We start from the raw sequence: 144,179 nt of genomic DNA on the forward strand, positions 1-144,179 counted from the left end.
GGTACCATGTATCAATGTGCACACACACACTTGGTCGCCATTCATCAAAACTGCTTTATTGGTCACGTTGTACATTCAACATGCAGTAGCTGGTATAGCGCCCCTACAGCCCACTATCGGTACAGTAGCTAGCACAAGTAATTTATTACTAGCTAGCTGCGCGCTAGCTAGCTGCGTGCTAGCTAGCGTCACCATGGACACAAGCACCATTCACCTCGTGGACACGTTGCTAGTTAGCTAGCCTAGCTATTAGATGAATCCACAAATTGACACGACTTACCCCTTAACACTGACATGAACAAAGTATCATCGAAGCCATCCATGCTGGATGCCATCTAGGCTATATTTCCAGGTCGCTGGTTCCCAAACGTACCTGCTAAAAAACAACGGGCACTCCGTTTGTCTTTGCACTCCGAAAATGCTTCTCAGACAACGTGGGAAAATCTCTCTCCGATCTCTCTCTCGTGTTGGGACAAACTATATACTTGTCTGCGCAAGAATGAGTATAAAAAACTAAATCAATATATATATATTTAGTAACAGAATTGCAAGAATGTATGTCATTATAAAATGTTGGCTTCCATTTTGAATGTTAAATGGCGGTGTCGGTCGTGTCGCTGCCTTGTTGCACCACCTGTACTTTCTTTGACAGGCAGCATCGGGCGTAGTGATTCTTCCTACCGCATTTGCGACAGTCCACACCGTAAGCCTGGCAGTTATTCGCTGCATGTCTGCCCCCGCATCTGTCACAGTCTGTGTCCTTTGTGGGCCTGGGCGCGCGGGACTTTCCTTTGCTGTTCCACTTGCTAGCGGCCCTCTCATGCACTCTCTCATGCACCGCGTCCACCGATGCTGGTTCGGGCTCGAATGACTTGAGCTGCATCTTGGCGCTCTCTGACGCCTGGCAGATTTGTACTGCCTTCTCCAGGCTCAAATTGGATTCTCTGAGCAGTTGCATTCTCCACCTTCTTGTCGACAACGCCGATGACGACCTGATCCCTTATTAGCGAGTCACACAATGTGCCAAAGTTGCACGACTGGCTTTTCAGACGCAAGTCCGTGACAAACTGTTCAATGGATTCTGACTCGGCCTGTACTCTGTTGCGAAAAACATACCGTTCGTACGTCTCATTTTTCCTAGGTGTGCAATATTCCTCAAACTTTGCTAGCACTGCTGCATACTTTTGGTCATCGCCCTCAGGAAACCGAAACGTGTTGAAAACGTCCCTCGCGGCTCTGCCTGCCACTGTGAGAAGCAGTGCTACCCTTCGACGTTCATGTTTCGCCTCTTCCAGACTGATTGCCAACACGTACAGCTCAAAACTTTGCTTGAAAGCTTTCCAGTTCTCGTGGACATTTCCACTTAACTTCAACTCGTCCGGCGACCGAATGTTATTCATCTTTGTAGGCATATATACTCATATCATCTAATGACAGTAACATATCCTTACACAGAGAACGTAGTGGTCCGGCCCATTTGCATTGGTCCAAGCTGGGAAGACTAAGTCTTTCATGTCTAGATCATTCTAACATGAATGAAAAAAAGTTGTCATTATACATAAGTACATTTTTAACGGCATACATGTTATGCTGTCTAACAGCATTAATATTTTTAACAGCATAAATGTTGTTATTTTATGTACACTGACTTACTGGAAAGTCAAGCATGGTGGGTGGTGTAGTCTTCCATGAAGGAACTACGAACATGTCCGCTATATAAATGTCTTTGCCCTACGGAATAAATGACATTGAAATACAAATGGTATAACAATGCATAAACAATTGCATTGTGTTTCATTTATGCTATAGTCTTTTGTATAGATTGACTTACATGTAGCCGAGCTACTTCTTTGATGATTGTCATGCAGGCATTCCCGATCTGCAAGAAACAAAACTCATCAGTGAACAAGCATGAAAGCAAATACAAAATATGCTTTAACCTTCCTTGTGTTCACCTACTTCCCACTACTCACAGTTGAATCCATGTCTCTTTGCAATCCCAGGCTCCAGAGTTCTTCACGCATCAGACATATGGGTCCTTCTTTGACAATATATTCTTCCGCCGGCCGTCAGTTATTAATTATAATTAGTTATTACCTATTGATTTATTTTGAGTCAGATAATGCTGTACTGTATACTTTGACTAAGCATTTATATTTGGATTGATTAGCTTACCAGTTGTTCCTGGATAGGATTTCAATCCTCGTCCCAGAACTTCTTTGTCGCTGCTGTTATGGAGGGCACAGTGGGGGCTGCTGCCACGCCAAGGGTCTCTGTCAGGGGCACAGTGGGGGCTGCTGTTGGGGGCACTGCTGCCACTAAAAAACATAATAGAGATTTCCAGTCATTCATGTTAAGGCATGTTTGAAAAATCTAAATCATGAATTCCAAGAAATCCCTGATCCTGATATGCTGTGAGCCTCCAGCCATACAGAAAAAAAAATAAGATGACAGGACAAGAACACCCCCACCTCCACCCCATTACTCACCAAGTGGTTCATCAGTGTCCATTTGAGCAGTGGCAGATGTGTCTGACAATACTGGGTTTCCTAAAAATAAAATATTGAAATATTTCAACAATACTGTGATTAATGTGTTGCATTTTGATATAATTGCATAGCAAAACTAAATTTGGAAAGTTACCCAATACTGCCTGGCTGTGGATGTTCATTGCTATATCCTTTGTTCCAAAAGCCTTTTTGAGGTCATCCAGTCGTCGTTTGTTTTTGTCCATGTTATCGTGGTGGATGATATTCCTCATGAGGAATATATGGGTTGATGGTAAACTCATGTTTAGGAAGTAGTTGTTTTTTTTCATCCTTAAAAACAACTGTTCTGCTACTTGACTGTTTACTTTTCCAGCAAGCTGCGGGACCAGGCGAAGCTTCCGAAGAGCATCACGGTCATCCTTTGTGTTATCTTCATGGAATCTGTCATAGAGAGCATAATGCTCTGCTGAACCGGTGATTGGATGGCCACCACTGTCTGGGACCAGTTTCTTACTGTTCAGCCAAGGTAGTGACACCTTCAGCTTACCCTCTTTGGCCTGCGTTATGTTGTCTGGAGTTGGAGCAGATAGCCGTCCCTCAAAAGGTTTGAAAGGCAATATTTGTGGTTCTCTTAGATTCATGTGTGTTGCCAGTCCACGTGCAAAGTCATATATCACAATGTCACTGTCACTGTCAAGCACCACAGTGTCACTGTCACTGTCCAGCACCACAATTGGACATGAGGAATTGCTTCCCTGGCTCTGCTCCTCTTCATCCTCACTGTCCAATACTAGTATGTGTTCTGGCACATCATCATCATCATCATCGTCCGATAATACGATCAGTGGAGGAGGAGCGTAGAACACAAACTCCCTCCCTACTTCATTCCCTCTGGTTGTCCAGGGGATCACTCTCAGGGGTGATCTGTCTCTGAAGCCAGGAGACGATACATGAGTGTCTCTCAGACGATGGTGGGACACAGAGGAAGAAGGATGACCTAAGAGAATAATGACATTATCATATAGTCATCAGTGTTTCCCCTAGGTTTGCTGCCTTGGGAGGGTGGCATGGATCCTCCACCAAGTCATTGTCTTCCTCGTTCTCCTCCTCCTCCTCCTCCTCCTAAAAGTCATCAATATAGTGAACAAAGTCATTGTCACTGTGTTACGTCTTCTGCCTGGACTAACAGTAATAAGGATGCATGAACAAGGAGCTACAGTTTTCACTTCTTTACTGTCAACGTCAAGTTCAACAACCACATGTACATATCAATGCACACCCACATAACATGTACATATCAATGCGCACCCACAGTATAGCAACAACATAAAATAGTCCCATGCCTATTGCATACATAACACACTGTCACTGTCAAGCACCACAGTGTCACTGTCACTGTCCAGGATTATCCGTGATCCGTTACACCCCTAGCACCCAGTACAGCTCTTTGTCATAGTTTCTAGTTGTTGTTTGCCGGAGGTGATGCTGCCTCTGACCAGAGGAGGGGGCGTGGCCACGGAGCCTGTCGTCTCCTCTCTCATTTCTTCTCCTCTGTCCTCTTCTTTCACCATCACACCCTTCTGCATTACATCTTCTTCCTCCAGCTTCACTACCACCATCGCTGGACGCCACTGTGAGCTTTTCAGGGCTGGAGAACCACAGCCAGATCCGGGGGACTCTGTGGACTCTGGTTCACACATGGTTGCTGCTCTGAGGAGGACCTGCAGCTGGAGAGGTCCTTTGCCGGAGGTGATGCTGCCTCTGACCAGAGGAGGGGGCGTGGCCACGGAGCCTGTCGTCTCCTCCCTCATTTCTTCTCCTCTGTCCTCTTCTTTCACCATCACACCCTTCTGCATTACATCTTCTTCCTCCAGCTTCACTACCACCATCGCTGGACGCCACTGTGAGCTTTTCAGGGCTGGAGAACCACAGCCAGATCCGGGGGACTCTGTGGACTCTGGTTCACACATGGTTGCTGCTCTGAGGAGGACCTGCAGCTGGAGAGGTCCTTTGCCGGAGGTGATGCTGCCTCTGACCAGAGGAGGGGGCGTGGCCACGGAGCCTGTCGTCTCCTCCCTCATTTCTTCTCCTCTGTCCTCTTCTTTCACCATCACACCCTTCTGCATTACATCTTCTTCCTCCAGCTTCACTACCACCATCGCTGGACGCCACTGTGAGCTTTTCAGGGCTGGAGAACCACAGCCAGATCCGGGGGACTCTGTGGACTCTGGTTCACACATGGTTGCTGCTCTGAGGAGGACCTGCAGCTGGAGAGGTCCTTTGCTGGAGGTGATGCTGCCTCTGACCAGAGGAGGGGGCGTGGCCACGGAGCCTGTCGTCTCCTCCCTCATTTCTTCTCCTCTGTCCTCTTCTTTCACCATCACACCCTTCTGCATTACATCTTCTTCCTCCAGCAAAATGAAAAGTCCTGACACCATTGTACATCTGGCCTGTAGAGGGAGCTATAGGACTGTGGTGTGATGATTGGACACTGGCTGGTGCTAACCCACATCAGCCACACTCCACCACAGTCCTGTAGGTCCCCCTACAGGCCAGACTCTGCACGCTCCCCACAGGTCTATACAACCTTCAGCACTGCCATACATTGTCTACATTAAACACACTTGTGATGAAAAATAAATAAATAATAATATTGCAACTCTGACACTTCTCCTGAAATAGTTTACTGACAAATGTCCCATCTGACAAGGTATTACAGTGCATACGGTGTTTTGAAAAGCATGACAGTATTCATCCACCAGGATGTAATGCTGAGTGCACTTTGAATGTTCAGTTAAACATGTCAGGGGAATGTTTTTAGTGAGGGGAGAGGTCTCTCTGATTCAAGTTTGTTTCATATCATCATTAAAGCATTTTACACTGACCTTGATTGTGAGGTGTGAATCATAATGTCCTGATAAGTGGTGTTTCTAATCACTCTGATTTCACTACCATTTAGCATTGATCACTGCTTACATAACCTCAACCAGTTAACAAGAGATAATCACAGCCAACCTGAGCTCAAATGTGACAGGGTCTGGTGAAAAGGTCCCCAAGTAAGGCAAGGGCTTCTTTCTTTTTGACAGATTATGGAAGTACAGATTGTAAACTTTCAAATGAGGTGTCATACATTGAAATCTAAATAGTTGAAGAAGATATGCTTATTTGAATGTTTGTACACCTCAAACTAAAATACCAGAGAATATCGTTCTGAATCTAAACAGATGCGTTTGCTACCATCGCGTTTGGTAATCACTAAACACTGACCGACAGCAGATCTGGGATCAGCAAAAGAGCTTTTATTAAATGTCCCACAATTTACATATGAGGAGATCTTCCCAATGCAGAGCACTAGTCATAGAGGAATCACATTCTGCCTGTTGGATTAGGATTCATACTCTGAGCAAAGTAAGCAAGTAAGTGTAATGTCAACACAGCATTTATAACTACTACAGGTTATGATAAAAAAAATCTTAATAATTTGACAGCCTTAATATTTTATATTTATGATTCTAATACCATAAGACTCACTTCCATGCCCCTGAGACACATTTAGTAACAAAAGAAAAAAGAAAGAAAATGCAGAATAAACAATAACAACTTTTTTTGTTTGTTTAAGAACTCAACATTCTTAAGATACAATCATGAATATAAATCATTCAATTATTGAAAATGATAGTGTCGTGGATTTATTACCACACTTGTCATCAACTCTCTATAATTACTAGTGAGTCAGCATTTATATCAGCAAATGTAATGAAGCCTTATGTAAATTATTAACTATGTAATGAAGCCTTATGTAAATGATTAACTAAATGATTAACTATGTAATGAAGCCTTCTGTAAATGATTAACTATGTATCGAGCCTGTTATTGACTTTGGATCGCCCCCACCCCCCACCCCTCCTCACTGGGATGACATCACGGTCAGAGATACCTCTGATTGGCAGATCTGTATATCAGGGTGTTTAGCATCACCAGCTGGTCCAAAACAGAAGATGGGGAACAGTCTCTCAGTGAAGGTGTGTTTATAAGTGTGGATGAGTGTCTTGTCTTCAGGGTCGTAGAAGGACACCTCCCCCTTGTTGTAGTCCAGCTGTACTCTGATCCTCTGGGGTCTCCTCTTCAGAGTGATTGTGTTACACCTTCCATCTGTATACTTACCATCCCTCTGTAGTATAGCCCAGATTCCATACTGTGGTGATGCTCGTACCTCCCCCTTTCTGTCACTGGACTCTTTAACCACACCCATGTTCCAGTCAGGATGGTCCCCCACCTCCACCTCCCAGCTGTGCTCTCCTGAGATGAACCCCTCAGAGCCCAGAACATTAACATACTTCATGAACCGTTCTGGGTTGTCAGGCAGCTGCTGCCTTGACCCTCTCCATCTCACACTGGTCAGATCATCAGACAGAGAGAGCCGGGGATATGCAGTGTTGGGGTCCAGAATCACAGCAGCTTTAAAACAAACACAGATGCATTCTACACATTATGCGCTGTACAATTTATTATATACAATATATATTATGTATTATACATCTATTAATGTTGTATTTCCAAGTTTTTATGCTACTGGCGTCTCTAGTAAACTCAGGAGATGATCTACCATCCTCCTTTATACAAAAACGCTACTCTGAGCTATGTGACTGATCCCCTTTGCCAACAAGCTTGCTACACTGACAAACATTTTGGATACGGGCGCCAAGCTATCCTCATATCCTTCATTTATCCAAGCATTTACGGTAGAACAAACAAAAACTCTTTCAATGACAGCGCTTTCCACACAAAATTCCTTCCAGCCTGCATTCTCTTCATGGCGTTTTCATTGGTGTTGGAGATGAGGGAATCTAGCGTCATTGATGGTCTTTGCCCCATCACCTCATCCATGACATCGAACCACTTCCAGCTAGCAGCAGTGGCCTCTCCTCCCTCTGTGCTGACCCCTGTCCGAGGGGGTCTGAACTTCAGTTCCTACAAAATAACATACACAAGGGTAATCAGATTGATCATTATTTAGTTAAACATTTCATTTTGATATTTCAACTTACCTTATATTTCTTATTTAGGTTAATCCATTTGGTCTTGAGACACTAAGCCTCCACCCTGCCCTCCAGGCCATGCTCCTTGATGAATGTCCTATACAACCATAACATTGGTCAAACATTGGCATAAACCTTTGACAGGGGATAAGCACGTATGTGAAAATCTACCACCCACAGATTATAGATTTGTTAAAAATTCACCAGTCACTAAATGGTAAATCAAATCTACCAACGACTTTAGTAAGTAAGTAAAGCTTCATTTATATACCGCCTTTCGTACATGAAATGCAAACTCAACTCGCGCTTTAACATTTACTAGCATATGGCTGATGGCTGGTGCTACTTTCCCACCCGTATGCACATGAAAATGACAACACATAAAACGTGATGTTCTTACTGAAAGCCAACCATGGCAGCATTTCTCTTCCCGGTAAATATGTGATCATTCTTCCCCCTCCACCGAATCATGCTCTCCGTGTCTTCATCCGTCCCTTGAAACAACAATACGGCGTTAATAACCACGGCAGGTCAGGTTGTTGTAGCTACAGTAACGTTAGCTAGCTACAATGTTATTAGCTGTTATCAACTCGATAACCACTAAGCTAATGATTATAATTATGTAGGGCTTGCAGGCAAGTCGAGCGGTAGATACAATTTCAACAACAATAAAGATATGTTCATTATGAATAATTCAAATGTTTTTTTTACCACAAGTCGTATAGTTTGGTTACTCACATTTGTATGAACGCCCTCCCGCCGCTTCTCTGTCCGCCATGGTTTCAGAGACTGAAGAAAATTGGGCATACCCTTAGGAAGGACTCCAACAACATCACTAGACAGGCCTTGGACTACAACCCGCAAGGGAAGAGGAAAGCTGGAAGGCCGAAAAACACCTGGAGACGTTCCACACTCCAAGACCTGAAGAACATCGGGGTGAGCTGGCAAGAAACAAAGGCCCAGGCCTAAAAGAGAGTGAGATGGAGAGCTCTGGTGGACGCCCTATGCCCCTCAACGGGGTGAAGAGGACTAACTAACTAACTATATACAGACAGGCCTACTGTACTCAGTCGTGGTACAGAGTGAAACAGTTCCTGTCGAGTTGAAGGCAGAGGCCCACACCACACTCTCTACATCTCCAAGGAGTGTTTCTTTTGCACAGAGTGCACCTCTTTCTCCCCAGGGTGGCTCTCACGGTCTTGCCCTTCCCCTGACCGTCGCTCACAGGGACAGGGAAATGGCCCTGGCTGGGGATCCTCTTCGTCCTGCCATGCAGTGGCACTCCCAGGAGCTGGGCAGTCAGCTGCTCCTGGAAGTCCTGGCGTGTCATGTGTCCCTGAAACAAAATCAGAATCAGATTTACTCTTGCCGGGGGTTTTCACACATACATGTAATTTGCTTTGGAATGTTGGTGCATAACAATAAGTAGACAAGCATACAAAAGGTGCAAGGACAAGACAGGACAGTGCAAAATACAGAAGACTACAATTACATACCTCCTGCTTGCTTTTACATAGCTCCTTGTGGACTATGTAGCTGTTTGTCAAACTAATGTCCACAAAGTGCTGGAACACAGTAATAGGCCACCGCCTGGTTTTGCGGTGGACAGTTTGTCCCCAGCATCTGGTCAGATGTATCAACACCCCCCATGTACTTATTATACTCCCCGACAGCTGTGGGCCTGGGGATGGGGACCCTCTCATTTTGTCCATCAGCTAGATAGATAGGAGAGAAAAGGAGGGTGCACATTGTCACAATGGTAATTCAATGTGTTTTGCTCCTGTCATTTATTCATCAACTGACAAAAGGTTACATTACAGCATTATGTCAATACCTGTCTTCTGCCAGCGCAGTACCGTCTCGCCAGTGTAGACTGGATGGACATTGGTGCACATGGACACCTCTCTCGTGTCCACCAACTTTACAAAGAGCAGGTTACCATCCCTGATCCACCGGATGGTTCCTCGTGGTGACCTTTGAGGTGTTTCAGACAAAAAGTGCATTACAAATAAAATCAAATGTATTATTACTATTATTATTCTGTCTAGATAGTATTATTACTGTTATTACCTTTTACACACAGCATTCTCCTGAGAGGATGGAGTGCCAACTCTACCCTGCCGGTAGGTTCCACATGCCCCAAATCCCTGCTGGCCGAGGTGTCTGAAGAGGGCTGGGCTGGTGTAGTAGTTATCACAATATATGTGATAACCAGAGCCCAGGAAGTTCTTGTTCACCAGGTCAGCCACAACATCAAACAACAGACCCTTCCCAGTGGCAAACTTGGACTTGCCGGTGTAGAGCCTGTAGTCGATGGTATAGCCATTTACATCGGCAAGAACAAAAAACTTCAGCCCCCACTTGGTGGGCTTTGCCCTCATGTACTGTTTTATGGACAACCGGGCCTTGGTGGCGACCATCCTCTCATCGACAGAGATGTGTTGCCTGGGATGGTAAATGGCCATGCAGCGGTTCCTGATCATGCCATACAGTGGCCTGACCCGGTGGAGGAGGTCATATTCTTCAGTGCCCCTTTTTCTGTCATTCTCCACATCTTCAGTTGGATCGCTCATGTGGAGATTGGCAGAAATTGCCATGAAGCGGTCTCTGGGCATCATGGTGGCTGGAAACGGCACATGAAAGATGGTTTCTTTCCTCCAAAAATCTCTCACCTTGGGCAGGTGCAGCACCGCCATGTAAAGCATGATGCCCAGGTACTGCTTCATGTCTGCAGGGGTCAACTCTCTCCACACAAATGTTTTGCCATTCTCTTTATTCTTTGCTGCTTTGCTGTTTGTGTTGTTACACAGCACTCTCATTATCTCCTCATCAAAGAACTGTAAAAATATTTCGCCTGGGGATGGATTCCCAGTGTTGAGGGGGGGCTGAACTCCGGGGCTCCTTTTGGGAGCAAACCGTGGTGGTTTGGGGGCAATGTCAGGGTCTGCCTCCGTTTTCCAACCGGTTGCTCTGATTGGTGACCGGCTTCTGAAGCTGTCACCGCCGGCACCGTGTGCACTCTCTCCCCTCTCAATACTTCCATTCCTCCCCTCAGAAGGCATGCTAAAAGTAATGTAGATAATATAACATAAGATTATAGCTTGAGTCTCATTCATCCCGAAGGAAAATATTATGCGAGTTACCCAAAAAGTTAGGCTACAAATGTGTTAGGCTACAACAAACAAACAAACAAAAAAAACTCACTCTGACGAAATCACGTCCCCGTGTTCACTGTCCTCTGACTCCTGGATAAATCGAGATGGAGGTTTTGACACCCTCAATGATTTCCGAGACATTTTTAATAATAATAATAATACTTGTTTACCCTCGAGAGATAGCAAAGACTATTTCATCGTTTCCAAAGCTTCAGAATAGGTTAGGGAACAATTTTTACGCTAGCAAACATTTTTGTAAACCTCCTCCATTTTGTAAAACTCCTCCTCCGCCTTCACTGTGCGTAAACGACTCTGAGAATGTCGTCACGTCACATTTTACCGTAATACCCTATATGTTGGTTGAAGTGCAACATCTCAGCTTTCAGGGACAGTTGGAATTTTTTCGATAGCACAAACCGTTTAGAAATTACGGTAATTACAATGTTGTGTGCGGATTTGTGCCGGCGGTGTTACATTTCGGCGCAGAAGGGTTTTAAACATGTCAGGGGAATGTTTTTAGTGAGGGGAGAGGTCTCTCTGATTCAAGTTTGTTTCATATCATCATTAAAGCATTTTACACTGACCTTGATTGTGAGGTGTGAATCATAATGTCCTGATAAGTGGTGTTTCTAATCACTCTGATTTCACTACCATTTAGCATTGATCACTGCTTACATAACCTCAACCAGTTAACAAGAGATAATCACAGCCAACCTGAGCTCAAATGTGACAGGGTCTGGTGAAAAGGTCCCCAAGTAAGGCAAGGGCTTCTTTCTTTTTGACAGATTATGGAAGTACAGATTGTAAACTTTCAAATGAGGTGTCATACATTGAAATCTAAATAGTTGAAGAAGATATGCTTATTTGAATGTTTGTACACCTCAAACTAAAATACCAGAGAATATCGTTCTGAATCTAAACAGACGCGTTTGCTACCATCGCGTTTGCTAATCACTAAACACTGACCGACAGCAGATCTGGGATCAGCAAAAGAGCTTTTATTAAATGTCCCACAATTTACATATGAGGAGATCTTCCCAATGCAGAGCACTAGTCATAGAGGAATCACATTCTGCCTGTTGGATTAGGATTCATACTCTGAGCAAAGTAAGCAAGTAAGTGTAATGTCAACACAGCATTTATAACTACTACAGGTTATGATAAAAAAAATCTTAATAATTTGACAGCCTTAATATTTTATATTTATGATTCTAATACCATAAGACTCACTTCCATGCCCCTGAGACACATTTAGTAACAAAAGAAAAAAGAAAGAAAATGCAGAATAAACAATAACAACTTTTTTTGTTTGTTTAAGAACTCAACATTCTTAAGATACAATCATGAATATAAATCATTCAATTATTGAAAATGATAGTGTCGTGGATTTATTTACCACACTTGTCATCAACTCTCTATAATTACTAGTGAGTCAGCATTTATATCAGCAAATGTAATGAAGCCTTTTGTAAATGATTAACTATGTAATGAAGCCTTATGTAAATGATTAACTAAATGATTAACTATGTAATGAAGCCTTCTGTAAATGATTAACTATGTATCGAGCCTGTTATTGACTTTGGATCGCCCCCCACCCCCCACCCCTCCTCACTGGGATGACATCACGGTCAGAGATACCTCTGATTGGCAGATCTGTATATCAGGGTGTTTAGCATCACCAGCTGGTCCAAAACAGAAGATGGGGAACAGTCTCTCAGTGAAGGTGTGTTTATAAGTGTGGATGAGTGTCTTGTCTTCAGGGTCGTAGAAGGACACCTCCCCCTTGTTGTAGTCCAGCTGTACTCTGATCCTCTGGGGTCTCCTCTTCAGAGTGATTGTGTTACACCTTCCATCTGTATACTTACCATCCCTCTGTAGTATAGCCCAGATTCCATACTGTGGTGATGCTCGTACCTCCCCCTTTCTGTCACGGGACTCTTTAACCACACCCATGTTCCAGTCAGGATGGTCCCCCACCTCCACCTCCCAGCTGTGCTCTCCTGAGATGAACCCCTCAGAGCCCAGAACATTAACATACTTCATGAACCGTTCTGGGTTGTCAGGCAGCTGCTGCCTTGACCCTCTCCATCTCACACTGGTCAGATCATCAGACAGAGAGAGCCGGGGATATGCAGTGTTGGGGTCCAGAATCACAGCAGCTTTAAAACAAACACAGATGCATTCTACACATTATGCGCTGTACAATTTATTATATACAATATATATTATGTATTATACATCTATTAATGTTGTATTTCCAAGTTTTTATGCTACTGGCGTCTCTAGTAAACTCAGGAGATGATCTACCATCCTCCTTTATACAAAAACGCTACTCTGAGCTATGTGACTGATCCCCTTTGCCAACAAGCTTGCTACACTGACAAACATTTTGGATACGGGCGCCAAGCTATCCTCATATCCTTCATTTATCCAAGCATTTACGGTAGAACAAACAAAAACTCTTTCAATGACAGCGCTTTCCACACAAACTTCCTTCCAGACTGCATTCTCTTCATGGCGTTTTCATTGGTGTTGGAGATGAGGGAATCTAGCGTCATTGATGGTCTTTGCCCCATCACCTCATCCATGACATCGAACCACTTCCAGCTAGCAGCAGTGGCCTCTCCTCCCTCTGTGCTGACCCCTGTCCGAGGGGGTCTGAACTTCAGTTCCTACAAAATAACATACACAAGGGTAATCAGATTGATCATTATTTAGTTAAACATTTCATTTTGATATTTCAACTTACCTTATATTTCTTATTTAGGTTAATCCATTTGGTCTTGAGACACAAAGCCTCCACCCTGCCCTCCAGGCCATGCTCCTTGATGAATGTCCTATACAACCATAACATTGGTCAAACATTGGCATAAACCTTTGACAGGGGATAAGCACGTATGTGAAAATCTACCACCCACAGATTATAGATTTGTTAAAAATTCACCAGTCACTAAATGGTAAATCAAATCTACCAACGACTTTAGTAAGTAAGTAAAGCTTCATTTATATACCGCCTTTCGTACATGAAATGCAAACTCAACTCGCGCTTTAACATTTACTAGCATATGGCTGATGGCTGGTGCTACTTTCCCACCCGTATGCACATGAAAATGACAACACATAAAACGTGATGTTCTTACTGAAAGCCAACCATGGCAGCATTTCTCTTCCCGGTAAATATGTGATCATTCTTCCCCCTCCACCGAATCATGCTCTCCGTGTCTTCATCCGTCCCTTGAAACAACAATACGGCGTTAATAACCACGGCAGGTCAGGTTGTTGTAGCTACAGTAACGTTAGCTAGCTACAATGTTATTAGCTGTTATCAACTCGATAACCACTAAGCTAATGATTATCATTATGTAGGGCTTGCAGGCAAGTCGAGCGGTAGATACAATTTCAACAACAATAAAGATATGTTCATTATGAATAATTCAAATGCTTTTTTTTACCACAAGTCGTATAGTTTGGTTACTCACATTTGTATGAACGCCCTCCCGCCGCTTCTCTGTCCGCCATGGTTTCAGAGACTGAAGAAAATTGGGCATACCCTTAGGAAGGACTCCAACAACATCACTAGACAGGCCTTGGACTACAACCCGCAAGGGAAGAGGAAAGCTGGAAGGCCGAAAAACACCTGGAGACGTTCCACACTCCAAGACCTGAAGAACATCGGGGTGAGCTGGCAAGAAACAAAGGCCCAGGCCTAAAAGAGAGTGAGATGGAGAGCTCTGGTGGACGCCCTATGCCCCTCAACGGGGTGAAGAGGACTAACTAACTAACTATATACAGACAGGCCTACTGTACTCAGTCGTGGTACAGAGTGAAACAGTTCCTGTCGAGTTGAAGGCAGAGGCCCACACCACACTCTCTACATCTCCAAGGAGTGTTTCTTTTGCACAGAGTGCACCTCTTTCTCCCCAGGGTGGCTCTCACGGTCTTGCCCTTCCCCTGACCGTCGCTCACAGGGACAGGGAAATGGCCCTGGCTGGGGGTCCTCTCCGGCCTGCCATGCAGTGGCACTCCCAGGAGCTGGGCAGTCAGCTGCTCCTGGAAGTCCTGGCGTGTCATGTGTCCCTGAAACAAAATCAGAATCAGATTTACTCTTGCCGGGGGTTTTCACACATACATGTAATTTGCTTTGGAATGTTGGTGCATAACAATAAGTAGACAAGCATACAAAGGGTGCAAGGACAAGACAGGACAGTGCAAAATACAGAAGAGTACAATTACATACCTCCTGCTTGCTTTTACATAGCTCCTTGTGGACTATGTAGCTGTTTGTCATACTAATGTCCACAAAGTGCTGGAACACAGTAATAGGCCACCGCCTGGTTTTGCGGTGGACAGAGTTTGTCCCCAGCATCTGGTCAGATGTATCAACACCCCCCATGTACTTATTATACTCCCCGACAGCTGTGGGCCTGGGGATGGGGACCCTCTCATTTTGTCCATCAGCTAGATAGATAGGAGAGAAAAGGAGGGTGCACATTGTCACAATGGTAATTCAATGTGTTTTGCTCCTGTCATTTATTCATCAACTGACAAAAGGTTACATTACAGCATTATGTCAATACCTGTCTTCTGCCAGCGCAGTACCGTCTCGCCAGTGTAGACTGGATGGACATTGGTGCACATGGACACCTCTCTCGTGTCCATCCACTTTACAAAGAGCAGGTTACCATCCCTGATCCACCGGATGGTTCCTCGTGGTGACCTTTGAGGTGTTTCAAACAAAAAGTGCATTACAAATAAAATCAAATGTATTATTACTATTATTATTCTGTCTAGATAGTATTATTACTGTTATTACCTTTTACACACAGCATTCTCCTGAGAGGATGGAGTGCCAACTCTACCCTGCCGGTAGGTTCCACATGCCCCAAATCCCTGCTGGCCGAGGTGTCTGAAGAGGGCTGGGCTGGTGTAGTAGTTATCACAATATATGTGATAACCAGAGCCCAGGAAGTTCTTGTTCACCAGGTCAGCCACAACATCAAACGACAGACCCTTCCCAGTGGCAAACTTGGACTTGCCGGTGTAGAGCCTGTAGTCGATGGTATAGCCATTTACATCGGCAAGAACAAAAAACTTCAGCCCCCACTTGGTGGGCTTTGCCCTCATGTACTGTTTTATGGACAACCGGGCCTTGGTGGCGACCATCCTCTCATCGACAGAGATGTGTTGCCTGGGATGGTAAATGGCCATGCAGCGGTTCCTGATCATGCCATTCAGTGGCCTGACCCGGTGGAGGAGGTCATATTCTTCAGTGCCCCTTTTTCTGTCATTCTCCACATCTTCAGTTGGATCGCTCATGTGGAGATTGGCAGAAATTGCCATGAAGCGGTCTCTGGGCATCATGGTGGCTGGAAACGGCACATGAAAGATGGTTTCTTTCCTCCAAAAATCTCTCACCTTGGGCAGGTGCAGCACCGCCATGTAAAGCATGATGCCCAGGTACTGCTTCATGTCTGCAGGGGTCAACTCTCTCCACACAAATGTTTTGCCATTCTCTTTATTCTTTGCTGCTTTGCTGTTTGTGTTGTTACACAGCACTCTCATTATCTCCTCATCAAAGAACTGTAAAAATATTTAGCCTGGGGATGGATTCCCAGTGTTGAGGGGGGGCTGAACTCCGGGGCTCCTTTTGGGAGCAAACCGTGGTGGTTTGGGGGCAATGTCAGGGTCTGCCTCCGTTTTCCAACCGGTTGCTCTGATTGGTGACCGGCTTCTGAAGCTGTCACCGCCGGCACCGTGTGCACTCTCCCCCCTCTCAATACTTCCATTCCTCCCCTCAGAAGGCATGCTAAAAGTAATGTAGATAATATAACATAAGATTATAGCTTGAGTCTCATTCATCCCGAAGGAAAATATTATGCGAGTTACCCAAAAAGTTAGGCTACAAATGTGTTAGGCTACAACAAACAAACAAACAAAAAAAACTCACTCTGACAATCACGTCCCCGTGTTCACTGTCCTCTGACTCCTGGATAAATCGAGATGGAGGTTTTGACACCCTCAATGATTTCCGAGACATTTTTAATAATAATAATAATAATAATACTTGTTTACCCTCGAGAGATAGCAAAGACTATTTCATCGTTTCCAAAGCTTCAGAATAGGTTAGGGAACAATTTTTACGCTAGCAAACATTTTTGTAAACCTCCTCCATTTTGTAAAACTCCTCCTCCGCCTTCATTGTGCGTAAACGACTCTGAGAATGTCGTCACGTTACATTTTACCGTAATACCCTATATGTTGGTTCAAGTGCAACATCTCAGCTTTCAGGGACAGTTGGAATTTTTTCGATAGCTCAAACCGTTTAGAAATTACGGTAATTACAATGTTGTGTGCGGATTTGTGCCGGCGGCGTTACATTTCGGCGCAGAAGTTAAGGGATGCTGTTCACTAACTGCAACATCGTCAGAACTCTTTTCATCTTTCGGATTGATTAAATTCAGCAATAAGCAGAGAGAGACTGACTAACTGAATGGTTTGCAAAGTAAAGGCAACATACTTTTCACAATCAATCACGGATGCTTCTTCATGCAGGTAAATGTGGAATGGCACACGGTAATATAGCCTACCATACACATCCATTTTAAACTTGGTACCGTCCCGATGAATCAGCCAATCCGCTGGCTGTCGCTGCTTTCACTGAAAAATGTCTATCTTGAAACAGAACGAGTCACCGGCTCCTCGTCTGAGTCGTCTGATATGGTGATGAACTGCCGCTCCAGGATGCTGACGTCCTCGTCGTGTTCGTCGGGGACCAGGACGCGGCTGCTGGGGTTCAGGTGGAAAGACTGGATGCTCTCCCGCTTTCTACTCCCACTTCTACCAGGCCAAAATGGTGGCGTTAAGGACCATTACTGGGATTTCCGGGTTGTTTGACGTCCACTACCGGAGCTCTATAGGGGCCTAATTATGGTAGTGCTGGGGACACATGGGGAGGGGGAGAGGGTTAACTGGTGAAGGTGGACTGTACATACTGTATGTATATGTACATATATTATAATCCCCTTTTTAGTGTTAATTAGAGCTGAACTGCACGTTGATGTCCACTGATGCAGGTTAAAAAACCTGGATTAAGAAAGATACATTTAAATAAGATATAGGCTATAGTGACTAGGTTTAGGCTACTAAGGCGAGTTCAAGGGCAAAGTTAATGGATGAGAACTAGATTAGAGCTACATAGCTATGATGAATACAATACTGGTGCTAGTCTGTTTGAACTCTGCTAGCTAGCTGCTGTTAGCTTAGCTGATTGTTGAATAGTCATATCACAGTAGTCCTCCTGGGCTAGCTGCTGTTAGCTCTACTACATACAGCTGCTAAGTTGACCACAGTGACTTGTTCCATTTGATCAGCTGCCCAGGAGGTTTGAGGAGCATCTGAACTCTCCATGTCATCAACACACAGCTACTGACACACCATCATCACCCATCAACATCCATCATGATTAAGAATGTCTATGTAAGAGTGTGACATTTCTTTGGCTGGATTCTCAATCCCCCCGCAAAAGACACTCCCCGTTCTTCTCCCCGCGGTGATGGTTATGGTTACGCAGCTGATGCGTTTCTCCTTCCCCCAACCTTCTCCTGCGTCACTCTCAGCTCCAGGTCCATGCATCCACGTGGCAAACGTTGAAATAAATTGAGTCAGTGCGTTAGCGAACTCTGCCGTTTTTGCTTTATACTGTACCATAAGGTCATATAGCCTACCATACACATCCATGTTAAACTTGGTACTGTTGGGAGGTTGGGTGGTGGGAGGGGTTGGGTGTTATAAACAGTTCGTTTAGGACTCTCTGTCGGTCCCACGAGAACTTACTTCCTGTTCTCAGACTCGTTATCAATGTTATGACTATGTTAACAATATATCAATTGTACTATGTGAGAGTTTTGTGTCAGTCATTGGAAGCTTCCCATTGAGAAGTTGACTGTCCGCTCTAGAGCTGTAAAATATCATTTTCTTCAATAAATACTATACCTAGATTTATAGCAAGTTCCTATCTTGAGTCTCATTAATTAATCCACGACAGTAGGAGGGAGGGAGAGATACAGTATGTCTATCAGGCAGGGGAAGATGGAGCAGAGTGCATGGAGGAGGTACAGAGTGAGGAAAAAAAGAGGGGGAGGGAGTGAGGGAGAGAGAGAAAGAAAGACACAGGGAGGGAGGGAGGGAGAAAGATGCAGTGTTTAAACTCACCCCGTCCCAGAGAGGATCAGTGTTTAAACTCACCCGTTCTTATACATGAAGAGCAGCACCCTGACCCCGGCCGGAGCGCAGGTGACCTCCCTGACGTACTGCTCTCCGTTGATCTCCCTGAGCTGACTGAACCTCTGCCCGCTCCATCTGGCCCCTCTGGGCCTCCGTACCCCTGGGCTGACCCCCGCCTGGGACCTGACCCCCCCCCCGTGATGCAAAAGCCCGGGAATGTTACGTGTGTAAAAAAAAGCTTCTATGTCAATAATGTCATGTATAACCTGATACCAGGATCACACACACACACACACGTTATTCACACACACACACACGTACAAAAATTGGTAATCATTGTGGGCGTATTTGATTGAATCCCTGTCCTTCTATTCATAATCGTTTTCAAACCATACTATCTTGTTTTATGTAGCCATTTATGCTCTCAAAATGTTATATCACGGCCTCTGTAAAGTGAGGACTCCCCCCTCCCCAACCAGGTGATTAGACTCGTCCTCATGACGTCATGTTGGATATAAAGCTGTCTCACGCTGGAGGAGGCTCAGTCTGTCTCTCATGCTGGCGCGGGAGGCACTGCTGCCTGTGGCGTTGGCGGGAGTCCGCCTCCGAGAAGCCTCGAGCTCGCTGTTATCCAGAGATATATATATCTGTTTAATATATATATATATACTTGGTCATCCAGGTCGGTTGGGCTCCGGTGTAGAATCCGCCGTCGGTATCCACCAAGGACGTGTCGTCCATATAAGCAGAGTAAGCAGTGCTTACCCAACGAAAAAATAGATTTATATCATAAATACACGTGTACGAAAGTAGGATATAAATCTATCTCCAGTGTAGAATCCGCCGTCGGTATCCACCAAGGACGTGTCGTCCATATAAGCAGAGTAAGCAGTGCTTACCCAACGGAAAAAATAAAAATGTCGATTTCGTAGACTGGAAAGGCCTGGTATCCACGTGGCTTTAGCTCCACCGCGAGTCTGTCGTCGGCAGCCACCACTCCGTGCCTCGACCAGGCAGCCAATGTCCCGCACAGGGATTCCACCTCCTGTCTGTAACACTAACATGAATGTCATGTGACAAATGGGCAAATAATGTTAATTTTAACACTTTATTCTTTTAAGAACATACTGTACAAAACATCCTGTCAGCATAATAGACAAAGTAACAAGGGGACTATACACCATAGCTGACATTGTATCAGCGGCCCATGCCGGTATATACTGTACTGTAAATCAGAGGGTGCCAAGCACCACTAGTACTTTCAATAAGGGATAAGGGAACTTTTGGAACTTGGTAATGACAACTTAAACAAGCCATAGAAACTGCCTTGCAGAGCACCAATCTTGTCATTCAAAGATGAAATTTGACCTGTTACATAACACTTCCTAGTATAGCACTTACAGTACTGCACTGTGGAGCCTTAAAACAAGTTCAACCAGTTGAATCTCATGAATCTCATTATAACTTTAAAGTTCAAAAGACATGTCAGTGCACATACGCAGTCTAGGGCCCAGTGTGTGTGGATAGAGTATCAACTCTCTATAAACGTCCTAGCTGTTATCAAAGCCAAATAATTGTACTCTTGTGTATTAGATGTATTATTGTACATTGGTTGTGGACCCTGTATATATACCCTACATATACCAGGAGGAGGGAGTGTACATGTTGTCATACAAATGTTCATAACCCCTGTTTGATATGAACATCTCGGAGACGTTGAACATCTCGGCTATCACATAACCCAGACAATGTTGTGGTAGCGTGTCATAGACCCTGCCTCCTCCTCGGTGTGGAGGGGAGGTGTTAGTTACTGTGTTAACAACGTAACCTAAGCAGACCAGATCTACTGAGAGACTGACTGTGAGAGAACTGGTTACTCGCTGTGGAGGGGAGGTGTTATTACTACAATCTGGAGACCAACTCGTGGGAAGAGATCGCCACCAAGCCTCATGATGAAATAGGGTACCTGTCTCCCTGCGTGTGATTTACACTCTGCCAATCTCAGACAGCATACAGTATGTCACTGCTCTATGTCAGTGCACAAGTACTGTCACAGAAGAGCTATGCCGTCCCTGTAAACTGCTGAGAAGTCGTTCTCACTGTAAGGAGTTTTTTTTTTTAAAGGGTGAAGAAAAGGGCGCAGGTTTCTGCAGTGTAGCTTACGTTCAAACAATTATTGATTTATTAGGTTATGAGTGAAATGAGGAAGAACACACTTGCAGTTTGAACATAATGAACTTTCTTGCGATTGTCTAAAGATTAACTTATCCAGTTTTGAAACAATGAATAGAGGTTCTTGTCTCCCTGATACAGATACATACAGATCCCTGTCAACGTGGCCCGTTTCGTATACCAGTTTAACTGTGGTGGAAATGACCAACATAAAATAGAGTCAGTTGGTTATCGGCAGACTACAATAACTTCCATCAAAAGAGATTAGAATTGTTTTGTATGAGGTTGATTGACTGGTGTGTGTAACACACTAATACAAGGTATAATTAGTGAAAACAAGAGGGAAGATTATAGCACTAATTATTATTATTGTATAATCTGTATGCCACAATATCTATCCACCCTGTAGTTGTCCATATCCCAAAATAAACATCAAGACCATGCAGTAAATACAGCACATAATTATCAGATCTCTCTATCCATCCTACTGTACCTATGTTCTGTACCTATGTTCATACAAATGTCCCCAAAATAATCTGGTCTCTTCCTCTCCCTGGGAGGATAGCGTGGAGACTCCTGTTTCTCCCTAGTCTGCACCTGTAACCAACCATGATCACTTTCTCATGTTCCGTTTCTTTAGTATAATATACTATGAATCTCATATATTATACACAATGATCTGCAGGGTTTTGCACAAACTCATTCACCATTAGATAGTCATGTAATAAATGGTTCCAATTTCGGCCAGACTGTTTTAGACCATACAGTGACTTCTCTAGTTTACACACCACTGTCTCTGTGCCAGATGTCTGCTCATAACCCTCTGGCTGTTCCATGTATAATATACACGGTCCCCAAAATAATCTGGTCTCTTCCTCTCCCTGGGAGGATAGCGTGGAGACTCCTGTTTCTCCCTAGTCTGCATCTGTAACCAACCATGATCACTTTCTCATGTTCCGTTTCTTTAGTATATACACAATGATCTGCAGGGTTTTGCACAAACTCATTCACCATTAGATAGTCATGTAATAAATGGTTCCAATTTCGGCCAGACTGTTTTAGACCATACAGTGACTTCTCTAGTTTACACACCACTGTCTCTGTGCCAGATGTCTGCTCATAACCCTCTGGCTGTTCCATGTATAATATACACGGTCCCCAAAATAATCTGGTCTCTTCCTCTCCCTGGGAGGATAGCGTGGATAGCCTGCAGCCTTCCTTACTGATTTTTCCCTTCTCTTGCGGGCTCTTTCAATGTTTCGTATGTTGGCATACTGCATATAGCATTGTCTATGATAGCCAATATTAGCTGGCACATCTGGAATGTAACTGTCTACTACTAGGTTATATGTTTTTACAGCCCTTTCTGCAATTTGGCTTTCTGCAGTGTGAAGATTCACCCACTGTAGAGAACAATGTACAAATTTGGTCCAACTTGCATCTGAAAATGCTATAATATTGTCCGTTCGGTTTGTTAAATGCATACAACACTCCATCATTCATCACATCTCAGTCGAATGCATCTGATCAATGTGCCGTCGCCACACCATGCTTGGTCCCACCTGTACTTCATAGCTTCGGGGGCCTGTCTGTGCTTGCACTATCCCACATGCCCACTTCCCACCCCGCCGATAGTCTCTCACCATGACTTCCTGTCCTGTAGCGATTTGACGCTCCCGTCCGCCATGCAGCATCCTTGCCTGTTTGTTCAAGACTAATTTAACTGAGGTCACTGTACTTACCACAGCTGTCACTGTACTTACCACAGCTGTACTTACCACAGCTGGCAGTGGTAGTCCTGACACCTCTGGGTACCATCACAGTGCTACTCTGGCTTTGGGCTCGGTGGCGTGACTGACTGGAGAGGCCCTCACTGGACGTGTGCAGGCTTGGGGGAGGAAGACTCACCCTGGGGGGCATCTCATCAGTACCAATATAATCCACAGCGTTGATGATTGGCTCATCTCTGATGTTGGAAGTGCTTGCAGAACTGGCTGTGCTGTTAGTCCGACTAGAGGTGCGAGAGGAATCTGCCTTATGCGCACCTGTTCTCCTCTTATTGTATCTGTAGTGTCTTAGCTTCTATAATATCCTGTAGAATAAAGACAGAGAGGTGCTACGTTTGGTTTACAGCTTTAGTGGTTAGGACTCGGTATAACAACAAGAGTGCGACCGGGCGCACACAATGACGTAGGCTCTTAAAGGAGCCTAGAACATAACACTCCTCCCTTCTACAATTTAAGTTGTATCTAGACAAATAACACAATACATTCTGCACATTCTCTTTAACATAACTAGGTTGACCTAACTAGTCCAGGGCCTCTTTACTTGAACATAACTAGTCGAGGGCCTCTTTATTTAGGGCTTTATAAGTCCAGTCTTTCTGGTGGGTTGCGTACTCTCTCTGGATATCGCTTGTAGGCCGCTGGTGGCTCCTGTGGTGGCTGTACCACAGTCTCTGAACCGTCTCTTATCCTTGTTTCATGCCCTGAATCTCCATCGCCTACATCCGTATCTTCTTGGATGCCCATCGGCTGTGCTGTGTCTGCCTTCTCTGTAGTTCTGCAGTGTCCCTGCTCCATTGTTGGCTGTACAGGTGTTTTTGTCGGTGCTGTTTGTTCTCCAGTCGAATGCATCTGATCAATGTGCCGTCGCCACACCATGCTTGGTCCCACCTGTACTTCATAGCTTCGGGGGCCTGTCTGTGCTTGCACTATCCCACATGCCCACTTCCCACCCCGCCGATAGTCTCTCACCATGACTTCCTGTCCTGTAGCGATTTGACGCTCCCGTCCGCCATGCAGCATCCTTGCCTGTTTGTTCAAGACTTCATCGCGTCTGTTTGGCTTCATGAGATCTAGGCGTGTGCGCAGAGTGCGCCCAAACATCAAGACCGCTGGGCTTTCACTTGTGGTGGCATGTGGCGTGTTCCGGTATGCTGACAAGAACCGGGCCAGTCTAGTCTGCAACGTTCCTCCATCCTGTCTGGATGCTCTGAGTCCCTGTTTGAGGGTCTGTACAAACCTCTCTGCTAACCCATTTGTGGCTGGGTGGAATGGAGCTGAGGTTGTGTGTTTGATCCCGTTTACCGCCATGAATTGTGCAAATTCTTCACTGGCAAACGTTTGTGCGTTGTCACTGACTAACTGAAGGGGAAGCCCAAAACGAGCGAATGTTGTTCTCAAACACTCAATGGTCTGGGTTGAAGTCTGAGTTCCCGTGCAAAAAACCTCTGGCCATTTGGAGTGTGCATCAACGATAACCAAGAACATGTGTTTCTCAAAAGGTCCCGCATAATCCACATGTATTCTCTGCAGGCCACTCCCATGGATGGACAGGGACTGGTAGCACCCAGTAGGGGTGTAACGGATCACCTAACTCACGGATCGGATCGTGTCACGGATTTTGAGTCACGGATCGGATAATTTTTCGGATCAACACAAAACATATAATTTTTAAAAATAAAAACAACATTTTCCTTGAATTCTGTAATAACACCACTTTTAATGTGTGAAACAAAAAAACAACATTCAAGATGTCAAAACTGATATATATATATCACATATATATATAACATCTATATATAACAACATATATATATATATAACAACATATATATATATATATATATATATAACATCACTGCTGCAATCTGGTTGCCAAGTGAAACCTAACTTTACCTAAATAATAAAGTGAAATCCTTTAAACATGGTAAGAAAAAAAAGTTAATAAAGCAAAGCAGCCTCAAGCTTATAACTTCATATTCATTTTCAAAAATATGAGGATGTCCACATTGTCTGGGGAGAGGGCAGACCTATTTGCAGTCACTATGTCTCCTGCTGTGGAGAACACCCTCTCGCTAGGAACTGAAGTAGCCGGCACAGCCAGGTAGCGTCTTGCCATCATGGCAACGTGAGGGTATTTATCCTCATTCCTTTTCCACCATGCCAGTGGATCACCATCCAGTGGAATGCTGCTGGCTACCTTGTAGGATGACACCTCCTCCTCAATGGTGTTGGCAAACGTCTGGGCTATGTCCATGCTACTCACAAAGGTCTCCCCAAAAAGCTCCTGCATGGCTGACTTCTTTTGTGGAGGAGATGCCTCTGGCTCTGCGTCTTCTCCTGGCAGCTCTGTGGCTTGACCCTGCAGAAAAAAGGAATCGATCTATTAATCTAACTAATCATTTATTTTCATACTTATTTCAACTATAATTGTAGCAATAACATACATTATTATCTAAATCCAAAATGGCATAGACTAAAATAATTGCAGTATTTATTATTTAAGTAATTAAATATTAGGTAAAAAAAACGTTTTTATATATATATATATATTTACCTTTTCTTCAGTGCCCATAATCTCAGTGATGTACCCTCTGACGTAGGGTCTAGGTGAGACAGCGACTTGAACCTTGGGTCCAGTGCAGTAGATCGGTGAAGGTAGTCCTGTAGAGGGGGGTCAGTGTATCTGGGGCTCAGGTCCCCTCTAATGGCAGCCTTGACATCTCCAGTGATGTTGCTGTCTTGCTCATCTGGGGCCATGGATTGTAGAATCCTTGTTTTCAGAGGTAGGATCATGGACACAGATGGTGCTGTTTCAGTGCTCATCAGAGTTGTTATCATCTTTAGGGGTTTGAGCACTTCGAGGACCTCTTCTGCCACTTTCACGTCACCATCAGACAAGGTGACAATGTCTTTGACATTTCTTTTCAGGGTCTTGTCTGTCAGTGCAGAGTATACAGCTGCCTGCTGCTCCAGATAGCGCTCCATCATGTCATAGGTGGAGTTCCATCTTGTTGTGACATCCTGTATGAGCTTGTGGGTTGGTAGCTGTAGCATTTCTTGCTTGGTCTTAAGCAAATGAGCAGCTGTTGTGCTCCTGTGGAAATAGGAAACAACCTTCCTGATCCTCCCAAGGAGGCGGTCCATCCGGTTGACAGAGATTCCCCTTTGGGATGCTAAATTAATGGAATGTGCAAAGCACCCTATCTGTGGCCCCAGTCCAGCTTCTATCACTGCATTTGCTTGGTTCTTGGCATTATCTGTGGTGACTGGGATATTTATATTGGGTCTCTCTAGCTTCCACTCTGCTACTGCTCCTGTCAGGATCTGCGCAAGATTGGTGCCTGTGTGACTCTCATAGAGCGCGCGCGTCTGCAGCACGGGACTGCGCATCTCCCACTCTGCTGTGATGAAGTGAGCCGTCACGATCACGTAGCTTTGCGTTGCACGGGAGGTCCACCCGTCTGTGGTGAGGGCAACAGAGGATGCATTTGCTAATTCGCCGACAATTAGGATCCTCTCCTTTTCATAGAGGTCGGGCACAACCTGCCTGGTGTAGGTTGCACTAATGAGGAACGTTATCAAACTCTCTGGCTCCTGGTAGAAATACAATAACATCTGCTGTTTATTTTTGTCATTTAAAGGTGAAGGTTACAGAAACAACGCATGCATATGACACCATGGTAACAAGATAACACACACCATGGTAACCATGGTAATAAGTTGTTCAGCTGGAGTTACCTGTCTGTCTGTCTGTCTGAGCCGTAAACCTGTCTGTCTGTCTGAGCCCTACACCTGTCTGTCTGTCTGTCTGAGCCCTAAACCTGTCTGTCTGTCTGTCTATGCACTCCGGGGCGCGAGGGGATTTTGTAACGTGGCTCAAGCACATTGATCATATTTTGAAACCCTCCGTTCTCCACAACGGAGTATGGCCTCATGTCTGCCGCGATAAACTTCCCAATTGAATTGGTAATGGCTTTAGCCCGGTCTGAGTCTGCAGGAATCGTTTGTTTAAATGACGTTTGGAGAAGTTGTTGTTGCGGTACTTTTTTCTTGCCCCCCGTCATCAACACACCAGGGTGATGTCGCGTTAAATGTGTGGCCATGCTTGACGTATTGCCTGCCTCATAAGATTTCCGCGTGGCACAATGCCTACACACCGTAACTTTCTTATCAACCTCCCTCCTTCCATCATTATTATAAGTGACAGGGAAGCCAAAGTGCTCCCATACATGTGATTTCAATGACGAGGGAGGCCTTTCCAGTTCGCCAACGTTGCTAGCACTCGCCATACTTGTTGCTGTGGATTCCCAGCTTCACGTGGAGGTGTGTGTTTACACAATCACCCAGGCTGCTTAGCGGGTGATATGACGTGATATAAGTGGGACAGAGATGAGTGAATGTTGTTGTCAACTCAGTACGCATGCAGAGAGTGAGAATAAAGCGCACATGATTTTTTAAAATTTATTTTTTACATTTTGCTATTGATCCGCGGTACACATGCGTTCCGAACCGTGGAGGGCGATCCGAACGGATCGATCCGTTACACCCCTAGCACCCAGTACAGTTCTTTGTCATAGTTTCTAGTTGTTGTTTGCCGGAGGTGATGCTGCCTCTGACCAGAGGAGGGGGCGTGGCCACGGAGCCTGTCGTCTCCTCCCTCATTTCTTCTCCTCTGTCCTCTTCTTTCACCATCACACCCTTCTGCATTACATCTTCTTCCTCCAGCTTCACTACCACCATCGCTGGACGCCACTGTGAGCTTTTCAGGGCTGGAGAACCACAGCCAGATCCGGGGGACTCTGTGGACTCTGGTTCACACATTAGGAGGACCTGCAGCTGGAGAGGTCCTTTGCCGGAGGTGATGCTGCCTCTGACCAGAGGAGGGGGCGTGGCCACGGAGCCTGTCGTCTCCTCCCTCATTTCTTCTCCTCTGTCCTCTTCTTTCACCATCACACCCTTCTGCATTACATCTTCTTCCTCCAGCTTCACTACCACCATCGCTGGCCGAGCCCACAGCTCCCTCGGTAGCTGGGGAGCAGGTGTGTCGGTGGAGCGCAGCAGCAGTAGTAGATCACGGGGATAGCGGAGGAACGCCGGCGTGGATTCCCGACACGACGGCATGGAGCGACATTGTTTAATAAGCTCCCAGACGATAAAAATAATGAACAGTAGTCTTGCTAAAACCATCATCTTGTTACCACACAGGTATGAATACAGGCTCACACAGCGTTAAACTGCTAAAAACGCGATAAAACAAACAAACATCAGAACGAGGCAGCAGCGAGGCAGCCCGGGTCGCTACAGAGCAGCGCCACCGGAAGCCTGTGGCCACGGAGCCTGTCGTCTCCTCCCTCATTTCTTCTCCTCTGTCCTCTTCTTTCACCATCACACCCTTCTGCATTACATCTTCTTCCTCCAGCTTCACTACCACCATCGCTGGACGCCACTGTGAGCTTTTCAGGGCTGGAGAACCACAGCCAGATCTGGGGGACTCTGTGGACTCTGGTTCACACATGGTTGCTGCTCTGAGGAGGACCTGCAGCTGGAGAGGTCCTTTGCCGGAGGTGATGCTGCCTCTGACCAGAGGAGGGGGCGTGGCCACGGAGCCTGTCGTCTCCTCCCTCATTTCTTCTCCTCTGTCCTCTTCTTTCACCATCACACCCTTCTGCATTACATCTTCTTCCTCCAGCTTCACTACCACCATCGCTGGACGCCACTGTGAGCTTTTCAGGACTGGAGAACCACAGCCAGATCCGGGGGACTCTGTGGACTCTGGTTCACACATGGTTGCTGCTCTGAGGAGGACCTGCAGCTGGAGAGGTCCTTTGCCGGAGGTGATGCTGCCTCTGACCAGAGGAGGGGGCGTGGCCACGGAGCCTGTCGTCTCCTCCCTCATTTCTTCTCCTCTGTCCTCTTCTTTCACCATCACAACCTTCTGCATTACATCTTCTTCCTCCAGCTTCACTACCACCATCGCTGGCCGAGCCCACAGCTCCCTCGGTAGCTGGGGAGCAGGTGTGTCGGTGGAGCGCAGCAGCAGTAGTAGATCACGGGGATAGCGGAGGAACGCCGGCGTGGATTCCCGACACGACGGCATGGAGCGACATTGTTTAATAAGCTCCCAGACGATAAAAATAATGAACAGTAGTCTTGCTAAAACCATCATCTTGTTACCACACAGGTATGAATACAGGCTCACACAGCGTTAAACTGCTAAAAACGCGATAAAACAAACAAACATCAGAACGAGGCAGCAGCGAGGCAGCCCGGGTCGCTACAGAGCAGCGCCACCGGAAGCCTGTGGCCACGGAGCCTGTCGTCTCCTCCCTCATTTCTTCTCCTCTGTCCTCTTCTTTCACCATCACACCCTTCTGCATTACATCTTCTTCCTCCAGCTTCACTACCACCATCGCTGGACGCCACTGTGAGCTTTTCAGGGCTGGAGAACCACAGCCAGATCCGGGGGACTCTGTGGACTCTGGTTCACACATGGTTGCTGCTCTGAGGAGGACCTGCAGCTGGAGCGGTCCTTTGCCGGAGGTGATGCTGCCTCTGACCAGAGGAGGGGGCGTGGCCACGGAGCCTGTCGTCTCCTCCCTCATTTCTTCTCCTCTGTCCTCTTCTTTCACCATCACACCCTTCTGCATCCAGACGTTCCTGTCTGTCTGGCCACATATTTTCATCGACATCACAGCGAATATCATCCCTGGCAATGCAGCGAGGAAAGTATCTCCTTGAGTGGCGAATCCACCCTCTGCAGGGCTGTGCTGTGATGTGCTGTGATGTCATCACATGCTGCATCCATGGCCGCTAGCAAGGCCATTTGTGTATGTGGATGCCGGTCATATACCTTCCACCTCCAGGCAGAGAAAAACTCCTCTATTGGATTCAGGAATGGGGAGTAGGGAGGGAGATATTCCACCAGCATCCTTTCATGTGCTGCAAACAGATCTGAGTGGTGAAAACGCACATTATCCCATACAACAACATACTTGTTCAGATGGTCTCCATTTAGACCCCTCTTATTCTCAGGGATTATGTCCCTGTAAAGAATGTCTAAAAAAGTCAGAAGATGTTGTGTGTTGTATGGACCCAGACAGGGTATATGGGTGAGGACGCCGTTTTCTGAGATGGCTGCACACATTGTAATATTCCCTCCTCATTGGCCTGGGACATCAATGGCTCTCTGTCCAATGTGATTTCTTCCACGCCTTCTAACTTTTGCCAGATTGAAACCCGCCTCATCAACGTATATGAATGTGTGCAGCGGTTCCCTGGCCTCCAGCTCCAGTACATGCTTTATCCCAGAATAGAGAGAGAGAGAAAAAAAAACTATAAAAACTTTTCCTGCGTAGCATAATGCATTTTGGACAACATATTGTACAGTATGAACTGTCAGGTAAGTGCACTGCATGGCACTACACAAAGTAACCAGTTTACAGCACTGGACATTAGAGTATGCATAGAACACATAAATGTTTTACCTGTACATACTGGTGACGGATCTCCTTCACGCTGTCGCTGTTCCGTTCAAATGGCACATTGTACAATTGTTTCATGCGCATTTCATTTCTCCTGAGCACTCTGTCAATTGTAGCGATTGAAACGGATTAAATATTCCCAAAGATATTGTCATCCTCTATAACAGCGCTTTGTATCTCTCTCAACCTTATGGCATTGTTTGCAATCACCATTGCACAAATGGCTTCCTCTTGTTGTGGAGTAAAAAGGGTCCCTTTTCCACCTCTGCGAGGTTGTCTTGCCTTGTCTTGTCTATGTGGTGCAGAGTAAAATTACAGTAATGTACGATTTATTGAGAATTAACAAAAACTGGTTTCCGTGAAACTCCTGAAATCAAAACTACTCTATCAAAAACAAAGAGCGAATGAATATACAATAGTTAATGGTAATAAAGAATAAATGAAGAAACTTAATAGGCCTAGTGGAAATCTACTCTAACTAATCAAACTACAAATAAGACTAAACACTGAACCTAAAGGGCTCTGCACACAGCGTGCGATTTCTGTTGCGCATCAACGTTCCATTTTGAAGTTTGAATGGAAGTCTATGAGAACATCGCATTTACCCACACACGGCCCCGATTTTAATCGCACGGCGAACATTCGATTCCATTCATTTTGAATGGGACAAAGCAGTGCGACAAAACTCGCACGCCGTGTGCTTTGTCCCATTCAAAATGAATGGAATCGAATGTTCGCCGTGCGATTAAAATCGGGGCCGTGTGTGGGTAAATGCGATGTTCTCATAGACTTCCATTCAAACTTCAAAATGGAACGTTGATGCGCAACAGAAATCGCACGCTGTGTGCAGAGCCCTTAAGACTAATAAACACAACATACACAATACAAAACTACAGCTGTACTAACTAAACCAACACAAAACAACTCAAGTTGTAGTCTGGCCCACTGGCACCATCTAACCTGCACTATGAAAGGCAGACGATTAATTACATGAAGATTAAAAGAATGGTTCCAGAGGTGCTGGATGCATTTGAGTTTCACTCAAAAAATATATCTCATGTTGATGAGATTGAGGGTAATCAAATCAAGCTCAATAACTGTAAACATATGCTGTTCATTTGAATAATGGAAATATCAACAGTAACATTCTTATGAACATTGCAGCAAAAAAAAGTTTCTCTTATAAATGCCCAATAAAAACAAAAGTACAGTATTAACAATTCTATTATCACACCAATAGTAAAAAAATAAATAAAAAATAAGCCAAACACTGGACACAAAAAAACAAAAGGTACAGGTGGAACAACCTAAAAATACCTTATTAAGGGAATCCGGCTGGAGGTAGGTAGAACAGGTAGGGGGTCAGGCAGGTAGGCAGAACAGGCAGGAGGTCAGGCAGGTAGGCAGACAGGCAGGAGGTCAGGCAGGTAGGCAGGTAGTCAGACAGGCTGGGGGTCAGGCAGGCGGAGTGGTCGGCAGACAGGCAGGGGGTCAGGCAGGGAGCAAGGTAGTCAGGCAGGCAGGAGGTCGGCAGGCAGGGAATCCTTAAACGGGGAACAGGGAGAATAGGGTTAGGCTAGGGTAACGGGTAACGTCTAGAGTAGAGGGAACGAACACATGAACCAACCATTAAGTGGCTACGATCTGGCGTTGACTGGAAGCAGGAGCAGGGCTTAAGTAGGCGCCAGTCGCGGTCTTAATCGGCCACACCTGGCACCACTGATAGACGGCTGATGAGCCGGGGGCGGAGCTGGGGGTGGAACTGTGACAGTATCCACCCTCCGATGGATGCCTCTGGGCGGACCACCAGGCTTGCCGGGGTGTCGGCGGTGGAAGTCCTGGACGAGCGTAGGGTCGAGGATCTGTCGCCGAGGGACCCAGCACCTCTCCTCAGGGCCATAGCCCTCCCAGTCCACCAGGTACTGGAACCCTCGGCCACGGCGACGAGAATTACTGCAGGGAAGGGGGAGAGAGGACTAGGCCGTATATGACACACTATTACAGAGACTTTCAGAGAGCCTTGCAGCGGGAGAGTGCAGAGAAAGTTTTAAAAAACGGCACGGATGCGGAAGGAGTAGAGTGTTTTCAGACCATGTCGTTGAAAGTCAGCCCCGGACATTACAGTAACTACATGCTAGCTTTATCCAATTAGACCCATGTGAATTCACGTGAACGGAAAGAACATGTGATGTTTGAAAGCAAAGGGGCATAATTACAGTGTCTTGTTTATTACAGGAATCTGTTGTAAACATAAGAGAGGCCTTTTTTTTAAAGAGTATTGCAGCCGTATCTATGGAGTTACAGCTGGGTAGCTGGGAGTTATATTTAGCCTCCTGTGTTATTCTCATCCTTAATTGAGTGCACAAACTCTTCCGACCTCCAAACTGTTCTCTCGGTTCCCAGATGGCTGTTTGGCAAACGATGTAGCTAGCTAGCACTTGCTAGTGCAGTGTAACGTTATTAGGCCCAACTAGCTACTTGACTGGTGCAATTGTGTCTGTTAATATTAACTGTCTAGATGGGTGGCTGGATAATTAGCGGATGGGCTGGATGGCTAAATGGATGGCTGAATTGTGACATTATCATAATAAGCATTCTACATGGACAGCTAACTAACTGAACTTTGGTTGATATCAACAGGTTGTCGTCCTATGACTAATCCTGGACATGCTCACATGGACAACTTCAGTTCTGGTGATGAGACTGTAGAGCCATCTGGTAAGATTAGATATCACCATATATATCACTGAGACTGACTTTGTCAGAGCAGCTGACAGAGATCAGAGTTCCAGCACAAGCAAATCCAATGGCACTCCACAAGGTAAGAGGTCTACTGATATACATTTTCATTTTAGAAGTGTGTTTCATATACCTCCATCTCATGGATGCAATTATCAAAATGTAAGATAATGATCAATTACATAAAAAAATTTGTTCTTATTCAGCAGGCTGTTTCTTTTTTTTACAGTTGCACAAAAAAGAAGAGGCAGAAAGACCAAGGAGGAACTCTCTCTTAACACTAGGAGCACGACACTGTTTTGCCTACTTTAGGTGATGTCAAATGACCGACCCCCCACTCTTTACAGTGAGAAGCTGTGTACTGACGCACAAGGTTCGCTGGATGGCGCCACTTGTACATTAGTCTGGCTCCACAGCCTGAAATGACTTGAAACTCTGAAACCAAGAAGCCAAGGAGTCATGGCTGAGGAAGAAACGGTCCAAAGCCTGGCTTCATGTCACACAAGAAGAGAACAATTACAACATCGCTACTTGTAAAAATGCATATGTTCCTATGCGCAGAGAAGCGGGGGAAATGAATAGAGCAATCTGACATGAATAAGCGTGAGTCTGCTGAAAATGAATTTCCATGCAACATGGAAGATGTACAGATATATATGTTGTCACAATCCTAAACTACTTCTGTTGTATATATATATATATATATATATATATATATATATATATATCTGTCATGGTAAGCTCATGTACATTGTACATGCAGAGCTGTTGGGTTGTGACACCGAGATAAGGCAGGGAACTGCACATGCTGGCACCGTTAGCCTGCAAACCTCACACACCACACAATTGCCTGCCATTTAGGAAAACATAGCAAATAACCTTTGATTTGATTTGACTATTTGTACTGCTAATTGAACATCTTTGAGATGTTCGAGAAGGTGGCCAAAGAGAGTGAGTGGCCAGAGGATAAATGGTCTCTCCTAGTCCAAAGCGTACTGACGGGGAAAAATCAGAGGCCAGTAGCTGCTCTAGACTGCAGAGTAGGCCTTGAATATGGTCCTCTCAGGAAAGCAGTGTTAGAGGCAGAGTACCTGAGGCCTATCGGCATAGATTTAGGGAATTAAGAAGTCAGACTAGCGAGTCTTACCTAGATCTATGGCACAAACATGAAATTGCTTTCTGGGTAAAGTGAGGTATGGGATTTTTCTGAACTGGTAGTGTTAGAGCACTACACTGGTAGTGTTAGAGCAGTTCAAAACCAGTGTTCCCAAGGAGGTGGAGATCTACCTAAACGAACGTGAAGTAAAATCTCCACGGCAAGCTGCCGAGTTGGCGGATAATGATGAAGTTATCCATAGTAGGCAGTTTACTAACCCAGTTGGCAGGAGATGGCCTCTTGACTCAGCTAGTGGTAACCACCAGTCTGGAAAGCCCATGGGGAACGTATTTCGTTCTCTTCAGCCCGTCGACAGGGGCACACCGCGACCTGACTGGTTCTTTAGGCCAGAGGTGTGGCGGTACTCAGCCATACAGTCGTAGTTATGCTTCCCCCTTAGAAATACGGGGTTTCCGTTGTCATAAGGTGGGGCATAAGAAGACAGTGTCCTACTCTGAGGTCAAGGCGGTATTCAGCTGTAAATGTAGGAGTATAATCTATTCAAGTGGTGTCAATGAAGCACACTGGTAATGTCCATGATTAAATCCAACTGGGAAATAAGAAAAGGAGGTCTTGAAGGGGTTACACAGCCCTGACATTTGACACCCTCCTCCTCTGTGTTTGTGTCACACAGGAAGACCTGCAGAAAGTCTGTGTGATAGCTGTCCAGGGCTCCCACCAGGGGGCGCTCACAGCACAGCTTCTGGAAGGAGCTGGTGGCGTTCCAACTCCAACTGCCCTGGAACACCAAAACACTGGCTTTTAATATTGTTAAGTAAGTAAAGTAAAGTAAAACTTTATTTATATGGCGCCTTTCGTACATGAATGCAACTCAAAGCGCTTTGAATGGGAGAGTGCTATCCTGAATGTAAATGTGGGTTATGGAAGTCAATGGGACTCTATGGTGTTAAAAGCTTGGGGAGATTGGTGGTCAATAAGAGTGATGTGAGATTGTGTGGAGCCTTACACCCATTGGCTTGATTCCAGTGAGCGATGAGGGGACTGCTTGTGCCGGGAGCTCAGAGTAACAAGACCTTGGGGTGAGAAACCAGAGAGATGGAGGGAGACGACAACAACACAGACAAGGAGGTCGAAACACTTGTCATCAAAATGACCGTCACATTTACGCAACATTGACTTTACACTACAGTATGTGGCGAGAAGCAGTCTCCCACACTATGGTGTCGACCCAAACCATACGGACACAGTACGACATCGTTACGGGTCAGACTGCTTTCTTGTCACATACAGCTTCTCAACATCAGCTTTATTTTAGAGAGCCAAGCTACAATGAAACACAGAGTGAACACCTACACACAGAGCTGCCAAGTCTCACGCTTTGGTCGTGAGACACACGCATTCAGGACTGAAGCCGTAAGCCTTGTCTGTGAAACCGGCCCATTGACTTTCATTGATGCATACTGTCTGAACTGGACCAGAAGAACCCTACTTGTCTACATTGCTGTCTGTCTGTCTGAACTGGACCAGAAGAAGCCTACTTGAGGAACTTGAGGCTGGTCCTGTCCACAGTGGTGAGGTCCCCATAGTCCACGTAGTAGACCTCCACCTGGGTCTGGCTGAGGATGCGGTGGACGACGACGCGGTAGAACCACATGGGAACCACGTGTTCTCTGGGATCCACGCAGCACACCTGGCCCTGACGCACGAAGCCTGAGGGAAGGGCGTAGCGCTCCGCCACCTCAGGACAGGAGTAGCAGCTCCTAGGAGGAAGACATGGTCCCACAAACTCCAAAGTGACTTCAAACAAATACATTTAAGTAAGTGAATCATCTATCCATCAGTCATTGTAAGAAAAAATCATCTATGCTAAGATCTATGCTAGGCCATTGGCAGTCGCAATGCTAGAAGAAGGAAGAATTATTATTATTTCTTTTTTTATTCTATTCATGGTTCTATTTAACCAGTGAAGATGCAGTACTCTGATCTAACCATAGGGTTACGTTCCAGCTACTATGTCATTCATGTGGTTACCTGAGATATTAGACCTGATAAGAGATCTGATCATCTGCAGCATGACTACAACCAAGGCAACCATTAATTTCCTGTTCATGTTTCCTACCCGGTCTGAGCGGCACCGTCTCCTCACCTCATCTTCATCATCATGTCCACCAGGGCGCGGGCCTCCTGGGTCTCGTTGAAGCTGATGTAGAAGTTGCTGGGTGACTCCACATGCTCCACCAGCACAGATATCAGCTCCCGGGGGCCCCTGCGCGTGGGAGCCCTCAAGCGCTGACCCCGCAGGGCGTCCAGAGGAACCACCTTCCCAGGACTGGACCGGACCTGGACGCACACACACACACACACACACACACTTGTGTTTTTACTTGTGTCACCACAAAGAGGCTTTGAGGACTGAATGAAGGTTCTCTAAGATTTACAATCTCTAAAGAAGATGTACAGGTGATCAGACATACAGGTGATCAGACAGACAGGTGATCAGACATACAGGTGATCAGACATACAGGTGATCAGACATACAGGTGATCAGACAGACCTTCTGGTCCCGGAGCTGAGCAGGCAGGGCCGGGGGCGCGGGGGCCCGCCGGGGCGGCGCCATGGAGGACGGCTCTCTGTAGCGCGGGGAGAAGAAGCCGCCCCTGCAGGGTTTCTTCATCTTGGGGTTGCACTGCCTGGCCACCAGCTCCCCAATGCCTCTGGTGCTGTCGTCCAAAACCGCTGCAGAGGGACCAAGGGATGGGAGGAAAAAGAGAAGCAAAGGGATTGGATGGAATGAAGTCATTGTTTTTCATTTCACACATGTGCTCTGTGCAGCTTACCTTTCAACACCAAGCTGCCGTCTTTCAAATACCTCACGTTCACCACGTCAGGCATCGCCATCATCATGTCCAGCACATTGCTGAAGCCCAGGGCCTTCAGAGGCAGAGGTTGGCCCATCATGTTGATGTAGTCCTGTTTCAGTTGGTCCGGGGACAGGCTTAGCTTGCTTGATATGAGCAGGGAGCGCACCTCCTTCTTCAGCACCGAGACCTTCTGGTCCCGGAGCTGAGCAGGCAGGGCCGCGGGGGCCCGCCGGGGCGGCGCCATGGAGGACGGCTCCAGGTTCATCTTGGGGTTGCACTGCCTGGCCACCAGCTCCCCAATGCCTCTGGTGCTGTCGTCCACAACCGCTGCAGAGGGACCAAGGGATGGGAGGAAAAAGAGAAGCAAAGGGATTGGATGGAATGAAGTCATTGTTTTTCATTTCATACATGTGCTCTGTGCACAAAGTTCTTTTTTTCAACCGAACAAAAGAGCATAGAACTCATTGCTAGCTATTACCTACCTATCTATCCATCTATGTATCTATCTAGTAACGTTAGTAGGGCACTAGCTAGTAAGCACGTTCTAGCTAGTAGCTAGCACAAGTAATTTATTACTAGCTAGCTGCGCGCTAGCTAGCGTCACCATGGACACAAGCACCATTCACCTCGTGGACACAATGCTAGTTAGCTAGCCTAGCTATTAGATGAATCCACAAATTGACACGACTTACCCCTTAACACTGACATGAACAAAGTATCATCGAAGCCATCCATGCTGGATGCCATCTAGGCCAGCGTTTCTCAACCTTTTTTCAGTCACGGCACCCTTCAAAAGTTCATAAAATCTCAAGGCACCCCAGTCTAAAATATAGCTATTCAAAAATGACACTGCATCACTCAGACGGCCCCATATAACGTGCGCGCACACACACACACACAACGGCTATTGAGAGAGAGGGGAGGGAGTGTGACTCACCATCAATGGGAGACCTGCGCCTGGGAAGACGCACACAACCGTCCTATTCTGGCAGGGATGGATGAGAGGCAGACACGGAGCTCCTGGTCCTATTCTGGCAGGGATGGATGAGAGGCAGACACGGAGCTCCTGGTCCACAGCCCTCAGTCGCTCCCTGTACTTGTTTTTGATGTACGTCAGGCTTGAAAAGCTCAGTTCGCACAAATACGTTGTGGAGAAGGGTAGAAGAATAGCAACGGCGCTACTTGAAGCTAGTGGGTACTCGTTTTCCACTGATACCCAAAACCTGTCCAAATCCATGTCCTGAAATTTAATTTTCAATGTGCGATCTTCCCTGATCTCTGCCAGTTGCTCCTGTGTTGGCAGTGACAATTCACTTGAGCTCTTGAGTGCACTTGAACTCCAAGGATCACGGACCCAGTCAAACTCTGCATAAGACTCAGATGGAAAATAGTGCCTAAATCGCTCGTCAAGAGTTTTCAGATGCTGAGTGATGAGGTCAGAAAGTGTACTGCTGTTTGAATGCACACGACACAAGGGAAACATATCAAGCCTGCCCTGTTCCACAAAGGAACGCCAGAGTGTGAGCTTAGATCTGAAGCCACGCAGTTTGTCAGACGAGGTGAGAAGGTTTTCTTCTTTGCCTTGCATTTTAATGTTCAGCTCATTGAGATGCTTAAAGATATCGGCCAAGTACGCAAGTTTTGCGCACCATCGCTCATCTGCGAGCATCTCCGCATGTGCATATTTCTCTCCTATCAGGAAGGTATTCAGTTCTTCTTTTAACTCATACAGTCGGCCCAACACCTTCCCACGCGAAAGCCAGCGGACGGCTGTGTGTAGTAGCAAGCTATGATGCTCTGCTCCCATTTCCTCGCATAGGATTGAAAACAGACGGCTCTTTAACGGGCGCGTCTTGATGAAATTAACAACGTCCACCGCTCTGTCCAGTACATCTGACAGCTCTTTGGGTAGCGTCTTTGCAACAAGTGCCTCTCTGTGAAGAAAGCAGTGGGTTGTTCGCATGCCTGGGTTTTGCGCTTTGACCCTACTGATGAAGCCCTTGGCACTGCCCGTGCATAATAAATAAATTATTATTATATATATCAATAAATAATTAATTTAAGTAGTTGTCATCGTATTGTCTTTTTTTGGCCTTACTGCTGGTATCTACCTTCGATGTAGAGCTGGATGGAGTTGGCTCTGTTTCAGAATATAGAATTATTTGACGGCACCCCTGAAGACACCAGGGGGCGCCCCAGTGTGCCGCGGCACCCCGGTTGAGAAGCGCTGATCTAGGCTATATTTCCAGGTCGCTGGTTCCCAAACGTACCTGCTAAAAAACAACGGGCACTCCGTTTGTCTCTGCACTCCGAAAATGCTTCTCAGACAACGGGAAAATCTCTCTCCGATCTCTTTCTCGTGTTGGGACAAACTATATACTTGTCTGCGCAAGAATGAGTATAAAAAACTAAATATATATATATATATATATATATATATATATAACCCCTTAGAGAGGACAGATCTCTTCAGTGGTAACATCATCAGTGGTAACCATCTACCACTGGGTTTGCAGGGTTGAAATGTACATGCCCTTCATGAGGCTAACTTCAATGGGGTTTTCTAGCATCATTAGTGCTCTGGTTAGCCCCTGGTGTGTGTGTGTGTGTGTGTGTTTGGGTAGTAGTCACCATATGGGGAGCTCTGGGTGTGCATTAGTCCAGGGGTGTGGAGGCTCAGTGGTCTCAGGATGGGGGGTTGGGGGGGAGCGCCCCCCTCCCCTACACAGCCATGACAGGGCTGCTGCTTCTCTTTCCCTCTGGGCAGAGGCTGCTTCCATGTCTGAGGGAGGGGGAGGGGCTGAAGTCTCTGTTTATATTCAGACATATAGATTATATACACTACCGTTCAAAAGTTTGGGGTCACCCAGACAATTTCGTGTTTTCCATGAAAACTCACACTTTTATTTATCAAATGAGTTGCAAAATGAATAGAAAATACAGTCAAGACATTGACAAGGTTAGAAATAATGATTTTTATTTGAAATAATTATTTTGTCGTTCAAACTTTGCTTTCGTCAAAGAATGCTCCCTTTATAGCAATTACAGCATTGCAGACCTTTGGCATTCTAGCTGTTAATTTGTTGAGGTAATCTGAAGAAATTTCACCCCACGCTTCCTGAAGCACCTCCCACAAGTTGGATTGGCTTGATGGGCACTTCTTGCGTACCATACGGTCAAGCTGCTCCCACAACAGCTCAATAGAGTTGAGATCTGGTGACTCCCCTGGCCACTTCATTACAGACAGAATACTAGCTGCCTGATTCTTCCCTAAATAGTTCTTGCATAATTTGGAGGTGTGCTTTGGGTCATTGTCCTGTTATAGGAGGAAATTGGCTCCAATCAAGCGCTGTCCACAGGGTATGGCATGGCGTTGCAAAATTGAGTGATAGCCTTCCTTATTCAAAATTCCTTTTACCTTGTACAAATCTCCCACGTTACCAGCACCAAAGCAGCCTCAGACCATCACATTACCTCCACCATGCTTGACAGATGGCGTCAGGCACTCTTCCAGCATCTTTTCATTTGTTCTGCATCTCACAAATGTTCTTCTGTGTGATTCAAACACCTCAAACTTCGATTTGTCTGTCCATAACACTTTTTTCCAATCTTCCTCTGTCCAATGTCTGTGTTCTTTTGCCCATATTAATCTTTTCCTTTTATTGGCCAGTGTCAGATATGGCTTTTTCTTTGCCACTCTGCCTAGAAGGCCAGCATCCCGGAGTCGCCTCTTCACTGTAGACGTTAACACTGGCGTTTTGCGGGTACCATTTAATGAAGCTGCCAGTTCAGGACCTGTGAGGCGTCTATTTCTCAAACTAGAGACTCTAATGTACTTGTCTTCTTGCTCAGTTGTGCCCCGGGGCCTCCCACTTCTCTTTCTACTCTGGTCAGAGCCTGTTTGTGCTGTTCTCTGAAGGGAGTAGTACACACCGTTGTAGGAAATGTTCAGTTTCTTGGCAATTTCTCACATGGAATAGCCTTCATTTCTAAGAACAAGAATAGACTGTCGAGTTTCATATGAAAGTTATCTTTTTCTGGCCATTTTGAGAGTATAATCAAACCCACAAATGTGATGCTAGGCAAACTGGCTAGTAGTCGCTCTATGTGTAGAGGGCTGCAAGGGAATTTTCCTGGCTACATAGTGTACAGGTTTTTGCTTTTGCCTGCTTGTGGCTCTGTCAGTATGTGAAGCGCATTGAGTTGCATCTTGTAAGAAATGCGCTATACAAATAAAATTTGATTTGATTTGATGCTCCAGATACTCAACTAGCTCAAAGGAAGGCCATTTGTATAGCTTCTCTAACCAGCAAAACCGTTTTCAGCTGTGCTAACGTAATTGCACAAGGGTTTTCAAGGTTTTTCTAATCTATTAGCTTTTTAACGCGATTAGCAAACACAATGTACCATTAGAACACTGGAGTGACGGTTGCTGGAAATGGGCCTCTATACACCTATGTAGATATTCCATTAAAAAACAGATGTTTGCAGCTAGAATGATCATTTTCCACATTAACAATGTATAGAGTGTATTTCTGATTAATTTAATGTTATCTTCATTGAAAAAAACAGTGCTTTTCTTTAAAAATTAAGGACATTTCTAAGTGACCCCAAACTTTTGAACGGTAGTGTACATGAATAGACTGGGACAACTAAATGAGCTTTCTCATAACGACTGTTTGGAACTGGCTGGATTTAGTCTTGTTCAAAGAAAACCGAGAGAAATAGTGAAACCAGTCCATACACAAACCCTCAAATAAAAGCTGAGAATCTCTACTGTAACTTCATGGTTATTGTTTTTGATTTCCAATCCAAACTTTTGGAGTGTAGAGTCAAGAGACTAAAAAACACTTGACTGTCCCATTACTTAGGCAGGGAACGGTGTGTTTCATTTTAGGATATCACTGACTAAACACAGTCAAGCCTGTGTCCTTACCTCAGTTGTGTCTCCATGGTAACCCAGGTCTTGGGCTGTACCACCTCTGGGGTGGGGGGGTCCGGGGTCCACCCCTGGTCCTATTAACAACATTAAAACATTACACACAATAGAACAGTTAAGGCATTGGATATGACGTCTGATAAGCCATCAGATACGCTACTGAGAAACAAGAGTAAAGGTATAATGCTATAATGGTAACTATAAAAAAAACCTTGTTCTAATTCACGTGAGCCAGTGTTTCCACGGCATTGCCAAGTATAAAACAGGGCAAACAATACCGAAAAAGTACTGTTGGGATTACTTTTTGTGCATTAAACAATACAACACCCTTTTCGAAGGTCGGAGTAATATTATAAAACTATAATAATCTAATTGATTTACTTTTAATAGACATGCATTATCTATTGTACACATTCACACTCTTGTTCAATCTGAGGGCGTGATACAGGGTCAGTGGTCCTACTTGGGCCTTGACGTTGACCTGTGTCACCCCGATGTACTTCAGCTCTGGGAGGTCAAGTAGCTCCTCCACTTCATCTTTGATCCCGGATTAAATAACACACGTATCGCTCACCACATGCACCCTCACAGAAATAGCACATCTAACAATGTTATATGAAGAAAGCTTGTATCTATTGTACGTGTGTGTGTGTGTGTGTGTGTGTGTGTGCGTGTGTGTGTGTGTGTGTGTGTGTGGTGTGAGTATTGTTAGAATGGGGAAAGGGGAGCTCTTCACCTGGGGTGTGTCAGGGGTTTGGGTGCAGGGCTCTGGGGTTTGGTCCATGTCCATGTCTACTTCCATTCCTTCATCAAACACACCTTCTCCCAGATAGAGGGTCACAGGGTTGAACTGGTCACACAGCTGAAAGGAGAAATAAGAATATATCAGAATAAATGGATGAATGCAATGGATCATTGTTGTTGAATGGATATATACAGTATGTGTATGCAAGTGTGTGTATGTGTGTGTGTGTGTGTGCGCCTTACTGACCTCTGAGTTGACTGCAGGGGGACAGGAGATCCCGTGGCCCTGGCTCTGCAGGACACTGTGAATGTACACGTCCTCCTCTGTGTTTGTGTCACACAGGAAGACCTGCAGAAAGTCTGTGTGATAGCTGTCCAGGGCTCCCACCAGGGGGCGCTCACAGCACAGCTTCTGGAAGGAGCTGGTGGCGTTCCAACTCCAACTGCCCTGGAACACCAAAACACTGGCTTTTAATATTGTTAAGTAAGTAAAGTAAAGTAATTCACGAACTTTATATGGAAAAATAGACGCCCCAGACTTCGCCTGTCTCTTCTGTATTTACCTTATGACAGAGGTGGCCTACAATGCCCAAACATGTTGTGGTATTACTGGGCAACTCAAATCAGAACTATGAGGTTTTACTACTCGACAGAAGGACTACTTTCACCAGCATGGAAAGACATTGAGTGTAACTCTATAGGGCTCCAACTGCCGACATATATATACTCTGATAATCCGAAAAACCTTAAAAGGAAAACATCGAACCCTATATTGAGAAACATGATTTCTGTATGGTACGAGGTACAAAAATACTTGTCGGAAACACCTGTTCTCTCTCGCTATAGTCCCATTTGGGGCAATAATTACTTTGTGCCAGGTAGGGCAGACGGGGGCTTTAAATTATGGGCTGACAAAGGAATAACACAAATTAATGACATATTCGACTCAAAGGATGAGCATATGGAATCATTTGAAATTCTAGTAAACAAACATTCTATCCCTCGCAAGCATTTCTTTAAGTACTTACAGCTCAGGAACTTTATTTATTCTAATCAAAATCACTCCCTGGCCATACCCGCTCTATCCTCATTGGAGAAAGTTTTAATTAAAAATCCTTTCGGAAAGGGAATTATTTCGGATGTATATGATTTGTTGATTGCTAGATCACTAGAATCTTCAGAACCCAAATTGAAAGCATGGAGGAGTGACCTTCAAGAGGAAATATCAGTGGAAAAATGGAACAAGGCATGCAAAAGAGCTCAAACCCAGACCGCTAACACTCGTTTAAAGCTTCTACAGTACAATTGGATAATGAGAGTATATATAACACCAGAAAAACTCAATAAATTTAACCCCAACATTCCAGACTTATGTAACAGGTGTAGAGAGGACAAGGGTACATTCTTTCATTGTATATGGGAATGTCCAAGAATTCAAGAATTCTGGAAAGAACTTGGAATAATAATACAGGACATTCTGTCAATTAAAATTACTGTTGAGCCTAAGCTGTTTATTCTTGGCATTTATCCAGAGGGACACAGGATGAAATGCAGTGAACAGATCTTTATGGATATGTGTATTTTACAGGCCAAAAGATCAATAGCACTAACGTGGAAAAGCACAGGTAAACCAAGTATTGTGCAATGGTTTAGGGAGATGTCTCGGTGTCTACCATTAGAGAAAATTTCATACACACTCAAAGACAGGCAGGAAAGATTCCAAAGTATTTGGGGCCCATTCATAAAATATCTGGAGGACAAGGACTTATCACACTGGATGGACGAACCTGGGCGTGAACAAATGTAAACTCTGCAATAAACCATTTGAACAGGTGTGTGAATTGACCAGGAGTAGAGTAGGAGTTGGATATAATTAATGTATCTGTTGCAATGTACCCTTTTCTTTATTATATATATATATATATATATATATTTTTTTTTAACAGTTTATGTTTTTATTATTACCTTTATTTTATTTTTTCTCTCCCTTTTATTTTGTATGTGTATATATGAGCTCAGTTATATGATTGCCTCTCCACCAATGTACGTACTATATATAGGCCTACATGTGTATGGCAATTCTGGTGAGTTATCTGCTTGTATGTACAGTATATACATATATCATTATTACTAATTATTTATTTTCAAGATTTGTGTTATCTTTTTCAAAAAACTCAATAAATATATTGTTGAAAAAAAAGTAAAGTAAAACTTTATTTATATGGCGCCTTTCGTACATGAATGCAACTCAAAGCGCTTTGAATGGGAGAGTGCTATCCTGAATGTAAATGTGGGTTATGGAAGTCAATGGGACTCTATGGTGTTAAAAGCTTGGGGAGATTGTGTGGTCAATAAGAGTGATATGAGATTGTGTGGAGCCTTACACCCATTGGCTTGATTCCAGTGAGCGATGAGGGGACTGCTTGTGCCGGGAGCTCAGAGTAACAAGACCTTGGGGTGAGAAACCAGAGAGATGGACGGAGACGACAGCAACACAGACAAGGAGGTCTAAACACTTGTCATCAAAATGACCGTCACATTTACGCAACATTGACTTTACACTACAGTATGTGGCGAGAAGCAGTCTCCCACACTATGGTGTCGACCCAAACCATACGGACACAGTACGACATCGTTACGGGTCAGACTGCTTTCTTGTCACATACAGCTTCTCAACATCAGCTTTATTTTAGAGAGCCAAGCTACAATGAAACACAGAGTGAACACCTACACACAGAGCTGCCAAGTCTCACGCTTTGGTCGTGAGACACACGCATTCAGGACTGAAGCCGTAAGCCTTGTCTGTGAAACCGGCCCATTGACTTTCATTGATGCATACTGTCTGAACTGGACCAGAAGAACCCTACTTGTCTACATTGCTGTCTGTCTGTCTGAACTGGACCAGAAGAAGCCTACTTGAGGAACTTGAGGCTGGTCCTGTCCACAGTGGTGAGGTCCCCATAGTCCACGTAGTAGACCTCCACCTGGGTCTGGCTGAGGATGCGGTGGACGACGACGCGGTAGAACCACATGTCTCTGGGATCCACGCAGCACACCTGGCCCTGACGCACGAAGCCTGAGGGAAGGGCGTAGCGCTCCGCCACCTCAGGACAGGTGTAGCAGCTCCTAGGAGGAAGACATGGTCCCACAAACTCTGACAGCATTGGGCTACTTTACGCCTCTATTTAAGTAAGTGAATCATCTATCCATCAGTCATTGTAAGAAAAAATCATCTATGCTAAGATCTATGCTAGGCCATTGGCAGTCGCAATGCTAGAAGAAGGAAGAATTATTATTATTTCTTTTTTTATTCTATTCATGGTTCTATTTAACCAGTGAAGATGCAGTACTCTGATCTAACCATAGGGTTACGTTCCAGCTACTATGTCATTCATGTGGTTACCTGAGATATTAGACCTGATAAGAGATCTGATCATCTGCAGCATGACTACAACCAAGGCAACCATTAATTTCCTGTTCATGTTTCCTTCCCGGTCTGAGCGGCACCGTCTCCTCACCTCATCTTCATCATCATGTCCACCAGGGCGCGGGCCTCCTGGGTCTCGTTGAAGCTGATGTAGAAGTTGCTGGGTGACTCCACATGCTCCACCAGCACAGATATCAGCTCCCGGGGGCCCCTGCGCGTGGGAGCCCTCAAGCGCTGACCCCGCAGGGCGTCCAGAGGAACCACCTTCCCAGGACTGGACCGGACCTGGACACACACACACACACACACACACACTTGTGTTTTTACTTGTGTCACCACAAAGAGGCTTTGAGGACTGAATGAAGGTTCTCTAAGATTTACAATCTCTAAAGAAGATGTACAGGTGATCAGACATACAGGTGATCAGACAGACAGGTGATCAGACATACAGGTGATCACAGACATACAGGTGATCACAGACATACAGGTGATCAGACAGACAGGTGATCAGACATACAGGTGATCAGACAGACAGGTGATTAGACAGACAGGTGATCAGACAGACAGGTGATCAGACATACAGGTGATCAGACAGACCTTCTGGTCCCGGAGCTGAGCAGGCAGGGCCGGGGGCGCGGGGGCCCGCCGGGGCGGCGCCATGGAGGACGGCTCTCTGTAGCGCGGGGAGAAGAAGCCGCCCCTGCAGGGTTTCTTCATCTTGGGGTTGCACTGCCTGGCCACCAGCTCCCCAATGCCTCTGGTGCTGTCGTCCACAACCGCTGCAGAGGGACCAAGGGATGGGAGGAAAAAGAGAAGCAAAGGGATTGGATGGAATGAAGTCATTGTTTTTCATTTCACACATGTGCTCTGTGCAGGTCAAAGTATAAGACTGGGCTTACCTTTCAACACCAAGCTGCCGTCTTTCAAATACCTCACGTTCACCACGTCAGGCATCGCCATCATCATGTCCAGCACATTGCTGAAGCCCAGGGCCTTCAGAGGCAGAGGTTGGCCCATCATGTTGATGTAGTCCTGTTTCAGTTGGTCCGGGGACAGGCTTAGCTTGCTCGATATGAGCAGGGAGCGCACCTCCTTCTTCAGCACCGAGACCTTCTGGTCCCGGAGCTGAGCAGGCAGGGCCGGGGGCGCGCCGGGGCGGCGCCATGGAGGACGGCTCCAGGTTCATCTTGGGGTTGCACTGCCTGGCCACCAGCTCCCCAATGCCTCTGGTGCTGTCGTCCACAACCGCTGCAGAGGGACCAAGGGATGGGAGGAAAAAGAGAAGCAAAGGGATTGGATGGAATGAAGTCATTGTTTTTCATTTCATACATGTGCTCTGTGCACAAAGTTCTTTTTTTCAACCGAACAAAAGAGCATAGAACTCATTGCTAGCTATTACCTACCTATCTATCCATCTATGTATCTATCTAGTAACGTTAGTAGGGCACTAGCTAGTAAGCACGTTCTAGCTAGTAGCTAGCACAAGTAATTTATTACTAGCTAGCTGCGCGCTAGCTAGCGTCACCATGGACACAAGCACCATTCACCTCGTGGACACGTTGCTAGTTAGCTAGCCTAGCTATTAGATGAATCCACAAATTGACACGACTTACCCCTTAACACTGACATGAACAAAGTATCATCGAAGCCATCCATGCTGGATGCCATCTAGGCTATATTTCCAGGTCGCTGGTTCCCAAACGTACCTGCTAAAAAACAACGGGCACTCCGTTTGTCTCTGCACTCCGAAAATGCTTCTCAGACAACGTGGGAAAATCTCTCTCCGATCTCTCTCTCGTGTTGGGACAAACTATATACTTGTCTGCGCAAAGTGAGTATAAAAAACTAAATCAATATATATATATATATTAAGTAACAGAATTGCAAGAATGTATGTCATTATAAAATGTTGGCTTCCATTTTGAATGTTAAATGGCGATGTTTTAAAAGTTAAGAGTTTTTTTTTTTCTACCACATGGGTTACGGTTAGCCAATCAGAGGCAGAGTGGCAGGATCATTCGAAAAAGGTGTTGGGTTTGCCTATAGCAAGTGTAGTGACGCGGTCATGATATAGCAGGACGCCGTCCTGTGCGTAAATGGACTCACAGACTGGTGATAGACTCGCCAGGGCGGGGTTGTTCATATCAACCCTGTCCCCATCTTCGATCAGGTGCAGAAGGTGGCTGAGGCATGCATCACTTGCTGTTGTTGGAGCAGGAAGTAACCAATACCGCGCTTGGACCAGTCAGGGCGGAGGCAGGTGCGCTTCTGCATGTCGTAGATCTCCACGCCCTCACGGATGGCCCCAACAATAGCACTTTTGGACGTTTGAAAGGCTTCCTCCAGTTCGGGTGACCATGAGAATTTACAGCGTGGGCTGAGGAATGGCTTGAATGGAGCCATCGTGTCGCGCAGCTGGGCATAGTTCGACACCTGGTTGACAAGGCCGAACCAGCTCCTGACATCCGTCGTGGAGTCCGGGGTGGGGAAGTCTCGGATAGCGTCCAAGTACTTGGGGAGTGGCTCGATAGTAGTGTCCGACACCCTGAAGCCAGCGAACTCAACGTTCCTCTCCGCAAACTGAAACTTGTCCGGGTTCAACACGATGCCTGCCCGGCCGACACGAGTAAGGAAGTCGATGGTCCTCCACCAGTGCTGCTCCAGGTCGGTGTCATAGTGGATGGTGTCATCCACACAACGTTCCTTGCGCTCATAGTCCGAGAGGCCCGCATCAAAACGGCGGTTGTAGCCATCCCCCGACGATAGGAAACCTTGTGGCGCCCTGGTGTAACGCCAGCGGCCAAAGGGCGTGATGAATGTGGTCAGATGACGATCCGATTCACGCAGGGGCACGCTGTGGTAGCCATTCCAGGCGTCCGTGACAGTCTTCCAGGTGTCCTTTGGGATACGACGTGCGAGGTGGAATGGGGACTCGGTGGCGAAAGTCTCACGTAGGCAGAACTTGTTGAGAGGTCCACGGTCCTGCGGGGGGAGCCATTGTGCTTCCGAGTGACCACCATACGATGGCACCATGTGACTGGTTCGCCGTATGGCACACGTTCAATGACACCAAGGGCCTCATCCCGGAGAAGGTCATCATGGACTCTCTGCTGCCAGTGTAGAGGCACAATGGCCGCGGTGTGGCATGCTCTTGGCGTGGCTGCGGGGTCCACATGCATTTCAATGGGTGGCCCTTCCATGCACGGCAGCGCCCGATGAGGGCAAGTGTTGAATGTGGATGAGGCGTATCTCCCGAGTAGCCAATCCTTCATCCGGCTGTTGTTCTCTGGTGTGACAGGGAAAGGTAGCGCCGCAGGGCGTTCCGGAGGGACCGTACGCTGGGGACATGAGCACTGGGCGCTGTGGGGGTTACTCGGGTCGCCGCAGCCGCCGTTGGTGGACCTCATAGCATTGACGGACAGGGGCTGGTTTGGCGTGTAAGACCCACGCTCGTCATTGGGCCCCCCTACGATGTCACCTGATGGGAAATCCATAGACAAGAGGCCGAGGTTGAGCAGCGACTCGTAGGATAGGTACATGGCCCGGACTGAGCTGCTCACGTACACCATGGAGCGGCAGGACACCACTCCACCGCTGCTGGTGGCTGCCGAGAGTCTAGCGAAGAATGCGCCTTCGACAGCTATGGGGGAGCGGTTGGCGGCCGACATGCTGAGATGGACGGGACGCAGGTCGTCACGTGAGAATCCGCAGGCAATGAACTCCTCTAGGGACCAAAGGTCCGACTGTGCACCAGTGTCCGCGATGGCGGATACCCTCGCCCGTTGACCGAGCCACGGTCGCTGGTGCCTGCACTCGGACCGACAGGCATGTCAACCGAGATAGTGATCAGCGCTCGGGGATGGTCTCTCAGCCTGGCCCTTCTCCATTCGCCCTTGGAGAAAATGTGGTGCTCAAGTCTGATAGGCGTGGGGAAGTGGCGTTGGTGGTGACTCCCACGACGTCGGCCAGGGCGGGCATCAGACTGAACCGACGAAATCTGGGAGATGGGTTCTGACTCTACGGCGGCCTGTTGACTGCTGGTAGACGGCTGCGGTCGCCCCTTGCGTCGGCGGGCCCTATAACAGTCGATACAAAGCTGGTGGGGCTTGGTATTCCATCCGCGAGATCCCTCTGTGAAGACATCAAAGGTCCTCTTACACTCTGGGCACGGGGCTCGTTTCGCCACGTCCGCTGGGCCTGGGGTCGGGGTGGGGCTCGCCTGTGGACTCTTTTTTAAGCGCTGGAATGACGACATGGCCGAAAGGGCGGATGACGGGAGAGCATTGCGGGCCATCTCTTTATTTTCGACGAGTGCAACCACGTCATTCACTGGCATTTTAAGGATGTCTGGCGTCCCTAGTATCTCTCGGCGAATGTCCGAATCAGAGATACCATTGACTAGAATGTCGCGGATGATGTGGTCGGTATAGTCCACATCCTCGCCACACCACACCGCGCCACATATTGTAACATCTCCGCTTTCCCCCGCACTCTGGCAGTGAAGGCGCGGAATGTCTCATCACGCTCCTGGCGTAACTGGAGCAGCTCGGTGCGCAGGACACATGTGGCGACTGGAATGACTGCTAGTGAACGTAAGGCGGCAATTAGGTGTGGCAAAGGTTCGGAAGCGGCGTTGGGGTTGACTTTCAACAGGCTGTCACCAAGTTCAGGCCCAGCGCACTGAAACAACTGGAAAGGGGCCTCGGCGGGTCCTATGCCTGAGCCAGTGCAGAAGACGTCCCAACGACGGATGAACACGTTCCATTCCTCAATTGATACGCCTACGTCGACTTTAGGCCGATCCAGTTTCGGGCCTCGGGGGGTCGGCGCGGTTGTGACAGGCGATGTGCTTTGATGGGCAAATCCATGATTAGTCAACAATGAAAAAGGGCAATGGCGAGTGCTTCAGACACGTCTTCAGTTCCGAAAGCGCAGCCAGGGACAGAGCATACAACGACGATCATGGCTTCTTGGCTTCTTCATGAAGAAATACGCTCCTCAATGTCAATGAAGTGTTTAATGACAAAGATGAAGAAGCCCTGCAGTGATACAAACAATAGAAGCATGAATTGAGATAAAGTATAAGCAGGGTAAATGTATAATATATAACTTAACCAGAAACATTTGAATAACAAACTTACAGGAATTAGGTGGACAGCTTAATAGACGGCCACCGTAACATGAATGTCTGAAACTAATCAAATAATAACATAGCATAACAAACGACATACTGCCACCTAGTGGACGGCGGTATACCCTTCATATATAAATATATATATATATATAATAAACTACTATAACTTTGAGAATCACCTAAAAGGTTGCATCTGAAGGATATTAGATATTACTTACTAAAGGAAGGTCCTGAAGAAACTTCGTGGGCAAGCCTTATGTTGGTAGTTAGAGGGGAGATGGATAGATTCATAGATAGATAGAGTGCTTAATGTTTAAAGAGCCTCAATAGTATGAAAATATGTTTAGAAGTGGGGTCAGTCAGTACACATTTTAAAGTTGGATTGAGATGTCACCCTCAATGCATTGACCGTGGCTATCAATACCTCCCTCCGAATAATAACTGGATGCTTGAAGCCTACCCCTGTGTCCCTCTTGCCAGTCCTCGCGGGAATAGCACCGGCCGGCCTCCGACGGGAGGCTGCCACCCTCGCCCTGGCCAGGAAGGCACAAAAGCATGATTGGCACATCCTGCACAACACCACCATAACACCAGCACCTCCAAGCCGACTCAAGACCCGCCACCCTTACAACAAGGCAGCACAAGCCATGCTCAACTCCACCTCTGAGGACATCTCCAGAGATGCATGGCTGGCAGCAGCTTGGAAGCAGGAGTGGGAGTCAACCGGGTCCTCCCGAATCCACCGCTACATCTGGGACCCAGGAGATGGCGCCATTGGAGGAGACGACCTACCACGCCGGCAATGGACCACACTGAACCGTCTACGAACTGGTGTCGGTCGCTTTAAAACATCAATGAAGGCGTGGGGCCTGGCGGACAGTGCGGCATGCGAGTGCGGTGACCCAGAGCAGACCGCCGACCACATAGTCACCATCTGCCCCTTATATAGACCACCCTCAGAAGCCAGCCTCTTCGACCTAGAACCAGAGATGCGGGCATGGCTACGCGACACCGAGTTGGACCTCTGACGTTACACGAAAGAAGAAGACCGATGAATGATCAGCACTAGCAGTAGCACCCTCTGGTGGTATTCAGCTGTAAATGCAGGAGTATGTTCTATTCAAGTGGTGTCAATGAAGCACACTGGTAATGTCCGTGATTAAATCCAACTGGGAAATAAGAAAAGGAGGTCTTGAAGGGGTTACACAGCCCTGACAGCTGACACCCTCCTCCTGAAGAGGGCTGCTAAAGACACACAGAGAGAAAGAGAGAGATTAAGAGATTAACTATGTATAAACCCCTCAAAAAAAGTTCGGAAATGCTTTTTTGGTTGATTATTCCTCCCCTTTAATAATACCAATTGGTATTGTATTTTATATCGTTGGAAAGCCCGATTGGTCACCTTTACAATGAGGTACAACTTGTAAGGATCATACATTCATGGAATGAGTAACACAGCTAAACGTGTGGGTAGCGGCCCAAATTTTTTTGCCAACCGATCAACGACCATGACGTGCGCCGACACCCACCATCGTTTGTTCGGGAGGGGGAAAAGCTGAGGACTAGAATTTCAAGTCCTGATCTGGGCCCACTGAATGTGTGACCGATGACAGGACGCTGATGTGTACTTTAGGCACTTTTAATCTGTACAATGCACACAAAAATAATGCTGTAATGAAACGTCAAAACATGTAGGTGTCTTCTCAGCACGAGTCAACCTAGCACAAAAAAGGACAACTGAAGCATTTCAGCTAACTGACGCGGAGAACAGTGATGAGCGCTAGCATACAGAAAAATGAACCACGAGGTTAGCTAAATTAAAGTCTCTAAAACGCTCATAACACCTATGTTTTCGATACAACATGACCGGATGTATGTGCACTCATTCTTAAATGCATGTACAACTCCTCATGTGCACTCAAATTAAAGTTATGACAAGTATATTACAAGTTTACATTGCACTGCTGTAGACATGTACCTCTCTCCGTCTCATAGAATGCAGACTGAGAGAGAAACGCGGAAAATAGTGATGTTACGCTCGACGCAGTAGTCACTACACGGCGTCGATCTTCCGACGCAATGTGCGTCGATACAAATGTATCGATGCTTGTGTCAAATTGGCAAAAACCACGTGACTACTCGAACGAAGCGTCGTACTTCACACGAGCACCTCTGACCGGTGTGTCAATCATTCCGCAGACGAGGCAGTGTTCCAAGTTTGGTTCTGCATAAAATGACGTGGAACTCTCTCTCATATTCAAGGGTTGTGAGAGAGTGGAGACATACGTACGCTAGACAGAATACATTTATTGACAGAGATAGAGATAGAAATAGACAGGAGATTGGTAGATATTGATAGATAGACATAGAACATACAGAGATAGTCATAGATTCATAATTGCAACACATAGGCTAGCCAGATAGATATACATTAAAAAACGTTGCCTGTTCATGTACACAAGCAATACATATTTGATTGTTCACATAAGCACAAGTCTGTCCAGTTCCCACAATATAGCCTTGTTTTGCACTCTTTCCCTGTTCCACGAGCACGTCCCAACACTGTTGGCCCTGTTATGACATGTTGACCATTTATATCTGCTCCAATTACATGTCAAGGGGATAGTGGAGTGAATAGTGAATTGGACTGGTGATCGGAAGGTTGTGAGTTCAAATCCTGCCTGAAACAACACCACTAGTGTGCCCTTGAGTACTACAATTACTCCAGGGCTAATTCTATTCTATTCATATCAGAAATGGACACAACAGTTGCATTTATGTATTATAGTCTACTAGACACACCAACATTTAAGACCACATATATGGCCACATATACATCGACACAGTTTGTCACAGCACCTTTATTGAACAAGATATCGCAGATGACGGTGGGCTTATTGTATTTTGCCTCAAATTCCTGACTTGTGAATCAGTCGATACAGCCGCCATACCACACGACCTGACCAGCAGATGGCATTGTGGAGCTGCTGTATCGACTGCATCGATAGATCGACACTTTTTCCGACACAATTGTGTCGAACTGTCAATTGCGTCGAAAGCTTCGTTTCCCCCATTACTAGTGTAGTTTATTACCTTGTTGGTTATGAATCAAAGAACAATTCGGAGTTCAAGACTATTTATTTAAAGTACAAAAGTATACAGATATCAAAGCTGGATCCTGGTCTGGTAGAGGAGAGAGAGAGAGAGAGAGAGAGAGAGAGAGAGAGAGAGAGAGAAGCTGTGTGATCCAAAAGAGAGGAGAGAGAGAGAGAGAGAGAGAGAGAGCCCCTCAGAGCCCACACCCTTACTTATAAACAATAGTATGAAAATACAGTCACAGACAATGGTCCTATCACAAGAGATGGTCAAGGTGTGAGAAGGGGAGAGGCCAGGAGGTCATAAACCACCATTTTAAGATACACTTTGGCAAAGGGTCATAAATACCTTGCTCTAGCCCCACAGTCAGGAGGCATTCCTTCATAGCATACATACAGGCCCAGACCATATAGGCCCTACACAACACTATTCTGTTATGAAAGTTGTGAACGAATCGCGAGCGTCCCTGCTTTTCTATGATACTACTGATGACGTATCAGGGTCTTGAAGGGTTGTCCCATTTCATAGGGGAAGATTTCAACCACTACCCCTTGTTACTCTGTTCCGAGGGGCAACCCGAAAAGCGAGCGGCACACGAAAACGAGGGGTAGGGGTAAAAATAAGAAATGGGATTGGGCCTTAGTGTGGCTAATGTCATCAAATGCCCATCCAGACCCTACCAGATATGCTACACCTCATATCGAGTGAAGACAGTGCCTTCCCAGAACACCGCAGCTGCAACTGTTGTAAAGGAGATTGAGCTGTTATGTTAATTTTCTATCAAAACTATTTTTAATGAGCGCTTAATATCAACATAAAGTCCTGCAAACACCAAAACATGATTTGTTTTCCATTTTAGGTCAATCAATGAGATTGTACAGTGATCTGCATATTTCGCAATAGTCATACAAAATCAATACTTGGTGTATAAGGGGAGGATGGGTAAGTCATGTTTCATTTACTAGGCTATTAAGATGGTCAGTAGAAAAAAAAGTAGCTGAAAGAGAAACTTGGGTAACAATTGTTTTTCATTGGTGGGTTCAAATTACTCCAAACATAAAAGTTGATAGTTAATTTGAACAAAATGGGAGGGTTAAAGTCGGATTGAAGTGGAAATCATTAAATGATGTATGTTTAACTCTCTACTGTGATTGGTGTTATACTTTGATTGACTTGAAAATCCCACTCTGATTGGCTCTGAGTATTTCACCAACCCAGACTCTTCCTGTTTGCCTGCCAGTTCAACACATATAAGAGCTGAGAACACATTCATTGGAATTAACTGAGATCAAAATGGCATTTAAGAGCATTTATAACTTAGTTCTGCTCGTAGCAGTCACTCTCGTTGTCTCAGTACATTGTGAGTTTCATACATTGGCACATTTAAAACCACAAGCCGACGACAAGACACAGGGAAGAGCAGTGGTCGATCTCCTCAAGCGTCTGCTGGGGAACAGATCTCAAGAGTTCATAGTGTCAGTCAACAGAAGTCTATCCAACGACAGTCTGGACGTGTGCCAACTCCAGTCGGCGAAAAACAATAAAATTGTAGCAACTGGCAGCACTGGGGTGGCTGTTGCGTCGGGAATTTATAACTACTTGAAATACTTCTGTAACTGTCATGTATCTTGGTCAGCTAACCAGTTAAATGTTCCACATCCCTTGCCTCGGATCACGGGACTACTGCGCATCAGCACACCACACAAGTAGGTACACAAGACAAAAGTACCGTGTACCATATGGAATTGGTCTCGAAAGCTTTTATGTGGGAGCAGAACTTGAAGAGCAGGAAACACAAGGGTCATGTCAAATAATTGTGTGGATTGTACAGTGCCCTAAACGTGCTCGTATAGATGTATGGACCATGTATAGCTTAGTATGAATTTAAAGGATGCAAATATGATATGTAAATATGCTGTATGGACATTGTTTAGCTTTTAGACTATACCCTCTGTAACACTATCAAGAGGCCGGGGAAGTAGCCTGGGCAGGGGCCACGGAATCTCCAATGGGACACTTCAATTACTTGGTCTTAAGCGTCAAACTACCAGGTGGAATTAAAGGTCCAGCTGGGGTATGACCCATGTTGTGTTCTGGCCTCTACCGCTGCATTATGGAACAGGGAAAACCAGGGGTGCGTGAAAAATTGAGCATTGTCTCAGTTTAGTTTTCCTTGTTCACAAGAGCGCGGTGGACACCCTTTAAAGCGCCCTTCAATTAGTATCTGTAGTGAATTAGCCTCGCATCAGCTAATCCCAGATATGTCATGTGCACAGATTGTAAAGTGCAAGCATGTGACAGATTTTCCTATGACAATCATTGTTAGATTGTAAAGTGCAAGCATGTGACCGTTTTTCCCATGACAATCATTGAATCAGAATCAGAATCGCTTTTATTACATCTTATACATCATCTATTACTGTACAAGTACACAAGTCAAATTATTTGGCTTTGGTCCCTGCAACATTGACATTGCAGCATGCAGATACAAAACTCAATAATAACAAGTAAGTAAGAAAGTAACCCTGCATTAATGAAGTAATAAAGTGATGGATTTTATAGTGGGGCGGCTGTCTAATGATCGCAAGGTTGGCAGATCGACGGTTTGAGCCCCGGCTGGCCACATGTCGAAGTGTCCTTGGGCAAGACACTGAACCCCAAATTGCTCCCGGTGAGTGGAATCTGGTGTCTTGAATCTGATGCGATCTGCTATTGGGAGCCAGTGGAGGGTGCGAAGGTGGGGGGTAACATGAGAGAATTTGGGGAGGTTGAAAACCAGACAGCAGGCGGCAGCATTCTGGATGAGCTGCACAGGTCTGATGGAGGAGGCGGGAGCCAGAACCCATGTGAGGAGATTACAGAACCAAGAGAGTTGGTAGAGAGGGAGAACAGTAAGGGCCCTAGGACAGAGCCTAGGGGTACCCCAGTGCTGAGGGTTTGTGCCTGGAAAGTGTGAAGTAAGTATGATTTAAGTATGACTACTTAAAAAACATATCCACAAGAAGATGTGAAGAGACAACCATCTCTTTGTTGCCCTTCTGGTGATGTTTTTACAATAAGTAGTCATACAGTACTGTACTGAAAGTGGAGGTTGCTGTTACTCAAGAAGGTGACCATGAACAAAAGAAGTGTCTGGATGTGTCAACAATTATAACATCCGGAAACCTGAACTAACCCACAATTTGTGAAGGACCCATGAAATGTCAGAGGAGGTAGTAATGATAACATGGTTATGTTCTTCTTGCGTTCATGTGTTTTGCTCTTTTTACTGACCAGATTCCGGTACTATCAGAATGTCTGCACTGTAAGCTACTCCTCAGTGTGGTGGGACTGGCCGCGATGGCAGAGAGAGATCGACTGGATGGCACTCAATGGCATCAATCTGCCATTGGCATTTACTGGGCAAGAGGCCTTGTGGCAAGAGGTGAGAGATTGTGTGTTAGGCAGAAGTAGTGGACTGGCCATCTGGAACACCGGGAGAATTCCCGGTGGGCCGGTCGATCTGTGGGCCGTGGGGCCAGTAAGTGCTGAGATCTTTGGACTTCATGCAGCCAGTAAGCGCTGAGATCTTTGGACTTCATGCAGCCAGTAAGCGCTGAGATCTTTGGACTTCATGCAGCCCTGCCCGGAATGCTATTATTCTCTCTTCGGTTTTCTGCAGTTCTACAACAGTCAGCCGTCAATCGCTCGAGTGCTTCATTGATTTCGAGTGTGTCATTGATTTTCAACAACGCTGAAATGTATATATATTTTTTTGAAATAACAGTCTGAACATTAAATCGGCTGCTGACTTGCGGCCCAACCGACCAGACCGTGTCACACATGTCGCTTTTCCCTTTGAAATGTCACTAAATAACCATGCTGAATCATTACTTAGGATGCATTGCTCACTCTCGACACGAGAGTGACAAGAGTTACTTCTGCCTTTGACAGGAAATTAGACCAATGTATTTTGTACATTTAAAACATCTACAACTATAAGATGTACTGTAAATATAGTAGACCATCTCTTTAATTGAGAAATGTTGAGGGAGAGAGCATGTGTTGGAGGGAGAAGATGGAGACATTTTGATTGATGGACAGGTTAAGTTGGTCAGGTTATGTCACCTGACATAAGTGTTTTATGCATCAGGTGTATCTCTCTCTGGGCCTGAACCAGACTGAAGTCGACCACTTCTTCAGCGGCCCCGCCTTCCTAGCCTGGAACCGAATGGGGAACATGTTTAAGTGGGGCGGACCCCTTCCACAGTCCTGGCACGTGAAGCAGCTCTACCTCCAAGTACTAGCATTTTGATTCATCTACAACATGGCACCCCCCACCCCTCCCACCCGCATTTGGAATAATAACTATATATGTATTTTTTCTTTCTCTCCAGTTCAAAATATTAGACAGAATGAGATCCTTTGGAATGATACCTGTCCTGCCTGCCTTCTCAGGGAACGTGCCTCAAGGCATTGTCAGGTATGACTCTTGATGGTATGACTCTTTGCAAATGGCTTGTACATGTTTCCTCAAGCTAATTTATTTTGTTGAAATAGAAAAAAATTACATTTGACAATGGAGTTGCAACCTTGTTTTTCAGGTTGTTTCCAAAAGCAAATTTCACCAAACTGGGATCGTGGGGCAGTTTCAACTGCAGTTACTCGTGCGCCTACATCCTGGACCCCCGTGACCCCCTCTTTCTTAGAATCGGCTCTCTGTTCCTGTCCCAGGTAGTGAAGCAGTTTGGGACAGACCACATCTATAACACTGACACCTTCAATGAGATGACACCGCCTTCCTCTGACCTAACCTATCTGTCTGCAGTCAGTGGTGCTGTTTTCAACTCCATGACAACAGGTGAGAAATACCCCAAAAGATGACAATGTGATACGTATAGTATAGTATGGCTTTCTAATATTACTTAAAAAGGCTTGGTTGTAATTGCTGTAATTATGTATTGCACACAGCTTCCCCCAACCCTTTTGTTCCTCTCTCACCCAAATCTCACCCAATTCTTGTTTGTCTCCAGTGGATCCCCAGGCCATTTGGCTGATGCAGGGCTGGCTGTTCTACAGTGACCAGTCATTCTGGCAGCCGGCCCAGATTCAGGCCTTCCTGCATGGATTACCCATTGGACGTATGATTGTGCTGGACTTGATGGCAGAGGCCAATCCAGTTTTCACTCATACCAAGTCTTTCTTCGGCCAGCCCTTCATTTGGTGCATGCTCCATAACTTTGGTGGCAACAGCGGCCTATTTGGCACAGTGGAGAGCGTCAACTCTGGGCCATTCGAGGCTCTCCGTTTCCCCAACTCCTCCCTGGTCGGCCTTGGGATAGCGCCTGAGGGCATCGAGCAGAACCCTGTGGTGTACGAGTTGATGAGTGAGCTGGCATGGCACAAAGAACCGGTCAACCTGGGAAAGTGGGTGTCCCTGTATGCCGCCCGGCGCTACGGCAGCACCAACGAGAACCTGACGGCCGCCTGGAGCCTGCTCTTCCGCAGTGTTTACAACTGCACTGTGCCACACGCCAACAACGACAGCCCACTGGTGCACCGGCCCTCCCTCCGCATGAACATGGATGTGTGGTACAACCCAGCCGATCTGTACGAGGCCTGGAGGCTGATGTGCCAGGCGGCCCCATCACTCATGGCCAAGGAGACCTTCCGTTACGACTTGGTGGACGTCACCCGGGAAGTCCTGCAGCTCCTCACCACTGAGTTCTACCGCGACATCAAGGACGCCTTCCAGGCAAAGAAGTTGCCAGAGCTGCTTGAGGCAGGCGGTGTCCTGGTGTACGACCTACTGCCTGAACTGAACCGTCTCCTGTCTAGTGACGTCAACTTCCTGCTAGGGACGTGGCTGGCGAGAGCACGGTCCCTGGCCCTGAACGAGGGGGAGGCGCGGCTGTATGACATGAATGCTAGGAACCAGGTCACCCTCTGGGGCCCCGATGGCAACATTCTGGACTACGCCAACAAAGAGTGGGGCGGCCTTATGGAAGATTACTATGCCCAGCGCTGGAACCTGTTTGTCAACACCCTTGTGGAGTGCTTGGACAGGGGCCAACCTTTCAAACAAGATGCCTTCAATAAGGCAGTTTTCCAGGTGGAGAATCGGTTTGTTTCCAATGGTAGGAAGTACCCCACCAAACCTCAGGGGGACACCTTGGAGATTGTCACCAGAATCTTCCATAAATATTACCCACAGGCCTTGAAGAGAATATAGTAAGCCTGTAGTTACTCTTTGTGGAAAGATGTCACATGTCACCTCTCTTTCTGCACAGGGTGATCCACAGGGGGGGAGCAAACCTACTCTCTCACAGGTTAAGTCAATGCTAACCTGAATTTGAGGCTAAATTCAAGTGCTCTTGACCAATAAAATCTGATTCCCTTCCATATGTAAGATCAATCAAAACATATCGATAACTTAATGCATTTAGATTAAAAAGCACATGCATTAAATGTGCTAAATGATCAAATGAAAAACGTAATAGTTAAGATGTTTGATACAGTTATAATGTTGAATGAGATTGTAATTCTTGTAAAAAAAAAATCTGTGATAACAATGGATTACCAATAACAACTACGAATAGTTTTTATAAGGGCATTTTTTTTTACTCACTTTCAACAAATGAAAATGTATTGATTCGAACTGTAGACCAGTATGTAATTACATTTTTCTTATTTTCCTTTTCTGTTCGCAAAGTTTTTCAACTTTGGATTTATGATGTGACTCTAGCCAAATCAATGCAAATCTGTGCGGAAATTGTCAGAGTGGACACCGCTAAAACCCAGAGGATGTCAAACAGCTAGTTCCCTCAAGCAATCAGGCTATTGACTGAAGAAAACAAAAGACTCTCCCCCAAACCAACCACACTCGCACTGTATCATATTGCATTTCATCTTATTGTACTTTGCACAGCATTTTGCACTATTGATTCCACTGTATTACGACTGGTTCCACTGTAGTATGACTACCATCACTTTATTACTTTATTATTAATTACTTTACTTATTTTTACTTAACTCTATTATTGCGATTTTGTATCTTGCTGCAATGCCAATGTTGAGGAACCTCAGCCAAAGAATGTTAATGTTGTGTACTTGTACATTGGATGTAATAAAGCAATTCTGATTCAGATTCTTTAGGGAGATGTGCAGACCCAAATGCAAATATGTGACACGGTCTGGTGATAGGGGTAACAAGTCTGCAACCAATCAAAATGTTCAGACTTTTATTTTGAAACACGTAAATACATTTCAACGTTGTTGAAAATCACAACACAAACTCGCTAGTCAAGCCAAAGGGGGACATCGTTTCTGCGAAAACTCAGATAAAACTCAGATAATTCACGCAACATGGGGGAGGGGGCAAACTTATAATATGGGCTGCACACACAGCCCTCTAAATCATTTTTCTTTGCATTTGTGCCTCAACTAAAGTTGTTTCAAATGACCACCAGACAGAGGCATAGATTTTCTTGCTTTGGGCAACTAAAGTCCTAGGGCCGGCCCTGTTTACCAGGCTATTAACATGGTCAGTATATTTTAGCCTAAAGTAGCTGAAATAGAAACTTGGGTAACACTCAGTTATAATCATTTTCTGCAGGTTTTTCATTGCTGAGGTCAAATTACTCCAAATATAAAAGTTGTTAGTTAATTTGAATATAATAGGAGGGGGTTAAAGTCGGATTGAAGTGGAAAATATGAAACTATGTGTTTTACAACTCTCTACTGTGATTGGTTTATACTACTTTGATTGACTTGACAAAATCCCACTCTGATTGGCTGATCAGAGTATTCTAACCAACCCAGACTCTTCCTGTTTGCCTGCCAGTCCAAACATGCAATGAGAGCTTTCACCCCACACACTCACTGGAATCGACTGGGATATAAAGATGACATTTAAGAGCATTTATAACTTAGTTCTTCTGCTCGTAGCAGCAGTCACTCTCGTTGTCTCGGTGCATTGCGTACATGAGTTTCATACATTGGCACATTTAAAACCACAAGCCGACGACAAGACCCAGGGGAGAGCAGTGGTCGATCTCCTCAAGCGTCTGCTGGGGAGCAGATCTCAGGAGTTCATAGTGTCCGTCAACAGAAGTCTGTCCCAGGACGGTCTGGACGTGTGCACACTTCGATCGACGAAAAACAATAAGATCGTAGCGAAAGGCAGCACGGGGGTGGCTGTGGCGTCGGGGATTTATAACTACTTGAAATACTTCTGTAGCTGTCATGTGTCCTGGTCAGCTAACCAGTTAGATATTCCACATCCCTTGCCTCGGATCACGGGACTGCTGCGCATCAGCACGCCACACAAGTAGGTTTAAAACAAGACTTTAAAAGTAACCTTGTACTAAGCGTTGAACAATGAATGAATGAATGAATGGTCTTTATTGTCATTAATATAGTACAGGTACCATACAACGACATTTGGGAGGGGGGGCTCCCCTGGTGCTACTAAAAACAAGAAGGGAAAAAGAGCTGGTTTACATAAATAAAGGCTATGTACACTATCCACTATACTATACTAAGTATAGTATACAAATAAAACACTGTGCTGTACTCTATGCTATGCTATATTAAAAGTACACACCACACAAGTAGGTACACAAGACTAGTTTAAAAGTACCTTGTAATAACAGGGTATCCGCGGTGTCTTGAAAAGTATTCAAAGTTGATAAATAAATGTTGGGAAAATCAAGACCCTTAATAAGTATTAAAAAGTCATCACGATTTTATGAGGTCTTGAATTTTGTTGGTATTTTTCTGAATTAGAAAAAGAAAAGAGTTTGAGTCCTAAAAACGTTTAGTAAAAGTTTGAAGAATGTATTAGTTTTATAAAAAAAACAAAGATGAACCGGACATTCTGTTGTATGATAGTGGTCTGGTCTATTGCAAACTAAAACTGTTAAGTTAAAGGTGTCACTGATGTAAATGGTTACAGCTCTCCCTAGTGGCGGTGAGGTCTGGAAAAATATTGACAAGGTCTTTAAAAAGTCTTAGAAAGGTGTTGAAATTAACCTCAAGATTCCTGTATATACCCTGTTAAAAGTACCTTGTAATAAGCGTTGAACAAACTGAAATGTAGAGGAATTAGGTCAGTAAGTACAGTGCCCTAAAAAAACGTGCTCGTATTATGGACCATGTACTGTATAGCTTAGTATGCATTTAAAGGTTGCAAAATAGGATTTGAAAGGTAGTGCCTTTTGTAAATATGCTGTATGGACATTGATTGTTGAGCTTTTGGACTATAGTAGGCTACCCTCTGTAACACTATCAAGAAGTAGCCTGGGACTACCCAGGTGGAATTAAAGGTCCAGTGTGTCGATTTGAGCTCATGTAATAGTGCTAAATAGCCATGATGAATTGGTACAGTGCTTTAGGAATCATTTCTAAAGCAAATGTCCTGCTGTAGCCTATATAGCCTAAATGGTAGCAAAAAAGGTTATGCCTCATTTAACAGAGTAACAGGTGTGAGGACCTGTTACACCACCCTTTAGATAGTATGATGTTGATTATTTGAGATTATGACAGACAACTGTGAACAAGGAATATCCCCACACACACAATGTTTCATCGTGCACATACGTTAGATGTGCCACCTCTCAGTGGCAGCTGGGGTATGACCCATGTTGTGTTCTGGTCTCTACCGCTGCATTTATGGAACCGGGAAAACCAGGGGTGCGTGAACAATTGTCTCAGTTCAGTTAACAGCGGGGTGGACACTTGTTTAATAGCCGGGCCCTTTAAAGCGCCCTTCAATTAGTATCTGTAGTGAATTAGCCTCGCATCAGCTAGTCCCAGCTATGTCATGTGCACAGATTGTAAAGTGCAAGCATGTGACAGACTTTCCCATCACTCAACTCGACCGGTGAAGTGTTTCATGTGACTCATATGTAGGCTATAATTTGTTTTGGGGGTAACATAAACTTGCATTTTTCCTACATTTTTTTTTAAAGAGAGGTGTTATACCTACATGTCCACTTACTTGGAGTGTTGTTGACTCATCTAGACACTTCAGCCTGTTTCATTCATAGTTGCATTCTTGATCAACTTTTGCTGGACTTAAGGCTAGCATTATAGCACCCATGCTAGTGGAAGTGGACTGGAAAACTAACCACTGCTCTCAGTATGACTAGGCCTACTTTAGAAAACATCTCCACAATAAATTCTACAGCCATCTCACGTCTTTCTTGCCCTTACTGGGGACGTTTTTACAATAAGTAGTCATGTTACGGTACATGTGGGAATACGGTACATGTGGGAAAACTAGGGTTAGGTGCTACGGTTAAGGTTAGGGTTAGGGTTAGGGGTAGGGTTAGACATGCCAGCATGTAACAAGTCGACGTAGCCCTTGTCGTGTTTCGTAATATAAACGCGTGAGACAACTGTTAACTAAATATATCTGGTACTTTATTAACCATCCAGTTCCACCATTCAATCCAATCTCCCGCTTTCCCACTCATTCCAACTCATTCCCATTGGTCTACAGCATAAGCGTCACACCATATATTTATTATCATTATGTTCTAACTAACATAATACCACAACCCTAACCCTAGTATTCCCACATGTACCGTAACAGTACTGTAGTGAAAGTGGAGGTTGCTGTTCCCATCATTTCTCCTAGCATGGCTAATGCTAGCCCGAAGTCCAGTAGAAGTTGCTCAAGAAGGTGACCATGAACAAAATGATTGTCTGGATGTGTCAACAATTATAACATCCGGAAACTTGAACTAACCCACAATTTGTGAAGGACCCATAACATGTGAGAGGTTGTGAGAGGAGGTAGTAATGATAACATGGTTATGTTCTTTTTGCGTTCATGTGTTTTGTACTTTTTTACTTTTTACCAGATTCCGGTACTATCAGAATGTCTGCACTGTAAGCTACTCCTCAGTGTGGTGGGACTGGCCGCGATGGCAGAGAGAGATCGACTGGATGGCACTCAATGGCATCAATCTGCCATTGGCATTTACTGGGCAAGAGGCCTTGTGGCAAGAGGTGAGAGATTGTGTGTTTGGCAGAAGTAGCGGTGGACTGGCCATCTGGAACACCGGGAGAATGTTATCATTGCCAACGCTGGAGCATCAAAGGGAGCGCATTTTGAGGGAGAGAGAAAGATGTGTTGGAGGGAGGAGATGGAGACATTTTGATTGATGGACAGGTTAAGTTGAGACATCTTCTGCCCCCCACCACTACGTCTCCTAAAGACACCCGCTTTCCCCTCTACTGTGTCCCTAAGAACTTCTATTGCCCTCCTTGTACTGTTTCTCGGTTTCTCCAGTGTAAAAAAAAAAACTAGGTTTTAGAAGAAGGTGATAGGAGAAGGTTTTTCCTTCTATCAATGGCCCCGGGCCTGAGCTAGATTACTCTTCCTGCTATGAATGGTGGACTGATGATTCACATGCTTAGTATTCAAATGTATTGATTGTAAGTCGCTTTGGAATAAGGCGTCTGCTAAATGCCAAAAATGTAAATGTAAGTTGGTCAGGTTATGTCACCTGACATAAGTGTTTTATGCATCAGGTGTATCTCTCTCTGGGCCTGAACCAGACTGAAATCGACCACTTCTTCAGCGGCCCCGCCTTTCTAGCCTGGAACCGAATGGGGAACATGTTTAAGTGGGGCGGACCCCTTCCACAGTCCTGGCACGTGAAGCAGCTCTACCTCCAAGTACTAGCATTTTGATTCATCTACAACATGGCACCCCCCTCCCCCCCCTGCATTTGGAATAATAACTATATATGTCATGTTTTTTTTTGTTCTTTCTCTCCAGTTCAAAATATTAGACAGAATGAGATCCTTTGGAATGATACCTGTCCTGCCTGCCTTCTCAGGGAACGTGCCTCAAGGCATTGTCAGGTATGACTCTTTTTTTTTTTGTCCCCCCTCCCCTTCCCAATCTCCCTTTACCCCAACAGTCCCCCACCTCCCTCTCCTCTCACAAATGTCCCTCCCGCCACGTACCTCCAACCCACCCGCCCAATCACAGCTCCCCACCCCCACCCCACAGGACCCCATGGAAGGAGCAAGATTAGTAGATCGTCTTGAGAATGGTAATGGTTTGATCCCAGCAAGAAATATTATCAGAGATTGCCTGATGCCTATTAGCTATCCAGTGTTCCATGCTGGCTATGTCTATAAAGTCTAAGATCCACCTCTGCGTGGTCAAGAAATGGGGTGACACCTGCAAGCTATAAGCCTTTTGGCCGCTGTAAGGTACGACTCTTGATGGTATGACACTCTGCAAATGGCTTGTACATTTTAAACTGCTTCCTCAAGCCAATTTCCTTTGTTGAAATACAAAAAAAAGACATTTGACAATCTGTCCATCCAGACGCAAAACTGCATTCATGTTTATGCACATCCCCATTGACGTTAGTGACGAGTCCGCCTTGCGTAGACTTCACCCCATCACACATTTTTCAAAACTTCCTGTGTCATTGAATCCGTGTTTTTTTCAGGTTGTTTCCAAATGCAAATTTCACCAAACTGGGACCGTGGAGCCATTTCAACTGCAGTTACTCGTGCGCCTACATCCTGGACCCCCGTGACCCCCTCTTTCTTAGAATCGGCTCTCTGTTCCTGTCCCAGGTAGTGAAGCAGTTTGGGACAGACCACATCTATAACACTGACACCTTCAATGAGATGACACCGCCCTCCTCTGACCTAACCTATCTGTCTGCAGTCAGTGGTGCTGTTTTCAACTCCATGACAACGGGTGAGAAATACCCCCAAAAGTCCAAATAAGTAATTTGATCAGCTAATGCTAGCAAGGTGAGCTGACAATGTGATGCATGTAGTGTAGACTTCTACTGTACAGGATATGGCTTTCTAGTATTACTGTAATTATCTTACACGTGCTGACCTGATGCCAGTTTGTATCGCACACAGCTTCCCCACGTCTTTTTTTCCTCTCTCACCCAATTCTTGTTTGTCTCCAGTGGATCCCCAGGCCATTTGGCTGATGCAGGGCTGGCTGTTCTACAGTGACCAGTCATTCTGGCAGCCGGCCCAGATTCAGGCCCTCCTGCATGGATTACCCATTGGACGTATGATTGTGCTGGACTTGATTGCAGAGGCCAGTCCAATTTTCAATTACACCAAGTCTTTCTTCGGCCAGCCCTTCATTTGGTGCATGCTCCATAACTTTGGTGGCAACAGCGGCCTATTTGGCACGGTGGAGAGCGTCAACTCTGGGCCATTCGAGGCTCTCCGTTTCCCCAACTCCTCCCTGGTCGGCCTTGGGATAGCGCCTGAGGGCATAGAGCAGAACCCTGTGGTGTACGAGTTGATGAGTGAGCTGGCATGGCGCAAGGAACCGGTCAACCTGGGAAAGTGGGTGTCCCTGTATGCTGCCCGGCGCTACGGCAGCACCAACGAGAACCTGACGGCCGCCTGGAGGCTGCTCTTCCGCAGTGTTTACAACTGTACTGTGCCACACTACAAGAACCACAACCACAGCCCACTGGTGCACCGGCCCTCCCTCCGCATGAACATGGATGTGTGGTACAACCCAGCCGATCTGTACGAGGCCTGGAGGCTGATGTGCCAGGCGGCCCCATCACTCATGGCCAAGGAGACCTTCCGTTACGACTTGGTGGACGTCACCCGGGAAGTCCTGCAGCGCCTCACCACTGAGTTCTACCGCGACATCAAGGACGCCTTCCAGGCAAAGAAGTTGCCAGAGCTGCTCGCAGCAGGCGGTGTCCTGGTGTACGACCTACTGCCTGAACTGAACCGTCTCCTGTCTAGTGACGTCAACTTCCTGCTAGGGACGTGGCTGGGGAGAGCACGGTCCCTGGCCCTGAACGAGGGGGAGGCGCGGCTGTATGACATGAATGCTAGGAACCAGGTCACCCTCTGGGGCCCCGAAGGCAACATTCTGGACTACGCCAACAAAGAGTGGGGCGGCCTTATGGAGGATTACTATGCCCAGCGCTGGAGCCTGTTTGTCAACACCCTTGTGGAGTGCTTGGACAGGGGCCAACCTTTCAAACAAGACGCCTTCAATCAGGCAGTTTTCCAGGTGGAGAAGCGGTTTGTTTTCAATGGTAGGAAGTACCCTACCAAACCTCAGGGGGACACCATGGAGATTGTCTCCAGAATCTTTCTTAAATATTACCCACAGGCCTTGAAGAGACTATAGTAAGCCTGTAGTTACTCTTTGTAGAAAGACTATCTCATGTTACAGCAAGAAGAATGTCACACCCACCCAATCTGCCGTAGAATACTCTCAAAGAATACTCTCTTTTTGCTCATGGTGGTCCTTCTGAGCTAACCTACTCTCTCGCAAGTTAAGTCAATGCTATAATGTTATGTTTACAGCACGATGAGATTGTAATTCTTGTAAAAAATATCTGTGATAACAATGGATAACCAAAAACAACATCAAACAAAAAGATCTGTTTGCTAGTCTACTCAGCTCAGACATTTCCTTTTTTAAATAATCACTTCATTTCATGACACAGAGATAACTAGATTTGTATTTTATATTTTGATAAATAAAATGGATTCATTGTTTTAATGGGTGCCCTGCTTTTTCAAAGGAGATACAAAAAAGATATACTGTACTGTAGATATATTATTAATATGGTTAATGCATCATTTCAGCTGGCCCAAAGCACGAGTGACGTTGCGGATCGCATTTTTTTACTACTACTGTTCAGCACCCCTGGATATAAATATAATAAATGGCATAATCAAGTAATTACAACAGTTGTACCTTTCTATAACCAAAACAACAGTGACTTAAGCTAAGATCTCAGGACCCAAATTCATTAATGTAGATGCATTAATAATCTGACCGAAATGTATCATAATATTTCTCATACTTTTCATCTGAACTGGATATTCATACACTCAATACACTCTTCTTTTTGTTCACTCTCTCGCCTCACTGTTCTGAAACTGAAATCCATGGAGCAATTATTCAAATTTGCCCTTTTTTAATTTATTTATTTATTTTTAAAAGAAAGATATTTCTTTTTAGTTATTTTTTTCTGAGTGGGGCAGTCATTTAAACATTTTTATTGGACAGATATAGTGAAGACAGACAGGAAAGTAAGGAGAAGAAGGGAGAGAGAAGGCATGTCAGCAGGGCATGGGGCCGGGTTCAAACCCATGCCGACATGGGCTTATGTGTGTACTGTAGGCCGCGGTGCTAGACCACTGGACCACCCCAGGCCACACAAATTTGCCTTGTTTTTGACAAATTTGCTTGTTTTTATGAGGTGAAAATGTATGGATTTGAACTATACACCTCTATGTAATTACGTTTGTCTTATTTTCCTTTTCTTGTTGAAATTTAGAATCATATGATTTGTTTGCAACGTTTTTCAACTGTTAGTGAATGAGCACAGAATCTATAGGCCTTTTCACACTGCAGTTGTCTTAGCCCAGGGCTATCCTGAATTCACTATCCATTAGTTAACACTTATTTCGATCCACATAGGGTTTTGGTAGAATATGGCACTAACAATGCTGAGGTTGTTTGTGAATGTTAGTGGCATACTATAAGAATCCCCCTTGTATTGAAAGCTATTGAATGGATATTAATGTTATGTTTGGGCATACCATGTTTGACCTAAATTAACTTCTCCACCTAACTTAGATAGAACAGTTTTCCTGTCCTAGAGCTCTCCTCTCCTTCATGTCTCTAATCATTTTATTTATTGTGTGTGTGTGTGTGTGTGTATTTGAAAAAGAGGATTTGTGTGTGTGTGTGTGGGTGTGGGTGTGGGTGTGGGTGTTTGCGTGCGTGTGTGTGTGTGTATTTGAAAAAGAGGATGTGTGTGTGTGTGTGTGTGTGTGTGTGTGTGTGTGTGTGTGTGTGTGTGTGGCTTGAAAAGAGGATGTCCTGAGGGTGGGTGGCCAGAGGAGACGAAACTGTCAACTCCCTTGCTGTTGACTTTAATTACGTGTTAGTACACAGTGACAGTTCACATGACATGGCTCAATTCCCATGATGGTAAATCAAATACATTTATCAGTAAAGTGAGATCCCTTGGCTTTGTATTGTACCCTAAAGTATGGCCACATTTTTGTTTTAGTGTCAAATGGAAAAGTGCCTTTTCCTGCAGGTACCAAAGCTTCAGTGATAGTCGTGAGCTTAGAATTATAAGGTTCTATCTCCATTTAGAATGATAAGGTTCTATCTCCGTTTAGGGCAGTTCAGAGATATTGAGCGTCAAAGTTTTTACATTCCATTATGTTTTGTGAGATGGAACCTTTGTATTTTATGAATTACTAACTCAAAAATGTCAACATTTTAAAAATAACACCACACAGGCATTAATAAACACCTAATGGATCAGATTATGTAAAAAACTCAATTTTGACAAAAATGGAGATAGAACCTTATAATTCTAACGACACAAGTTGTTAGAACTACATAAATGCTTATCTGACTACACTGCCCATAATTATGTCGCAAGAAAAATCAGTTCGACCAATCAAGTCAGGTGTCACGTGATTGGCTGGTAGGTGTTCCTTGTGGCAGAAATAATATCCGACAGTGCAATATGTAGTCAGTATTTGTTGCTTAGATACACACCTTTCATTTCCCAGCTCGAATACACGTAAGTATCTAACCTGTAAACGACACTTTTTAGCACTATTCTACTCGTTTACGGGGCTAGTAGCACTTAGCCTTTAGCTTTCCTACCCAGTGCCATCCACATTAGTTTAGCTACCCAGCGAGCTAGCCTCGGGTCCTCAACACACTCGGGGCTGCGTTCGTAAATTTGCTCTGAGAGCACCGGGACCGCACACTAGGTACAACGTCATAATGGGACCAAGTAACTTGATTGGACCAGAGGCGTTCCATGAGTGCTGATCAGATGTCCAGAACGATTTTACGAACGCACTCTTGAATTGTTGTACTTGTTAGGTGTAGCTTAGCTTGAATGTTGGTGTGGTTCGCTGTTATGACATTACGTGACGTTAGAATTATAAGGTTCTATCTAATTTTTGTCAAAATTGAGTTTTTTACATAATCTGATCCATTAGGTGTTTATTAATGCCTGTGTGATGTTATTTTTAAAATGTTGACATTTTTGAGTTAGTAATTCATAAAATACAAAGGTTCCATCTCACAAAACATAATGGAATGTAAAAACTTTGACGCTCAATATCTCTGAACTACCCTAAACGGAGATAGAACCTTATCATTCTAAACTCACGACTTGTTAGGTGTAGTTTAGTGTGAATGTTGTACTTGTAGGTGTATCTTAGCTTGAGTGTTGGTGTGGTTCGCTGTTGTGACATTAGCCAGGCTCCTCGTGAAAGTCAGGTGAAGTCATGTCATGTGCAATCATCACGTTTGACAGATAATTGAGACATTTAGACAGTTTGCTAGCTAGCATTCCTCCATGTTTACGTTAGCCATTGCATGTCCAAGTGAGCACTTCAACCTTGAGCTGTCCTCTCTCCCACTGAGGTCTTCTGTTGATAAATGACTTATTAGGTCGATTGGTAAATCCTCCCTGACCTGGCTGACCCCATATCAGATTATCCAACAGCTCCATTGCCTTGTGTCACCTTGCCTGTCGGATGGTCTTCAACTCAACCAGTCATGAGAATTGAACATTCGGTTTATTCAAGTTATTCTGTTCAAGTATTTGTTTTCCTCTCCACTGCACTGTGCAGACAGTAACCATGTCTGGTATGACCAGGGTATCCGCGGTGTCTTGAAAAGTATTAAAAGTTGATAAATAACGAGATTAAAACCTGATCAAAGTTCAACTGTGATGATGGCATGAGTTGGAAAGACCATCCATAATCCAGCTACGTCTTGTGTTGATATTAATTTGTCACCTGAAGATTGTTGTAGGCTGACAAAGTTGCTGCAGTTTCTTCACATACTCACCTACTGTGTAAACAAAAGGTTTGTGTGTACTGTGTACTTAGGCCTGATTGTTTGAAGTGTGTGCACCGTTTCCTTCTAGATACCTCTGCGTCTGTCCCTGCTGGCCCTGTGACGTCACACCAACATGTCCATGTTCAGCACAGGTATCCTTGTGCTCACCTCCCCACTGCACACCCTCCCCCTCCGCATCGCCCCTGTCCTCAGCTCGGCCGCCCAGGTGGTGGAGCGCACCCTCTACGTCCACCTCCACCCAGGCCTGAACCTGGGCGGCGGCGGGGGGGCCGGGCAGCTCCGCCCCGTCTTCATCTCCCCTGTGGTGGACCTGTCCAGCCTCATCACCCGGCTCTACAGCAACGCGGCGGACGTGTGCGGACACCTCGACGTCCGGGTGCTGTTGACCAACATCAACGCCCAGCCCGGTGCCTCTGGTTCGGGGACGGGGACGGGCCCAGGAGGGGCTAGTAGTAACCCCTTCCCCTCCCCACAGCCCCTCTCCCACCCCCCGGAGGTGGTGCTGACGGACTTCCCCGTGCAGGACCCAGGCCAGTCCTCTCTGGTAGGCCAGTGTCTGCAGAGGTACGCCGGCCACTGTTACGTCTGCACCCCGGGGTTGGCCTCGGTCCTGCTCCACCCTCAGCTCCAGAGGCTGGAGAAGGAGGAGGAGCTGGGGCAGGAGGAGAACGTGGAGGGGCAGAAGGGGAGTGACGCCAGGTCGGAGGAGCCCATGGAGACTTACAACGACGTGGTGGTCGGGGGGACGTTTGACCGCCTCCACGGGGCGCACAAGACACTTCTGAACGTCTCGTGCCTCTTAGCAAACAAGCGTTTCGTTATCGGGGTGTGTGACCAAGACTTGCTGAAAAGTAAGTGGAATGATGAGCTGGTTGGTGAACTGTGTCCTGGATAGTTTAGCTTTAGCATCTCTTCTTGTGCATATTATTCTTCTTGTGCATATTATTGGCTCACGTACTGCATAAAATATAACCTTGGATTGATTCTATAGCCTGGTATTATTAATGACTCATTTACAACGAGTGTTCATGTTCAAGAATGAGAAATCCCTTGTAAGATAAATTAAATGTTGCCTGTTCTGATACTCTAGTTGCTTGTTCCGCTCCTCCTCAACCTCTTGCTCCCAGAGAAGGTCCTAAAGGAACTTATCGAACCCTACGCCCTGCGGGTCCAGCAGCTCAAAGAGTTCCTGCAGGACGTCAAGCCCTCGTTGCAGTATGAGATTGTGCCCCTCTCCGATCCCTTCGGACCCTCCGTCACCGACTCCCAACTGCAGTGCATTGTGGTCAGTGAGGAAACCAGGAAGGGGGGTGAGGCTGTGAACAAGAAGCGCCTTGAAAACGTAAGTGTGTACTTGCCCTATTTTATCTGTTAACTTTTAAGTGAGGGTGAAGGCATAGGTGTTTTGTTTTAGATTCATTGCCTCAAGTTCTCATTCAATAGTGCAGCAGGGTGCAAGACAATCTCTTGGGTTCAACTTTGAGTACTTTAAATAAAAGAAGACGCGTTCGAGTCCAACCAAGGTTTACCATTTATTATAGATCTGCAGAAGAGAGTCAAAAACGGCTGTCTGAGAGAGACCAAACTCTGGCAGAGTGCACCATCTCTCTCTGTCTCAAACTCTCTCAGGGTTTTTCGATAAAACCCTTTTACAGGGACAGCAACACATGCACCGTTCAATTACAAGAGGTTTAATTTAGGTCAGTGTGTCCTTGCAATTTATTTTTGCTGGATATGTGTTTTTTGTATACGTCTCGTCACACACTGTTTGTATTCTATCTGCTCTATACCAGCAGGGTATCCGCAGTGTCTTGAAAAGTATTAAAAGTTGATAAATCAAGACCCTTAATAAGTATTAAAAAGTCTTATCATGATTTTATGAGGTCTTGAATTTTGTAGGTATTTTTCTGAATTAGACTGTCCAAAGACTAAGAGTCCTAAAAACCTTTAGTAAAAGTTTTGTGAGTTTATTAGTTTTATTAAAAAACAAAGATGAACCGGAAATTCTGTTGTATGATAGTGGTCTAGTCTATTGCAAACTAAAACTGTTAAGTTAAAGGTGTCACTGATGTAAACGGTTACAGCTCGAAGTGGCGGTGAGGTCTGGAAAAATATTGACAAAGAGAAAGGTATTGAAATTAACCTCAAGATTCCTGTATATACCCTGAGTAGGTAACATAGACACGGCTGTTCTAGTGTCAACTCTCACTTAGATCCAACTGTCACTTTCAAATTAACCTCAAGATTCCTGTATATACCCTGACCAGGGTCTCCCAGGACTGGTGCTCCATGAGATCCAGCTGCTGAAGGATGCCCACCACACTGAGACAGAGGAGGAGAAGATCAGCTCGTCCAGTCTCCGCTCACGCCTCCTAGGGACCCTCCTCACAGCCCCGACAGTAAGCCTCTTCTCCCCCTTCAACACCGATGCAGCAATGGTTTCTCTCGCAATATCATCAGGGCTGAGAGGCTACATTCTCTTTTCCAGCAGCCCTGAACAAAGCCGTAGAGAAGAGTGCCTATATAAGGCCATGCAATGATAAAGTAAGCATCTCATTGTACAGTTACCACCTGTATCCTGTGCATATGACCAACAAACTGTGCCTTGACTTGACTTGATCTTTGCATTTGGCCTGTACCAAATTACAAAGTCCTCTGTCGAGTCCTAATGTTCTCCTATGACAGACACTGTGGATTGCTAGCATCCTTAACTCCGAATCAGGTGATATGGTACTGTCAAAGTCTAAATCTGACTTTTCCCCAAAAAACTAAATGCCAATGAAAAACCCAGCTACTATTAGAGACAGACTTTTGTTGGAGACCGCAATTATTTTTTAATTTTTTTAAGCAATTTAAGTTTTACGGTATATAAACCCAGGCCCTAACCCTTCACTTCACACACAACTCCTCTCTGCTCTATCCCCGTCTCCCCTTGACGTAGGACAGGCCTCAGCTCCCCCTGGTGCCCTATATGATCGGCCTCACAGGAGGCAGCGGGAGTGGGAAGAGCTCCATCGCCCGGCGGCTAGAGGCCCTCGGTGCGGCCCGCATCGACAGTGACCTGCTGGGCCACGAGACGTACCGGCCGGGGGCGGCCGCCTACCACAGGGTGCTGGAGGAGTTTGGGACAGGTGAAGGAAGAAGGGGTCCTCAGTAGAGCACTGAAGTTGTCAATGCATGTCAATAATAACAAGTGGTTTCATTGTGTTGAAGTTGGCACGGCAAGTTTATTTGTATAGCACATTTCATACAACTAACAGGGGCAATTCAAAGTGCTTAACATATAGGCTAGCATTAAAGAATACAGAAAAAGAAGGATAGTAATAAAACATTTAAATGGCAAGATATATACATAGATACATATAAATAGATAAACATTTAACAACATAATAAGATGATGAGTAAAAAAGATATAGATAAAAGCGTTATTACCGCAACTGTAGTTGAAAAGGGTGTGCTGTTGATGTACAAAATGACATGACAAAATGACATGCCGATGTACATCACTACATAGCATACATTCTTTAACCATTTAGCAGGACACTTTTATCCAAAGCGACTTCCAGTTAGAGATTACAGGGACAGTCTCCCTGGAGTCATTTAGGGCTAAGTGCCTTGCTCAAGGGAATACTAGTGGTGGTGTTCCCCCGGTGGGATTTGAACTCATGGCCTTCTGATCACCAGCCCAAGTCACTATCTCCTCGGCCACCACTAACCCCTACAAGCCACCACTACCCCTTACATTTTGGGGCCATCGATAGCTGTTGGCCCGCAGAACTGGAGCAGGCGGTGTATCGTCAGATTATTTCAAGATACTCCTCAGTCTGAATGCTGACTGTGTTGTTTGTCTGTTGAAATGAACAACTCTGATCATTTGCAGAGATTCTGAATGAGGATAAAACCATCAACAGACGTGCGCTGGGCAGGAAGGTTTTTGGAAACAAGGTAAATGTGTGTGTGTCCTTTGTGAAATAATATCCCTTGCTGATGTATACATTGATGTTACTGACAGATATGTGGACGTGATTGTGGTTGCAGGAACGATTAAAAGCCCTCACTGACATTGTGTGGCCGGAGATCGCACTTCTTGTCAAAGACAGAATCCGACAAGCAAGAGAGGAAGGTATGATATGTACAGTGGCTATAGAAAGTCATAATGACGAAGTGAAAACAAGTTTTTAGAACGTTTTTCTGCAAATGTATTAAAATTGAAACACAGAAATACCTCATGTGCATACGTTTTTGATACACCCTTTGTTATGACACTCTTGTGATGATCAATGAATTGCATTGACCTGTATTCATGCTGTACCCAGGTAAACAGGTGTGTGTGGTGGATGCAGCCATTCTGCTGGAGGCTGGCTGGACAGACATCGTGCATGAGGTCTGGGTCACAGTCATCCCTGAGGAAGAGGTAATGTACTTCCATCTCCTACAGCCTAGATAGTACAGTAGATAGTACAGTAGATAGTACAGTAGATAGCACCACATCATGGGCTTTTCTCAACCGTCACAAACACGAGTCCTCGCATCACTCACATCACAGGGAATTGAGGGGAGTGAACGAGGACATGAGGTCTTAAGAAATGTATGTTCCTCGCTCGATTCTCTTCTCATTTGATGAGCAAGTACATTTTATTGTGTTGATGTTGTTGTTGTTATCCTTTTTGTATTCTGTCTGTGAACCTGGCTGCAAAACTAATTTCCCCTAGTGGACAACAAAGAAACCTTGAACCTTGATACACTACTAAATATGGGGAGTTACGGGTTTCCGGATCACTGAGGACAGACTGGACTTTTCAGACAACTGAGGAAAAAAGTGAATGTATCTGAAATGCAGTAACGCTGTCTGGCCACAAGAGTGTGCTGCTGCACTGTCATACAAGCAGGGAGATGTTTTAGCTTAGTGACAGTTGAGCACAGTTGCTCTTACATAAGACAGACACCATAAAGCCTTTTTCAAATCCAACTAGAAAAAAACATACATACATATACCAGACCACCTGGGCAAAACATATAACCTAGAATGGTTTCAAATAAATTAGGTGTACTAGCCTTGCAGACGTCGTTAGCATTTCTGAGACTGTTTCATACAAGTGAAACAAGTGTAAAGGATTCGGGCACAGAGGGAGGTCGACACAACGGAACAGCTTGGGCCACGCCCATTTATTTAGTTGTCCCTGGCCCTCCCTCCCTCCCAGCCATACCATATTATGCCCTCCACTAACTGTAGCTTCTACCGCCCACCCCTCCCTCCCTCAGGCCATGCTGCGGATCACAGAGCGTGATGGTGTGAGCCGGGAGGACGCGCTGCGGCGGCTGCAGAGCCAGTGGTCCAACGCGCGGCAGGTGGAGCGGGCCAACGTGGTGCTGTGCACCCTGTGGGAGCCTGAGGTCACTCAGAGACAGGTGGGCTGCTGCTGCTCATCATGATTACAGCTTACGTCTGGTTGCAGAAGAGAACCCCTTACAGCGAGGTCACGTCCAAATGATACATGGATGTTAGTGTTATCTGTGCAGCGTTCCCACGGGTCCTTGAACGTTTGTGAATTTGAGAAAAAGAAATCAAGGTCTTAAAAGTTTTTGAAAATAGACGTGGGTCATTGAAAGTGCTTGAATTCCTCTCTCTCTCTAAAAAATATATATATACTGTATATTCATAAAAATGTTACTTAGCTCATCAACTAGTAAATACGTCTCTGTATTGCTTAACTTTACACATATTTCACAATATATTGTTTTGCTGTGCTGTGGTAGAGAAGGCAAGACGCACTTTCAAGCCTCTCTTTTTAATTGTTGTCTGTGAGCGAATAGTTCCTATTATATAAATTCTCATCTAGATCTGTCTTAGACTATGCCGTGTTGGGTCCTTGAATTTGAGGGAATTGAGTCTTGTAAGTCCTTGACAGGTGCTTGAATGTGAATGTTTCAGAAGGTGTGGGAACCCTGTTAGTGTTATCTGTGACCACTTGTCAATCAAAGTTCAATATCGGACAGATCCAGGGATCATGTAGAAACGTATAGTTCTAGATGTAGTGCTCACCATAAAGCTTTCAAGGAAGAAGCTAGGATATCAATTCTAGTCAATGTGAATTAACAACACTCCATAAACAGGCCATTTAATACATGTTTGTATCTGTATTTTAAATTCTAAAAGGTACTGAACGCCTGGGATCTTCTCCAGAAGAGAATCCAACAGAGACAAGAGGAGACCAAGCCTCCATCCTAAGCCACACCTCGAGCCAGACGTTTGGACGAGCACGGTCCAGATGGGTCACTCAATCATGTGATGGACATCCGCCTTCGTGTCACTCACCATGCCATCACAAACCCACGGATCGTCTTGGTCCTGACAAGACATTGTGCCTGATCCACTTTCACTGTAGTTTTTAAACATAGTCTTTATCGATGAATAATAATAATGCTTTCTGTGGGCGTATGTATGGTGGGAAAAGAACCAAGGTCAGATCATTCAGGTTACTCAGTGGAAGTTTGTGCTTTGTTGGTTAAGAATTGCTATTCAGTTTTCTTTTTTATTTGTTGTTCCTCAAATGACCTGGTTTTATATTAATTTCTAAATCTTTTGGATTTTCGGATAACTAGTGTGTTCTTTCTTGGCATATCCTCTGAAGACCATACACTGTACATATGAATCTTAGACACACTACATAATGTTAATCGAGTAAAAATAGTGGGCATTTTGACAAGGTTTTGTTTGTGTAGGGCATAAGGTCAATGAAGTGTTTTTGTTAGTTTTAGACAAATAGAAATGGTTGGTTGAAGATGAACTATATTGAAAGAAATGTTTTTTGGATTTTTGTAAGAATTGTGAATATTAAAATGGGGACTCTAAGAGGTTTTATACACCGCAGGGCTGACCTGAACTGAGATCTCACATTGTCCTTCCCGAATCCCAGCAATGGACCTATCGCTACGCCACGCCCCAAAATAGAAGTTGTCCAATAATTTGATATAATATTATTATTATTTCACAGCAAAAGTCACTACAGGCAGAAAACTCGGACAAACAACATGCTAATATCTGATGGTGAAAAGCTTCTAGACAAAATATTCATGTAATCTTTAAAAAAAAACATGTCTATTACTTGCTGTGGTAAATCAGAAATCAGAAACTTGCCAACTCCTGCCATTGTAAGTCATTGAATGTCATTCAGTCACGGTCAGTCAGTCACTGTCAGTGAAGCGTTTGAGTTTTCAAAGGGGGCGTGGCTTAGCGATAGGTCCATTGTGGTGGATACGTAACCAGGCCAACCCAGTACAGCTTGTCCTTCGCTTTCTAGTGATTAGGGCTGTACCCTGATTTTTAGTGTCAATATCACCTATAAAGACTTATCTGCAGAGCTACAGTAAACAATACACAGGGTTCCCACGAGTCCTTGAAATCCTTGAAAGTTTGTGAATTTGAGAAAAAGAAATCAAGGTCTTAAAAGTTTTTGAAAATAGACATGGGTCATTGAAAGTGCTTGAATTCCCCTTTCTCTCAAAAAATATATATATATATATATATTCAAAAATGTTTTACTTAGCTCGTCAACTAGTTCTGTCTCAAACTATGCTGTGTTGGGTCCTTGAATTTGAGGGAATTGAGTCTTGAAAGTCCTTGAAAGGTGCTTGAATTTGATGTTTCAGAAGGTGTGGGAACCCTGTACTTAGAGCTCTACCTTATCTGCAGGGCTACAGTACACAAAGCCATGCTTCCTTAATCATGTTGGGCAAGGATTGGTTTTAATGGTCTGTCCTGTTGTCCCATTACTATATTAGACTACACATTGGTCTACCTCTTGCAGTTCCTGCACAGATGTTTCTATACTTGTTTTGCCTGGAGTCAGTCAGCACACATGTGCAAACATTTTTCAGCCAAACCATTATTGCAAAGCTCACAGGTCTCTGAACCCAAGAAAACACTGACAGGTTTTTTGTAAAAACAATTCTCTATATTTCTCATGTCATATTTGCAATATTCCACACATTATTTTCACAACTCAAGTGATTTTATATTAAGACATAACATACTTGTGCATACAACTGTTCATGCTATTGACATCTGGTGCAACACATGGTATTGAGGAAGTATATGAGACAAACATTTACAGTAAACTGTCTTATGACTAACCTGACCTGAAGATCTTGTGCGTTTAACTTAACTAACATTTCTGGTGATAGTTGCTTTATCAGTGACTAAAAGTGAACACAGATGAAAGATATAACAGAAATGCATAGATAACCTAACTGGTGAACTTAGTGACATGTGAATCAAAGGATTTGGTTGCGTGGCATAGTTGAGACTTAGTACATGTTTATCTGTACCTCTCCTTGGCCTGTGTGAAAGTGGCGAGTCGCCAAACATTGGACGTCCTTAGCTTTGCCAAAAATGAACAGACACAAAATACAGTTACTCGTTCTCCTAGTCAGTCGATGTGTAAGGGCCATTTAAAAAAATAAAATAGCTCTATCTGTTTTTTTGATGGATAAAAAAAAATATCTGTCTGAAAACACACTTTAAGTGGCTTCCTCTTGTCTACTAACTCTGCTACATTTACACTGATCTGATAAGATCAGAAAGATTAAAGCAAAATGGCCGACGTGTGTACCCAGTAAACAAAGAGTCCAAAATACGTCCTCAGGGAAGCCGAAATGTGGGTTCAGATGACGGCTTTCTAGGACGTCCAGGTGACGTCTTTAGGATGTCTTATGGACTGCAGAAGACGATTCTGTAGTCCATAAGAAGTCCTAAAGACGTCATCTGGACGTGCTAGGAAGACGTCACCTGGACGTCCTAGAAAGACGTCATCTGAACCCACATTCCGGCTTCCCTGAGGACGTCTTTTGGACTCTTTGTTTACTGGGTATAGACACCAGGTATTTGCTCTCAACAGTCATTAGCAGCTGAAGGGAAATTACAAGGAGACTACTGAGATACAACCAACAGATTTACACTGTAGTAGCAGTTCCTCTCCATGCCGTGTCAGTTGGCCCTAGAGCTCCACAGTCACTTTGGCTGAGCACAGCGCCTCCCCCAGGCTATTGCTGGCTCTGCACGTGTAAACTCCCGAGTCGGCAGGTCCCAGGTCAGTCAAGATCAGCACGCACAGGCCGTCGCCATCGTACTGGATGGCGACTCGCGACGACTCCTTCACGGGTTCCTCGTCCTGAAGCCACACCACCTCGGGCTCTGGGTAGCCTGTGACGTGACATGGATTACGATGACACAGGCTTCAAAAAGGGGGAAAATTACAGTGCCCCCGCCTTTTTAGGTGGTCACAGTCTGTACTTAAAGGGAACCCTGGTTATTAAGAGATGTAAGGCCGTAATACGCTCTAACTGCAATCTCCTACTAAAATATGTCGGTAGAAAGATCTGAAATAATATTATGTGTAGAGTGACATTCTACATTGCATCTTGAATCAGCCGTCTAATAATCACAAGGTCGGCAGATCAGCGGTTCGAGCCTCGGCTGGCCACATGTCGAAGTGTCCTTGGGCAAGACACTGAACCCCAAAATTGCTCCCAGTGAGCGGGCCGGCCGGCGCCTTGCATGGCAGCTTGCCGCCATTGGTGTGTGAATGGGTGAATGAGAGGCTGTTGTAAAGCGCTTTGGAGCAGCAAATAAGTGCAGTCCATTTACCATTTACCAAATTGTGGCTGAACATACATAACCTGGTTGTTGTTGTGTTTCAGTGTAGAACAGTAGTACTGTGCTGTAGGGTGGTGCGGGAGCGTGGTGCTAGGGGTGGGGTCGTACCCTGGATGTGGCAGGTCAGACGGAGGGTGGAGCCCCGGGGCTGGCTGGTGTCTGTCAGGGCCTGCTGGAAGCGGGGCTCGCTCTGCAGCTGCTGCTCCAGGGACCAGATGGCCCGCTCCTCCTCTGGGCTCCAGCATGGCTCTGGGTGTGGGGAGACAGTCAGGGTTAGAACGACTGTGGCGCAGGAGGTAGAGCTGCCGTCTAATGATCGCAACGTTGGCAGATCGGCGGTTCGAGCCCCGGCTTGCCCCATGTCGAAGTGTCCTTGGGGAAGACACTGAACCCCAAATTGCTCCCAATGAGCGGGGCCGGCGCCTTGCATGGTAGCTTGCCGCCATTGGTGTGTGAATGTATGGGTGAATGAGAGGCCGTTGTAAAGCGCCTTGGATAAAAGCGCTATGTAAGTCAGTCCATTTACCATTTAGTCCAGAGTCCACTACTGGCGCAGAGGCGGACAGCTTTTGGACCAGTTGCACCACCCCAGGCCCAGTCCCAGTCCCTTCCCCTACCACACTGTGTTAGGGGGCGTGTGTACACGTGCTTGCATCTTACCTTCCTCAGAGCTGCCAGGTGAGTCTGGTCTGTTGGTGAGGTTGGCCATCCTATGCAGCGCCAGAACTGCCTTGCCCGTTTTCTTGTTGTTGAGATACAGGGTTAGATTTTTTAAAGAAAGCAAGAAAACAGGCAGTTAACATGAGATGCCACTGAAAATTTCACAGTAAAACCCATGTCTTCCATTCAAAAGCACTTAAAATCGGAAAAGGATTCCCTTTGCTTTGCTTTAACTTCCATGTGCTGCCCCCAATCAAGAAGGTGATTGGCTGGCTATTGACAGGCTCATTAGGCCCCTCACCAATGAAAATGTCTTAGTGGATGGTGAAGAATCTTCTTGTCGATAATGATGTTATGAATCAATCTATAGGATTTTGTGATCTTAAATGTGTTGTGTCATCTCTTGAGATTTAAGTGTGCAGCGAACACGAAGTGACAATGAGAGGAGATCCAACACGGGCCGTAACGATTACTCCAAATTACTTTATTTAACCAAAGAGACAGGGTTAGGTAACGTCTTCTCTTCAGCAGAGTACAAGCATTAGACACTCACTCTTTAACACAGGCAGGTTAAATACTTCAAAAAGTTCATGGTATCACAGATGTTACGTCGTAAATTAGCTCACATTCTCCCTGACCATATCTGGTGCGAAATGAGCAAGACAACCTCAAGGTCTCTGCCAGAGAGTCTCATCTCCTCTGAGATAACCCTCCCCCAAATGCCCATTTGTTCGGTCAGCTGGTTAAACACTTGGAACATAGCAGTACACTGTGACCTGGTTGTGACCTGGCCTGATACCATGAATATAATGTAAGAATATAATGGAGAAAAATAAGAAATCCCACTAAGATCTAACACTGGTATGAGAATGGTTTTAGACTACCTGTTTGGTTCAGCTAGTTGGAAAAGGGTAGGTGTCCACCCTTCTTCCAGGTTGTCACCGTGTGGATGAATTGTTTGTGGAACATTTGGTAACATTCCTGTCCTTGTATCTTTTCAAGGCTGATGTTGTATTTAGCTTCTAAACAATGCTCTCTTTCAGTCAACTGTTTGATCCTGTGTTTCTGCAGTGTCGATGTCAGGAGAGTAAGTGGTAACCCGGCACAACAGGTGTGCATATTTTAAGTCTGTAGTTGAAGCAAATACATACCTAATAAAGTACAAGATTTTAATATTAATATTGGGTTTGTTAAGTGAATGATGATTTTCTTTGGAACTTACAAAGAACCCTGAAGTCCCATCGCTGCTCATACTGTAGCTGTCCCTTACGTTAAGTACGTTTGTTTACGTATATGTAATATATATATATATTGTTTACGTTTATGTTTGGTATTGTTGTCTAGTCTCTCCTCTGGCACATACGCTGGCAACGAGGCAAAAGATCTGGGGTGCCTCTGTGGGCAGATAGATTAATTCTTGGTTTTTTTGTTTATATGTTTTTAGTTTGTCACCTCTTTTCACAGACGTGCGTCATTTCTGCTATCATACAGCATCATCACATGTGCCGTGTCATATCACATATGTGTTCACCTGAGTGGGAAGTGTATACTAATATACTAAGTGCATACTAATAAATGATTATCACGACAAATGCCAATCTGATATCCAGGTAATAACTTTGATTTCTTGATTTCAGTCATTCATTTGATAGGCCTGACTTGGGGAACCCAGTGTTCTTGTTATTCTATGGGGAGCTCTCTATTGCTCCTAGTTAAACCAAAGGGTAGCATAGTACTTTATATGTAACACGCTTTAATAATGTTTTGTTTACCATGAAACATTTATTTAGGCATAATTCATGGTGTGACGACGATTGCGAAATGAGCAAGACACTGAGCAAGTTCATCCTGATCATATTGATACAAGCTATTATTTACAAGAATTAGAGCCCATCTACAGTTAAGATGATCTTATTATGAATACATATGGCACTAAATGCACTCCATACTTTTGCCTCTGCTCAGTTTAGCATCAGATGGGTCACAATGACCCGTGGATAAACTGATCACCGTTGGCCCTCCCCAACCCCACCTATGCAAGAAAACCACCTGAGAATGTCACCAGTTACCCTTTGACCCCTTCGTGAAGATAAGATTTGGAATGCAACATTAAGTGGTGTGGTACCTTCCATTTGCGCTTGGCCAGGAAGTGTTTCATCTTGACACACGTCTTTTTCAGGGATTTGGAGGGCTGGCGAGAAAGGGCTGGCGAGGTGAAGGAGGCCATCCAGGGGTGAGCCAGGGCCTCATCACAGGACAGCCTGCATCTTGGGGGGGAAGAGGGGGGGGGGATAAATTCTCAACATCATTATCATCGTTGAGCTGCAGATTCACAGCATCAACACACATAGCTTTCTAACTTTTAAACTTAAACTTAAGGGGTGGCTTAAACTAAACCAAATTTGTGATCATGAGTAATCATACTCATTTCAGGCACTCCTCATAAACACTGTTTTTAATTATATTCGTCACTTTGTCATGTATCTGTGTATTATCTATTTTTGTACTGTATTGCAATGTAATGCATTTCGCTGTGCCTGCTTATCTTGTATTGTCTTGCTTTGTCTTGTCATGTAGTGTATTGCCTGTTTTGTTGCTTTGTTGTGCTTGCTGATGTTTTTTAATGACACTACACCATTCATTTTGTAATAGCCTGCTCAGGGACTACAGATGGAAATTAGCTCATGAGCTAACTCTGGCACATTTACATTGATGTGGAAACTGATTTGTTGATTAATGTGCACTGTCCCTGGTAAATACATAAATAAATAAATCTTCTTTCTTCTCATTACCATACCCTCATAAAGTCTCCCTATGAAGTCTCCCTATGGAGTCTCCCTACGAAGTCTCTCTACGAAGTCTCCCTATGATGTCTCCCTACGAAGTCTCCCTATGATGTCTCCCTATGAAGTCTCCCTATGGAGGCCTGCTCCTGGGAGGCTCCATCTCACATGCACACTTCAAGTATTTAAGTAAGGATTCAGATTCTCATCTTCAAACTCAAAGATTGCACTGCAAGTCGTGTTCCGGAACCATCAGAATAAAAGATTGTGGGGCGCTTAGGTCGTGTAGCGGGTTAAGCGTCAACCATGTAACCACAGGGTCCCCGGTTCGAATCCGGCCGGGGACATATCCTGCATGTCATCCCTCCTCTCTCTCTCACCCATCCTTCATGTCTAATTCTCCACTGTATCTATCAATAAAAATGAAAAATATGAGTGGGACTGCCCCACTCAGAAAAAAATACTTTAAAAAAGAATAAAAGATCGTCTTAGCTAACCCATTCAATTAAATGACAAAAATATGGACCAGACTGTCAATCAAGCAAGTATTCAGACCAACCTCTTGTCTTTCTTGAGCAGGGAGCTGATGAAGTCTTTGGCCTGGTCAGAGATATCCTCAAAGCTCTCCTGATCAAACTCGTAGTAGGCAGCAGTCACCAGACTGAGGGTCTCCGCATCGCTGTTCCCCTGGAAGGGAGACTCCCCGCTCAGCCTGGGTGAGAGAGGAGCAGGGTTGGACTGAGGCCAGGCTCACAATATCCTCAGTGTACATGAAGAGATTACTTTAGTTGAGGAACCACCATTTTGTTTGTCTTCATGGGCCACAGTTCCCTAAAACAGTTTTTCGAAACTTCACTGAGAGTCTCGCCTTTGTTGTTGTTGTTGTTGTTGTTGTTGTTGTTGTTGTTGCTTGATTTGTATAAAGAAGATCCTGTAGGAAGTATTTGCGATAGCACAACGTTATCACTTCTGTCTCATACCCCTAAAGGATTACACGGCTGATGCTGCAGTTCCCAAAGTGTATATCTTTATAGTGAAGGAGAAGTTCCAGTTACTCACCATTGTAACATGTATCAGGCACTCACATTTCCATCTCCATATGTAAGAAGACACATGCACTGGCTTCAATTTATATTTAAATGCATTAATCTAAATTATCCCCCTTATTTACAACAGTATCTTGTTCCTTTTACAGCTAACCACCGTTCTAGGCATTCCTCTCAGTTTCATTTCACTACACCCTACGTTAAAAAAACAGTTGGTAAAAGAGCCTTTAACTTCAAAGCCCCAGCTGATTGATTACCAGTTCACATTAGATCCATCACATCTTTTGTTAGTTTAAGCATGCACTGTCTTCTTACCTTTTGACTGACTGTTCGTGTTTCCTTTGAAGTTGTCACCACTTACATTTACACCTAATATTATTTTCAGCTGTATTAAGTTTATTGTAAAGTGTAGTATGTATATTGTGGTATGTAGATCCGCCTTCCCTTGTCTGTTATCCATTTTGGTCTTGTTATAGTTGTGATGTTCTCAATGTTTTCAATTGGCAATGTGTGTTGTTGTTTGTCTGTGTTTTGTCATGGTTGTGTCTTTTATTGTTTCTCCTGTTAATATGTAATATGCATTGTTCATATACATTATTATGTAGTGCTGTTAGGACCCCCTCGAAAATAAAAGAATAATAAAAGAAATGTACACACAAATGGCAGTGAAGGAACATTTTCTTTAGGCACGAGTAGTAATGCTACGGTGGATATGTGCGAGTAGGTGGGTACATTTTGACTTACAAGATGAAACAGATGACTCCGATGCTCCACATGTCTGTCACCAACTCCACTGGGTCAAAGTTGATGACCTCGGGGGCTACAAACTCAGGGGTCCCATGCATTACCCTCAAGGGAGCAGCGCCAGGCTCTGGAGTGGACAGACCGACGGGGAAAAACAAAATATTGGTCAAACGAATTCTTCTGTGTAAATGGTTTCACATCCATCTCTGTAGAGGTTGGCTACCAAGCCCAGAGCTATACTACACTGAACAAAAATATAAATGCTTTTGTTTTTGCTCCAATTTCTTCATGAGTTGAAATCAAAGACCTAAGACTTTTATATTACTCTATGTACACAAAAGGCCTATTTCTCTCAAATTGTGTTCTCAAATGTGTTTAAATCTGTGTTAGTGAGCACTTCTCCTTTGCTGAGATAATCCATCCACCTGACAAGTGTGGCACATCCAGATGCTGATTAGACAGTATGATTATTGCACAGATGTGCCTTAGGCTGGTCACAATAAAAGGCCACTCTAAAATTTGCAGTTTTATCACACAGCACAATGCCACAGATGTCGCAAGTTGTGTGTACTAGCTGGGTATTTGGCATGACAAACATGGCAGCATTTTGTAACAATTGTATTAATTGTGTAATAAAGCACATCATAATGCCTACTGGTTGGCGTCAGTGTCCCAATGATAACAATACTATACCACTCATCTGGATTTTGGTAAATGGGCAAGTTTGGGCAACCATTTAGTGGTGGTGACAGATCACAACCACTACAATTAAACTTGTTTCTATAGCAAACCCCTGACTGTCCTGACTCACCTCTGTCCTCCTGACTGTCCTGACTCACTTCTGTCCTCCTGACTATCTTCTGATGTCAGTCTCATCCAGTTTGCCAAATTCCCCAACCAAACACACACAGCCAACCAAACCTTCACCAAACACTCACCCAGTTTGCTGGCCAGGCCGAAGTCGATGATCTTGACGCTGGTTCCGGTGGTGTCCACACACACGATGTTCTCGGGTTTCAAGTCCAGGTGTACGATGTTCTGTTTGTGGACGTACTGGATGCCCTCCAGGATCTGTTGCATGTAGCGAGCGCTAGTGGGCTCCGTGTGCTCAAAGTTCTCGTCTACGATGCGTTCGAAGAGCTCCCCACCAGCGATGCTGAAATAAACACATTCTAGGCTCAGTTCCAAACCCATCCCAAGATTCTTGTTTGTCTTACAAAGACTTGACGTGATTGTTGATTGTTGATTCTCCCCCTCCCAGATCTGAGATCACACGTGCCAAAAACATCTGACTGAACCAGCTGACAAACCTCAAAGTGTGCTGGAAAAATCTGGAAATGCAAAGATCAATCACCCGTGGAAAGGAAACTAGTACACCATACTCTCACGACAACACTGCTGCCGTTTTCTGATTTCGTACCCTTCTTCTCTAAAGTGTTCATTCCCCCTAAAATATGTAAAAGCTTTTGATTGGTGAATAAGTGCACACTTTGGGGAGAGGGGGTAGGTAGACTATTGGACTGCAGACAGGAAATAATTCAGGGGTCACCATTTGTGAAAATGTGTAAAGTGGGGCCCAAACAATAAATTAATTCATACCAATATATATATATATATATATTTATAACAATAAATACAAATAAATAAAAAATGTCCTTCTATCACGGAGACTGCCAATTGCCCCGGGCCTGAGCTAGATTACTCTTCCTGCTACGACTGGTGGATTGATGATTCACTTGCTTAGTCAAATGTATTGATTGTAAGTTGCTTTGGAATAAGGCGTCTGCTAAATGCCAAAAATGTAAATGTAAATGTAACAATGAAAGAATAGACTGAGAGAATCCTGTACTCACTACTCCAACACCATGACTATCTCGGAGCGGGTGATGTAAGCCCCCAGGCACTGAACCAGTTTTGGGTGATGGAGGCAGTTCATCAGCTCGATCTCCCTGCGTGCATCAGCCTTCTCCTTGGAGCCGCGGGCCCGGTAGAACTTCCCGGCGCATACCTGGTCTGTCTCTTTGTGACTCAACCTGAACACCTGTCCAAACTTGCCCCTGTCACACAAGGAAGACACATTCAGTCATACAGACGTCCCCCTCATTTGTCGCAAAATATATTTAAAAAATAAATAAAAATAAAACGTTATTTTTTTGTTTTTGTTTTTTTGTTTTTTCCTTCTATCACAGAGACTGCCAATGGCCCCCGGGCCTGAGCTAGATTACTCTTCCTGCTGCTACTGGTGAACTGATGATTCACTTGCTTAGTCAAATGTATTGATTGTAAGTCGCTTTGGAATAAGGCGTCTGCTAAATGCCAAAAATGTAAATGTAAATGTCGCAAAGGGGTAGCAACAAGACCAGCAACCAGATCTACAGTTGAAGTGGGAAGTTTGTATACACCTTAGCCAACTACATTTAAACTCAGTTTTTCCACAATTCCTGACATTTAATCCTAGTAAACATTCCCTGTCTTAGGTCAGTTAGGATCACTACTACACTTAGTTTAAGAATGTGAAATGTCACAATAATAGTAGAGACTTATTTCAGCTGTTATTTGTTTCATTCCATTCCCAGTGAGTCAGAGGTTTACATACACTACTACACATGCCTTTAAATTGTTTAACTTGGGTCAAACATTTGTCTCCCACAGGCCTTGTAGGCCTCCTTGCTCGCACACAATTTTTCTGTTCTGCACAAACATATTCCTTCCGCATGATGCTATCTATTTAGTGAAGTGCACCAGTCCCTCCTGCAGCAAAACACCCCCACAACATGATGCTGCCACCCCTGTGCTTCAAGGTTGGGATGTTCTTCGGCTTCACTATGGCCAAACAGTTAAATTATTCTCCAAAAAGTAAGATCTTTGTCAGTTGCAAACTGTAGTCTGGCTTTTTCATGGTGGTTTTGGAACAGTGGCTTCTTCCTTGCTGAGCTGCTTTTCAGGTTGTCGATATAGGACTCCAGCATCTACACAAGGTCCTTTGTTCTGGGATCGTTTTACACTTTTCGCACCAAAATACAGCAATAAAGAGGCACTAAGTACATACAGGTACACCTCCAATTGACTCAAATGATGTTATTTAGCCTATAATTTTCTGGAATTTTCCAAGCTGTTTAAAGGCACAGTCAACTTAGTGTATGTACATTTCTGACCCACTGGAATTATGATATAGTGAATTATAAGTGAAATAATCTGTAAACAATTGTTGGAAAAATTACTTTGCTTCCTTTCCTTCACGACTACTTATGTACAGTACAAGGCCATGCTTTATGAATGCAATACGGTGGAGACTTAATCAGTTCTCTCACCTAACAGTGATCATGAAATGCGGGAAATGAGAATGAAAGAAAGGCTGTGTCTGTTAACTGATCCAAGAATAACAGATCGAAGAGAAGGACTGGACCATTACTTACACTCCCAGCTTCTCGTGCACAGCGTAATGGTCCCTCACTTTGTGCGTGGTGTCGATGGCGACTGTCACATACAGCACAGGCTCCTTTGTCTGGGCTCCTTCAAACGCACGCAGATAAAAGCATGGAGATAAATATATACAAGTGGTGATCAGAAAATCAAAGCAATACCAAGCCCAATATGAAACCAACCTAGCCCCCTTGATACTCAATCTGAAAGGATTGGCATCGGTGCTGACTATGCCCTGTGATGGGCTGTATACATTTACCACAAGCACATGAGGCGTCAGAGCTAGAGGTGTTTTTTGGGGGATGGAGCATCCGAGTCAGTCACTAACCAGTGGTGTTCATCTGAGTCAGTTACTAACCAGTGGTATTCATCTTGACACACTCAGACTCCTTGCTCGGCTCGCTGACGCCCGCTGAGTTGCAGGCCCGTACACGGAAGCGGTACTCCGCCAGGGGCTCCAGGCCTGAGCGTACCCGGTACGAGGTGTTCTTACAGCGGGTGGTCAGCTCACTCCAGTCCCCAGGCTTCTCTGGGCCTTCTCGTCTGACCTCCACCACATAGCCGGTGATGGCGGTGCCCCCGTCGTAGCTGGGCCCGGACCAGGACAGCACCAGGGACTGGGAGGAGACCTGGGAGGCGACTGGGCTTGATGCTGGAGGGTGGGGGTGATCTGAGAAAAATAAACACAATTATATGGGGAGGCTGTAGCGCAGGAGGTAGAGCCGGCGTCTAATGATGCCAAGGTTGGCAGATTGGTGGTTCGAGCCCAGGCTGGCCACATGCCGAAGTGTCCTTGGGCAAGACACTTAACCCCCCAAAAAAATCAAAATCAGCTTACAATAACTACATTTGTTTAAATAAGTAAATCAACTATACGTCAGTCATCGTAAGTAAAACAACCTTTGATAAGAACAAGTGTCATCAGCAGTCACAGTGCTAGAGAAAGAAAGAAAAACTGTTTTCTTTATTTTGTATTATTTACTTTTAAGTCCAGATAAATGTTCAGGTGTTAAGGATGGACGGATCTGACAAGGAGGAGCCCAGGTGTAGCCTAGAGAGACGGGTCTTTAGTCTACGGCGGAAGAAAGGTAGTGACTCTTCTGTCCTGACAGTGGAGTGAAGCTCATTTCACCACTGGGGCGCCAAGACAGAGAAGAGACACAACTGAGCAGTGTGACCACAACGTCATCGTAGAGATGGAGAGGGGCCAAGAAGAAGAACAGAGTGAGATATTCACCAGAAACCAGCCAGAAACCGACAGACTAACCAATCCCGTTTAATTCAAATACCAAAGGAAATCTACTCATCCAACACTGAAGTCATATATCAGAATACATATATCCTTCCGCCACAGAATATAGTCCCATAAACAAGATCAACAATTGCATTGTAGGTCAGCACAGGTGTTCTTAATCAGATTGATTGGGAGGCGCATTGATACTGGAAATGCGGTCTGAACTGAAGGTTGTTGGGATATTTACCTACTGTTGCTAGCCAATCAGGATCCAGTATCCAAACATGCTGTTGTAGAACAACAGTTTTAACATCCTTTTCAAAAAAACAGTTTGAAACCACCACATAGCGAGCCTTAACAAGCCCCTCAATCTCACCAATGACGCTGAGGACGACCGTCTGTCGAGCCAAACCCCTGTGGTTCCGCACCACTATGGTGTACGAGCCCGCGTCGCCTCGACCAGCCTGAGAGATCTCCACACTGCTCCCCGTCTCACTGCTCTCCACACGGGTCCGTGGCCCGTCAACAACCACCTGGAAAGAGAGGGGAGGACAGAACCGATAAATAGAACCGGAAAAAGTAACTGTAGACTTGAGACGTTTTCAGACGGCTTTAGTCAGGCCGTACCAAAGCCATACCGTGCTGGTACAGAGGTCTTCCTTTCACATTGTTTTCTTTTGTTACACCATTTAGCAGACGCTTTTATACAAAGCGACTTACAAGGGACAGTTTCCCTGGAGTAACTCAGGGCTAAGTGCCTTACTCATGGGCACACTAGCGGTGGTGTTCCCAGGTGGGATTTGAACTCGTGACCTTCTGATCACCAGTCCAACTCACTAATCCCCCCTAAACCACCACAGCCCAGTTTAGGCTGGTAAAAGCATAATATGCTCAGCTGGCCCCGCAACATCGATCTGGTACCTGCACACTTCGTATCGTCGCTGAGGGCTGGGCAACCATCACAATGTCTAAACACTGCCTGTGTTGAGGGCCGGCAATGGCAGGGTTGTCCAACCACACCTGTCCACTCGGTGGTGCTAATGCACAAGCCTCTGGGCAGTAATGGGAAATGTGAAAGAAAAACTGGCTTTTATGTGGTCTAGCATGGAATTAGCTGTTTGTGGAAGCCTGATCCCTGATAATGTGTAATAGGTATAATAGAGTTAGGCCCTGTTCAAATCTCCTCCATCATTCCAATTTTAAATCAAGTCAAATTGATTCATTGGTGAACATCATTGCATTAGCCCATATGTGTCAAACTCAAGGCCCGCGGGCCAAATGTGGCCCGGCACGTAATTGTATGTGGCCCCGAGAGCTTAAAAGGTCTGAGTGTCTAAAAATAAATAGGTCAAAAGCGTGCTTTGACCAAAACCTAAATTTCCCACAATGCATGTCGATTGTGTTACACGTGACTACACACCAGTGTTTCCACATCAATGCCAACAAGTGGAAATACAAATAATGATCCCAAAATGTCCAGGAAGAGAAAAGTTGATGCAGAAGGAAGGCTGTTTCAAGAAAGATGGGAAGGCAAATACATGTTTGTGGACAAAGACCGGTATGTCTTTTGTGTTACGAGGCGGTGTCGGTTGTCAAAGAGTACAATCTACGCCGGCATTTTGACACCAAACACGGAGCTAAGTATGCATGCTGAAGGTCTGTGAGCAGGTGTGTCCCGACCAGATAATTTCTTTTTTTGTAAAATCTGTCACACATGTTCTTAGCAGCTCACAATTTTTGATTTTACAATAATTAAGCCCCTTTTAACTATGACAAACGTTTTGATCAAAGTTAATATTATAACTTGTGTTTTATGTTATATTTTTATTTATTCACATGAATAGTTTGATCCTTGATTGATGGAGTTATGTGGGTTTCATAATCTGACAAATTAAAAGGATTTATGTTATAACAGAGCAACACGCAAAAAATATGAATGAATGAATGAACGAAATTCATTCAATCATTCATTCATATATTTTTTCCTATGCAACTTTAATGTTTTAACTTGAATAAGTAATACATTCAGAGTTATTTAACATTAAGGAGTAGTTACATTTATTTTACATTACATTTGGTTACATTTAGTTACATTTATAAGTTACATCTGGCCCTTTGAGGACAGCCATTATGCTGATGTGGCCCTCTGTGAAAATGAGTTTGACACCCCTGCTTAGCCCAACAGCCAAAAGCCTAGAACTTAGCTCTGACTGGGAGCTATGACAATTTATAGATCTCAGGCTAAGAGTCATCCCACAAGCATAGTCCCACAAACCACCAGTACTGTCTGTTGCTACAAAAAATACCTGTGTAGGTGTGGACAGGGCCAAAGACGTGAATATATAGTTCTTTAGTTCTCTTGAACCGGTTTAGAATTGGGAAACTGAAACCTGTCATCGTCATAGGGAAGTCATATTTACGTAACCTTTGACCTAACCCAATCCATCTCAACTCATACCTGCTCTCTGTTGTGGATCCAACAGGAGACCACAGGCACACAGCTGCTGCTGAAGGAAGAGTGGAGTCTCGCCTGCTCTCCCACCCGCACCTCCACCTTCTCCTGGGGGTCCACAAACTCTACTGGGGGACCTGGGATAGGCATGCAGTACCAAAATATCAAACTGGAGGTGAACAGACAAGAGCCATCGGTTTGCAAGTGAAAACTCCCATTCAAGTGCAATGCAGTTAACCAGTAATAATTCAAATACATTATTTTCATTTTTTAGAACATCACTTAGATCTGGGGGAGGCTGATTTCATCGTCATGTTAGTGCTTTTAATAAATGTTGCCTATGTCAAACGGGAACATTGCAAACAGCTAGACGCTGTGGTTGACCCACCCACCTTTTTCAGTGCTGACTCTTTTCTTTGCCGTGATATCTGAGGAGAAACAGGTGGAATTAAGCCAGGAAGGCAGAGCGAATTCGCCCACGAGTCACGTTCTCAAGTCAACATGTGTATCGCACATGGCATGGGGAGCACTTTTGAGCTGCAACGTTTGCAGGAAAAGCGCTATACAAATAAAAGTTATTATTATTATCATCGCTGTAAACTCGGGTCAACTGTGGGGGACGTGATGCCTTAACTGGCACTGTGCGAGTTGGCCAAGGACATGAAGAGAAGAAACGACCACGTTCTAGATTTGAACTCTGGCATTTCGTGAGCTTAGAATGATAAGGTTCTATCTCCGTTTAGAATGATAAGGTGTTATCTCCGTTTAGAATGATAAGGTTCTATCTCCGTTGAGCGCAGTTCAGAGATATTGAGCGTCAAAGTTTTTACATTCCATTATGTTTTGTGAGATGGAACCTTTGTATTTTATGAATTACTAACTCAAAAATGTCAACATTTTTAAAAAATAACACCACACAAGCATTAATAAACACCTAATGGATCAGATTATGTAAAAAAAACCTTAATTTTGACAAAAATTGAGATAGAAGCTTATCATTCTAACGTCACGATTTGTTTTGCACAGGTCCAGACATTTGGTTAGACAGAACCAGCTGTATGGAAGCATATGGATGTCATATGATCGCTGCGGGTCAGTGTTTCTCACACGTGGCTTGGAGGTGCGTATGCTTGTCGACATTTTTTTTTTTAGATAAAAAAAAGTCACAGTTGTAACAGGCCTATTTCGAGATTAAAATTGGGGAAATTACTAGAAGGTTAGCCTAGATTAACTGTTGAAACTATGCTTTAGAATGGGCTTTGGTAACAAGGCAATCCTTCATCTTATAGCACATAATAGCCATACTGTAAATAGTAGGACTTTGAAGGTTGTGCCACAGATTGGGTCTTTTCAGAACCACACGAACTTTGATGACATAAGGTACAGTAATGGACAAATGCAAGACTGTTGGTTGCATCTTATTATACCAGTGTATCTTATGCATCTTAACCCAGTGGCACATTTTTTAATTATTAGTATTATTATTATTATTATTATTATATAATAGGCCTAATAATAATAATAATAATACATTATACTTATATAGCACCTTTCTAGACACTCAAAGATGCTTTACAAACTGAAAAGATCGAGTAGTGATAATAAAAAGACACAAAAAGGTTATGGTAGTGCTGGGGACACATGGGAAGGGGAGGGGGAGAGGGTTAACTGGTGAAGGCGAGCTTGAAGAGGTGGGTTTTGAGGGCCTGTTTAAATGTTGGGAGGGTGTTGGCCTGTCTGGTTCCAGAGGGGCGGGGCTGCACCCCAGGTCCGGAGCTAATAATAGTTATATATATTATTATTTCCCCCATTATTTCATACTGTATAAGCTAAGGAGGTCCATACTCTGACTGCAGAATGTAGCCTAGGTAAACTGGAGTGGTGACCTAGGTTCTGGTACATTCGTGACCTGTAGGCCTAATATTTACATGGCAAACTTAAGCTTGAGGGAGTTAATGACAAAATATTTACATAGAGTATTTAGCTTGAAAGCCTCCTACGTCTTGGGGCGAAACAGCCCACATAGGATGGGACTAGACGTGTTTACTAATTATCTACCAGTCCGGCCTGTCTCCAAAAGTGACAACTAATCTGCCTTTCGCAACATAAAATAAGACAGCAGTCTGGCCCTATAGAATAGAGAGAGGCGGTTTCGTCATAATGTGGTTTTGTCATAATGTATTCAATGGTTTAAGATAAAAATGTGTATAGCCTACAGTCTTTTGGCATTTTGACAAAGCATGTTTGGGTTAATTGAATCATTATAATACATTTGATGTCTGAGGAGAAGCAGCTGTACTGTACATAATCAATTAATGAACAATTTTGATCATAGATAGAAATATTGTTTTGGCTTCAACTAATTCTAAAAGGCAGTTACACCCCATCCCAAACCCACTGCTCAGGGGCTAACTTGTGATGTATGCTAATACTAAAGGCTATCAAACCTTAGGCTAATACAATGTTTATAGGGTTTAAACAGCTGAGTGTGAAATGCCCAATATATTAATAAACACTCCCAAACCAATACAATAAGTGATTATGCCACTGTCTAAACAAAGTCTAACATAGTCCTCCATTCGTCAATACCCTTCAAAGAAATCTCTCATTCATTACGTAGAATATTCAGAGAGGATAACACTGGTTTCTTACCTGTTGATGGAGTTCCTTGCATGCTGGTCCCCTGAACAGACGTCCTCCCGACAACACCATTCTCTGTCCCCTTCACCATGCACTGAGGGGTGACAGGCTCTATCCCCTTCACCATGCACTGAGGGGTGACAGGCTCTATCCCCTTCACCAGGCACTGAGGGGTGACAGGCTTGAGATCCAAATGGAAAGTGGAAACATAAGTCTTCTTAGGGCTCCTACTGCCCTTGTCCATCTTAGTAGAGAAAAAAAGGCCAACATCTGAAGAAGCGGAAATATTAAATGGACATTGCCAGGTTCCTGATTTGCAGTTAACTACCTTTTTTTTTGCTCTTAGATCAGATCTCCTTTTCCCTTCTCTCTATTGCTATTGAACTGTGTGAAATTCATACGCTTCCCTAGTTCACACAGCGTGTCCGAGCAACAGACTGCACTCAGACTATCCCTTTCACACAATCAGCACACAAGCAGCCACTGCCCACCACAGGAAACTGTTAGGTTTATCAGAGCCAATTACACAGCACAGAGAACAAACAGGAGGGGACACAGAGAGAGACAGAGAGAGACAGACAGACAGACAGACAAATAAAAATACAGACAAACAGACAGACATATAAACACACAAACACAGAGAGAGAGAGAGAGATTAATGAAAGAAAGAGAATGAGGGATATAAACAAACTAGAGAGAGAGAAAGAGAGATCAAAGGGAAGACCAAGAAAACAAATGAGAGAAACGAAGAGAGAGATCCCTGTGAACTAACCTAAATGCTTACCTGGCACCAGTCTCCAAGACATCTGCTACACAGGGGTCACAAGGCCAGGTACAACCAAGCAACTATCATAATACATCAATATGATTTATCCACCTCACTCCCCATGCACACGCAACTCTAACCAGAAACAGTCTTCACCGTGATCAGCGGCTTCTGTTTGGCAATCTTTTGTGCATGACATCACAGGAATCTAGGAGAGCGAGTAGGACTGCTTTCTTTATTTGTCAAACCTAGTGTGTGAAAACACATGGGAAATAATGGTAATCAATTAATGAATCTCATACCCACTGATTCCCTGAAACTGCTCTAGGAAAAGTTGTCCTCCAATGACGGATCATTGACGCTGGTTGTGTATTTGTTTTTTTTATTAGATTAGTCAAAAGAATCAGCTGGTGGAGTCTCTGTAAAGCACTTTGAGCTATGGACCACTGTATTAAATGTGCTATTATTATTATTATTATTATTATTATTATTATTATTATTATTATTATTATTATTATTATTATTATTATTATATAGTGACCACTCGCTAGCAAGACAGGACATTCATAATTCATGGCGTTCCAGCCATGTTTAAACACTGTTGTTTTGCCGTCACTCCTACAATTATTATTATTATTATTTTATTTTTTTAATCAATGTTTATATTATTCTTGTTATTTTTATAGGAGTTCTAATGTATTATAGTTGGTACCAGTGAACTAAGAAGTTGTGGCAGGCTCATTTTAACTCCAAAGGCTCCTGTTTATGTGTGTGTCTTACAATTGTGGAACGTCCTCTTCTTGATAGCTGGCCATTGGTACCCCTGTCTCATACATATGTATAGCTTAACAGTTGTTTTAGCTTTGTGGGAACCCCCACAATTCTTTTCATCATTACAATAATGGCCATGGTCATCTCATAGGCCTACTCCTGGCAGCAACATGCCACTATCAAATCAATCAATCACTGTATGCAGTTTATTCTACTCTGAGGTAAGATAGGTGTTGTGGATGGCAGGCTCATTTGAAATCCAAAGGATGCTATTTATGGGTGTGTCTTGTGATTACAATTGTGGACGGTCCTCTTCTTGATAGCTGGCTATTGGTACCCCTTTCTCATACATATGTATAGCTTAACAGTTGTTTTAGCTTTATGCGAACTCAGACAATTATTTTCATTACAATATGGAAATAGTCATCTCATAGGCCTACTGCTGGCAGCAACATGCCACTATCAAATCAATGTATTCTATTCTATGCAGAACACATTGATAATCATTGGTAATATACCACATAACTTTCTTTAACCAACAACCAATGATTTATGAGGTAAGTAAGATGACGCACCATCTGTTAAAACAAACCAAAACAGTTCCCATAGTTGCTCAAGAAAGTAACAATAATAGCGGCTTAAAAATACCAACTGTAGAATTTACCGAAATAACAAAAAAGAATATCATGCATTAATACTTGGCTAAATGAGCTGGAGAGGACAGAGAGGGGACAAGAAAGAAAATGGAACAACATTACTTGGGACCGACTGAAACAGTTCCAGATGTTGGGACTGTTTAAGCTCATGAGCATTTGATTCAGTCCAGCTAATAAACATGTCCACTAGAGGGAACGCACAGTGATTGATGTCCCATGTTAAACACAGTGAGAGTATAATCATTGCAAGCTGGGCGCCCTTACTCTTCTTTGATCTCTGTGTTGTTAAGGGGAAGTGACCATATTATGACCAAAACTACCAGTAATAGTTTGAGAGCCAATCTCTTCCCAAAGGAACACATATCTGATAAACGTGAGAATCTTTTGTTAGTAAATGCAATGTATATCTTCTGTATGTTTACATGTTTTGGCATTTAGCAGACGGCTTTACCCAAAAGCGACTTAAGGTAAAGGCTTAAAACTTTAGGCCTACAAAAAATACATTTGTCTTAAGTAAGTGAATCATCTATCCATCAGTCATTGCCAAAAAGAAAAAAGTAATGTCACAAAGTCCATTCTACCTTTCTTTTTCTATGGATCCACTTGGGTCTATAATATTTCACCCCATTGAGCTCACAGAGCTACAGAAGTGCATAACTTGGAAATAACCCCTTCCTGTTTCTACACACTAATTATCTTTATCCGAAGGAAATCACAGAAAGTTTTTAACAAATTCCAAAGAATTCCAAACAGGAAAAGCAATGAGTGGGAAGGGCATTGTTTTCTCTTTCAGAGTGGGCATTCCAAATATGTTAATGGGTTGGCCATCCTGGTTCCCACAAACTCTGAGACATATGGGGTCCCAGTCCACAGCCCATTAAAAATAGCCCCTGAAATTCCTAAACAGGCTTCAATGTTGTTGTGAGATTGGGGGGTGACGTACTAGTAGAATGGCACCCTCCCCTGGACAGGATTGGGCCATACACTCTAGAGATTACTACTTAATATGCTCAGTATTTACCATATATACAGAGAAGTTGTAATACATGTGATTGCTTACCCATATAGTATATGATTAATCAATTAATCAATCTCTTGTGACAAGATAAATGGACTATTAACCGTGTGCCAATTGGACAATCTATCACATTGATGGCCATGTAACTTCATCAAGTAAACGGAATGCTAAATGGACTGCACTTATATATATATATATATATATATATATATATATATAGCGCCTTATTCCAAAGCGCTTTACAACGGCCTCTCATTCACCCATTCACACACGTGACCAGCCGGGGATCGAAGCGTCGACCTTGCGATCATTAGACGCCGGCTCTACCTCCTGAGCCACAGCCGCCCCGTCAAGTGAGACCCAGGCGGGCCAGATGAACAGTTGTCAATAGGCCTATGGATGCCCCTTTACCTCTTGACCAACACCGCTGGTATAGAAACAGACACCATGGAATACTGGATAAACCCCATCCTCGGTCTTTAATTGGACTAAGTGGATATTGCTATGCTATTAATTTGTATGGCATCATCCAGTCTAAGTAGCCTACAGTTTCACAAAACATATCCCCCACAAAAAGAAATAGCCTTAAGCCTACCATTAAAGGCCCACTAAAGTGACTTTGATTTCCATATCAAATACTTTCTTGGTAGGTTAGGTTAGATACATTCATTGTTTACAATTAAAAAGCAAATAATAAGAGAGAAGTAGCTTTTTTGCCACAATCAGACATATTCCATGTTATAACTTCCATCATAGATTGGTATCAATGTTCAGAGCACTTTGATAACTCACTCCAAAAACGGCAACCAAAAACTCAAATTCTCTAAGGAGACTATAACGCTAGCACTATTTAATGATGGGAATGATGGAGTCTGAGTCAGTTGATCATCAATCATGTGCAGACTATGAGAACTTGCTGCTTCTGATCTAATTTTGCCTGGGATGTTATGACTCGCAAGAATGCCAGTATCCAAAATACTCTCCCTTTATCTTGTCATTCTGTCACGCCTGAATTCCTTTGTCAGGCAAAGAAGGACAAGTTGGCCAGTCAAGCTAACCCACACATGCATAAAGATAGACTCAACAATTGAAGATAGCAAAGCTGTAAAAAGTACTTTTCATTAACATCCAAGTATGAAACATATCATTCATATGAGTCCTGATTGAAATGTGCAGCATTATTTGAAAAGCTTTATGCCACTTGCGGTGGATGGACACCTCAACTTGCAATTAAACTCTCAAATCTAATGGTCTAGGTGGCAGCGAAGCCCCTCTCCTCCAGGTCTCGGTGCTTCAGCATGTTCCTGCACCCGCTCCAGCTCCAGCTGTAGGTGGAGAAGGTGTCGGGGAAGGCCTTGCGGCCCAGGGGCGTGCAGGAGCCCTGCAGAGAGCCCCACGAGGCCCAGGCGTCCCGCTGCTTGTACTGGGTCAGCGTCTCCAGGTAGGTGCTCAGACCCTCCTTGGTCTGGACAGAACAGGGGGTGGGGGGAGGGAGGGAGGGAGGAAGAGAGAGAGAGGAAGAGAGAGAGATAGGAAGAGAGAGGAAGAGAGAGAGAGGAAGAGAGAGAGGGGAAGAGAGAGAGAGAGAGAGGGAGAGGAAGAGAGAGGAAGAGAGGAAGAGAGAGAGAGGAAGAGAGAGGAAGAGAGAGAGAGGAAGAGAGAGGAAGAGAGAGGAAGAGAGAAGAAGAGAGAGAGGAAGAGAGCGGAAGAGAGAGAGGAAGAGAGAGAGAGAATGTGAGAACGTGAATTTCTCACGGGAGCTGCAGAAAAATCATCTGATCATCAGATAATGCAGGCTTTAATACTCAATAGGCCTACTTTACGGTGCTTAGGGTAGTAGGGTGCTAGAGACATGTTAACATGATGTGATAGTGTAGTCTATCCGGGGTACCTTGCGGCGTATCTGATTGATGTCATCGTAGGTGAGGCGCTTCCTGTCCTTCACCTGCAGGTCGACCTTGATCTTAACTGGCGTGATCATGTCCTTCGTCTCCTTCCCCGGGTGTTTGACTGACAACTGAGGCCGTAGGAGGGAGGGAGAAAAATGGGAGAAAGATAAACGTACAATTTGAGAAAAAGGGAATGAAAGAAAGAGATAGAGAGGGGGGAGACAAGAGAGAGCAAGAGCAAAAATATGTCAGCCTGTACAGACATTCAACATACCTGTCTAATGCGCTCCTCAATCTCCACTGTCTTCCATGTCTTGGCAGACCGGTTCTGTGTGAGGACTCTTTTACCTGTTGTCCCCAGTGACTTACCAGTTGTCCCCAAACTCAGGCTGGGCCGCTTGGAGTAAGGACTTGCGCTTGGAGCTGCGAAAATAGAAGCATTAATACATTCCCAATAAAGATATTTAACACTAGAACAGCTGTGCCTTTTTTACCTACTAAAAGAGCCGCCTCTTTTACAATGCTCAAGCTGCTTTATACACACAACGAACACTAGTTGGCCGCTTGTAAATTAGCCTGCCAGAAAAATTGCTAAATATCTTCATACTAGCTTATCCTGATGTGATTTAGAAAATGTAAGGATACTGGGTGGTAGAACGGACATATCTAGGAAAAGTCATGAAAGGAGGGTCCTGAAATGTGATCGAGTGCAAAGATATAAACATGTTTCTTTACTCACAGGGGTCAAATGACCCCTCATGGCTGTTCTAGTGTTAATAGAATGCATAAAACAGCAAGAAAATCAGTAAAACAGACAGTTTTTGAGATGTCTACTGCGTTTTTCATACGTTCCCCATATGTATACAGTATATCATTCAGACATCCGTCTCACCGTGCGGCTTGATGTACTTCATCAGCTGCTTGGGCTGCAGCCCCACTAGATGGGCCCCCTTGGCGTAGTACGTGATCACATGACCCCTGTCTTTATTCTCCAGCACCTCCTGCGGTGCTGACCGCAAAACATGGCGTAGCGACTTCTTATGGTAGTACCTGTATGTAAACAACAAAGCCAAGACAAGGGAGGCTATTTACTTGTGACTGGTGGGGTATGGCGGCACCCTGGAGTAGGGTATAGGGAGTAGGGGTTAGACAGTAGGGGCTAGGGAGTAGGGACTAATGGCTAGGGAGTAGGAGCTAGGGAGTAGGGGGCTAGGGAGTAGAGGCTAGGGAGTAGGGAATAAGGCCTAGGGACTACGGGGTAGGGGCTAGGGAGTAAGGCCTAGGGAGTAAGGCCTAGGGAGTAGGGGCTATGTAAGGAAGGATGGTCTGGTATGATGAGAAATGTGTTGTTTACCGGACTATCTCCCCAGTGGCAGTGCTGGGAATGAGTCTGGCATCCAGAATCTTATTCAAGGCCCTGTAGAAAACCGTGTCCGACTCCTCCACCGTCAGAGAGGGGTCTGAGGGCTCAGCTACAGTGAGTGTGAGAGAGAGAGAACGTTTTTCCGGTGTGATTTTCATTCAATCCAAAATAACTGGATCCAAATAGATTTGAAGATCAACTGTTTCTGGAGTTTGTAGCATTTTGTAGGCATACAAATGCAATGCTAGCAAGGCAAGTCTCTCTATCCCTATAATAGATATACAGTAGTTGTTTACCTTTGGCACATCTAGTGAATTTCTGACTGTCAGTCATCAGAGACAGGAAGTCCTGAAAGCCCACCTTCCCGTTCCCTGAAAGTAAACGTTGAGAATATGACAGATGGGAAAACTGAATTGCAAAACGATGGCTTTTATATTTACAACTGCTTGATCCTGCTTTGTGAGGTGTTGCTACAGTTGAATGACCTGCGTTGGTGTTGAGCTTCAACACCAATATATATCCAAGAACCAAGTTGACAAACGCTGTAGCAGTTTAGTCGTAGATATGAGATATTGTGAGTGACCTCACCATTGTAATCCGCCCTCTGTAGGGAAACCTCTATCTGTTGAGGGCTGAGCCTGATATCCACTGAGTCTAGTAAGGCAGACAGCCCCACTGCATCGATGTAGCCGGGGGAGTTGGTGGCGAACAGCTCAAACACCGCCTGGAACGCTTTGGGACAAAGAAGAGCATACCGCATCAGACAGGCCAACACCCTCCCAACATTTAAACAGGCCCTCAAAGCCCACCTCTTCAAGCTCGCCTTCACCAGTTAACCCTCTCCCCCTCCCCTTCCCATGTGTCCCCAGCACTACCTTAATTAGGCCCCTATACCTTATTTTATTTATTTTTTGTTTCTTTTTATTATTACTACTCAATCTTTTCAGTTTGTAAAGTGTCTAGAAAAGCACTATATAAGTCTAATGTATTATTATTATTATTATTATTACAACTAAATGTAGTTTTTTTATAGACACTATTTAAAGAACGTTTCCCTTTTTCTGACACCCTTTTGTGAACATCTGACACTACATTACCACATGAATGATTATAATAATAATAATAATAATAATAATAATAATACATTAGACTTAAATAGCGAACAAATGATGTACAGTATTCAGTATTCAGCGCAGTATGTCACGGCTGTCACACCAAAGTCCATATGTCCATATGTCACCTTCAACATGAGAGTCAGACAGCGGCTCCTCCGCACCCATGGTGGCCAGGTCCTCCAGTTGACCGATGCCCCTGTGGTCAAACAGCGGTCAAACAGCGGTCAAACAGCGGTCATACAGCAGTCAAACAGCGGTCAAACAGCGGTCATACAGCGGTCATACAGAGGTCATACAGCAGTCATACAGCGGTCAAACAGCGGTCAAACAGCGGTCAAACAGCGGTCATACAGCGGTCATACAGCGGTCATACAGAGGTCAGAAGGATCAATGTCATCCAACTAGTTCCTCTGAAATCTTTTTTTATGTCCAATTAACAGAATATAATCAGTCACATTGCTGAATTAGCACTGCTGAACAACTGCTGATTTAGATGTTTGATTGATTGATTTTGTATCTATCTTAGTATTATGCACCTTCCAAAAGGCTTATAAGAGACAATAAAACAATACATAGGTGAGTGAGTTCTGACAATTTCACCCAAAAAATTACAAAAAAATTTACAATCACAGAATATTCAGCTCATTCAGATATGGAATATATAATGTTACGGTACATGTGGGAATACGGTACATGTGGGAAAACTAGGGTTAGGGTTAGGTGCTACGGTTAGGATTAGGGTTAGGGTTAGGGTTAGGATTAGGATTAGCGTTAGGGTTAGACATGCCAGCATGTACCAAGTTGACGTAGCACCTAACCCTAGTTTTCCCACATGTACCGTATTCCCACATGTACCGTAACATATACATTTAAATATTTCACATCTCTTTTGCATCAACTTAACGTTCAGCTCAATTATTCCTCAGTAGAAACGACTAAAGACGAGTGTCCTCCCTAAATGTAGGCGATCCCTTATCCCTTATTCAACTGAAAATAAACAAAACAGCAACACACAAGTGTACAGTAAACATGTTGGCCCCCACGTATGATGTAGGGCCCCTCTATAAAAGGAGAGTGATGGAGAAATCTGAGAATGAAGTAAGATGTTTATTCATAAACATCTGTGTTTTACAGTGCTGTGTCCCTGTTGTTCACTAGGAGGCTTTTCTCTTGGTGCAAATATAAAAATAATGAGGCCACCATTAGGTTACTATTGTACTAACACTTTTACTAAGACGCCTTTAATTCAAACACACATTTTACCACTAGGCTAAAACTAAATATTTGCCCAGACAAATGATGAAATGGTTGCTAATGAGACTATAAAGGGGTATAAACCAAGGTTGCACAACTCTGGTTTCCCTATTGATATAAGCCAAGTTACAGTATTAAATTATGCTGCATAACAAACCTCCCTCACAAAATATTACTCCCAAATTCATTAGGCTATATGCCTACAGTTGCATTTGTAGCCAGACTGAAAAGTTACCAGAACCTGACATGTTTATTTGATTAATTATCAATCTTTCGTCTTACAGCTTTGCATTGATTTCACAAAATGCTACTGCATTTAAGGGGTCGTGTCCACAGAAAGCTTTCATTTTAAACAGCAGCTGTGTTTCTCAATGGAACAGGTAGTTTTTTTCAGAGCAACCAACATTCATGTTATTCTGCACAGCATTGCATTTCATGTGCTCTCTGAACACCAGGAGCAGAGCTGAGTACAGGACACACACAGGATTTATAAAGCTGGGAATATGTACAGTATCCAAGAGTCTCAAAATATTCAACACATCACTGAGTGACGATGCCTGTTGGATACATATAGCAGGAGGTAGAGTCGCCGTCTAATGATCGCAAGGTTGGCAGATCGGCGGTTCGAGCCCCAGCTGGCCACATGTCGAAATGTCCTTGGGCAAGACACTGAACCCCAAATTGCTCCCAGTGAGCGACCCGGCACCTTGCATGATAGCTTGCCGCCATTGGTGTGTGAATGTGAATGTGTGTGTGAATGTGTGAATGAGAGGCCGTTGTAAAGCACTTTGGATAAAGGCGCTATATAAGTGCAGTCCATTTACCATACACAATATTCACACATCTTTAAAATGTCACTCACAGAGAATCCAGTACTTCCTCCAGGTTACTCGGGGACTCTTCAGATTCTTGGAGTCTGGTGTTGGACTCCCTCTCTCCATCTCTCTGGCCCGTCTCCTCACTGCCATCCTCTGAGTCCACAGCCTCGCCCTCTCTGCGTGGTGGAGATGACTGGAACATCTCCTCCTCCTTAGGATCCTCCTCATGGGGATCTGTGTCTTCGCTGCCTTGTCCCACTGGGTCGTAGGTAACCTGAAGATAAGTGGGTGAATTTGAGATGGGAATGTATAGGATTATATAGATGTAGGCATTGTACGTTTACAGATATATCCTGTGCACATGATAAATAAACCTTGATTTAAATATATATATATCATCTATTTATGTATTTTTTACTGCTGAGAGCATGGGTTGCCAGATGGAATTGACAATTTCCAGCCTAACCACAGTCTAATAACAGCTAAATCCACCAAAAACCAGCCCATCTGGCAACCCTGGCTGAGAGACACATTTCAGACAAATAGATGTTAAAGTGTTACAAACCTCCATCCTGTCGACTAGGCGCTTCCTCAATGTTGCATGTATTTAGTGTTGTGAAGTAATGGATGCCATACGTTAAGGCCCATGTACAATATCTATATTTAGATGATATTAGATTACATGTCGAGTCAACCAATTAAAATAGTAATCCCAGAAGTATATTGTTCTTAATGTCAACAGGGAAATAATAAATTACCATTAGCATAAACCCTCTAATTCTTACAATGTTACATGTTGTGTTCTCACATAGAGACAGCGAAGAACAGAGGCGAGACAGAGCCGCTCCATGTGTGTGACCTGTGTGACGCTGTAACTATGACGTCATGCAACAGAGTGCCCGTTAGTGACGCAACTTATTTATTGTGCGACATCGTTTGTATTGTGTTCTAGAGTATCCTATCTAGCTAGTTTTCAATTCACAATGTTTATATATTTTGGAGATTACACAGAGAACAAAATATGTTTGCTAAAACCTTACATACATAAATGATATGCATTTGATTGTCCACCTCTCGTATTCATCTTTCTCATAGACTATTTAAACCTTTTGAAACTAATGGATTGATTAAAGCAAACATGTTGATGAAATGCTCATTGTGCGGAAGGATAGGGTCGGGATCAAGTGCTGAAACTGTACATAGAAACCATTCTCATTGCGCTGCGCGTATACAACACTTCCACCTGAACTTTTCACATGATATCAAAATAAACCACACTCTTGGTTCATAATGCTCAGCAATGATACCGGCTTATCAGCCACGATTATCACACAAGAGTAAAACTATGTCAGGTTGTTGCTGACGAACATGTTTCAGCTTTGCATACACTTGTTTAACACTACTTATTATTCCATGCGTAATTTGGTTAGCTCTCGAAGCTCCAGTCGAAAAAAAGAATTAAAAAACCTCGAATATTCAGTCGTGTCATGTTATTTTGTCAAAGTTGGATTTAAAGTGGTATTTTACATGGTATTTTAAAATACCTATTTCAGTCTCAACAAAATAGAATAGGCTGGTTTAAAAGAACAGGACTGATGATAGGGAGAATCTGACAAACCCGACACTGTAGGTCAGGAGGTAACTAACTTATGGAGGACCAAGTCTGTCAAAATTAACAATAAATATATAGATACATAAATGAATGTATGAACAAATACATGAATGAATACACACAGTATAACGAAATACATTTCTATATTTATTTATTCTTTTACGCATTCATTCTTTCTTTTCCACTAACTCCGCCAGATGGCGGTAATGCAACACCAAGGATGCAAGCAGCTGCCGTTAAACCCAACAGAAGAAGAAGAAGAGGAAGCACCTCCTTAACAGCATGGACAACAGCACATGAGACGTGGCTTCATTCAGGGAATGCTGCAAGCTTTAGCGATCAAGGTTACAAGACTCAGTAAACAGGTAAGACATTATGGTATTGACATTATTCTGTTCTCAACATATGAATGATACTAGTTTGTACAGTCGCAGAGGGTGTGGATTGTAAACTAGTTGACAAGGTATAATCCAGCTAACATTTCTAGCTAGCTACATTATCTGGCTGATGTGATGGGGTTTACTGCTTGGCTTGTGTGTGTATGTAGACAGTTTTTTTTTTTTTTTTACATAATCTGATCCATTAGGGGTTTATTAATGCCTTTGTGGTGTTATTTTTTAAAATTGACATTTTTGAGTTAGTAATTCATAAAATACAAAGGTTCCTTCTCACAAAACATAATGGAATGTAAAAACTTTGACGCTCAATATCTCTGAACTGCCCTAAACGGAGATAGAACCTTATCATACTAAACGGAGATAGAACCTTATCATTCTAAACGGAGATAGAACCTTATCATTCTAAACGGAGATAGAACCTTATCATTCTAAACGGAGATAGAACCTTATCATTCTAAACGGAGATAGAACCTTATCATTCTAAACGGAGATAGAACCTTATCATTCTAAACTCACGATATGAATGATACTAAGTTTGTACAGTCGCAGAGGGTGTGGATTGTAAACTAGTTGACAAGGTTATCCAGCTAACATTTCTAGCTAGCTACATTATCTGGCTCATGTGATGAGGTTTACTGCTTGGCTTCTGTGTAGAGAGTTAACTAGGCAACTATATCTTTGTCATGAATTGTTAAGCTTTAAGTCTACGAATAAGTCAATATTGAAACATAATTTCATGTTTTTTTCATTTTTATAGAGAAGCTCTCCTACTTGCTCCTCTCTTAGAAGTATGTCCCAGGACTTGCTACAGAGGGTGACAGACCTGGAAGGAGAGGTGGAGAAACTGAAGACACAGCTCAGCGAGAAGAACCTGAGAGATGCGGAAGTGAACACCGAAACTGGTCCTGATGGGAAAGATGGACAGCAGGATGAAAGTGGTGGTGGCAAGAAGAAAGGGAAAAGAGGGGGTGTGGAGAAGCCGTTTGACTTCTCTGTCCACCCTCGACGCCATGTCGCCCTCCGCTTGGCCTACTTGGGGTGGGCCTACCAGGGGTTCGCTGTACAGGAGAACACAGACAACACCGTGGAGGCCAGGCTCTTTGAGGCTGTCCTAAAGACACGACTGATCCAGGATCGACAGAGCTCCAACTATCACCGGTGTGGTCGTACTGACAAGGGTGTCAGTGCCTTTTCCCAGGTCAGATCACTGCACTGTTGATATACTGAAGTGAATGTAATTCTTGGACATGGATTACATTACAACAGTGAAATCTGTAGGTGTTCCTGGTGTTGACCCATTGGTTGGGTCGCTGAGACGCACGCTAATGGCGCTATTCCATGGTCACTTCGGCACTATTGCATGGCCTAAAGCCTCAGACCTTTGTGTTTCCGTCTCTGAGAATGATTTGGGGTTGTTTAGCTAGGATAGCGTCCTTCTTTATCCAGAGTCATCCAGATAGAGTCGGAGACTTTCATGTATCTAAATAAAAATGACCCTGCCAAGCCACAGTTTGATCAATCACTGATTGTTCCTCATGTCGTCTTTGGCAGGCATAAAACCTACTCAAGGGGTATGCAATGGAAGCAAGCTAACGTTAGCTCCAACTCTGGTTGTTGTCAAAGTCAGCTATCTCCCTTTACTTTCTATGAAATTACTTTGCAAGAGACATTTAGCAGTTTTATTTAAATACCTGACAATATCTCTTGACTATTTGTCCAAAGGACTGTATAGAGGAGGATGCTGTCTGACTAGGGGTAGGTGAGTGATGTGTACTGCCCCTGCGCCCTCCCATTGCTTGGCTAGGCTAGTCTATGGGACACAGCTTGTATGTTACAAAAAACATGAAAGTGCCATATAAACCATAAGCTGCTCTCTCATAGTCCTCAGAATCACCCAGGTGGTGGAAACAGAACCAACGCACCAAAAAACCCCACCAGCGCTTGGGCCAAAAAAAGCCTGCACTGGAACTAGTGGAACTACTACTTTAGTGGAAAAGCGCCATTTTGGGAAAACGGACGTTAAGTCACTAGCCTATATTTGTCACTGGACCATTCATTTATTGACTTATGTATCGACTCAACTCCTAATATTGATTCTGACCAAACTGTCCTTGTTTTTAGGTCATATCCATAGACTTGCGGTCCAATCAGTTTTGTGAAGGCTTGGGAGTGACCCTCCCAGCCAATCACAAGGCAGGCAGAAACAAAGCAGACGCCACTGAGCTTCCCTATGTGAAGATGCTGAACCGAGTTCTACCCCAGGACATCAGGGTTCTAGACTGGTCGCCTGCGGCGGAGGGATTTAGCGCGCGCTTTGACTGCCAGTCCCGAACGTACCGGTACTACTTTCCTCGTGGGGCTTTGGATGTCGAGTTGATGGCAGAGGCTGCAAAACGGTAAGGAGCCAAAATTAGTTTGAAGACAAGTTAACAAGTCAACTACACAAGGGGGAGAATGTTTATATTCTGATTTAAAGGGGCAGACTGCCATTGGAGCATCCACTTTTGAACTTTTAAATGAGTTGTATATAGCCATTTGATTCTTGAAGATTATAATTTATACATTCCTTGTGAGATTAGTTCAACTGTCTAACCCCCGTCAGAACCCATAGGCCTGTTTTAACCAGTTGTTTGTTAACAATGGGATTTTAAACAAACACTGTATAGCTTTAACACACGGTTCAAACTAGCCTATTATGTTGATCTCCTGAATGGTCAGTCCTTGCATCCATAGCTCCGTCTATGAATTTGAGTGGCTACATTTAAAGTCCAACCCCTCCCCTCAGCTGTTTACCAAAACAAGGGGCTTTGTTGTTTGAATCCCAGAGGCTATTAAGCCACATTTTCTAGCCCTTCAGAAGGCAGCAGAGCTGGGTAGGGGATGGCCCAATCGCGTCACAATTTAAAACCCCCCAGTGGTCAGTTTCGGAGGACAGTTTGCTAACACCAGCGTCTTCCCTGCTCCACAGATACGTAGGCACCCACGACTTCCGGAACCTGTGCAAGATGGACGTGGGTAACGGAGTTCTGACCTTCCAGAGGACTATACTGTCTGCCTCTATCCAGCCTATCCTCTGTTCTGACGACACGCAGCACACCTCAGACCCTTGCGACCTCTTCGTATTTGAGATCAAAGGACTGGCCTTCCTCTACCACCAGGTGTGAGAATGAAAGATAACCTCATGTTATGAAAGTTTTGTCATGAACTCAAATGTGACCAGCGGCACTATTGGCTTTAAGTTGTTGCCAGCCAAAACCGTAGAGAATTGAAGGTAGGGTGGTGGGTTGAATTTAGTCTTGGACTGTTCTGCATAAATCTTTTTTTAAATCCAAACCTGTGACATATTTCTTCCTCACCCTTGGGTGATGTGTTGCTGCCACCTACAGGTGCGTTGCATGATGGCAGTCCTGCTCCTGGTCGGACAAAAGTTAGAGGACCCGGAGATTGTGAACAAACTTTTGAATGTCGACATCCAGCCTAGGAAACCTCAATACAGGTGAGTTTAAGCATTGCTAACACCAGACATAGAAAAACACTGAAATTACCACCTCAAAAACATTCCCCACACAGATTGAGATTGAGATTGAGATTGAGATAACGTTTATTGCCACTATGCATTACACATATAGGAATTTGCTTCGTCACCACAGCAAGTGCGTTTATACTTTTTTCACATATCAAAAAACAGGACAACACAACAACAACACAGGACAGACAACAGTGCATTGGATAGTGCGGTATAAAGTAAAGTGCAGTGCAGAGTTTTTTTACAGTGAGTCCAGTTCAGTCCTGGGCAGACTTGGGGGCGGGGGGGGGGGGGGGGGGAAGCCAGAGTCATTTAACAGCCTGGCGGCTGAGGGGTAGAAGCTGAGCCTGTGGCGGGCCTTAAGTGCCTTAGGCAGCCGCAACCTTCTTCCAGAGGGAAGCAGGGTGAGGAGGCCGTGGCCGGGGTGGAAGGGGTCAGCCATGATCTTCCTTGCCCTCCTCAGAGCCCTGGTGTCATGCAGGGAGTTGAGGGAGGGCAAGGGCTGCAGGGTTCCCGCGCTGGTCGTAAAAAGCCGTAAAGGCTAAAATCCAGCAATCCAATCCATATCTATAAGGCCTAAGTCCCAAATTTCAGTTATTCGGTCTAAAAATGAGGTGCTAGGTCTTAAAAACGAGATCTATTTACGCGGAAATGAATCAAGCTGGAACAAAAAAAATAATCCAATTTACTTCCTTTTTTGTCTGTATGGCAGTGAAATCCCTAATTTCATCACCTTGAGGATGACAAAAAGCAATCGGTGTCACGAATAGGTCTAAAATTATATCCAAAGAGGTCTTAAAAAGGTCTTAAATTAGACTTGTTGAAACTTGTAGGAACCCTGGGGCTGTAACTGTAACTGCAATGATTACAATCCTTCCAGCATGGCGGTGGACTTCCCCCTGGTGCTGTTTGACTGCCATTTTGAGGGGCTGAGCTGGAGGCGCGAAGCTGAGGAGATGAACTACGCCCTGGCTACACTGCAACAGAACTGGACACAGACTGCAGTCAAAACCCAGGTCCTGCACGGCATGATTCAAGGCCTGGAGAAGTTGGGTTAGTCCATTGTATTCAGCATTTCTAGGTGTACACATAAGGATGGGACACAGCATACAGAAGGAAGTTACTATACTATTTACTATAAGTAGTGCAGTACCATTGAAGAGTTGTTACAGCTATAACCAAAAACTAGGTATGGTAAGATACACGCTTAGGGTCTGAATTAGGATTTTCAAGCCGAAGGAGCGTCACTCAAAACCGATCTCACAGAAATGTCAATTTGACTCCTGAGTATAATTTAATTAGTTATAGTAGTTTAGTTAATAGTTTAGTGCACGATAATAGTGTTTATCCTTTCTATCACTACTACTACTCATGTTACAAACTGGCCTTTTGGTTTAAATCCTCCCTCAAATGTTTCCTCTCACACCTCCATCTACAGGTGGAGTCTCCTCTCCCCACTGCTGGCTGATGGAGGGGACCAGACGGAGGAGCTACCGCCCCCTGCTGGAGCGACCGTGCGCTGAGAGCCTGGAGTCCAGGATAGAACGCTACGTTAAAAGAGGCAGGCTTGAGCGAGAGGAAGGGGAAAACGGTGAAGTGGTACACAAGGGCAAACGGTCTAAGCATTCCCATAATTCCCCCAGTCCGTCTGTCCTCCCTGATGTGTCGCCTTCGGACTCCAGTTTTTAAGTCGCAACCAACAATGTGTTATTCAACGGAAGAATGAAAAAGACGTTTTATTTTCCAATGGTGTGGGATCTGTCCTCACCATTTTTTTTTTTTTTATATATATAAAATGACAGACACGCCTCTCCAGAATAAACAGAGAAAGCAAGCCATTACTGTCTGATGTCATTCAGTTGACCATGTGACCAGTTGACCATGTGACCACCATCATCCTTAGTTGCAACTGCCACTCTACCAGAGGCTTCTCTATCCAGTTGCAAAAATATACTTAGACAAAACAGAAAACAAATGGCCACATTATATCACTGAATAAAACCCTGCTTCAAGATCCTACTTGTTTGTTATGTTTCTTGCGGAAAGTTGTAATACTCACCAGAAGTTGTGTTTTTATCTGTGGCAGTTGGTGTGTTCCGGCTCATGCCGAGCGCAACCTTTCCCCTCGTCAAAATGGTAAATGGACTGCACTTATATAGCGCCTTTATCCAAAGCACTTTACAACGGCCTCTCATTCACACACCAATGGCGGGAAGCTACCATGCAAGGCGCCACCATGCAAGGCGCCTGGGAGCAATTTGGGGTTCAGTGTCTTGCCCAAGGACACTTCGAATTGTGGCCAGCCGGGGCTTGAACCACCGATCTGCCAACCTTGCGATCATTAGACGGCGGCTCTACCTCCTGTGCCACAGCTGGCCCGAAATAAGTGGTTTTGAGAGAGGATTGACAGTCTTGTGCAAGACTCTCATATTGATAAGTCACAGTGAGATGAAGGTTAACAGTGTGCTATGTATGAGCCGACAGCCAGAATACACCTTCACAGATACAGAATACAAATTCTAGCCACATCTGTAGGGTTTAAGGATTTACATTCAATGAGTTTGAAACCATAATTTGTTTCAAAGTCTCCTGCATAAACAAAAACCTTGTGAAAAAAAGTAGTGGTAGTGTTGGTTTTGACTTGGCTTTGACATGGTAAGACAATGTAGACCCTGATCTGCAGCATCTGAGAATAATAGCAGTAAATCTATCTTAGTACCCAGATATGTTTATAAGGTAGATTGTGTTAAGATTCAAGATTCAAGATTGCTTTATTGTCTGTCACAGAGTGACAGAAATTCTCCTTTGACAGGCTTTGTGCAGTTCATGAATACGTTATCCACATTAAAAACACACATAGGTCACATACATACAATAAAAACAGACAGATATAACAGTGTTTATAAAATGTAGTGAGAAAATAATAGTAAGAAAAACAGTATTATGATTTAAAATGCTAAAATGTTGTGGTTTAAAAGAAAAACAGTGTGCTTCCTATTTTAAAATGTTCAGGGCGGTGGTTGCAGTGGGAATGAATGATTTCATAGATTTATAGTTAGCCGACTACAGAATTATGTCTATTTGTTTTATTTTTCAGCCAAATGAATTGTAGGCAGTTCATGCACGTGTGAGCCTATTATATTAGTAATCGGACTGAATCAAGCTTTTATTTCACTCGAGTCAGGAGGAGGAACCTTTGACAGGAGGAACCTTTGCAGGAGTTAATCCCGAGGTAACATCGGACGTTAGCCAGTGTTGCACTGAGGGCAGAGCAGATCCCAACCAGACTCTGTAGCCAGCAGACTAATCAACAACTTCAGACCCCTTGTTGCAAAAGTGGACTTGTCTTTTGTTCCACAGAAATAATTTGACAACTAAGTGCCAGATATCGATGGCAGCGATCGTGCGATTGAGTTATTTGTGTAAATGGAAGTCGTTAGTTACACAACATAGCTGACCGTGTTCACAGACCTCTGCCTTGCACGGTTTCCATCGAGTTAAAGGGAACAAGTAAGAGTAAGTGAACCGTTGTGGATTGCATTGAGTAACTACAATGTCCGAATCGTGACGTCAAAATCGAGTTTTTTTTTACATAATCTGATCCATTAGGTGTTTATTAATGCCTGTGTGGTGTTATTTTTAAAATGTTGACATTTTTGAGTTAGTAATTCATAAAATACAAAGGTTCCATCTCACAAAACATAATGGAATGTAAAAACTTTGACGCTCAATATCTCTGAACTGCCCTAAACGGAGATAGAACCTTATCATTCTAAACGGAGATAGAACCTTATCATTCTAAACGGAGATAGAACCTTCTCATTCTAAGCTCACGGAATGTCATTGACGGTGCTCAACTAGTTTGAGTGCTTCTGCAACTAGTTTAGCAATGAATGTGATTAATTAACAATCTATGTTAACAATGTGTTAGCCAGCTGTACCAACTCCATGTTACCGTAATCATTAGAACGGTATTTATTTAAACTATCCATGGTCATGGCAGCAATGAACCGCCAGGCGTCCAGAGGGTCAGCCAGAGTTCACAATATGTCATGTTTATGCAACACCATTCTGCCATCCTGGCCTAGGCCTTTATTAGGATTCATTGATTCACTGGCTACAGTCATATCAGACATGGCCATCATTTATGTAATTCCGTATGAAACATGCTTCAGCTAGAGGATCCTGACATTTTTATTAATTTCAGAAAACAACAACTTCGTTTGTCTTGTACATGTAAATTATTAAAATCACCAGTAGATGGCGTAGTGGAGCCTTGTTTTGATGCACATCATCTCGTGTAGAGCTTTCACAATAATACCTACCTAGGCCTATAATAATATATTATTATGATTGATTATTATTGTATATTATTGAGTCAGAAGTAGGCCTGATCAACCCTGAAATGTGTATCTCTAGGATGTTTCTGGTGGGGCTGACTGGGGGGATTGCCTCAGGGAAAAGCACGGTGTCCTCTTTGCTACGAGAGCTTGGCTGCCCCATCGTTGATGCTGATGTGGTGGCTAGGAAAGGTACAACACGTGGCATCTGATTGGAAAGAAGTCTCTCCTTCTCTTCTCCTCCCTACCTCTATTGTGGTTTTAAACTGTCTTGTAAAGGTGTCATTGAGAGCCTTGAAAGGCGCCCAATCCCGCCCATACATAAAATGTATTATTATTATTACCACCCCCTCTCCTCATCCTCCCCTCCATCATCTCACCTCTGTCTCTCTCTCTTTCTCCCTGTATTGAGTTTAATTTACCATCTTCATTACTCTTGATTAACATCCTGTACCCTGTCTTCGTGTTTCACTCACCATCAGTATCCCTATTTGCACACATTTCCTGGTCATGTGTTGTAACCGTGTCCTGTCTTTGGCAGTGGTGGAGCCCCACAGCCCGGCCTATTGCAAGATCGTGCGCCACTTTGGCCCGGAGATCCTCCTGGAGAACGGGGAGATCGACAGGCAGAAGCTGGGCCTGATCATCTTCGCTAGCGAGGACAAGCGCCGGCTGCTCAACTCCATCACCCACCCTGAGATCCACAAGGCCATGCTCAAGCAGATCTTCTTCTACTTTCTCAGAGGTTAGGGGACAGAGAAGTTTGGTTTGTTTGTATGGGCATCAATAGACCTATCGCTAAGCTACGCCCCAAAATCGGAATTGTCCAATCATATCACAGCAACAGTCACTACAGGCAGAAAACTCGCTAATATCTGATGGTGAAAAGCTTCTAGACAAAATATTCTTGTCATCTTTAAAAAAACATGCCTATTACTTGCTGTGGTAAATCAGAAATCAGAAATTTGCTAACTCCCGCCATTGTAAGTCATTGAATGTCATTCAGTCATGGTCAGTCAGTCAATGACTGTCTGAAGAATTTGAGCGAGTGTTGTTTGTCAGAGTTTTCTTTCGAAGGGGGCGTAGCTTAGCAATAGGTCCATTCCAAACCAATTACTCTCACCTATCCATCAGTTTCCTTGTCAATACGATGTGTGCTAACCCAGCCCTCTGCTAGGTGTAACAGAGGTGGTTCAGATACAACATTTGTGTGATGGTTAAACTGGTTTGAGACCTGAAGTCACGTGTTAGCTCCCCTAGTTAATGCCTAGTCGCGTTACCTCCTAGTCTTTCATGTGGGTGATCCGGGTTCAAATCCAGTAGACGAAGAACTACTCAGTTACATAGATACGATGGGTTTTCTGCAACTACTTGAATCAGTACTCACTCTCTTTACTTATGCATAAAAATATAGAAACACTGAATGAAACGCCTCATAAGCCATGAACACATCATGAATGAATGAATGAATGAATGAATGGACTTTATTGTCATTGCTACAGTACAGGTACCAAACAACGACATTTAGGAGGGGTGGCTCCCCTGGTGTTAGGAAAAGGGAAAAAAAAACTTTAAAAAAAAAAATCACAAGAAGGGAAGGAGCTGGTTTACATAAATAAAGGCTATGTACACAATCCACTGTACTATACTGTACAGATAGACGACTAGGGTTGTCATATTGCACAATAGTATTGTTTCACGTTATTTAAAGTGTCACAATTTGCAGGATACTCATGTGTGGAGTATCTCAGCAGGATGTTGAGTGGCTAATTTCTACAACTGGCTCTGTGTTAGCCTGAGGGAATTCGGTTGTTGAGTCGTGACGTGTTTCCGGGTCCAAAGTTGGCTGAGGCGCTGTCTTCGAAATGCCACAGTAATAATAATAATTCATTATATTTATATAGCGCTTTTCCGAGGCTCAAAGACCCTGACAATATGGGGAAAACGGGAAAGTGCTGTGTCCCTTGTCCCCGAGTCTAAAAAACGATTGAACTGTCATTCTACCACTGTAGTACACTGGTACTCTGGTGCGGGGAATTTCTGGTTTGGACCCGGAAATTGCTAAACGTCACTTTTGACGTCAGACTTAACAACCGAATCGGTCTGGTCGCTTCAGTACCCTCTGTTTCCCTTCACATATCAGTCTGGCATTCCTCCTCACGGAAACGGTTTGGGTCTACAGGCGTGGCACCAAACTCATTTGTAGCGATCGGATCAACGTTCAAACGATCAGAAACCTACTACTTTTTTTGTTGCTGTGATGATTGATCTAGCCTTTATTATATGTTTACCAAGGGCTTCAACAGAACGAGACCAGGGGCCCATTCCATCAACGTCGCTAAAGGAAAATCCAGGCTTATTATTGATAAGGCGAGACATATCAGAACAAGCCTGGAATTCTTTATGTCTCGCAAGAAAAAAAAAATGTTAAGCCTAGATTTTCCTTTAGCAACGTTGATGGAATTCCCCCCTGTATGAGTGTTGTATTTTGAAGGGCTGCTCCTCTTTCCCTCCAGGGTATCGTTATGTCGTGCTAGACGTGCCCCTGCTCTTCGAAACGCGCCGTCTGACACGCTTCCTCAACCACACAGTGGTGGTTTACTGGTAAGACCCCCCTCTGACCTTGAGAACATGCTTGTACTTCACACAGACCTTTTAGTCTAGGAGGGACCAGGATACCTTTCCATCCTCTCGTCCACTACAACTGCTCTTGTAATGAATAGAAGAACTCAGGCACATTGCAACCAACGGAGGGACGTTTTACTAATGTTCGTTGACCACAAATAACCTCCTAAACTCCCTTGTTGTTGTGTTCCTCTCCAGTGACCCCGTGACCCAGCTGTCCCGCCTGATGCACAGGGACGGGCTGACCCCGGAGCAGGCCGAGCAGCGCGTCGCCGCCCAGATGCCCCTCAACGAGAAGCGTGGCCTGGCCAACCATGTCATCGAGAACTCAGGCAGCCGGGAGGACACCCACAGGCAGGTCCTGAGGCTGCACACCAAGCTGGAGGACTCTATCGAGTTCATGCTGGTCAGGGTCATCGCCGTGGCAGCCGCCGCCGGCCTGGGTGGATTCCTCCTCTACGCCGCAAAGCTGCTGGTCTCCTAGCGACCGACCTAAAAGTCGCTAGGAGTGGAGGGTTCCAGAATCCCTACGCCGACGCAGTATCTGTGAGACTTGATATCGAGGCACTCGCTACTGAAGTGGCGGGATGTTTTTTGGTTACGTGTTTCGTAAAGGACTTTTACATTTATTCACATTAAGCTAGTCACTCGAAATGTTTGAATGTTTGCTAGATTTTAAACAAGGACAGGAAACAAGTCTCTAGCTTTCCTTAAGTGGGTGTTTAAAAAAGCTAAGAGAAGACACTTTGTGGTCAATCACTATTAGATTGCTTTTTCAGTGCAAATGGCTTTTCTATTTTAACACAGTACGAGAGCTGCTGTTGCCCTGATGGGTATGGGCTGAAAAGCAATACTGATGATATAAGACATGTGAGATTTAAATAGTTTTGTGTCGAATTTAGAGAGAGTTTTAAATGCGGCAATTTTAGAATGCGATGTCATTATAAAAATTAAACCCGTAATCTTTTAAAATAGTTATGTTATGAACGTATATATACACTGAATGCATGGATGTATTTCACAATCCACTTTTCACGCCAACAATGTGAATTAACACTAAAGAGTTTTCTAAATACTGTGTGCGGAATTAAATGAAGACTTTCTATGTACCGATGTAGGGTGAATTTACGAAAGGATCTCAAGGTTTTTGTACCCTAACAATTACCTGAAAAACAAATGCATCTCATTCACAAAGCACCCACAGTGGATGGAAATCACACCTAACTCTGCGAAAAATGTTTTCAGTTTGATGTAAACGGGGCTCATTATAGAGAGCTCCTAATTCATAAAAGTCATCGCTGTTTGCCATATGCAATTGCGTAGTGTTGTCTGAAGGGTTGTTCATCACACAGTTTAACAGTATCGGGTGAGAATTACAAAATGTAGAGGAGATAAAACAGTTCAGCCTATTGTTTGGTTAAATTAGGCCTACGCTTTTTAACTCCAGTTTAGTGATTACGTGTATCGTTTTGGAAAATAACTAGCTATCGGTTCTATGGCTCCTTACTAATTTCCTTATTATCGTTCCTTACTTGGAATACTGAAGCAGTTTACGGATAGTTCGCCAATGCGACATGTTTATTATTTAGGCCTATGATCAAAAGATAATTTTGGGGATGTCATTTAACAGAGAGAAAACAATATTTTCTTTTTTTACACAATCTTATTTGTCTATTAATCCGGCTATTTATAGTCAGACTCACTTTATTTGCAAGACGTTGCGGAAAGAGTTCGCAGATGAGGCACAAACATAAGGCAAGTTGCACATTCGTTCTTGATGAATTGACCCTTGTCTTTTCTTACACTTGAAGCTGTCTGATGTGAATGTCCAGTCAACTGTTGTTCCTTAAAGGCTGTACAAAGAACGAAATAAAGATATTTTATCTGTTAGATCAGCTGGTCTTCAACTTCATCTGTCTACCCTGATTCTCTGGCAACACCCTCTGTCTTCTGAAAGGCACATTTCTTTATCCAACCTAATACCCTTTCCACTTTCTTTTGTTTTTCTGGTTTCTGTGTTTTCTACATAAAATGGACACATCCAGACTTCCCCCTCACCATATTTCCCCTCTTACCAAATTACACCTCCTCCAAAAATCTATTTTAGAATATTAGCGGAAGTATGTAATTCCATACCATATGTATGTTTCTGGCCCTTGCCAGTTTGTGTGGGAGTGTGTTAGCCGCAGTCAGGCCAGCTGGAGTGACGGCAGGGGATGACATCACAATGCCGCTGCGCTGGACCTCTCCTGGTCACGCAGCAGACCTGGAGGTGGGGCTGGCACGGCTACTTGGCTCAGTCCTAAAGTTAGCTGCTGGTCACAGTGGATGGCACCTCTTTCATCGTAGGACCACAGAGTTAATGCAGAGCGAAGGGGGCTAGAGGGGCCTTAGGAGGAGCGCTGAAGGAACCCACAGTCAGACACACACATCACCTCAAAGCTGTTTTTGCAGCCGCGGTTTAGTGGGAGAGAGAAGAAGCACAGAAAGTCTATTCTTAGTCTTCTTCATTCAGCTGTCTGTCCAGGGGGCTCTGCACTGGTCAGTCAGCCAGCAGTTTGGTGGAGACTCCAAGTGTCCCTCTCTCACTCCCTTTGAGAGACAGCCAGGGCCCTGACATGGTACCCAGGGGGGGTTTAGTACTCTGTACACACAGTAAATCTGTACACCAAAGTGTGACCCCCCCTTAGTCATAGGAGGGAAAGTCTCTGTTTGTGTTTAGGGGCAGAGTTGGTTTGGTGACTGTCTGAACACATATAGCAGGGTTGTTTTGCTGTCTCTGAACACATATAGCAGAGTTGGTTTTGGTCACTAGGCCCTCATGCGTGAATAACCATGCCTGAGACATGAAGACGTGTTTGCTATCCAAGTTTAATCCCCTAGGGCTGTAGCTGAGTGGGTTTGAGCATGTCTTTCACACCGGGGGAACCTGGGTTTGTTGAATCCTACTTCGGTCACAATTGGTGCCAAACCTGTCCCTCCCGAGTGAGACATCCCATGGAGCGGGGCGGTCGAAGGGGGTTGAAGAGTAGCAGAGAAGTTTGGTGACCCTATTGGCATGATGCATAACCTCACCTGAAACTTGAAGGCATCTGTTCGCTCCCTAGGCTTTAGCTAAGTGGATTTGGTGCATGTCTTCCACATGGGAAATCAGGGCACCCTGCCTCTGTCTCAAACATCCAACCAACCTGAACCTTTGGCCCAATCCCAATACACCCCCTTGCCCCTACTACTTAGCCCTACCCCTCGGTTTTGCGTGCCCACACGTAGGGGTATGTGCAACACAGAGGCTGTCTCGGAGTGAACTGGATAATTGACTCTTGGCGGGGGGGTAAGGAGTTTTATTATCACTGTCTTGTTGTTCACAGAGTAGCCTGCAGACACAACAGCGTGGCATCATTTTGGAACCTCTTGTCCGAATGATTTCCTATCAGTGTCTGCCTGCCTCTCATGTCTGCGAGAAGAGCTGTTCCAGCAAAGACTAACTAACCAATGGAAATGTTTGCTGTGAACTGGAATGTTCCCGTAATTCCGTAGTTACCGTATAGCAACTTTGATCTCACATACTGTTTAGAAGTACGATTCGGTACCATAAGCATTTTGTATACATCTCGAAAAACAACACTAGGGTTCACGTACTGTAGGCACAATGTACAAGCCATCACAGATTTCGTATTTAATTGATTATATTGTGTCCATTGACTTTGTAATTCATATGTAATTAATTAATTAATTCAGTTATTATGTTTGTAATGTCGGTCTGTCTCAGTAGGACCCCCTGCCTAAATAGGTTTAATAATAATAAACACATAACAGTGACAATGTATGAGGGATTATAATAGGTTTTCTTTTGTATATTCTGCTATTCACCATCTCTATATCTTGGACAAAACAGGGACTAAATTCACCATGGCACAGCACAACAGCTAAAAGAAACTAAACCAAAACCCCACTGTGTGTGTTTGAGTACCTGTACTGTAGCTTCCAATGTCTTCCTAACGTAACAAGTAGGATCTGTCAAGCCCGAGGCTGTCTGTTGTGTTTGATGCCACGGCACACAACGCAGCGTACATGCTTGTACAGTACAAGGCTAATCATCACCGTCCGCTGCACAGAGAAAGCGGAGGTTGTGGCGGCTAGAGTCCTTTTGTCGGACTATAATGCACATGACTGCGGAGGTGAACAGACAGCGTGTCCCAAACCGTATGACTCAAGCTGTCCCTGCTTATTAGCCTGGCATCAGTCAGGGCTGGAGGGGGTAAAGTATGTTTGTCAGGGGCTCACGGACCGGACAGATCCTAGATCTGTGATGATGCATGAAGGAGGTACGTCATTAATGCTCAACAATCTGTTCAACCGCTGTAAGGACTGTGTTGCTCAGGTAGAAGAGAGTGGGTGGGTGTGTGTGTGTGTGTGTGTGTGTGTGTGCGTGCGGGGACAGGGGACTTTTGTGTGTGTCTGTGTGTGTGCATGTGTGTGTGTGTGTGTGTGTGAGGACAGGGGACTTTTGTGTGTGTGTGTGTGTGTGTGAGGACAGGGGACTTTTGTGTGTGTCTGTGTGTGTGCATGTGTGTGTGTGTGTGTGTGTGTGTGTGTGTGTGTGTGCGGGGACAGGGGACTTTTGTGTGTGTCTGTGTGTGTGCATGTGTGTGTGTGTGTGTGTGAGGACAGGGGACTTTTGTGTGTGTGTGTGTGTGTGTGTGTGTGTGTGCGCGTGTGTGTGTGTGTGTGTGTGTGTGTGTGTGTGTGCGGGGACAGGGGACTTTTGTGTGTGTCTGTGTGTGTGCATGTGTGCGTGCGTGCGTGTGTGTGCGTGCGTGCGTGTGTGTGCGTGCGTGTGTGTGTGTGTGTGTGTGTGTGCGTGCGTGCGTGTGTGTGTGTGTGTGCGTGTGCGTGCTGGGTAGGTTTAGCTGTGTCAATGACAAAGCCAAACGGAGCCCAGAGGTAGCGGATTCCTGTGCGCTCAACACAACCGCCGGAGTCTGAATGAGATGCCCTCTTCTCTGGCAGGAGGAGGCAAAGACATCAGCGCCCGTGAAGAGAATTAGCTGTTGTCTGGTTTCCCTTCTTGTAGACCTCTTAGGCAGGCAGATTAGTCTGACTCGGGAGTGGGAAGGGAGGGTTGTAATGTTCAGTTGATGAGCTTGCAACCAATGTTCACTGGTAACCATTGCTATTGGTAACCTTGCTAATGGGTTTGGATATACTCTTGTTAATATTTCATCATGAGTAATTCTGTTTTTTTGTTTGTTTGTTTGTTTTTTTCTGAGTGGGGCAGTCCCACTCATTTTTATTTTATTTTATTGACAGATATAGTAGATATTTACTGTAGACAGGAAGGATGGGTGAGAGAGAGAGAGAGAGGAGGGATGACATGCAGGATATGTCCCTGGCCAGAATTGAACCGGGGACCCTGCGGTTACATGGTCAACGCTTAAACCGCTACGCCACCTAAGCGCCCCAATTCTGTCTTTATATACAAAAGAATATAACTAGTGAGCTATTTTCGATAGAAGAGAGAGAGATGGTATTTTCATTTTATGAGATAGCAGGACACTGGTAAGTTGCAGTGACTGCACCATCTTGGCTGCTCCTGTACCGACTAGCGGTGTGTGCTACTGTGTAAACATAAAGCCGTGGCTAACTAGTGAAAACAACAACAAGTCATCTGATCATGTTTATTCAAGTGGTCTCAAAATGATGACACTCCTTCATCTAAGCGAGTCTTGACCTACATTTTATGAGGGGTTGCATGGTACAACGTTTAACACTAGAACAGCTGTGTCTTTTTTACCTACTAAGTGCAATTATTTACACACAGCGACCACTAGTTGGCTGCTTGTAAATTAGCCTGCTTCCTACACAGAAAAACTGAAAATAGCTTTATACTAGCGTATCCTGATGTGATTTTGAAAATGTAAGGATACTGGGTGGTAGAACGCACATATCTAGGAAAAGTCATGAAAGGAGGGTCCTGAAATTTGATCGAGTGCAAAGATATAACATGTTTCTTAACTCACAGGGGTCAAATGACAGCTCATGGCCGTTCTAGTGTTAATTCAAGGACCCCAATTGAAATAAGCCAGTGGCTTTCTTGGGTTTTTATCCTTTTAGATGACCTTGTATGTAATATGTACTTCCATGTACCTACTTCTGCAAATCTTCGAATAAAGTTTTCAATCAATCAATCAATCAGATCTACAGTCTCGCTCACAGTCCAGTCGTTCTCAAAATTGGGCATGGGGTCTGAGAAGAGGTCCTAGTGGGTCCCTAACGAAGTGAAGAAGAAACACTTCACCTTTCATGCACTAAAACATTAAATGGACATTACACTTAAGCATTAAACTTATGATGTCAAATCATATCAAATGGTATTTGTCACATTTATTACATACAGTTGTAATTGACACAGTGAAATGCTTTTCCACGCTCAACAACAGCACACTCAACAACAGCAGACAGCAACAATTCAATAATAAGTAATAAAAAGTGACAAAAAGTGACAATAAAGTGACAATAGTACTAGTGCAATAATGTCAGTGTGCAATAATATGTGCCACAATGTCAGATGTCTTCTAATTGGGTCGGGGCGGGAGGGGGGTGGGGGGGGGGGGGGGGATTATAAAGCTCGAGTTCAGGGCTTATGCAGTTTGTGAAGTGTCAACAAGATCTCACCTCAAGACTTCCGACGTTGTTTCCTTGTCATAATAGCTCACAGTTAGCAGCAGTGGTGAAGTTCCACAGGGGATTTATTATATGTTAGCATCAGAAGTTAGCGACGACGGTCAGTGCAGTTTTGTTTGAGGAATACAAGCTCTTCACGCAGACGACGGAGGGCTTTTGCCTTTGACGTTATGACATGAAGTCGCTAATTTGACGATGTACTCATATGCCCTGTGAGGAGAGAGCGGTCTGTGTAGTCTCCCACCCCCCCCCCCCCCCCCCCCCCCCCGCTCGCTCCCCGTGGGGGAGTGAAGTGACCTCTGCGTAGGGAAGGACCCTCAGCCCCTAATTGTGTCCAGAGGAATTCTTGCAATGTTGAGACTCTGAAGCTGCATGCGAGGACCTGAAGGCTCCTCAGCTCTCAGATTATTACCGCAGTTCAGTTCTGGTGATCTGAGGCGAGCTGTAGCACTGCACTGTTTGGTTACCGCACCTCTTTCCAAGAATAGCTAACAATGTCATTTCTATATAATGCAAGACTTGCAAGATATATCCTTGAATTTGATGAAACAACTACACTACTTATAAGGCCCACGTGGGTGTGCTGGAAAAAAAGGATGGCTCCTACACTACTGTGGTTTGGTTGAAGAAGCAGCAAGAACAATGGCAATATTAACATTTTTGAACATTGAATGAATTCAGTCAGGACACACTGACATCAAGTTGAACAATTTATTGCATGAAAATGGTAATACATTTATTATGCTTGCTGTATTTGGACGATATGGCAGGGGGCCCATAACTTGCGGGTGGATGCTGGGGGATGGTGGGTGGGCGGACGACCACACACAACTAGAGCTCATAGTCAGTACAACCACATAACAACTGTCGAATGCTATGGAGTCAGGTTAACTTCGCCACTTATGTCCCTTGAACATGTGACTGTGTTTGTGCGTCCGTGTGAACTAGCTGTTAGAGTGGCCTGCCTGAACTAAGGCCATGCTCCAAGTCTGTGACTTTTTCACTTTATTGACCGTAGATTATAATTTCATTCACATTTTTGGCCAGCAAGCTATTTGGCTGAATAACAAATGAATGATTGCACCTTCATGTGTGTGGATGTGGTCTGTGGTATGTATATTTTCCATATGAGGCTATCAAACCAAGCTTTTTGTTGGGGGGTTGATTTTTGGATTGATTTTGGTTGATTTTGATTTAGATGACTAAAGTTTATGTTTAGACTTGTATAACCATCTTCACACTTGTGATCATATGGGTGAAGTGTTAGTAGCCTACTGATTACAAGATTTCATGACTGCTCATGTCACTAAATAATTTCTCTCTTTATTGATAGTTTTACTGTATGCTCTATTGGTGAATCTTTAGCTTGTCACATAGCATATAGTCATGGCCAGAATGTCCCTGACAATAGTAGCCTACATCTGTTGGCACCACAAGGTCTGATTAAGTGAAATGTTATGAGATTCAGCTACAACCACTCTTCATGACATTTGCCAGTATTAGCCTCAAAGATACATAGTAGTGTAGTAGTGTTGTAGTTTACAACCTCAAGGCAAATCTTCTGATTCAGATTGTTATCGCCAAGGTTGTTTCACTGTAGAGCATCATTTCCCTCGTTAGATTATTCCGGCATGATCTATGCCCTACCCCTGTCTCCTATATGCCTCACAGCACCTCTCATCCCCCCCCCCCCCAACCATAAGGAAAATAGTTCTATCTTTCCTTTGATTGGCAATGAAGGGCCTTTGAAGGGCAATTATCTCTTTAGTCATTTGGCATTTAACACTGCTGTGAATCCCCCAATCCCATCATCAGTCTCTATCTTTCCTTTAATTGCCTCTTGCTGTGGTGTAGAAATTATCTCATTTTTCACCCTCCCAGCTTGTTGCAGTCTCCAAATCAAGAGGCGGATCAGACCGAGCGATCGATTGATAGTCAGGGATAATATTCATAAAAGAAGTGACATTGAGAGAGGCACTTGAGAGAGAGGAGCTGCAAAAACATCCCATTTATTACCAAAAGTCACGACAGTAAAAGCACTAAATAGAAAACATATGTCCTCCTTCTTGTCACTGTTTTCAAGTGTTGAAAACACACTCCTTCTCTCCCTTCCGTCAACAGACGTCTCAACCGACAGTCATAGGCTGAAGCGTACAACATTGATCAAATAAAATAAAAAATCTATATGTCCATGCATAATTGAAATCAAGGCTTTCGGTAAGGACGTCTTGAACATCAAAATGGAGGTTCCACTCACTTGTGACGTCGATTGCTATTGGCTATATCATTTACAGCTATATCATTTACTGTAGTACACAGAAAGGGTTATGTGCAGTACAGACACTGCGCATCAATATTCAATTTACAAGGGTATTCACTAACAATATGCCACATATTGTGTAGGGTATTTAACAATATCTGTGATTCATCAAACAACAAGTCAACAAGCTGTCTTCCTTATCATGGGACACGTATGTAATCTAAAATCACACAGACACACAACGGGCCCCATTTTGACAGCAAATCAGCAGCAATAGATAACTATTTTCACCCAAAACGTCTAATTGTGCAATATCCATGAGAATACAATGATTATCTGAAGGGGCATTGTACTAATTTCTCACAGGTTCATCTTAACATGGACTCAAAAATAGTATAATAATTTTGTTGTATTTTGTGCATACAACCCTCATAGATATCCTAATAGCAATCTTATATTTACTTCCCGGTAGTGATGATTATGCATTTTGACAGAAAGCTAGTAAATCTAAGCTTGTTATAAGGATATCTACTCTATAAGGCCTGTACACGCAAGTCATTGTATTTTGGGACTTTAATTGTGTTACGGAAGAAAAAGTACAGATACACAATGTGTAAACTTGGATTATGTACTCGTTTTTGAAATGACACTCGTCAAAAACATCAGCACCACTTTTCTCCGCTGTCAAACTGTCACCCAACATCTATATAAGTGTCAGATCTTAATGACCCTCATTAAAAGTTCCCTGTATCTTGCACAACGATAATAGGCACCCCATTTCAAAATGGAGGTATGGAGAAAGAAAGAGACCGAGCTGAAGGTAGAAGTTGCCCTTGACCACAGATCTAGGACCAGACTCTCCCCCATCCCAATAGGCTAGGTGCACGATCTCCCTACTTCCTGAAAGGCAACTGGTATGAACATATCCTGTCTCACTCTATTGGTTTAATTGATTAATCAGCTGTGCGGTAAACTGTTGGAACACACAGTGCACAGCTGATTAATCAATTAAACCAATAGAGTGAGACAGGATATGTTCATGCCAGTTGCCTTTCAGGAAGTAGTGGAGATCGTGCACCTAGCCTATTCCAACCTGAATCTAATTTGGTTGTTAAGTCTGACACGTGATGTTTAGCAATTTCCGGGTCCAAATAAAAAAATTCCCCACACCAGAGTACCAGTGTACTAAAGCGGTAGAATGACAGTTCAATCATTTTTTAGACTCAGATCTATTCACAACAAGGGACACAGCACTGCGGCATTTCGAAGAGAGCACCTCCTCAGCCAACGTTGGACCCGGGAAACACGTCACAACTTAACAACCGAATATCTGACCCTGTATCTGTGGTTACGGGAAACATTCACCTCACGTGAGAGAGGTGAAGTGAATGCCCTCTAGCGCTGACGGTGGCCCTTCAGTCAGCGTACAGCAGGAAGCCTGAGAAGGTGCTGTATTTGTTGCTGTTGCCCCCGTGGGCCTTGCCCCCGTCCAGTTTGATGAAGACCTCATCCCCGGCGTCCAAATGAAGGATGACACTGTTGCTGGCGTAGTCATAACTCTGGTCCTGGTCCTGGGCGATGGCACTGGCCCTGACCTGGAAAAAAAGAGAGAGAGAGAGGAGAGAGAGAAAAGGTAGAGATCGAAAGAGACCGAGTGGGAGGACAAGAGTTTTAACAATGTCACAACAGATTGTGTTAGTATGAACAAAAGGAGAAGAAGAATGTTCTTTCTGGCCTTGCGTCGTTTCTATATTTTATGGCACGTCACGTCTATGTTTTTTCTTTTAGCAGCGATGAAATTGAGATAAAAATAATCGGAATCAGAAAATTAATTGATTGCATTTATGTAGATTTTCTAAACCCAGTGTGCTCCAGATTGGATGGTGGAGAACTCACCTCGTCACTACTAATGTGTAACACCCATGTGGTGATGCCACAGCAATCTTTTTGTGTCAGGAAGCTCATCACCACACATCAGCGTCAGAGGAGCGTCAGAGGAGCGTGCGGAGGTGAGGCATGAATCATGCCCAATTAGGTGACATGAAGGTATGAAGGCCATTTGAGGAGTTTAGCGAGGACAAAACCATTTAACGTCTTAACTGAAGGATGGCACCCTAACACCTAATCAGCCATTAAGGGGTCATTTGACCACTGTGAGTAACATTTTTTTTTTATCTTTGCACTCGATCAAATTTCAGGACCCTCCTTTCATGACTTTCCCTAGATATGTGCGTTCTACCACCTTGTATCCTTACATTTTCAAAATCACATCAGAATCAGCTAATATAATGCTATTTTTCAGTTTTTCTGTGTAGGAAGCAGGCTAATTTACAAGCGGCCAACTAGAGGTCGTTGTGTGTAAATAGCAGCTTTGCATTGTAAAAGAGAAGGTAAAAAGGCACCGCTGTACTAGTGCTAAGCTGGCCAGTACCCCAATCAGTTGTGGTTCCCTTATGGTGCTTTTCCACTACAGGGCCAGCCCGGGTTGACCCGTATAATGGAGAAGCGTTTCTGAAAGTAAGGCACGGCTCGGCACGGCTCGGATACAAATGCGGCCCGCTTCAGCCCGGTAGTGGAAAAGCGCCATTAGACTAGAGTGAGGGGTCCCCCCTACTGGCCCTCCCATCCCAGCTTGATCAAGGCAAACCACTTTTAACACTAGAACAGCCGTGCCTTTTTAACCTACTAAAAGAGCCGCCTCTTTACAATGCTCAAGCTGCTATTTACACAACAAATTAGCCTGCTTCCTACACAGAAAAACAGCGAAAACGGCTTTATACTAGCTTATCCTGATTTGATTTTGAAAATGTAAGGATACTGGGTGGTAGAACGCACATATCTAGGAAAAGTCATGAAAGGAGGGTCCTGAAATTTGATCGAGTGCAAAGATATAACATTTTTCTTTTCTCTCATGGCTGTTCTAGTGTTAACCTCCCAGACAAAGTTACGGATAACAGATAAGGCCTGCACACTTTGTTCCTAATGCCACGTTTTTATGGCCACATTTCGATCGGATGTGGATCTTTATCTTTATCAGGTCCACAACATTGTAAAAATAAAAAAAGGGTGGCATAAGGAGCAATGTGTGCAGGCCTCCAAACGTGATCCATCTGACCACAGTGTCTTCAGTTTAGCTCTGCCATGCCAGCAGAGGGGATGCAAACTGCTAAGGCTTGCTGGAAAATGTGCCCTTTTCAGAAACGACTAACGCCAAGGACGATGTGATTCAAACACGATGTAGCAAATTACAAATGCAAAACAACAGTGTTAATCATTTTTTTAGAGTGATGGAGTCCCGAGAGTGGGTGTTGAAGAGTTTCACAATGACAAACATCATCAAGCCTTGACTTTGATGAGGCATGCATTTCCTTGGCAACACCTATTAGCAGTGAATTTCTATATACAGGATCGGACTGTTTTAGGGGGAGTGGAGGACTGCATAAAAAGTCAAGACATCAAGATGTTCCTGTAAAACTGTCTCCCATGGCAAATCCTTCTTCTTCTTTTTTTATCCACAGTGAATAAGGCCTGTGTGTGACTCAACTGAAAACGCTAGCCTCCGTCGAATCGCCAGATAAATTAATCCCCTACACTTAGCTACAGTCAGATGTCTCAAGGTTGCACGCTAGAAATCAGAGAGCAAGGGAGTGTCAAGGCGTCTTAATTAGTTTTAAAAATCTCACCAATGCTAAATCCGGAGCGGATTGCCTTAACCGCTTTCACACGTCGCCACGACGACCAAAGTGACACTGTGACTTCAAACCGCCCCCGGGCCAGTCCGATCAACGGACAAGAAGGACATATCCTTAAGCTCGAGCTAAATATCTCATACTTATGGGTTGCCATGTTGGGGAGGGGGAGGGAGAGGAGGAGGAGGAGGGGGGCTGCTGTAACTTCACTGGACTTGTTCTTATGAAAACTGTAATCTCCCTCCAGCCTGTTTGGGTGTACCCTATCAGAGTGAGAACCAAAACGAACGCACAGGGTTCTAATTAGTGCCGGACGGATGAGGAAGTGAAGAGCAAAATGTCACCGGGCCTGGAGGGCCCCGCAGAGGGTACTGTCAGGATGACAGGATGATGAAGGATGTCAAAGGGAGGAGGGTGACATGACTTCACCCTTCCCTCCCTCCCTCCATCCCTCCATCCCCTCCCTCCCTCCCTCCTCCCCTCCCCTCCCTCCATCCCTCCATCCCCTCCCTCCCTCCCTCCTCCCCTCCCCGCCCTTGGATGTTCATTACCCCTGATGAACCTAAACCTCTTATTCGGCTAATGATGACATGTACTGTAGTGCTAGTCGCCCCCTGCAGGTGATCCGATGTAATACAGGAGCGGGTGGTGGACATCACTTTTACAATGTCTACATGTTATTGTACCTGTATTGCAGTGTTTCAGGGTTTCAGGGTTCAAATTCAACCAATTAGAGCATCTTTTAGGACAAGGTTATTAGAATTCACTTGGTGGTGTGTCTGGTGTAATGTCCTTGGCATGGCCCATGATCTAGTTGTTGGGGCCACGAGAAATATTAATGTCAATTTGGTGCCACAAGCCGAAAACGTTTGGGAACACAGGACCTACAACATTACTGCACTACTATACTATGGGAACACTACTGTCTATATACTATGGGAAGTGAACTTTGGGCATCAATTGGCTTCTGTATGGTATGAAATGATATAATAAAGGGTATGAAATTATACACATAAATGCATGTAGGCAACTGTAATACTACACTAAATTGGCAGGTAATTATAGTTACCTGTATGACTGGTGGTTGCGAGAGATAAAGGAAAATTGACGATTTATTTAGCTGATGAAAATTATCGATATAAAAAAAAAACATGAGACAAGTCAGACAGGTTCATTAAACCGTTAAAACATTTTGAGACTGAATCAGGTGGACCATCGTAGGCTTATTGGGCTTGTTGTCCACCTTCTTTGGTTCTGCTCTGTCTGTATCTATCAGGGTAATGTGTAATACACACAGTACTCAAGTTGTAAAAGAAAATCAGGGGGGATGGTGGATTTTATCATATGGCGACAATTTTAGCATCCCCACAGTGTCAGTGACTTCAGTGTCAGTGACTTGGTAGAAATGTCATTGCATGTGTGCGTGCCCCCCCCCTCGGCCACAGTATTTTACTCAATATGCGCAAAACTAAATGTTGAAATAGCAGTAATACCACGTTCATTGATAAAATGACATAAGGGATGGAAGGGGGGGGTGGAAGTTTTAGAAGGGGGGTGATTTTGACTGTTTTTATTTCAGGGGGGATGACATCCCCCCTCATCCCTCCTCATCCCCTCTCAGCTCGAGTGCTGAATACACATGTATGTGTTGTAGTCAGTTATGCCTCCCAGACAGGAGCTCTCAAAAGAGCGGAACCATCCAAATATGTCAAACCTAACTGTATAACCATTTTATATTTAATACATGGTGAAACTATGACTATGAGTGTCCCTGACTGAACTGATCGTAGCCTACAGTAATTTTATTTCTCCAAAAATTCCATTAAAACATTTGAGGTGAAACCCTGATTTTCTAGGACAATAGACATCTGAAATGATCCCTACCCACTCTTTGCCGGAGACCTGCCCTCCGCTAACTGAATCTTTGCTGAACGAAATTACCAATTTAGCAGCCTACCAAAACGTAATGATGCACAACTCACTTTAGCAGAAGTAAATTGAAGCCCTTTGGAAAAGGCAATGATTCATGCAAGTGCACACTCAAGTTACTGATAATGATTTATATCAAAGAGCACCAACTTTGAACTGGACTGGACCTGGAGGGTGTACTTGGTGCGTGCGGAGCTGAGATAGTGCTGCACTGTTGACACAGCACTGATGTGCTGCTATAATACATTAGGTTGACACACACACAAGCTCTCTCACAGGCAGTTACACAAGCTTTCACCTAGCAACCTCCTCCAGTGAGCTCTCATTTTGAGAAACTGTGTAACACTGGACATCAAAACATTTTTTTAGAGACAAACATTTTGTTGTTTACATGTCCGTTTTATTTCAGTGTAAATATCAGTGTTTGTCAATTCCTTTACAGCTCAGTCAAGTCAGGAAGTTAATTCAGATTAGAAAAAATAAATAAATGTATGGACATGAAAGAGGTGAAACTCAAGAATCATATCTTCACTAAAATGATTTGCTTCATTACAATTCTATATTCTGTCACGATATGTACCCTCACCCTGGTGCCCCCACCCTATACTGAACAGCAGATACTATCTGACCCCTTCACACAGACTAGTGTCTTCACACATTGTGAGTGGTATGAAATCAAGTGTACTAGAGTACGTGTGACATGCAAGAAGACCTGGTTTCAAATAGCATTTGAAATTATTCGGTTGAATTTGCCTGGGCACGATGGATCGCCCCCCAAATGTGCAAACCCCACCCATCTGGCAACCCCACCCATCAAGCAATTGCTTTAAAGTATTTACAAGCTATCTCAAATACCTTTTACATCCAGGAATCCAAAATACAGTATAAAAGCATAAATATAAAAGAGTTTAGTAAAAATGTAAATCACTCACCAGGCCGTTCTTCATCAGGTCTGCCCACATGCTGGTACCGTCCCCTCCTCTCATCAGCACGTTGTAGATGAAGAAGTAGGTACCGGGGATCTTGGCGATAAACTTGCCCGCCGAGCCGTCAAAGTTAGCGCCCATGTTAGTCACGACGTCGTCGAACCTCAGGATCTCGTAGCCTTCCTGCGGGTTCCGGAGTCCCGCGGAGAACGCCACCCTGGGGGCGGTGGTGTAGCTGGACGTGCTGATCCCTCCTGTGACAGCCTGCGTACCTGTCGTCCTGACGACGACGTCCCCCCCGTCCCCTGGGGGCCCCTTCGGCCCCGGCGGCCCCGGCTCTCCGGCCGGCCCCGGAGGTCCGGGCTTCCCGGGACGTCCCGTCTTGCCGTGGTGGGGCCCGTGGCCCCCGTAGGCGGGCAGCGGGGGGCCGATGCTGTGGTCGCTCAGGGCCTCCGCCTCCGCCTCGTTCTTCTCCGCCTGGAGGCTGTTGGTGGCGGTGGCGGTGGCGGTGCCCGTGCCCGTGTTCAGGAAAGGGTCGCACACCATGCGGCAGGTGCCCAGCATCTCGTAGTGGCTGGTGTTGTCCTCCGTGCCCACCGAGCTGACCAGCACGGGGATGAGGACCACCAGCACCAGGACCACCATGACCCCCACGGCAGCCGCCACCAGGGTCTTCCTCCGGAGGCTTAGCCGAGGATGGGGCTGCGCTGCCAGCGTGGAACTCGCCGGGGCTGGAATGGTGACTGCTTGGAGAGGGGGCACGCTTGTCCAACTGCTTCAAAAGGAGGAGAGACGCTGGGATTCCCAGGAGAAAAAAAACAAATGCAAGAGTGTGTGAGTGAGTGAGTGTGGGTTAGTGTCTGTGAGTGCAGGAGAGAGGACGAGAGAGATAGAGAGGGAGGGAGGGAAAGGGGGACACAGTGATCAAAACGAGAGTGAGGGGGATGGAGAGAGCAAAGACAGTGTGAGAGAAAAAGAAGAGTGCGTAAGAGAGAAAGGGAGCTCCGTGCGCTCACGCTCACGCTCACCGCTCACTCACATATACATGACTCATTGGGAGGTGAAAAACAAGTGGTGGGGGCTCTCGTCTGGGTGGAAGACGAAAGAGAGAGAGAGAGAAAGAGGGAGAGAAAGAGAGAGGGACAACTAAGGGAATCCTTTTTATGTTGATTGACTTCATTTGTAAACTCTGAGATGCTCTGTGAGGTGAATGGAAGAGGAGAAAACAGACATTTGCAGCAGCTAGCAGCTAATCGGACGAGACGATATCGGACGATATTCTTCTGCACATCCGTTTAATTTAGGGTCAGTGTCCCATGATGACGGTATCATTAAAACTGATAGAGGTTGGAGAGATTGGAGGGATGTAGCCTACGGTATGAAGTGATTCTAAAGTAGTGTGTCACACCATGACGTACAGTATACACTTATGCAAGCAGCTGGCAACTAGTCGATTATGTACGTGCATTTTCAATGTTGGGGTAAGATGAACATGGACAAAGAGAATTTAATATGTGACTGGTGGGTCTGGTGAAAAAGTCCTCAAGTAGGGCAATGTAATTTTTTCATTTTTTTCCAGATTATGAAAGTGCAGATTGTAAGCTTTCAAATGATGTGTCATACATTGAAATAGTTGAAGAAGATATGCTTAAATTGAATGTTGGTACCCCTCAAAGCAAATACCGGAGAAACTTGCTCTGAATCAAAACACACGCAAAACAGCTGCTAGTAGCTAGCAAGCTAGAAAGGAGCATCGCTATGAACGTCTAACTGCATGTTTAGCACATCACAATAAGCTGATAGAACATCAACATGCTAAAAACACATAACTACACATAATTAGATGACCAAACAGTCCTTCTTTTTGTTTACAAGCCATGTATCATTTACTCAGTATCCTACAGCAGACTGTACAGTGAATCCAATTCACAAATTATAAGAATTTAGTGATCCTAAAACTGTTGTTTGTTATATCGAGTGGGCTCATCAACACTTAAACTTTTATAATATGCCCCCCCCCCCCCCCCAAAAAGACGCTTTTTGGTCATTTGCGCGACTTCAGAATTGACGTCATGCGACACCTTTCCACCACAGTGTCACGTATTGGTCCAATGCCAGGTGCCCGCAGGTTGATCCAGTGTCCAAACAAGCCGTGACCTTCTCCATACATCAATGTCCTCTACACAGCATCCTCCAGTCATCCATCCATCAGCATGTCTTCTGTACCAGTGGGAGTTCGGCTGTGATGAAGTACATCTCTCACTGCCTCATATTGAACACAAGCCTTTCCGTGGCTCCAGGGGCACTAAGCCGGGTCATCTCCCAGAGGGAGTTTGAGGCTGGACAGAGAGTGAAGCCAGAGGTGGTTGACTCAATACTGCTGTCATGCCCCTGACTGTATCGCCTCAGAGATGAGGGGGAGTAGAAAGGAGAATTTCCTAGTGCAACCTGACCTAATGAGTTGTATGTTTTAATTATCTTTTAAAATAAATGTCATTAATCACTATGTACGTTTTTCTTTTTTTTTTCACCATGATTCTTCTTACAGGCAGGATCTTTGGATGGGACTGTTTTCCAATGCAGTATTATCAGGATTTTACGTGCATATTCAGAGATCCTATAATCTATCTCGTGAGATTTCACTAGGATACAGGATTTGAGCAGGATATTTGAGGTCAGGTTTGGGTCGTAGGTTAAAGTCAGGTTTGGGACGTACAGGATTTCTATATAAGGATCCTCGGAAAGTGTTTAGTCAATATCCTACAAAGATCATACACAGCACTGCTACTATGGAAACAGTGAGCCAAAAAAACAACATTAAACTCAGTGGAGTGGACAAAACACATTTGTTCTAAATAAGATGTAGTTCACTTATTGATATTATAAACTACTATAACTGTTGTGAAGGCCCACAGTTTAGAGCCAGTTTAGTTTCCCCAAACCAGCCCTATTTTGCCCCAGTTATTTCCTTTGTTATTTTCTATACTATTCATATACGTTTCGTGAAGTGTATGTATTGTTATTGTAATGTTTATGTATATGTTTGATGACGTGGTATATCCGGGGTGTGTCCGTGACCCGGATGCTAGGTTCGGTGGTGTATATATAGGAACGGAAGTGCTCAGTGTGTCAGTGTGTGATGAGAATCAGAACGAGAGAGACCAAACGAGAGAGAGTAACGAGAAGTCAATCTAAGATGGCGGATTCAGTAACACGCACACCGTGCAGCAGCTGAAGACGCCAGGAAAGTGATTATTGCGTTTACCACTGTAGCCCAGTTTAGTTGTGTCCCCGTTAGACAGCCTTGCCAGCAGCCGGCTGTTAACGTTGGACCACGCGAGACGCCAAACTGGACAGAATCGTCGCCTCCACGAGCGGACTGCGACCGAACGCTGACTCCATCGGAGCTTCGACGTGGACCACCGGACCTGGGCCCTTCACCTCGTCGTGGACCACGAAGAAGGCCCTTTCCCTCCGCGTTGCTACGTCACCCCCCCCCTTTTGTCTGCTACCTTCCTCGACGCACATGCCATCCGACCAGGCCTCAACGCGCACCACAGTCCGGGACTATAAGCCTGTTCAGGCCAGATACTATGAGTGAGTGAGTGTGTGTGTGGCCGGCGGGGAGGGAGTGTATATATCGGGGGATGTATACATCAGTTATGTAAATAAATGTGTTTGTTCATATGTGATACCGTTACCGTGTGTTAGTTGTTTGTATGCTAATGCTAATTCCAAGGCTAATGCTAATGCTAATTCCAAGGCTAATGCTAATTCCAATGTTAATGCTAATGCTAATTCCCATGCTAATGCTAACGATAGTAACTGCTAGTCTAACGGTTTGCTGGCGCCCCCTGCCTGTATCCTCCTACACTGCCTATTTAGCTTAGAGTTAGTTAGATAACCAGCCCCTTCCTAAATTCTACAGTCCTTTTAGCTACTCCCTGGTTACAATTGGTCCTTCGAGCCGGATAGGTAGTGTAGTGATAGCATGGCTGAGCGCAGCCAACCAGACCAGACAGTTACCCCCCCTTCTCCGCCCCCTGAGCCAGAGCCACGACCACAGAGAGTCCCGCGGTTGCCTCCGAGGTTACAGGAGTATGAGCTTGAGCTCGAAAGCTCACTGAGTGGTAGCGAGGAGCGCACTCCACGGGATACGGTGGTCGGAGAGGCCGAGGTGTCCGCCGGCGCGCGGGTGGCTAGCACCGAGACAGCCATCAACGAGCACCAGCCTGAGGATGAGATGGCAGAACAGCAGGGTTTTGCCGTAGAAACGGAAGAGCAGGAAGGAGAGGCCCGGTCCGACAGCGCCTGCGGGCGGAAGAGGGAGGGCCTCAGCCTTAACGATCTGCCTCCCAGTACGGCGCGCTCGAGACCTAGCTCCTGCCGTTCAGTGGCTTCCTCCCGGTCCAGGGCTTCTGTGGGCAGTTCTGCCTCTGGGGCGGATAGCCTGCACTCCAGAGGGAGTAGTGCCGCGCTGTCAGAATGTATGCGCCAACAGGCCGAGATGGCGTTAGAGCGGGAGCGCCAACAGGCCGAGATGGCGTTAGAGCGGGAACGACTCCAGTTCGAGCGTGAACGCCTCCAGCGCCAGGAGGCGCTAGAACGCGAACGCCTCCAGATGAACGGAGCGGAACGTGCGGCGGAGAGACAGCGCCAGGAGGCGTTAGAGAGGGAACGCATCCAGTACGAGCGCGAGCGCCTCCAGATGGAGGGGGCGGAACGCGCGGCGGAGAGGCAGATGGCGAGAGAGCAACTGCACGCAGAGAAGATGGAGGAAATGATGCAGACCATGCGCGACGTGTGCATCAGCAGAGCTCCGTCGGCCCGTAGCTCCAGAGCATCATCCGCACGGCCCTCTCGAGTGCCATCTCCTGAACCCCCCGCCGATGGCTCCATGACCCCCGCCATGACTGTCCAACTACAGGCCCAGCTGACCACCTGGAAGGAAGAGGACCAGGGACCCGACCGCTACGCGGCCCAGAGGGAGCCAGCGTCGCTGCCCGGGAGGGGAGCCATCCCCCAAGAGCGTAGCACACTCCTAGGTCCTCCAGTGCACCAAAATGCATGCAGGCCGGACACCCAGACCGTCACTCCAGCCCCGATCATCCACTACAGGATGTTTCCCCAGGTGGAGGGACCCAAGTTCCCCTTCTTCAAGGACGAGGACAGGAGCCAGTATGTGGAGCTACGCATCTGCCTAGACACGCTCTTGGACGACTCCTGCTCAGAGTCCTACAAATATGCGATTCTCCTTCAGCATGTGAGGAACCCCAGAGCCCACAACATGGTTCTGGCCCATGCCTCCGCACCGACACCTTACACCAGAGCGCTCGCCGACTTGGATGCCCGCTACGGTCGTCCCTGGAACCACGCCCTTGCTGAACTGCAAGCCCTCGAACAGCAGGCCCCCATCAAGGATGACCGGGCGCTGGATGACTTCGCGCTCCGCGTGCACACCTTGGTTGGAATGCTGAAGACGCAGGGCCCAGCTGGCGCCAGCGAGATCAACAGCACCTCCAACGTAGAGCGGCTGCTCCGCAAGATCCCACGCTTCCGGCAGGAGAGGTTCCGGCGACAGCAGCGCGTTCGTAACCCCGGGAAGTTGGGTCTGAGCATGGCTGCCTTCGCGGAGTTCCTACTGGAGGAAGTGCATGACACCAACGTAGACGCCATGGGTTACGCTGAGCCGAAGAAGGAGAGGGAGAAGGGAGACCGCTGGGACGGGCCGAGCTCGAACAGAGGACGCCCAGTAGGAGTGCTGCACACGGAGGAGGAGCCTCGGAGAGAGAGGAAAGCCCGACCTGAGGGAAAGGATTCCTCTCAACCCCATCAAAAGGGACGGAGAGGTCCACCGCCATGTCCGTACTGCACCAGCGAGCACTGGTTCAATGAGTGCAGTGACTTCAACAACCTGAGTACCGAGGCCAAGCAGAGGTGGCTCGAGGAGAACAAGAGGTGCTGGAACTGTGGGCGCGACCATCTGGCTAAGAACTGCACCTTGAGGAGAAAGTGCAACCGCTGTGAGGAGGTCCACCTCAACATCTTACACGAGGTCTCCCTCGCCAGGTCCACGGAGGGCACCAGAAGCCCTAGGTCCGGTAGCGCACCGGAAGAGGCAACACCTGTCTACTACCTAGACCCAGCCCGGAGCAGCGGCTCCAAGGTCCTACTGAAGGTGGTGAAGGTCCGACTTCACCACAACAACGCTGTGTACGACACGTACGCCGTTCTAGACGACGGGTCGGAACGGACCATCCTCCTCCAGGAGGCAGTGCGCCAGTTGGGGCTCCACGGGACTGAGGAGAAGCTGACTCTGCGCACGATACGTCGCGACCTTAAAGAGGTCACCGGGGCGAGAATCAACTTCTCTATCTCCCCGGCGGGGCGGCCGTCGGACAGATATCGGCTTCGAAATGTCTTCACCGCAGACCAGCTAGCGCTCTCCCGCTACGACTACCCCCTGGAGAGATTACGCGCAAGATATTCCCACCTACGGCGAGTAGACCTACATCCGATAGAAGGAGCGGAGCCAACCCTTCTCATCGGCTCGGACAACGCTGAACTGATCGTGTCGCTCCGTCCTCCGCTGAGAGGACCACGAGGCTGCCCGATGGCTGTTAAGACTGCGCTTGGGTGGGCCCTCCAAGGCGCTACCGAGGGGAGAGATAGAGACGGGAGAGCTACGTCATCCCTCCATGTCCGAACCGAAAACTCAAAGGTTATAGTTCAGGAGAAGGTGCGAGAGATTGTCAGACCCGATCCGAAGGCCGAGAATGAGGTAGCCAACCTTCGTATGGACCTTGTGGAGCAGCAGAGACGATACAGGGACACCGAGCAACAGCTGACGACTAACCCAGATGAGCTGAAGATGCTGGGAAACAGAGGCCCGCAGGTGGAGATCAAGGAAATCATCAAAGAAGTCATCAAGTACAAGACTGACCCGCAGACTGAGAGCGAGCTGGAGAAACTCCGCAACGAGATTGTGGACAAAACCCACCAGACAGAGAAGTCAGAGATGGAGATCAGGCAGCTCAGGGATGAGATACAGAGGTGGAAGGACACCAAGCCCCAGGTGCAGACCAAAGAGGTAGTCAATGAGGTGCTGCAGTATAGAGAGGACCCCAAGACGGAGGAGGAGGTCAGGATCAAGTACAAGGAGTCTAAAGAGACGTATCAGCGATTCCTGGAGAACCATGACAAATGTCCTCGACCACCAGATACAAGAAAGCAGAGCAGATGTTTGCAGAGCTGGACGTCTGGAGCTGTGTCCCAGAAAGAGACAGGCTTGAGATCTATGAAGACGTCCTCTTTTACCTGGCTAAGGAGGAGAAGGAACAAGCCAAGCAGCTCAGGAAGAGGACGAGGAGAAGCAGAAGACTCTGCTGAGGGAGAGAGACAACTTGTCCGAAGGTGCCGTGGTACTGGCGATCGACCAGTCCCTTCCACGCGCCGCCTGGCAGACAGGCAGAGTGACCAAGGTCCTGCCGGGTCCGGATGGAAGGGTGCGGACGGCCATCGTGGACGTTGGTGGTCGCACTTACACCCGACCTGTGGCACGCCTGATTGAGCTCCCTCAAATTACCAAGGACACTATCACCTCCTACCTCACGCTGCTAGAGCAGCCTAGCCAGTGTGCCTTCCTTAGTTAACTGAAACCGAGGGTTTCATGGGGCGGCTGTTGTGAAGGCCCACAGTTTAGAGCCAGTTTAGTTTCCCCAAACCAGCCCTATTTTGCCCCAGTTATTTCCTTTGTTATTTTCTATACTATTCATATACGTTTCGTGAAGTGTATGTATTGTTATTGTAATGTTTATGTATATGTTTGATGACGTGGTATATCCGGGGTGTGTCCGTGACCCGGATGCTAGGTTCGGTGGTGTATATATAGGAACGGAAGTGCTCAGTGTGTCAGTGTGTGATGAGAATCAGAACGAGAGAGACCAAACGAGAGAGAGTAACGAGAAGTCAATCTAAGATGGCGGATTCAGTAACACGCACACCGTGCAGCAGCTGAAGACGCCAGGAAAGTGATTATTGCGTTTACCACTGTAGCCCAGTTTAGTTGTGTCCCCGTTAGACAGCCTTGCCAGCAGCCGGCTGTTAACGTTGGACCACGCGAGACGCCAAACTGGACAGAATCGTCGCCTCCACGAGCGGACTGCGACCGAACGCTGACTCCATCGGAGCTTCGACGTGGACCACCGGACCTGGGCCCTTCACCTCGTCGTGGACCACGAAGAAGGCCCTTTCCCTCCGCGTTGCTACGTCACCCCCCCCCTTTTGTCTGCTACCTTCCTCGACGCACATGCCATCCGACCAGGCCTCAACGCGCACCACAGTCCGGGACTATAAGCCTGTTCAGGCCAGATACTATGAGTGAGTGAGTGTGTGTGTGGCCGGCGGGGAGGGAGTGTATATATCGGGGGATGTATACATCAGTTATGTAAATAAATGTGTTTGTTCATATGTGACACCGTTACCGTGTGTTAGTTGTTTGTATGCTAATGCTAATTCCAAGGCTAATGCTAATGCTAATTCCAAGGCTAATGCTAATGCTAATTCCAATGTTAATGCTAATGCTAATTCCCATGCTAATGCTAACGATAGTAACTGCTAGTCTAACGGTTTGCTGGCGCCCCCTGCCTGTATCCTCCTACACTGCCTATTTAGCTTAGAGTTAGTTAGATAACCAGCCCCTTCCTAAATTCTACAGTCCTTTTAGCTACTCCCTGGTTACAATAACTGTATTCTCAAATACCCACTTATAACCACTTATTAAAATATCGTTTAGTAAAAATAAGTAAAGATTATTTAAATGCCTGTGCCAAAACCTGCCAACCCCTCCTCCTGAAAAGGTGTTTTATGAGTGCCATCATAAGTCATCCATTTTGCTCAGCCTTTTCTGTAACATGAATGATTCCTTGTATACAGTAATCAGACAGAATACAGATTTGGAGGGTTGGCAATTGGGCCAATTTTGGTATGAGATAATGTGGCCCTGATACTCCTATGTATGCTCCTGTAGTTGCTGGGGCGCTTTTTGTCAGGAGTTGGCATGCCCGAAACATGTTTTATTTGAATAAAGTATGTGGATCAACAAACATTTGATGATATCAACTGAATATATGAAACTAGAAAAAAGATGTTGACCCACTGATCAAAATCTTACTTTACATTTTACAAAGTCGATGTTGAATTTTGTGAGGAGGAGCATTTGTGATTGGTTTAGGGGTGTCCGTCGTCGCATTGAAGTTGCCCTGTTTATTGGTCCTCCTCATCCTCCTGTGCCTGGAGTTTTTTTTTAAAGATTTATTGCCAGTCGCCACACAACCGAAGTTGGTGGAATTTGTCTTCAGTGCAGGGAGTTCAGTGTCTGGATGGGATTGGCTGGAGCAGTCACTTCCCCACGTCCAGTGATGTCTGCCAGAGGACAGGAGGGATGAAGAGGAGGTGAGGCTGGGTGGGAGGACTTACATGATTTTCCTTGCCTGTTTGGTGGTGTGTCTGGTGTACCACCTTTATCCAATTTCTCAGCCACTTTTACTAAAGGTAAAATACCGACAGGTCTGTAGTTTTCTACAATGATTTGCTCACTTAACCAATTGAAGAATTCTTGGGCAGA

At 45.0% G+C, this 144,179-nt stretch overlaps 7 protein-coding genes across 7 annotated transcripts; 5 read left to right on the top strand and 2 right to left on the bottom strand.

Moving 5' to 3' along the window:
• Positions 1 to 55,696: 55,696 nt before the first annotated feature.
• On the top strand, positions 55,697 to 60,614 carry LOC308167510 (alpha-N-acetylglucosaminidase-like; the record flags this gene model as incomplete). The annotated part of the gene is made up of 6 exons (XM_080541927.1): positions 55,697 to 56,109; positions 57,680 to 57,827; positions 58,536 to 58,682; positions 58,780 to 58,865; positions 58,987 to 59,243; positions 59,416 to 60,614. The coding sequence occupies 6 exons, from the start codon at positions 55,697 to 55,699 to the stop codon at positions 60,612 to 60,614; spliced, it is 2,250 nt and encodes a 749-aa protein (XP_080398053.1).
• A 1,665-nt stretch (positions 60,615 to 62,279) lies between these two features.
• LOC308167115 (alpha-N-acetylglucosaminidase-like) lies at positions 62,280 to 68,855 on the top strand. The gene is made up of 6 exons (XM_080541491.1): positions 62,280 to 62,711; positions 65,251 to 65,398; positions 65,924 to 66,070; positions 66,174 to 66,259; positions 66,862 to 67,118; positions 67,342 to 68,855. The coding sequence occupies exons 1-6, from the start codon at positions 62,287 to 62,289 to the stop codon at positions 68,544 to 68,546; spliced, it is 2,268 nt and encodes a 755-aa protein (XP_080397617.1). The 5' UTR covers positions 62,280 to 62,286; the 3' UTR covers positions 68,547 to 68,855.
• A 1,947-nt stretch (positions 68,856 to 70,802) lies between these two features.
• On the top strand, positions 70,803 to 79,145 carry coasy (CoA synthase). Its single transcript, XM_080541695.1, has 10 exons — positions 70,803 to 70,977; positions 72,346 to 73,129; positions 73,406 to 73,620; positions 74,546 to 74,677; positions 75,220 to 75,409; positions 76,159 to 76,223; positions 76,317 to 76,401; positions 76,595 to 76,692; positions 77,541 to 77,687; positions 78,436 to 79,145. The coding sequence occupies exons 2-10, from the start codon at positions 72,391 to 72,393 to the stop codon at positions 78,505 to 78,507; spliced, it is 1,743 nt and encodes a 580-aa protein (XP_080397821.1). The 5' UTR covers positions 70,803 to 70,977; positions 72,346 to 72,390; the 3' UTR covers positions 78,508 to 79,145.
• A 2,129-nt stretch (positions 79,146 to 81,274) lies between these two features.
• On the bottom strand, positions 81,275 to 97,159 carry LOC308167511 (myosin light chain kinase, smooth muscle-like; the record flags this gene model as incomplete). The annotated part of the gene is made up of 13 exons (XM_080541928.1): positions 81,275 to 81,480; positions 82,042 to 82,182; positions 82,594 to 82,675; positions 84,719 to 84,860; positions 85,936 to 86,088; positions 87,167 to 87,293; positions 88,105 to 88,322; positions 89,020 to 89,223; positions 90,583 to 90,679; positions 90,948 to 91,259; positions 92,200 to 92,356; positions 94,282 to 94,412; positions 96,928 to 97,159. 13 exons carry the CDS (start codon positions 97,157 to 97,159, stop codon positions 81,275 to 81,277), a joined length of 2,202 nt encoding a protein of 733 aa, XP_080398054.1.
• An 11,346-nt stretch (positions 97,160 to 108,505) lies between these two features.
• On the top strand, positions 108,506 to 113,813 carry pus3 (pseudouridylate synthase 3). The gene is made up of 7 exons (XM_080541841.1): positions 108,506 to 108,542; positions 109,333 to 109,773; positions 110,697 to 110,971; positions 111,544 to 111,733; positions 111,962 to 112,071; positions 112,982 to 113,154; positions 113,540 to 113,813. The coding sequence occupies exons 2-7, from the start codon at positions 109,366 to 109,368 to the stop codon at positions 113,788 to 113,790; spliced, it is 1,407 nt and encodes a 468-aa protein (XP_080397967.1). The 5' UTR covers positions 108,506 to 108,542; positions 109,333 to 109,365; the 3' UTR covers positions 113,791 to 113,813.
• A 1,578-nt stretch (positions 113,814 to 115,391) lies between these two features.
• dcakd (dephospho-CoA kinase domain containing) lies at positions 115,392 to 120,944 on the top strand. The gene is made up of 5 exons (XM_080541465.1): positions 115,392 to 115,617; positions 116,521 to 116,633; positions 116,983 to 117,186; positions 118,958 to 119,045; positions 119,265 to 120,944. The coding sequence occupies exons 2-5, from the start codon at positions 116,522 to 116,524 to the stop codon at positions 119,548 to 119,550; spliced, it is 690 nt and encodes a 229-aa protein (XP_080397591.1). The 5' UTR covers positions 115,392 to 115,617; position 116,521; the 3' UTR covers positions 119,551 to 120,944.
• Positions 120,945 to 129,425: 8,481 nt separating this feature from the next.
• On the bottom strand, positions 129,426 to 135,271 carry c1ql1l (complement component 1, q subcomponent-like 1-like; the record flags this gene model as incomplete). The annotated part of the gene is made up of 2 exons (XM_080542235.1): positions 134,561 to 135,271; positions 129,426 to 129,605 (listed from the first exon to the last, which is right to left on the bottom strand). Exons 1-2 carry the CDS (start codon positions 135,197 to 135,199, stop codon positions 129,426 to 129,428), a joined length of 819 nt encoding a protein of 272 aa, XP_080398361.1. The 5' UTR covers positions 135,200 to 135,271.
• Positions 135,272 to 144,179: the final 8,908 nt, after the last annotated feature.

This window comes from Nansenia antarctica (assembly GCF_963989245.1).
Source record: "Nansenia antarctica genome assembly, chromosome: 11".
NCBI classification, from domain to species: domain Eukaryota; kingdom Metazoa; phylum Chordata; class Actinopteri; order Argentiniformes; family Microstomatidae; genus Nansenia; species Nansenia antarctica.

Coding starts and splice junctions, on each gene's coding strand:
- LOC308167115 (XM_080541491.1), top strand. CDS start 62,287: ATGACATTTAAGAGCATTTATAACTTAGTTCTTCTGCTCGTAGCAGCA. Junction 62,712..65,250: donor CGCATCAGCACGCCACACAA/GTAGGTTTAAAA, acceptor ACTTTTTACCAG/ATTCCGGTACTATCAGAATG. Junction 66,260..66,861: donor GTGCCTCAAGGCATTGTCAG/GTATGACTCTTT, acceptor TGTTTTTTTCAG/GTTGTTTCCAAATGCAAATT.
- coasy (XM_080541695.1), top strand. CDS start 72,391: ATGTCCATGTTCAGCACAGGTATCCTTGTGCTCACCTCCCCACTGCAC. Junction 75,410..76,158: donor GCTGGAGGAGTTTGGGACAG/GTGAAGGAAGAA, acceptor GATCATTTGCAG/AGATTCTGAATGAGGATAAA. Junction 77,688..78,435: donor CTGAGGTCACTCAGAGACAG/GTGGGCTGCTGC, acceptor AAATTCTAAAAG/GTACTGAACGCCTGGGATCT.
- pus3 (XM_080541841.1), top strand. CDS start 109,366: ATGTCCCAGGACTTGCTACAGAGGGTGACAGACCTGGAAGGAGAGGTG. Junction 109,774..110,696: donor GTGTCAGTGCCTTTTCCCAG/GTCAGATCACTG, acceptor CCTTGTTTTTAG/GTCATATCCATAGACTTGCG. Junction 112,072..112,981: donor CCTAGGAAACCTCAATACAG/GTGAGTTTAAGC, acceptor CAATCCTTCCAG/CATGGCGGTGGACTTCCCCC.
- dcakd (XM_080541465.1), top strand. CDS start 116,522: ATGTTTCTGGTGGGGCTGACTGGGGGGATTGCCTCAGGGAAAAGCACG. Junction 116,634..116,982: donor TGATGTGGTGGCTAGGAAAG/GTACAACACGTG, acceptor TGTCTTTGGCAG/TGGTGGAGCCCCACAGCCCG. Junction 119,046..119,264: donor CACACAGTGGTGGTTTACTG/GTAAGACCCCCC, acceptor GTTCCTCTCCAG/TGACCCCGTGACCCAGCTGT.